At 42.9% G+C, this 129,264-nt stretch overlaps 1 protein-coding gene across 1 annotated transcript; it reads left to right on the top strand.

Annotated features, from left to right (window-relative positions):
- The first annotated feature begins 44,969 nt into the window (after positions 1 to 44,969).
- LOC132866532 (histone-lysine N-methyltransferase 2B-like) lies at positions 44,970 to 62,161 on the top strand. Its single transcript, XM_060899359.1, has 14 exons — positions 44,970 to 45,133; positions 46,451 to 46,705; positions 49,530 to 49,641; positions 51,819 to 52,239; positions 54,613 to 54,773; positions 55,005 to 55,145; positions 58,491 to 58,687; positions 58,916 to 59,015; positions 59,393 to 59,532; positions 59,705 to 59,809; positions 59,984 to 60,067; positions 60,564 to 60,766; positions 61,068 to 61,227; positions 61,751 to 62,161. Coding segments are annotated over exons 6-14 (1,131 nt in total). The 5' UTR covers positions 44,970 to 45,133; positions 46,451 to 46,705; positions 49,530 to 49,641; positions 51,819 to 52,239; positions 54,613 to 54,773; positions 55,005 to 55,143; the 3' UTR covers positions 61,891 to 62,161.
- The last annotated feature ends 67,103 nt before the right edge of the window (positions 62,162 to 129,264 follow it).

Here is a 129,264-nt window from a genome sequence, read left to right as displayed (position 1 = left end):
TCATAATTCCATTGCCCAAAAAAGCATGTCCTCAGGAGGACAACGACTACCGGCCGGTAGCGATTACCTCAAATGTGTTTAAGTCATTGGAGAGGCTAATGATTGAGCAACTTCGCATATAGTAGAACCACAGCCAGATAAATACCAATTTGCTTACATAAAAAATCGGAGTACAAATGATGCTATATTGACAATAATGCACCTTATTTTGAGACACTTGGAGAGTCCTGCTGCATATGCTACACTCCTTTTTATTGATTTTAGTTCTGCTTTTAATTTAATTCAGCCACATATCCTTCTCAGGAAGTTAATTAAGTTGAATGTAAATCCTTTTCTAATTAGGTGGTATCACTCCTTTTTGTCCAATAGACCACAGCAAGTAAAATTTAATGCAGCTCTCTCAGACATTACAGAGAGCTGTATTGGGGTATTTCACCCACGTGACCAAGTCACGTGACGCAGCCATTTTGGACGGCACGCTTATGTTAGGGTTTTGCTGGGATTCGAACCTGGTTCGTTGGTGTGATAATCCAGCAAACCCCCACTAGGCCACCAGGGGGATGACTCAAATGCAGAGGCGTGAGGCGGAAGTAGAAAAAGAATCAAAAGGTTTATTTAAACTATATACACTATATACAGGGCAAAACAAAAGACAAAAAAAAAACCAAAGAGTAAAATCCAAAAGAAAAGCAAAGTGCAAAAATTCAAAAGCTAAGAAGATAAAAAAAAACACAGTACAAAGGAAACTGGAGATAAACATAACAGCACAAAGACTCCGTGACAAGAGGACTGAACTCAGGGGTATAAATAGACAAACTAATTAAGGACACAGGTGAAGATAATTAGGCAATTAACACAAACACAAAACACAGGAACAGTGGCGGCCTCTAGAGGCCAAAATAAACACGACATGAAAAGGAAATAACAGCGGCCTCTAGAGGCCAAAACAGTCCTAGTCCTAACAGGACCCCCCCCTCTAGGAGCGTCTCCTGACGTTCCCAGGGCGATCCGGATGGGCCGAATGGAAGTCCCGACATAGTTCTTTATCAAGGACATCCCGAGCAGGAACCCAGCAGCGCTCCTCAGGACCATAGCCCTCCCAGTCCACCAGATATTGCAACCCGCCGCGGACCCGGCGGGAGTCAAGCAGGCGATTCACAGTGAACACAGTCTGCCCCTGGAAGATGCGGGGGGGTGGGGGGTTCCTAGGGGCAGGGGCATACGTAGACGTCAGTACGGGCCGTAACAGGGAAACATGGAAAGTGGGGTTGATCCTCAGAGTCCGGGGCAACTGGAGCCGGTAGGAGACAGGGTTCACCCTGCGCACCACCTTGAAGGGGCCAATGTAGCGAGGAGCAAGCTTGCGGTTCTCCACCCGCAGTGGAAGGTCCTTAGTGGACAGCCAAACACGCTGCCCAGGGCGGAAAGCGTGTGCAGGTCTTCTATGGCGGTTGGCCTGAGTCTGGTTGGTTCTGGAGGTCTGTATGAGGGTCTTCCTGACCTTGCTCCAGGTCTTGCGACACCGTCTCACATATTGGTTGACCGAGGGCACCCCCGCGTCCTCCTCCTGGTCCGGGAACAGAGGTGGCTGGAACCCGAATTGGCACTGGAATGGCGACAGCTTGGTGGCCGATGACTGCAGGGTGTTGTGGGCGTACTCCGCCCATGGCAGCCAGGTGCTCCACGATGTCGGGTTATCCATAGCCAGGCCTCGCAGGGTGGTTTCCAGGTCCTGGTTGAGCCTCTCCGTCTGACCATTGGACTGTGGGTGAAACCCAGAGGAGAGGCTGGCAGTGGCTCCGATGACCTTGCAGAACCCGTGCCACACTCGGGAGGAGAACTGGGGCCCTCGGTCTGAGACGATGTCCTGTGGAAGACCAAAGACTCGGAAGACATGATTAAACAAAAGTTTCGCAGTTTCAAGAGCAGAGGGGAGTTTGCACAGTGGTATGAAGCGGCAGGCCTTGGAGAATCTGTCAACTAAGACCAAAATGACCGTGTTACCTTGTGACTCAGGGAGACCCGTGATAAAGTCGACTGCCACGTGGGACCAGGGACGCCGGGGAATGGTCAGAGGATGCAGGAGACCCTGGGGACGCTGTCGTGGGTTCTTGGTTCTGGTGCAAACCTCACAGGACAGGACAAATGACCTTACTTCCTTCTCCATGTTAGGCCACCAGAAGCGTCTTTTCAGGAAGTCCAGGGTCCTCCGAGCTCCCGGGTGGGCGGTGAGAGGGGAAGAGTGACCCCACTGGAGAACCTTGGCCCGGGCTTGATGTGGGACGTACAAGAGGCCTGGTGGCCCCGTCCCAGGACCGGGGTCCTGGCATTGGGCTCGTCGGACAGCCTCCTCAATACCCCAGCGGACAGGGGCCACAATCCGGGACACAGGGATAATAGGCCCGACTTCATTCTCCCTGTTAGTGGCAGAGAACAGTCTGGACAGTGCGTCAGGTTTGGTGTTCTTGGAGCCGGGGCGGTATGAGAGGGTGAAGTCAAACCGACTGAAAAACAGGGCCCACCTAGCCTGTCGAGGGTTCAGTCTCTTGGCTTGCTGGAGGTACTCCAGGTTCTTGTGGTCAGTCCAAACCAGGAATGGATGTTGTGCTCCCTCCAGCCAGTGCCTCCACTCCTCAAGGGCCAGTTTGACCGCTAGCAGTTCTCGATCCCCCACATCGTACCGGGACTCAGCAGGACTCAGGCGGTGGGAGAAGTAAGCGCAGGGGTGCAGCTTTCCTTCCGAACGTTGAGAGAGCACCGCGCCGACACCACTGTCCGAGGCGTCCACCTCCACGATGAATGGTTGGGAGGTGTCCGGGAGAACCAGAATGGGTGCCGTGCAGAAGCGGTCCTTGAGGTCTTTGAACGCCTTTTCTGCCTGAGGAGACCAGCCATAAGATCCACCTGTCCCTTTGGTGAGGTCTGACATGGGTGCTGCCACAGAACTGAAGTCCCTGATGAACTTGCGGTAGAAGTTAGCGAATCCTAAGAACCGCTGAACCTCCTTAACGGACTTGGGAGTAGGCCAATCCCGGACGGCCAGGGTCTTGGCAGGGTCCATTTGGAGTTGGCCTGTCCGTACAATAAATCCCAGAAAGGAGACCTCGGGAACATGAAATTCGCATTTCTGGGCCTTGGCGAACAGATTGTTCTGTAGCAGCCTCTGGAGAACCTGGCGGACATGGTGGAGGTGCTCCTGCACGGTCTTGGAAAAGATAAGGATGTCGTCGAGGTAGACAAAAACGTATAGGTTAATCATGTCCCTTAAGACGTCGTTGATTAGGGCCTGAAAAACAGCTGGTGCGTTGGTGAGTCCGAAGGGCATCACCTGGTATTCGTAGTGCCCAGACGGGGTGTTAAAGGCAGTCTTCCACTCGTCTCCCTGTCGGATACGGATGAGGTGGTATGCGTTCCGTAGGTCCAACTTGGTGAAGACGGTGGCGCCTTGGAGCAGGTCGAAAGCTGTGGACATCAGCGGAAGGGGATATCGGTTGCGCACAGTGATCTTATTCAGGCCCCTGTAATCAATACATGGTCGGAGCCCCCCATCCTTCTTGCCGACAAAGAAGAAGCCGGCTCCAGCAGGTGAAGTGGAGGGTCGAATAAACCCAGAGACCAGGGCATCTTTGAGGTATTCCTCCATGGCCTTGCGTTCTGGCTGAGAGAGTGAAAACAGTCTGCCACGAGGAGGGGTAGTCCCAGGGAGCAAGTCGATGGCACAGTCGTAGGCCCGGTGCGGAGGAAGAACGGCGGCCCTGCTCTTGCTGAATACCTCCTTGAGATCCCAGTACTCTGTGGGAACTTGAGATAACTCGGTGAGATCAGGGGGCTCGGCAGGAGACACAGGATAGCTAGAGAGCAGACAAGAGGCATGGCATGCAGGGCCCCATTCCACAACCTGGCTTGTTACCCAGTCTATGCGAGGGTTGTGGCGAGTAAGCCAAGGAAGGCCTAGAATAACTGGGAACTCAGGTGAAGGAATCAGGTGCAGGGATATTTCTTCCTTGTGACCTTGAGACTGGAGGAAGACTGGAGAAGTAACTTGAGTGACTCTTCCATCACCTAACGCTTGGCCATCGAGGGCAGACACAGACAGTGGGACTTCAAGAGGTGCAGTCGGAATATTGATGCTTTGGGCGAAGTGAATATCCATAAAGTTCCCAGCCGCCCCTGAGTCTATCAAAGCTTGACAAGAGTGGACAGACTCACCCCAGGAGATGGAGATCGGGATGTAGATTCCTTGGCCAGGGAGTCCGGGAGAGAGGGTAGGCCCCGTCACAACCCTCCCTCGGCTGGACGGGGCGGTCCTTTTCCCAAGAGTTCGGGACATGATGCTCGGAAGTGACCAGGCTTGCCACAGTAGATGCAGCACTTGTCCCTCCTTCTGCGCTCCCTCTCAGATGCGGAGAGGCGAGTACGACCCACTTGCATGGGTTCTGGACAGTCACTGAAGGAGGTAGACGGTCTCCAGGTAGAGGTAGGGAGGCTGGGGGGGCTCAAGGCTTGGTGGCGTTCTCTCATCCTGTTGTCCAGACGAATAGCATGTGAGATGAGGGTTTCGAGGTCACTTGGGCATCCAATAGAGGCCAGACCGTCCTTGATGGGGTCAGACAGACCATGGTGGAAGGCTGACACCAGGGCAGTCTCGTTCCATCCACTTACTGCTGCGAGTGTTCGGAACGAGATGGCGTAATCTGCGACGCTTCCTCCTTGCCGGATGGACATGAGCTTTCGGGCTGCGTCGGTACTGATGTCTGCCTGATCGAAGACCCGAAGCATCTCTTCAGAAAACAGCTGGAAATCAAAGCACTCAGGTCCCTGTCTTTGCCAGATAGCAGTAGCCCAGGCTCGCGCCTTACCAGCTAATAAGGTGATCACAAAGGCAATCTTGCGGCGATCCGTAGTGTAGGTGGTAGGCTGAAGCTCAAAGGTGAGTTGACACTGCGTAAGGAACTCTCGGCACTCACTGTGCTTGCCGTCATACCTCTGTGGTGCAGGAAGGCTGGGTTCGTGAGGTGAAGAAGGCAGCATTGCAGGAGGCACTGGAGCAGGAGTGGGAGCTGGATCAGGAGCAGGAACTGGATCAGGAGCAGGAGATGCAGGCAGAGATGTCAGCTGTGCCAGGGTTTTCCCAATTTGCTGAAGCAGTTCCTCGTGGCGAGCGAGGGCCTCACGTTGGCTGGTGAGCGTACGTCCATGAGCGTCCATGGTCGCTCCGAAGCGTGTCAAAGCTGCCATAATTCCCTGAAGGTTGGCCGGGTAGACAGTTGAAGCAGCCTCTGCTGAGTCGGTCATGACGGAGTCTTTCTGTTAGGGTTTTGCTGGGATTCGAACCTGGTTCGTTGGTGTGATAATCCAGCAAACCCCCACTAGGCCACCAGGGGGATGACTCAAATGCAGAGGCGTGAGGCGGAAGTAGAAAAAGAATCAAAAGGTTTATTTAAACTATATACACTATATACAGGGCAAAACAAAAGACAAAAAAAAAACCAAAGAGTAAAATCCAAAAGAAAAGCAAAGTGCAAAAATTCAAAAGCTAAGAAGATCAAAAAAAACACAGTACAAAGGAAACTGGAGATAAACATAACAGCACAAAGACTCCGTGACAAGAGGACTGAACTCAGGGGTATAAATAGACAAACTAATTAAGGACACAGGTGAAGATAATTAGGCAATTAACACAAACACAAAACACAGGAACAGTGGCGGCCTCTAGAGGCCAAAATAAACACGACATGAAAAGGAAATAACAGCGGCCTCTAGAGGCCAAAACAGTCCTAGTCCTAACAGCTTAAGTCCTTCAGTGCAAGGCGGTATGAGATGGTGGAGACCTTTGCACATTTTAACAAGAAAGTAAGCTGTGATTCGTGTTAAATTGGATCTGTCTTTTATCATAAACACTGTACCCAGCCTTGGTATGGAGCCCTGTTTATTTATTTCTGTGTCCCGTTTCTTTCTAGCCTCTGTTATTGCGTTTTATGTCTGATGTCTGCTACATGCAACCCTAGACAAATTAACACTGCCTTGTTTCACTGCTCAGATGGGTTAACAAACACTGACCCATTTACTTTTTGCTATATATTTTATCAAAATTGCGTTAACTGATAAACTAACCTGAAATGAAATGATCACTGCAAAGTCTGGAGTATTCTGTTGGCTCCCAATCCTGTCTCTTCACAGCTGCAATCCATTTGGCCCTCTTGTCTGGGTCAGTAGGAAACCGGTAGTGATGTGTCGGTCGCGAACGATCCGGTTCAAAGAGCCGGCTCTTTGAAGTGAACGACGGGAGCCGGCTCTTCGGTGGGAGCCGAGTTGGGGAGCCGAATTAGTTTTTTGTCCTTAGGTGCCTCAGAGAGAGAGAGAGACTTTCACAAAAAAAGTTGCTGTCCGATTGCGTCTTTGTGTTGTCTATTACCATTCAAAGGAAAAACAGTAGCATGGTGTACGCCTACTTTTTTTGGTTGGGGGGGTTGATGTCACTCACAGCTGCGAAAATAGGAAAATTGTTGTAATGCTTAAAGCTGTGGAGCGCAGGGGAGAGGAGTCTGTGAGGCACCTGAGGAGGGGGAAATCAGCTGTGTATTTTATATTGGTAAAATAACACAGTTTTGCATTATGTTTGTGAGAAAATAATTTATTAATTGTAAGTTTTATTTCTATAGCTAGAACATTGTTACACTGCTATACTTTACGAAGCTTTACAATGGCTACAAAAACTACAAAATAAAATGGAAAACATCCTATTAATAAAATATAAATAATAATGTAATTAATTAACTAGTTAATTGCAGCAATTAAATCAAAAATAAAATCTCAGGAGCCGTTTGGGAGCCGAAAGAGCCGGCTCCTTATAGTAAGAAGAGCCAAAAGAGCCGAAATTCCCATCACTAGAAACGGGTAAAAGGAGCGTCCTGCACGCTGTCCCTGTCTGTTGTGGCAGCCCACAGCACAACAAGCAAACCCCATGGTTATTTATAGAGTGCTTACTGACAAATTAATCTATTCTAGGTGTCTGTAACACGTTTTTTTTTCCAAGCTGGTTCTCCCTCTCTGTCTGCAGCGTTAGTATGTAGCTTGACGTTCAAAATGGCGGACACCGGGGCGTCACGTGACCCTGTGACGTCAGGTGAAATACCTCAATAGGCGCCCCTCAGGGGTGTGTTAGCTCACCTTTTTTGTTTATACTTTATACAAATGATTGTGTCAGCTCTGATCCAAATCAGTTTATAGTGAAATACTCTGATGACACTGTTATCTTAAGCTTACTTACAAAAAACGGTAATTCTTGTATCCACCAAGCGGCAGTGGACAAGTTTGTGGTCTGGTGTGATTCACATGAACTTCACATTAATACAAGTAAGACTGTGGAAATGCTTATTGATCCTAGATCAGTGGGTGACAAAATGCCAGCGGTCATCCATGGTCAAGATATAAAACAGGTGACCACCTTCAAATACTTAGGTATTCATATTGACAGTAACCTGAGTTGGAGAACACAGGTGTCTGGCGTATGTGCCAGAGTTCACCAGCGCCTCCATTTCTTGCGTAGACTTTGTCTGTTTGGTGTCTGTAAAAATATCATGTTGATTTTCTTCAGAGCAACAATAGAATCAATTCTCCGTTACGGTATTTCCAGTTGGTTTGGAAATCTAACAGTAAAGTCGAAGGCTCAGATTTTTAGTTTGGTTAAGACAGCAGGTAAGATCATGGGAACTCCCGCCCCTCTGAATCCGCAGGAGCTTTTTGAGCAATCAGTAATTAGTCAGGCTAAAGGTATTTTATCTGACAGTTCCCATGTGCTTTATTCTGAATATATACTTTTATACTCAGGGAGGAGATATAGTGTCCCTTTATGTAAACACAACAGGTATAAACATTCAAACTACAGAATTATTAAACAAAAAGTCACTAAATCAAACTTCACTCAGTGTCCGTTATGTCCACCATGTTTTTATTTACAAATAACCACTATAAGGGGATGGACTTTTCCACGAGGACACTTGTTCTCCTCCAGGAAATGTATCATTAGTCTCCTCGCCAAGTGAGACGCATTTTATCTCTAACTCACTGCCTAGCTAGGGAGCCTCCTTCTGAGGGAAACTCAGGGGAAGTGGGCACATTTACAGCAACAACAACGATATTATTATTATTATTATTATTATACCTTTTAAATATCATGACATTGTTAAACTGATTATCAGCTCATGCAAACTCCGTAAAAGTAAAAAAAAAAACCTTGAATACAACCTCATTGATAGCCCCATCAATGTCAGTGTCTTCAAAGAAAATGTCCCAGTCCATACAGAGAAAGCATCCTTTTAGCTCCTCCGTTTTATCACTGGTCCAAACCTTTATGGTCTGTATTTCTGGTTTGCTGGCCTTAAAGACTGAGCGATAGGTGGGAAGTAGACGGATTATGTTGCGGTCAGAATTATTCAGAGGGGGTCTGGCTCTGGCTGAATAGGCATCCTTGATATTGCCATAGCACTTGTCAAGGATATTATTATTTCTAGTACTGCAGTTAACATATTGATAAAAACCTGGCAGTGTTTTATTTAGACAACAGTGATTAAAGTCATTTTAAGTTCGTTTCTTAAGACAAGGATTTTTAAGATGTTACCTTGTTGACAGTTTCGGCGAGAATCTTCCGCCTTCTTCAAAACAGTCACCAGAATTCACCACTTGACATCTGGTGACTGTTTTGAAGAAGGCGGAAGATTCTCGCCGAAACTGTCAACAAGGTAACATCTTAAAAATCCTTGTCTTAAGAAATGAACTTAAAATAGCTTTAATAGTTAGACATAATGAACTTCCACTACATAGTGATTAAAGTCGCCTAAAGTCAGCATAGGAGCGTCCGGTTTGGTCTGTAGATGTTGATGAACACAGTCTTTAATTAGATTGGCCGCTCTGTTGGCGTTCCCACTCGGCGGTATATAGACAACACACACAAAGATCTTTGTAAATTCCCTTGGCAGGAAATGTGGTCGTAGGGTAACACACAACAGTTCTAGGTCGGGAGTGCATATTTTTTCCCGCACCGCAAAATTACGACACCAGCTGTCCTTAATGTAAATGCAAACCCCCCGGGTTTTACCCGAGTTTGCATCCCTATCCAAACGCAAGTGGGAGAACCCCTCAATTTGAAATAAGTTGTCCGGAACATCATCGGCAAACCACGTTTCAGTAAAAGCCATTAAGCCAGACTCACGGTATTCGTGACAGGCTCCCACCTGTTGGCGCAGCTCATCCAGTTTGTTTCTCAGGGAGCGGGCGTTGCAGAGGAGCATAGGTGGTAGTGGAAGCTTAGTTGCTCCCCTGATGTGCTGCCTGATGCCGCCTCTCTTGCCCCGCTTCCTTACTTTCCTAACTCGGCACGAGCCTGTTTCCCAGCTTCAAAGTAGTTCGCCCGGTACATCTTTCAACAGGTCCGGCGTCGGTAGCACTCTGCTGTCTCGCAGGCTCAATAAATCGCTCCAGCTATACAATAGCAGGCCGGACCCTATGGATCCGCCTGTTTAGGGTTTATATTTGATCTTCTGTTGCCAAAGTGTTCATTATTAAACTTGTGCTTGTTGTGTGTGTGTGTGTGTGTGTGTTGAAATAAAAAGATATTCCTTTATTGATCTCCATGAGGGTAAATCCAGGGGAAAGATAGAAACTTGATGAAACAGTTTTGAAAGTAGCTGAACTCGTTGATCAGTGTGTGCTGTGTCACATTCACGTTCAGCCAGAAAATTCCATCATTCCAGATAACTGACGAGAGAGACACACAAAATACAGCTCATCCATCTTCTAACCAGTGGTTTAATTTGAGATGCTAATAGACTTCATGACCAGGTGAAACTCTCGCTGCCTGAGCAGGGAAATGCGTCTTCTCAGCTCGTTAAACCCTCTCTCTAACGAGGTAATATTTCAAAAACAACACAGCAGTAAGTGCAGGGGGATGTAAACACACAACCCTGTGCATGTGGAGTAAATCAGAAACATAACTGCAGCATGTGAACATCTGCTTCAGAACTGTGCTCTGTGTAAAGTCAGTAAGTCCTTGTAAAATGCCCACACCACCTCACCTGGTTCCTCTTGGTTTAGAGGAGCACTGGCTCCATGCTGAGGTTTTCTCTGGGTGTCAAGCTCCTCACCCCATCATGGAGAGTAAGGAACCTCACTTCCACCTCCTGTACTCATGAGCCTCTTTTAGTCCCCACCCAGAGCTGGTGACCATAGGTTCAGATCAGAACATAGACTGAGCTTCATCCACAACCTGAGCGCTTGCTTCACCACCACAGACTCTCACTGAGAGAGAATCATGGCCTCGTGCTTGGAGGTCCTAGATTTCATCCCAGCCCCTTCACAGTTTACAGTGAAATGTTTGTGTGTCAGAGGTCCGGTTCAGATGGTTCCAAGTAAACATCATCTGCAGATACCAGCGATGTTACCAGTCGCCCACTATATTGGACACCTCTCAGGTTTTGACTGTGTATTGATCTCCTGTCCATTAAAACCACAAAGAGGAGACCAGTCACACCCATGACAAAGTCTGAAAGAAGTTACAGTGGTGCTTGAAAGTTTGTGAACCCTTTAGAATTTTCTATATTTCTGCATAAATATGACCTAAAACATCATCAGATTTTCACACAAGTCCTAAAAGTAGATAAAGAGAACCCAGTTAAACAAATGAGACAAAAATATTATACTTGGTCATTTATTTATTGAGGAAAATGATCCAATATTACATATCTGTGAGTGGCAAAAGTATGTGAACCTCTAGGATTAGCAGTTAATTTGAAGGTGAAATTAGAGTCAGGCGTTTTCAATCAATCAGGTGTGCGTGAGCACCGTTTTATTTAAAGAACAGGGATCTATCAAAGTCTGATTTCCACAAACGTGTTGTGAAGGTGTATCATGGCACAGGAGCACTCTTTGTGAGCATTACTTTGAGGCCCACTTGACGGTTTTCTCCACCCTTGGTGTCCGTCAGTGCATTGTGGGGTTACCACTGAGACAGTTTCCTCGCCCTGGCTTCTAGCAGCTGCCTCTATGGTTGAGGACTTGAGCATGATCCATTCAGACCCAATGTCTCTGACGTCAGTCTGTACACAGGAGAAGTTCTTTTAAAGGGAGGAGTTAAATCAGTCCCTCAGCAAGCTGGAAGGGTCTCCTGGGTTTACTACATAAATCAAGCCAGCGCCCTATCATCAGTGAATCCATCTCACCAGAACTGCGTTTTCTCTGCAATTCTGGGCACATTTTTCACACTCACAACCTCTCTCTCTCTCTCTCTCACACACACACACACAACCTCTCTCTCTCTCACACACACACACGTACACACACACACACACAAAAAAAACCTCACAGTAAAACAACCAAAACCACATTCCAACATACACACCATGAAAGTCTGGAAACTTGTAGTGTGTTCAAGATCTCCACATCTGACTTCCTTTTCCGATTACACCGCATCCCAAAATAACAGGAAACTGTCATCATGTAAAGTAGAAATGCTTTAGGGATAGGGCTGTGTGTGTGTGTGTGTGTGTGTGTGTGTGTGTGTGTGTGTGTGTGTGTGTGAGAGAGAGAGAGATTGTGTGTGTGTGTGTGTGTGTGTGTGTGAGAGAGAGAGAGAGATTGTGTGTGTGTGTGTGTGTGTGTGTGTGTGTGTGTGTGTGTGTGTGTGAGAGAGAGAGAGAGAGATTGTGTGTGTGTGTGTGTGTGTGTGTGTGTGTGTGTGTGTGTGTGAGAGAGAGAGAGAGAGAGAGAGAGATTGTGTGTGTGTTTGTGTGTGTGTGTGTGTGTGTGTGTGTGAGAGAGAGAGGTGTGTGTGTGTGTGAGAGAGAGAGATTGTGTGTGTGTGTGTGTGTGTGTGTGTGTGAGAGAGAGAGATTGTGTGTGTGTGTGTGTGTGTGTGTGTGTGTGTGTGTGTGTGTGTGTGAGAGAGAGAGAGAGAGAGACAGAGAGGGTGTGTGTGTGTGTGTGTGAGAGAGACTTTGACTTTTGACTTATTAAAAAATAAAAGAGTAAAAATGCAGCCTAAAATAGATAGATAAATAGATAAATAAATAAATAAATAAATAAATAAATATGCACAACTCTGATAAAATTGACACAGTTAATCAGGCTGCAAGTCCTCTAACAGGCTGTTAAAATTAAGTGTATCATCCTCCAGATAACACACAGCATCTTTATAACACCATCTCCTCTCAAAAGCCCCAAGATCATTCATTTCACTGTAGAAACCAAAATCAATTAAAATTCTTGATTTCACCAACATCATAAACACCATTAAAATATTGTAACCTGAGTCAAACTCTATTTTATTTCGCCTACTCACATAAATAGCCATTTTGGATTGTCCAAGTAAAAAGTTTAATAACTGACATTTAAACCTGCGCTTCTGGCAATATTTAAACCCTAAAATAAAAGTTTCCATTCAATCAATCAATCAAGTTTATTTGTACAGCGCTTTTAACAATAAACATTGTCGCAAAGCAGCTTTACAGAATTTGAACGACTTAAAACATGAGCTAATTTTATCCCTAATCTATCCCCAATGATGAAGCCTGTGGCGACGGTGGCAAGGAAAAACTCCCTCAGACGACATGAGGAAGAAACCTCGAGAGGAACCAGACTCAAAAGGGAACCCATCCTCATTTGGGCAACAACAGACAGCCTGACTATAATATTAACAGTTTTAACAGGTATAACCCTCAACTGTCCTCATGGGGCCGTCCTTCACAGGAGCGGTGCGATAAAACTCCGACCAGACACAGGGCACCAGGATGGATCAAGCAGGTCCGAGGGGCAGAAGAGGTTCAGCATCTCAATCCCAGGATCAACATGTAACTCAGAGGGACAGATTGGGGGGGGGGGGAGAGAGAAAGAAAACATGTTGTTAGGTATGCCCTAAAAATGACAAGTATTAAATCTGTGTGGTAGGCTCGCAGAGACGAGAGTCTTTACATCAGGCATAACACACAACAATGGCATGTTAATATGGTAAAAAAATATATCATGACCTGCTCTGGCTGGATGCTAGATTGGGTGATGGGAGCACACTCCTCAGCAATGATGAGATGCAGATGGGACCCTTAGGGCTGGCCAAGACAATTCAGTTACATTTCACCGGGTCTGGGACATGCGACAGAATGTCTGACGGCCGATTCCCTGCAGGCTACGATAGCCAGTCGAGGTCCCCACCGTCTCCACCAAAAGATTTCCTGTTGACTCCATGTAACTCAGAGGGACAGATTTGGAGTGGGGGGGGGGGGAGAGAAAGAAAACACAGGTTGTTAGGTATGCCCAATGTCACCTGAATAAGTAGGAACAGTATACATATTGCACCGAGTACAAGCAGGGACTCCGGCAACTAACTATGACAGCATAACTAAAAGGGGAGAGCCAGAAGGTAACACAGGCATGAGGGGCCCCGGGACATAAAGCAGCCAGCCACTGCACCGTCAACAAACTCGAGTGAGCAAGCGAGTGGGGACTGACAGCATCCATACATCCCAGTTTACCAAAACACTCTGTCTGAGGATCCTCCAGACCTACTCCTTTACCTCATAAACACCATTAACACAAGGCTTGACTAAACAGATATGTTTTCAGCCTAGACTTAAATGCTGAGACTGTGTCTGATTCCTGAACATTACTTGGAAGGCTGTTCCATAACAGTGGGGCTTTGTAAGAAAAGGCTCCGCCCCCTGATGTAGCCTTCACTATACGAGGTACCAGCAGATAGCCTGCACCTTTTGATCTAAGTAGGCGTGGCGGGTCATAGAGGAGCAGAAGTTCACTCAGGTACTGTGGTGCGAGACCATTCAGTGCTTTAAAGGTCAATAGTAGTATTTTATAATCAATACGAAATTTGATTGGGAGCCAATGCAGTGTGGATAAGACAGGGGTGATGTGGTCATATTTTCTAGTTCTAGTAAGGACTCTTGCTGCGGCATTTTGAACTAACTGGAGCTTGTTTATGCACTTATTGGAACATCCAGACAGTAAGGCATTACAATAATCCAACCTGGAGGTAACGAAAGCATGGACTAGTTTTTCTGCATCATGCAATGACATTAAATTTCTTATCTTTGCAATATTTCTGAGATGAAAGAAAGCTATCCGGGTGATGTTATCAATGTGAGTTTCGAATGAAAGACTGGGGTCAATAATCACTCCGAGGTCTTTTACTGCTGCACGTGAAGAAACAGAAAGGCCATCCAGAGTTACTGTGTAATCAGAAAACTTACTTCTAGCTGTATGTGGTCCTAGCACAACTACTTCAGTCTTGTCAGAGTTAAGCAGAAGGAAGTTAATAAGCATCCAGTGTCTAATGTCCTTCACACATTCCTCAATTTTATTAAGCTGGTGTCTCTCATCAGGTTTTGCAGAGACATACAACTGTGTGTCATCAGCATAACAGTGGAAACTAATACAATGTTTACGAATAATATCGCCCAGAGGTAACATATATAGAGAAAAAAGCAGTGGACCCAAGACAGAACCTTGTGGAACACCAAACTTTACCTCGGTACGTCTAGAAATATCACCATTTATATCAACATACTGATAACGATCAGTTAGATAAGACCTGAGCCAGGAGAGGGCCGTTCCCTTAACTCCCACAACATTTTCTAGTCTATCCAGAAGAATGGAATGATCAATGGTATCAAATGCTGCACTAAGGTCAAGCAACACAAGTAGCGAGACACAGCCCTGATCAGACGCCAACAGTAGGTCGTTTACTACTTTAACCAGTGCTGTCTCTGTGCTATGATGAGGTCTAAATCCTGACTGATACATTTCATGGATGTTATTCCTATGTAAATATGAGCATAACTGCTGTGCCACAGCTTTTTCAAGGATCTTGGAGATAAAGGGGAGGTTTGATATTGGCCGATAATTGGACAGCTGACAGGGATCAAGGTCAGGTTTTTTAATCAGGGGTTTGATAACTGCTAGTTTAAAGGATTTGGGTACATAGCCAATCGTAAGAGAAGAATTTATTATTTTTAGAAGCGGTTCAATTACTTCAGGTATTATCTGTTTGAATAGACGTGTAGGTAAGGGATCTAGTACACAAGTTGAGGCTTTTGATGTAGAGATTAATGAAAGTAATTCAGTTTCTTTTAGGGGAGTAAAACATTCTAACTGATGATCTGATACAGTTATATTGTTAACTACAGGGTCACTTACATTGTCTAACCTTAAATTAGTAGTTTGAATTTTTTGTTGGATATTCTCAATTTTGTCATTAAAAAAATTCATGAAGTCGTTGCTACTCCATACTGCAGGTGTGCATGTGTCTATAGTGGACTTATTCCTGGTTAATTTTGCTACAGTATTAAATAGGAATCTAGGATTATTTTTGTTATCTTCTATTAGGGAGGAGAGATATGTTGATCTCGCAGCACTAAGAGCTTTTCTATACTTCAGGAAGCTCTCCTTCCACGCCAATTTGAACACTACCAATTTTGTTTGACGCCATTTACGTTCCAATTTTCGAGTGGTCTGTTTTAATGTGCGAGTGTCATCATTATACCAGGGTGCTAATTTTTTGTCTCTGACCATTTTCCTTTTTAGAGGAGCTACATTATCTAAAGTATGGCGGAATGTTGACTCTAAGCATTCAGTTGCCTGATCGAGTTCTGCAGGGGCTGACAGTGACCCAATCAAAGTTGATAACTCTGGGAGATCATTTATAAAGCTCTGTGCAGTAGTTGACGTGAAAGTACGTTTAATACAGTAGCGTGGTGAGGTGCATATATTATTACTCAGACATATTGTGAATGAGATGAGACAATGATCTGAGATAACTTCAGACTGTGGAAGTGTGACTATATTTTCTACGTTTAATCTGAATGTTAGTATTAGATCGAGGGTGTGACCACCATTATGGGTCGGTCCTATGACATTCTGATTAATCCCTACTGAATCTAAAATGGACACAAACGCTGTTTTTAAAGGGTCTTCTGGGTTATCGAAGTGAATATTAAAATCTCCGACAACTAAAGCTTTGTCTAAGGAAATAACCAGATCTGAGATAAAATCTGCAAATTCAGAAAGAAACTCAGAATATGGCCCCGGGGGCCTGTAAATAATAAGCAATGGAATTAACTGGGTAGACTTATTTTTCGAGGCTACATACATTATATGAGTATGAAGAACTTCAAATGTATTAAATTTATAACCAGGTTTGTGTGTTACACCTAGATAATCATTATAAATAACCGCGACGCCTCCTCCTCTGCCAGTTAGACGAGGCTGGTGTATATAACTGTATCCAGGAGGACTCGCTTCATTTAATGCTATATATTCATTTGGCTTAATCCATGTTTCAGTTAAACACAGTACATTAAACTCCTGATCAGTAATGAGTTCATTAACCATTAGCGCTTTAGATGTAAGAGATCTAATATAAGATCTAATATTCCATTAAAAAGTTTTCATTAAAACCACCAAATAACCTTTCTAAAAGGGTAAAAAGAGGTTTCAGTCTCACACATTGCATGAAAGCATGAAAAATGGTTTCCTTCATTGTGCAAAAGGGACACTGTTCACTTACACTGGGATTTAAAACTGAAATAAAAGCATTAACCGCCACTGCCCCATGTAAAATCCTCCATTGTAAGTCCCCGCATTTCTTAGGTAATGGTGACTTGTGAAAGACCCTCCATTGTGGTTTAACCTCCTCAGTGATTTGTAAAACAGCATGCCACGGAGAGTCAATTCTTTTATCAAGGTGTTTTTTGTTCATAGCAGAACACATAGTTTATACAATACCTTACCAGAGGCAAGGTTACAACCAAGAAAAAATATGGGCTCGGATTTAAGTAAAACACCTGAGGAGTCATCCCAATCTGCAGTTACAGTAAAGTTAGGAAATACATCAGAGTCATTTGGAGACAACAAGCCCACAGAAAAATCGTTCAACAACTTATTTTCATCTTCTGTAAAGAACCCCTTCCACTTTCCAAGAAGATGCTTTATCATTCGTAATGACCTTACTCCTAATTGGTTAGCCACTGGACTCGCATTTTGAAACAAAGGACCTGCTAAATTGATCAAGTCATTCAGGGTGAGCACTTTAGCCTCACAGAGAACTCCATTGAGGGCAGGAAAAGACTGATCATGTGAGAAATCCAATATGGAGCCATTGATCAAAGGCTCTTGCAGAAACCAAAAAAGAGATGTAGAGCTCATAGTCCTCCCAATCTTGAAAAGACTCCATACTTTAAAAAGGTTCTGATAAAAAATAAGAAATTTCTTCAAGTTCAGACGTTTAGGGTCCATCCAGAAAAGCGTCTTATCGAGCCCCAGCCCCTCAAAAGTGCGCAGAATGACACAAGTCACAGCTTCCCAGCTGCTCTTCGCAGTCCCACTAAGCAGTCTCTGTATGAACTGTAGACGAAAAGCAGCCGTCCTGCTCTGTAAATGAACCAACCCGTGTCCCCCTTCTTCTCTGGGTAAAAACAAAACACTTTGTGGCACCCAGTGTAGGTTGTCCCAGAAAAAATTAACCAGAACAGATTGAATTTTTGAAAGCACATTGACAGGAGGGTCTATACAGGCCAGCCGGTGCCAGAGGAATGATGCAACCAGGTTGTTTATTATAAGCGCTCTGCCTTTATAAGACAATTTATTAATTAAAAAGTCCCATCTACCAAGACGGCCTTTCACTTTCTCTAAAACACCTTCAAAGTTTTTCTGCATAAAATCATTATTCCCGATAAACACCCCCAGGTATTTAAAACCTTCTCTGCACCAATGTAGGTCCTCAGGTAAACTGGGTGGACCATTCTTCCAGTCCCCCATCAACAAAGCCACACTCTTTCCCCAATTTACTTTAGTAGAGGATAGCAATTTAAAATCATTAAGTAATCCCAACATGGCATTCACATCCCTCTGGCTCTTAACAAGAATAGCCACATCGTCAGCATAAGCTGATAATTTAAACTTAAAAGTGCAATTTGGAAGCATTACACCTTCAACCTCATTTCTCAGTTTAATCAAAAGTGGCTCTATCGCCAAGGAATATAACATCCCAGACAAGGGACAGCCTTGTCTAATACCTCTAAACACTTTAAAAGGAGCACACAAGTCACCATTAACCTTTAGTATGCTTTCAATGTCACGATATAAGACTTTTATATATTTAATAAAATCAGAATTAAAACCAAATGTGGCCAAGACATTCCATAAATAGTTATGCTCAATTCTGTCAAAAGCTTTCTGATAGTCTATTGAGATAAGTCCAAAATCTAAATTTAGACGCCGTCCAACATCCACAATATCTCTAATGAACCAAATGTTGTCATAAATCAACCTTCCAGGCACACAGTAAGTCTGGTCAGGATGGATGACCTCTCCTACCACTTTTCTAAGCCTATTGGCCAGAACCTTTGAGAGCACTTTATATTCCACACATAGGACAGAGACAGGCCTCCATGACCTTATGTCATTTAGATCCCCTTTTTTTGGCAACAGCGTCACCACAGCTCTTCAGCAACTTTGTGGCAGCCACCCATTGGTTAAACTGTCACTAAGCACCTCCAGCAAATCTGTGCCTACTTCAGGGCAGAAAGCTTTGTAGAATACAACCGGTAGACCATCGATCCCCGGAGCCTTTCCACTCTCCATACTTTGGAGGGCTGTAAACACTTCCTCCAGGGTTATCACCCCTCGGAGGATTGCATTTGCCGAGCTGGACATCTGGGGTAAATTGTTCAGAAAGACATTCTCTGGAGCCTGCTCATAGGAGATCTCACTCTTGTAAAGATTCTCAAAAAATGCCCGTGCTCTTTTACGAATGTCAGTGTGAGCATACAGAATAGTGCCATCTTCTGACGACAAAGATTGCATTAGCTTTTTTTGACCGTTTTTCTTTTCCAAATTAAAAAAGAATTTGGTAGGTGCATCCATGAGTTCAATAGACTGAAAACGTGACCTGACCAGAGCTCCTTGAGCCTTAACCCCTAATAACTCGGCCAGTAAGTTCTTTTTAATTTTCAATTTTTCCGTTACATTGCCAGTTGTGTCCCCTTGAAGATTCAAAATCTCAATCTCTAAGGCAGTCATACGATTGGAGATGTCCCTCGTGACATTGAAGCTATACTGTTGGGACAACATTTTTATCTGGACCTTAGCAAAATCCCACCACTGCTGTATTGACCTAAAAACAGGCTTTGTACTCTTACACTGATCCCAAAAAAAATTAAAAACATCCCTAAAATGCTTGTCTTGCAATAAACTGGGATTAAAATGCCAGTAAGCACTCTTTGGTTTAAAAGTACTAATAAATATGTTGCATGTTACCATGCAGTGATCGGAAAACCCAACTGGTACAATGTTACAACTCCTAAAGAAATTGAACTGGTGTTTGAACCCATAAAATCTATCTAGCCTCGCCAAGGACAGCATGTTATTATATGAGTGGACCCATGTATACTGCCTCTGATTTAAATGGAAACTTCTCCAAACAGCTACAAGATTGTGAACCTTTAAAATTTCAACTAACTTTTTACGAGATGGCATGTGAGGCTCTATATGATTGTGATCTATGCCCTTCTCCGTGCAATTAAAATCTCCCCCAACAAGCAAGATGTCCTCACAATCACAAGTTTTAAGAACATCATCCAGTGTTTGTAGAAAAAGTATGCGCTCTAACGCATCGGTAGGTGCATAAACACAAACAAACACAAAGGTTTTACCATCATATTTGGCTCTTACTTTTAAAAGCCTGCCTTTAATGATTTCATTAATTTCCTAGGAGCATGGAATAAAATTGTGGCTAAAAAGAATACCAACACCCCCACTATTTGAGGTGTTATGACTCAAAACTGATACACCAGTAAGTTCACTCGCCCAGTCATCACCATTCCTTATATCTGAGTTTCTTGAACAAACGCAACATCAATTCTCTTTTGTTTAAAAGTTTCAAACACAAATCAAATCAAATCAAGTTTATTTGTACAGCGCTTTTAACAATAAACATTGTCGCAAAGCAGCTTTACAGAATTTAAACGACTTAAAACATGAGCTAATTTTATCCCTAATCTATCCCCAATGAGCAAGCCTGTGGCGACGGTGGCAAGGAAAAACTCCCTCAGACGACATGAGGAAGAAACCTTGAGAGGAACCAGACTCAAAAGGGAACCCATCCTCATTTGGGCAACAACAGACAGCCTGACTATAATATTAACAGTTTTAACAGGTATAACCCTCAACTGTCCTCATGGGGCCGTCCTTCACAGGAGTGGGGCGATAAAACTCCGACCAGACACAGGGCACCAGGATGGATCAAGCAGGTCCGAGGGGCAGAAGAGGCCAGCATCTCAATCCCAGGATCAACATGTAACTCAGAGGGACAGATGGGGGGGGAGAGAAAGAAAACACGTTGTTAGGTATGCCCTAAAAATGACAAGTATTAAATCTGTGTGGTAGGCTCGCAGAGACGAGAGTCTTTACATCAGGCATGACGCACAATGGCATGTTAATATGGTAAAAAATATATCATGACCTGCTCTGGCTGGATGCTTGATTGGGTGATGGGAGCACACTCCTCAGCAATGATGAGATGCAGATGGGACCCTTAGGCCTGGCCAAGACAATTCAGTTACATTTCACCGGGTCTGGGACATGCGACAGAACGTCTGACGGCCGATTCCCTGCAGGCTACGATAGCCAGTCGAGGTCCCCACCGTCTCCACCAAAAGATTTCCTGTTGACTCCATGTAACTCAGAGGGACAGATTTGGGGTGGGTGGGGGGGGGGGAAGAGAAAGAAAACACAGGTGGTTAGGTATGCCCAATGTCACCTGAATAAGTAGGAACAGTATACATATTGCACCGAGTACAAGCAGGGACTCCGGCAACTAACTATGACAGCATAACTAAAAGGAGAGAGCCAGAAGGTAACACAGGCATGAGGGAGCCCCGGGACATAAAGCAGCCAGCCACTGCACCGTCAACAAACTCGAGTGAGCAAGCGAGTGGGGACTGACAGCATCCATACATCCCAGTTTACCAAAACACTCTATGTCTGAGGACCCTCCAGATCTACTCCTTTACCTCATAAACACCATTAACAAAAGGCTTGACTAAACAGATATGTTTTCAGCCGAGACTTAAACACTGAGACTGTGTCTGATTCCCGAACATTACTTGGAAGGCTGTTCCATAACAGTGGGGCTTTGTAAGAAAAGGCTCTGCCCCCTGATGTAGCCTTCACTATACGAGGTACCAGCAGATAGCCTGCACCTTTTGATCTAAGTAGGCGTGGCGGGTCATAGAGGAGCAGAAGTTCACTCAGGTACTGTGGTGCGAGACCATTTAGTGCTTTAAAGGTCAATAGTAGTATTTTATAATCAATACGAAATTTAATTGGGAGCCAATGCAGTGTGGATAAGACAGGCGTGATGTGGTCATATTTACCCTGAGTGATGACTCTGTGCAGCTAGCAGACAGTCGGTTTAGCCTGTTCGTCTGCTCCCTGGCCTTGGCTCTGGATTGTCAGAAATTAACTAGGCCTGTTCTGAGACTATGACCTATGCTGCAGGAAATGAGAGCAGCACCTTCCCGAGTGGGATGGATACCGTCCCGCCCTAACAGGCCAGCAGTGCCCTCAAAATTAGCCCAATTATCTATAAACACAATAGCTCTCTTATTTCGTTCCCTTGCTCCATTTAAATTCAACGACGCAATTAGAAGTTCACACATAAGGAAATATAAAATATAGAACTTAAGATACATAATGATCGTAGAGAAAAATTACAATTGATTTTTAACATCACTATCATTTAACTTGCCCAATATCTTTTTTAAACGGAAGCCCTCTTGATCGGTAAATCCCTCTTCTGACATAAACAGAATGTCTTTGGTCTTTGGTCTTTGCAATAAACTGATCAACATCTGCAAAGTGATCATCAATCCTTACATTCCTTGCATGTCTGGTTTTGGTTAAAAACGCTTTGATATCTTCGACACTGTAATTCTGTTGAGAAAAGCCGCTTGTGCGTAGACTGCAGGTAACACTACAGTCAGACGCATAATCGCTCTCACTATCAGGCACATCAACTGTCACACTCTTCTTCTTTGCTTTGCCTCTAGAGCCTGGATGACCCCTTTTCTTAGACGGCATTTTAAAAACATTTTCAGTTTCTATAGGAGGGTTATGTTCGTTAATAACTTCATTAAAGTCAAATCAAATCAAGTTTATTTGTATAGCGCTTTTAACAATAAACATTGTCGCAAAGCAGCTTTACAGAATTTGAACGACTTAAAACATGAGCTAATTTTATCCCTAATCTATCCCCAATGATGAAGCCTGTGGCGACGGTGGCAAGGAAAAACTCCCTCAGACGACATGAGGAAGAAACCTCGAGAGGAACCAGACTCAAAAGGGAACCCATCCTCATTTGGGCAACAACAGACAGCCTGACTATAATATTAACAGTTTTAACAGGTATAACCCTCAACTGTCCTCATGGGGCCGTCCTTCACAGGAGCGGGGCGATAAAACTCCGACCAGACACAGGGCACCAGGATGGATCAAGCAGGTCCGAGGGGCAGAAGAGGCCAGCATCTCAATCCCAGGATCAACATGTAACTCAGAGGGACAGATGGGGGGGGGAGAAGAGAGAGAGAGAAAGAAAACACGTTGTTAGGTATGCCCTAAAAATGACAAGTATTAAATCTGTGTGGTAGGCTCGCAGAGACGAGAGTCTTTACATCAGGCATAACACACAACAATGGCGATGTGTTGAGGCACCAATAGGCACTTCTAGGTTTGAAAGCCTTGATAGACACACTACAAAATACAGCACAATGATCAGAAAAGCCAGTAGGCACGATAGTACAAGACCTATCTATATTTAGTTGAAGCCTTGGAATATATATCCTATCCAAGCGTGCAAATGAAATGTAGTTACCCCTGCTATGAGACCAAGTGTATTGTCTGACCCCATGAAACATCGCCCTCCAAGCGTCGAGTAGGTCATGAGTCTGGACCAGCTGAACTACAGCCCTCTGAGATGGAATGTGGGGCTCTATGTGATTCCTGTCCACCTTATCGTCCTCAGTGCAATTGAAATCCCCCCCAATAAAGAGAAGAGGCTCTGAGCCAAGACTTTTCAGCGCCTCGTCAACCTTACCAAGGAAGGTCACCCTTTCAGCACCATTAGTTGGAGCATACACATTAAGGAAACCAATCACATTACTGTCAAAATGCGCTGTCACCATGAGAAGTCTCCCCCTCACTAACTCCTGTGCTTGACAGGAGTGTGGGAGAGCATCCCTGGAAAACATTATTGCCACACCCCCTATTGCAGATGAACTATGACTAAAAAAAATCTTTCTGTTCCATTCTTTTCTCCACTCTACTTCAATGGCATCGTCGCTATGCGTTTCCTGAACCATAGCAACGTTTATGTGCTTTAAGGTAATAAAATCAATTAACGTAAGTCTCTTCCTTTTGTCCCTTGCACCATTCAAGTTCAGAGTTGCAATACTGAGCGAATTTATCATAGTGGCTATAGTAAAGGGGGGAGTGATGTTTCTTCACGCACCTTTTTCCTGAGTTTAACCAATAATTTGCGGAGACGTGCTGTCTCCATAGAGGTAAACGCTTGTTCTTTTATCAAACAGGCGGCGTCATTGATAAACTGGCATCGATCTGGGAAATATTTTTCCACTTCGACACCACGCTGCCCCTTTGTTTCATTCAGGAAGCGGCTTATCTCTTCCGCTTTATAATGAACCACTATTTCTCCACTGGACCCAATAAGATCGGCCAGTGAAGTATCTGATGCTGTAGAACACACCGAGTCATCATCGCTATCACAATGGATGCTTGTGGTACCGACTCTCTTAGGTCTAGTGGAATTGCAATCAGGATCGGCCGTCTCAACCTTCCTTTTAGGCGCCTTAAACCCATCTGCATCCATATCAACACCACTGTCTGGCACCGCATTAAGACCTGACTCACCGCTAATGCTTAGGCCAAAACCAGTTGCAGCCTCGCTCAAAGCAGCGAGCTCCTTCGAGATCATATTATTGACGGCAGCATCATTCAGAACAGGCTCCGCAGAGGGCAACTTAATGCTACTGTCAGTGCCCATAGAGCCACTGCCCGCAGAGAGGCTAACCAGCTCAGCCTCGGAGCAGACAGCATCTACCGGTACCTTTTTCCTATCGTCAGGCATAGACGCACTGACACTTGATGGCTGTAGATCACTTGGGGCCACTGAGGCCACCTCGGCCAAGGACTCGGACGGGGGGGCCTGGGAAGACCCACCTAGCAGGGCTGATGAAGCACCGTCAGTAGAGGTGCCCGCGGTAGGTGGCTCACTTCCCTTCTACTCCACTACACTGGAGGACGGCCCTGCCCTGCCCTGCCCTGCCTTTTGCGCACACAGTCACGGACTACATGACCCGTCATATTACAGAAAAAGCACACTAGAGAAGTGTTAGATGTTACATAGATCGTATATTCGAACCCACTAACTTTCAGTTTTATGGCCAAGTCAAGAGAACTGTCATCCTTATCCAAAACCATGTACACCTCCCTTCTGAAAGACACAACATGTTGTAGCAAGGGCGATTTGCACCCTAGGGGAATCTTCCTCATTGGGGAGACAATCTTGCCATACCGCCTAAGGTGGCTCGCTATCAACTCATCACCGACAAAAGGGGGGACATTGGAAATGATAATTTTCGTCGCGGGGGTACTGAGAGGTAGAACAGGTGTAAGAGTACCATTAATGACAATGCCCGAGGCAATTACCTCCCGAGCCTTATCTACCGAACCAAGAAAGACCACGACAGCATTGTTCATGCGTGAGGCCGACTTAATGTGATCATGGCCGACAGCATCGCCAATGGCCAAGCTACACTCTCCAACACTAAGAGAACATTGAACTTTGACGCCGTGGCGTCTTGTAAGCTCCTCAAAATCCATTCTCCCTGCGGTGGCCACGCTGCCGACTCGTGGCTGCGGACTCCGAGGGACAAACAATCTAAACTGCTAACGCGAACTAGAAACTATCCGCAGCGTCTGCAGAGAATCTATAAACTAAACAAAGCAACAAAAACACTCAAAAGACACACAAAAAGGTAGAAAGTTTGAAAAAGCCAAAGAGGCTTCACTCACGCTCAGAGTCTGCACTCACTCCGCACTCAGTCCGCACATGCGCAACGAGAGAGAGAGAGGTTGTGTGTGTGTGAGAGAGAGAGAGAGAGAGAGAGAGGTTGTGTGTGTGTGAGAGAGAGAGAGGTTGTGTGTGTGTGTGTGTGTGTGTGTGTGAGAGAGAGAGAGGTTGTGTGTGTGTGTGTGTGTGTGTGTGTGTGTGTGTGTGTGTGTGTGTGTGTGAGAGAGAGAGAGAGAGAGAGAGAGGTTGTGTGTGTGTGTGTGAGAGAGAGAGGTTGTGTGTGTGTGAGAGAGAGAGAGAGAGGTTGTGTGTGTGTGTGAGAGAGAGGTTGTGTGTGTGTGTGTGTGTGTGTGTGTGTGTGTGTGTGTGTGTGTGTGAGAGAGAGAGAGAGGTTGTGTGTGTGTGTGTGAGAGAGAGAGAGGTTGTGTGTGTGTGTGTGTGTGTGTGTGTGTGTGTGTGTGTGTGTGAGAGAGAGAGAGAGGTTGTGTGTGTGTGTGTGTGTGTGTGTGTGTGTGTGTGTGTGTGTGTGTGAGAGAGAGAGGTTGAGTGTGTGTGTGTGTGTGTGTGTGTGTGTGTGTGTGTGTGTGTGTGTGTGTGTGTGTGTGTGAGAGAGAGGTTGAGTGTGTGTGTGTGTGTGTGTGTGTGTGTGTGTGAGTGAGAGAGAGAGAGGTTGTGTGTGTGTGTGTGAGAGAGAGAGAGAGAGAGAGAGAGAGAGGTTGTGTGTGTGTGTGTGTGTGTGTGAGAGAGAGGTTGTGTGTGTGTGTGTGTGTGTGTGTGAGAGAGAGAGAGAGAGAGAGAGAGAGAGAGAGAGAGGTTGTGTGTGTGTGTGTGTGTGTGTGTGTGTGTGTGTGTGAGAGAGAGGTTGAGTGTGTGTGTGTGTGTGTGTGTGTGTGTGTGTGTGAGTGAGAGAGAGAGAGGTTGTGTGTGCGCGCGTGTGTGTGTGTGTGTGTGTGTGTGTGTGTGTGTGTGTGTGTGTGTGTCACAACATGGCGGCAGGAACAAACGCCACTGCACCACACTAGACGTGTCCTCACCCGTCGTAACTGGCGGCGAAAACGCAGGGAAATTTAAACTGTAAGATTCGGTATGAAGATGATCAAACTTCTGATAGTCATGTGCGTCTGTGCGGTATTAAAATCTGCTTTGAAAGCAGCCCTACCTACCGGTAGAATCAGACAGCCGCAATGGCGCATCCATGACCCGACGCCCAAGAACCCTGGAGAAGAAGGCCTGTGGTTTGATTTCTCCAGATACACCCGGCCTCTGTCCCCAGAGGAATGGACAAAATTCCAGCGAGACGAGAGACTCTTCAGGAGAGGTTTGGATACCAAACGGCTTGAATCGGAACACAATTTTGTTTTTACTGGCGATACACCGGACAAACGGACCAAAATCATCTGCATTCTAAACAGATTATACTTTAAAAATGGAACATTCACAGCGTGTAACAGCAATGGCAAACCTTTTGGATTACCTCTTTTAAAATACACTCTGAGGATTTTAAAAAAGTTTCCACGCTTCAACCAAACACTTCCTGACACAACATCCGCGACCCGCCTCCTGGAGTGGATAGAAGCGCAACTGTGCTTCATACGAGGTGTCATTCAACCTCGCCTTGCCAACAGGAGAACAGAGCGTGAACAACAGGTGGGTCGCAACAAACTCTCTTTCCTGTGGCAGAACAGAAGATCAAGAGCAACTGAAATAGTCCTAAATAATGGGCAATATCCAAACCCGCCACCAGCCATTGACAATGTAGATATAGTCCAGAAATATTACGCTGATAAATATACTCAAAGTGACAGCGCGCCGCTAGAGGCTGTACCGTGGCAACAACCTTTCGTGGCACAGCCCCCTTCCAGTCCTTGCTCCTCCTACTCAAGCGAGAAGGACGCTTCTTTGCTTTGCTCCTGCTTTCTTAATCTTTATTTCTATACTTTACTTTCTCACTGAATTTCCACTTTTTTTTTCTTTTCTTCATCTTTATAAGCTTTTAATTTATTTAATTTTAATTTCCACTTTTTTTTTTTTTTAAATGCCAGGAAGCAAAAAATCCTGCAGAAAATGCATGGAATTAGAACAGAGGATTTCTATTCTGGAATCAAAGATTAATGCTCTGCCAAAGACGGACGAATTAAAAGCGATATCTCAGGAAAGGAGTACAGAAACAGTGGCTGAGAATGCAGAGATTGCGCTCCGACAGACTGAGGACATTGCAGACCAAGTGGAAGAATTCATAACTCAAGCTGTACAAAATGTGAGTACTGAAAACTGGCAAATGATGGGTGCTAAGCCCAAAAACAAAAACAGAAGAGTAATTACTTCAACACCAGCTCATTCTACAAATTACAATAGGATCTACAATCCTATGGAAAATCCACAGCCCATAAAGCTTCAGAACAAATTTGAATGCCTCAGGGATGTGGAAGAGGATTTGTCAAGTGGACAAACACATAGTAAAAAGAGATCGCACCAAGATCGAAGAGCTGTGGGAAGAGGCAAAAAGCAGCTCGTAACACCACCTGATCCCACAACCCTTGTTCTTGGTGATTCCACTGTAAGACAATTAAAAGGTTATGGGATGATTATTTGTTGTCTTCCAAATGCATCCATCTCTGACACCAAAGACAGCATTTTGAAACTCATGTCCGAGCATAAAACGATTAAGCGTATCGTTGTACATGTGGGAGCAAACGATGTTTTCAGAGAACAGCTGTTTGTCCAAGATGATTTCAGAAAACTTTTTTCTGAGCTCTATAAGACTGGAATTCAATCTTTTATCAGTGGCCCACTCCCAGCGAGAGGAAGTTTAGCTTTTTCTCGACTCTTCAGTCTTAACACCTGGCTTGGAAAAACTTGTTCTTCATTTGGTATGAATTTCATAGACAATTTTAACCTTTTTTGGAATCGCAAAGAATTCTACAAGCCAAATAGCACTGAACTCAGCTGGATTGGAGCCAAAGTCTTAGCAGACCACTACAAACTTGCAATCTTTTCTCAGCCAGCACCGAGGAAAACAGTTGATAAGATGTCGCAGACTGACATAGTTACAAAGCCTAAACAATCATCTTTGCAAGTCGTCATCAAGGACACACAAACATCTGACTTGCAGGCCTCCCAACATTCAAGGACAGACGACTCCACTTCCCCTCGGATGGATTTCCCAAATAGCATGAAAAAATTGCTCCCAATGGCTACACTCTCTTTTTCCAGCCCAAATTTGTCGCGACAAGCAGTGTATCCAGTACATCAAAATTGTGTTCGTCCAGGACTTTCAGCTGGCTACAAATCTTTTTCACCATCCAAAAGATACATGTCATCTCCAATCCTTTCACCCTCAAACCAAATGGAACATTTAGAAAGTCTTGTTTGATGTAGTCTGGGTCCCTGCAAATGGATGTAATGTTGAAAAAAAGCTGGGATCCGATGTTGACACTATTCCTGTGTTGATAAGAAACAGAAAACATAGAGCACATTTAACCCTGGGGGTGAACCAATCTAATCTCCTTCCTGTTTTAAAACAGCATGAGAGTGCACAACCAAATATAGCTTCTAGAATTTCTGCAAAGCTAGCTCTTCTGAACATTAGATCACTTTTAAACAAGTCATTTTTAATTAATGATCTTATTTGTAAACACAATCTTGATTTTTTGCTTCTAACTGAAACCTGGCTGGATCAAGCAAATAGTGCTACCACCCTTATCGAAGCAGCTCCCCCAAATTTTAATTTTTTGAATGTTACCCGACAAGGGAAAGGTGGAGGGATCGCAAATATATTCAAAGTCTCTTTTCAATGTAAACAATCCTCACTTGGTGATTTTACATCCTTTGAACACTTATGTGCACTTGTTACATGCTCTCCTAACATATTATTATTAACTATTTACAGGCCTCCGAGACATTCAGCCAAAGTCTTTCTTGAAGAGTTTGGTGAACTGTTATCAGTCATTTGCTTAGAGTTTGATTGTCTTATTATATCTGGGGATTTTAACTTGCATGTAGATACTGATAACATTTATGCCAAAGAACTATTTGCAATTATTGATAACTTTAACCTGGTACAACATGTACGGGGGCCGACCCACTCTCGTGGTCATACCCTTGACCTCGTCATCACAAAGGGTCTTACTGTTTCTTATACTGTTGTTGACCTGGCCTTATCTGATCATTTCTGTGTTTTCTTTGAAGTTTCTATGTCTCCTCACATTCAGAATAGCTCAACGACTATAGGCAGGAGAGTCATAAACGACAACACATGTGCTCTCTTTGAGCAAGCTCTCTCTCAGAACTCAACCAAAATGTCAGACTCTGTAGATGATTTACTGGAATTTTTTAATTTAAATATGACCCAAATTATGGATGATATTGCTCCATTCAAAATCAAAAGAGTCAATGATAAACAGAAAGCACCATGGAAGCAGTACCCGGCTGTTAAACTGCTAAAGAGAGAATGTAGGAAGACTGAAAGAAAATGGCGCAAATCTAAACTGCACATCCATTATCAAATCCATAAAGAGATGCTTTGTAATTATAATTATGAAATTCGTAAAGCAAGACAGTCTTTCTTCTCCAACATCATCAGCAGGAATATGAACAATGCCCGTGTGCTATTTTCAACAGTAGAGAAGCTAACTAATCCCCCACCACAATTAGCACCTGAACTTCTCTCAGTTAATAAATGCAATGAGTTTGCATCCTTTTTCAAAGGTAAAATTGATAAAATAAGGCAGAATATTTCTCATAATATATCTCAGTTGCAAAAAATTGAAAAACTGCAATCACCAATGACTCAGATAGATAACTTCAACACAATGTCAGAATTTTGTTTAATTGATTATGAGACTCTTGAAAAAACTGTACAAAATCTCAGTTCCTCAACATGTGTGTGTGTGTGTGTGTGTGTGTGTGTGAGAGAGAGAGAGAGAGAGAGAGAGAGAGAGGGGTTGTGTGTGAGAGAGAGTGAGATTTTTTTATTTTTAAATCCACTTTATTTACAGATCCTTGTTTATACCATTGAAAAGTACTTCAAATACATGAACAGCATTTTTAAACAAACAAACAAACAAACAAACAAACAAACATACCAAGTTCTAGGCTAGAAAACAAGAAAAGGTCCCATCCTCATCCCTCACTGCACAAAGTGCTTCTCCACAACACCACCTGTCAACAAATGCATCAATATCTTTCATAAGCTCATAAAAATGGAAATCAATAAGAATCCTGGATTTCACCAGACTTGAAAACACACGTACTGCACTGCAATCTCAGTCTCCAGACATCCTGTTCCTCCTGCTGATGTAAATGGCCATTTTTGCCTGACCCAAAATAAAGTTTATCAGCTGACACTTGGATCTGTGCTTCTGTGTGAACCTGAAACCCAAAATAAAAGTCTGCACAGAAAAAACTTCACCAAAGGCCAAAAACAAATTTGTCAAAGTGCCAAACAAAGGCAAAAGTCTTGAACAGTGCATAAAACAATGAAAAATAGTTTCTCTCTCAGAACAAAAAGGGCAGTCTTGACTCACTGCAGGGTTGATAATGCAAACAAATGCATTAATTGGCAATATGCCATGGAGGAGTCTCCATTGCAAGTCACCAATCTGTTTTTTTAGGGGCGGCTTGTACAGTGTCCTCCATTCAGGTTTCACATCATTTTGTAAATTAAAAACATCTCGCCAAGGGGTGTCGACTCTCATGTTAAGCTTCTGTTTGTTTAAAACAATCACACACAACTTATAAAAACCTTTCCCGCTCAAGGTGGCCAGAGAAACCCCAACATTCTCTCTGCCCTCCAATAGAACCCCTGTACAATCCCCAAGTTCAGGAAAGATGTTCAGCAAGGGGAAAGGGTCGTCTTTGATGGGGAAGTCAACCCCCCCTCTGAACCTTGCCAGCATTCTGAGTTCATCTGCTGAGAAACACTTTTTCCATCTGCCCAGCAATTTGTCAGCAATCCGTGCGGACCTAAAGCCCAGACGTGCTACCAACTCAGAGGAAGTTGGCACCTGTACAGTCCACCAAATGTTTAACCTGTAACACACCAGTCCTGGACAAAAGTCTTGACAGTGTAGGGTTGCCATCTGTAGAGACATCCAACCTAGAGCCATGGATTAGGGGTTCTTCAAGCAGCCAAAGCAGCGACGTATTCGGTCCAGGCCTTTGTGTGTGGAACAGGCCCAGAATCTGGAAAACACCCTTGTAGAACGACGGTAATCCAGAAATGTCCAGCCTTTTAACGTCCATTAGGAAGAGAGCCTTGTCCATCCTCAACCCCTCCACGGTCTGAAATAGAAGGCCCACAAGCGGTCTCCACACCAAGTCTTTGGGACCCATCAGGTATCTCTGTAAGAACATTAGACGGAAGGCTGCCACTCTGCTTGGTAAATGTATCAGACCTTGTCCCCCTTCGTCCTTTGGCAGATACAACACGCTTTGAGGCAGCCAGTGCAAATTGTCCCAAAAGAAACTCACTAGAAGCGCTTGAATGTTGGCCAGGAAATCTTTTGGGGGGTCGGCACATATTAATTTGTGCCACAATGAAGCAGCGACCAGATTGTTCGTGATGAGGATGCGCCCCCTGTAGGACATATGGGGTAGAATCCACCTCCATCTGTTCAGACGGCCTTTGATCTTCTCCAAGACTCCTTCCCAATTTTTTCCGTGAGGTGTTTTGGTCACCCAGGTAAACCCCTAGGTACTTAAGACCCTCCTTCTTCCACATCAGCCCGGCAGGAAGTTGTATGTTGTGTCCAGACCAACCCCCAACACAAAAAGCATCGCTCTTGCTCCAATTCACCTTAGCAGATGATATAGAACCAAATAAAACAGTTGTTTTGAGTAGCACCTCAATATCTTTTTGTCTGTTGACCAACGTGATAACATCGTCGGCACAGGCTGACAATTTAAAAACACTTTTACAAGAAGGAACATACAGACCAGAGAGCTCAGCCCTCAACTGCACTAACAGAGGCTCGATAGCTAGTGAATAAAGCATACCAGAGAGAGAACAACCCTGCCGAACACCCCTGTTAACACTGAATGGAGCACACAAAAAGCCGTTGATTTTGAGTACGCTTTCAACATTGCAGTACAGCATTTTGATCAACCTTAGAAAGGCATCACCAAAACCAAAATGCTTCAGTGTTTTCCACAAATATGTGTGTTCCACCCGGTCGAAAGCCTTTTCCTGATCCAGCGAAACCAAACCAGTTTTCAGACCAACGAGTTTGGAAACGTCGAGGACACCTTTAATTAGGTGGATGTTGTCAAATATGAAACGCTCGGGTATGCAGTAAGTCTGGTCCTGATGTATGACCTCTGACATTACTTTTCCCAACCGAATGGCTAGGGTCTTTGAAAGGATTTTATAGTCAGTTGTGAGTAAAGCTACAGGACGCCAGTTTTTGAGGTGGTTCAAATCACCTTTTTTAGGTAGCAGGGTAAGCACCACCCTCCTACATGACAACGGTAGTTGCCCTGTTTCCAGACATTCGTTTAGGACACTTAAAAAATCTTTCCCCAAGATGGGCCAAAAGGCTCGAAAGAACTCAACTGATAGCCCATCAATGCCCGGTGCTTTCCCACCTTGCATAGTGTGGAGGGCATCCTCTAGCTCATGCAAAGACAAAGGCCCATCAAGCACCTTGGCAGAGTCATCATTGATGGTGGGCAGATTTTGGAAAAAGATGTCTTCCACAAGTGGGTGCTCAACATATTCACACTGGTATAGTTTTGAGAAGAAAAATACAGCTTCTCTACAAATGTCAGAGGAATCTGATACCAGCGTCCCCGATGCGGAATAGACACCATGAATGAATCTTTTCTGACTATTCCTCTTTTCCAAACCAAAGAAAAACTTGGATGGGGCATCCATTTCAGCAACGTTCTGAAAACGTGACCTAATAAGAGCTCCCTGAGCCTTAACTCTTAAAAGATCAGATAAAAACACCTTTTTGGATTTAAAAGACTCATAATAAAATTGATTACCAGCTGAGGATGTGGGGTGTTGCATATCCATAACTTCAAGTTCTATAGCTTTTAGGGACTCAGTAATCACTTTAGAAACACATCGGCTGTAGTCTTGACAAAACATTTTAATTTTTGCTTTCGCCACATCCCACCACTGTGCAAGCGATGAGTAAAAGGTTTTCTCAGCCGTTAATGCACTCCAAAAAACTACAAAACTGTCCTTAAAATTAGAGTCCTCTAAAAGTGATGCATTAAAATGCCAATAGGCACTCCTGGGTTTAACATTGGTCATGGAAACATTGCAAACGACCATGCTGTGGTCAGAAAACCCAACAGGGCATATCCAGCATTTTCTAATGATATTCAAATGGTGTTTAAAAATATAAAATCTGTCAAGTCGCGCCATGGACAACACGTTACCCCTAGAATGCACCCATGTGTATTGTCTGTCAGTTTTGTGGAAGCACCTCCACACATCACACAGCCCATGTGTTTGTAGCAGTTCAACAAGGTGGCTGCGCGACAGGGCATGGGGTTCTGCGTGGTTCCTGTCCATGCTATCTGTCGTGCAATTAAAATCCCCGCCTAAAAACATAAAATCACCCGGACTGCAATCTCTAATCAGAGCGCTTAGTCTCTTAAAAAAAACCAACCTATCGTCACCAGTAGTCGGGGCATAAGCGCAAATAAAAACAAAAACCTCATTCTCAAACATGGCCCGTATTTTTAAAAGCCTCCCCTTTATAACTTCATCGACGCAGTGGGACTGAGGAGTAAAGTCACGTGAAAACAGCAGGGCAACACCAGCACTACTGGATGTATGATGGCTGAGGACAGACAAACCATTCCACTCTTTGCACCAGTCCGTGGCATTTAACGCATCACTGTGCGTTTCTTGCAGGAACATGACATCAATCGCCTTCTGCCTAATCAGTTCATAGATCAATGCCCTCTTCTCACAATCCCTGGCCCCATTGATATTTAGGGAGGCAATCCGAACACTATTCATGATTGTCAAGGATGTGAAGGGGGGGAGAGACAAGACAGAACCGAAAGGGAAACTAAACCATTTGTGCATCATCACGTTTTAAATATTTCTTAACTTTCGTAACGATCTTTCTCAGGCGGTGAATTTCGGGGTCGCTAAACGCGCCTTCGTTTCTATGATGGCACACGTCCTGCAAAAACTGTTTCCTGTCTACAAAATACTCCTCAATTTTTACATTCCTTTTCCCTTTTGTATCTGACAAAAACTACTGATATAATCAGCGGTGTACATAACCACAGCGCTGGATGGGGGGATGAAGAGAAACTGCTGGAGTCGGAAGAGTATCCATCACTCTCCGAGTCCGCAGAGGCCACTTTAACGTGCCTTTTGACAGTACAACTCGCATCATCGGTTACATTTTTCCTTTTTGATTTCGGTGCTTTGAACTCCATTGGGCTGGAAACTGGGACAGTGAGGGTAGGCAGTAGATCGGTGCTGGTAGCGGACCCACTCGCAACAATATCGGTAATAGAAACCGCAGTCCTACCTGAGGATGTCTGTACAGCAGGATTTCCAGTCGACTCGACCTCCACTGGCATTTGAACAGAAATATCCATATCAGTGCGAGCATTCCGCATATCCACAGTATCGATAAGCAAGGCCTCGGGTTCTACGGCCTCCGTTGTCCTCGCTGGACCAGCAAAAGGTTGCACAGGATTTGCCGCAGCAGCAGGTGCATCCTGGGGTGTTGCGAGGTTCTTGCGATGCGATCGGAAAGGGTTCCGAGCGTGTGCACTTTGCATCAGTGTCGACAATCTCGGCAGGGGCAGTGATAGTACCAGCCGGTTGGGAACCAGCTGGGGGCTCCTCGGCCAGAGGCGGCACACCCGCTGGTTCGCCACCAGCTGAACTACCGGTCACATCTCTCTCATACTGCCCATCATTTTTAGGCCCGTTAGGGCATGTACGCACTAAATGCCCCATTTCCCCACATATAAAACATTTCATAATTGTGTCAGACATAACAAACACAATGTAGTCGAAGTCATCAATTTTGAAATGAAGGGTTATGTTAAGTTCATCACTACCATTAAGTATCATGTAAGCCTGACGGCGAAACGAGACAACATGTTTAAGAAGAGGCGATTTGCAACCAAGCAACATTTTAAAAATCTTTGAGACCAGCTTGCCATGGCGAGAAAGCTCCCGTTCGAGCATGCTATCAGGGAGAAAAGGGGGAACATTAGAGATGACGATTTTCTTCAAAGGCAAACTTAAAGGCAAAACCGTGTGGAGTACGCCATTGAGCACCACACCCCTTTCGACCATTACATTCGCAAAAGTCAATGCGTTTAAAGAAAATTACAATGGCCCTATTCATCCTCGAGGCCGACGCAATGTTCTCATGACCAACAATATCACCCACTGCTAGACTGCACTCCTCAACACTGACATCCGCAACCACCTTAACGCCATGACGGCGTGATAGGGCTGTGAAATCCATGGACCCTCCAGAGGAGGCCATGGCTCCGACCAGCGAAAGCCGGATACGGGCTCGGGGGACAGACCCGTCCAAGAGAAAGTGTGCCTTATGCAACAGTGAAATGTACATAAAAAAATACCGAACAAAAAGAAAAAGATCAGCAAGAAAGAAAGTTAGAAAGCCACAGAGGGGCACGACACTCACACGCCCACTCACTCACGCATGCGCAGAGAGAGAGAGAGAGAGAGAGAGAGAGAGGTTGTGTGTGTGTGTGTGTGTGTGTGTGTGTGTGTGTGTGAGAGAGAGGGAGGTTGTGTGTGAGTGTGTGAGAGAGAGAGAGAGAGAGAGAGAGAGAGAGAGAGAGAGAGATTGTGTGAGAGAGAGGGGTTGTGTGTGAGTGTGTGTGAGAGAGAGAGAGAGAGAGAGATTGTGTGAGAGAGAGGGGTTGTATGTGTGTGTGTGTGAGAGAGAGAGAGAGAGAGAGAGAGAGAGAGAGAGAGAGAGAGAGATTGTGTGAGAGAGAGGGGTTGTGTGTGAGTGTGTGTGTGTGAGAGAGAGAGAGAGAGAGAGAGATTGTGTGAGAGAGAGGGGTTGTGTGTGAGTGTGTGAGAGAGAGAGAGAGAGAGAGAGAGAGAGAGAGAGAGAGAGATTGTGTGAGAGAGAGGGGTTGTATGTGTGTGTGAGAGAGAGAGAGAGAGAGAGAGAGATTGTGTGAGAGAGAGGGGTTGTATGTGTGTGTGAGAGAGAGAGAGAGAGAGAGATTGTGTGAGAGAGAGGGGTTGTGTGTGTGTGTGAGAGAGAGAGAGAGATTGTGTGAGAGAGAGGGGTTGTATGTGTGTGTGAGAGAGAGAGAGAGAGAGAGAGAGAGAGATTGTGTGAGAGAGAGGGGTTGTATGTGTGTGTGAGAGAGAGAGAATTGAATTTTCAAAAGCTCTTTATTACAATCTTAAAAATACATCAAAATCAATTTTCCACTGTATTCAACATGTAAAAATAGTTTTAAAAAAAAGGTCTATTTTTTAAAGAAATGTGCAAACTGCAGCTCATCATTTTCAACAGCACACAACGCATTGTTGCAACACCATCTTTCCTCAAATACATCAAGGCTTTTCATAGATTTATAAAAATGAAAATCAATCAAAATACGACATCTTACAAGAGTAGAAAACACCACTAAAATATCAACATTTAAATCCTGTTCAACTTTCCTTTTACGCGTTACATATATCGCCATCTTCGCTTCCCCAAGCAGGAAGTTTAAGAGTTGACATTTAAAGCGATATTTTTTTACGTATTTGAACCCAAAAATGAAAGTCTGCAAAGAGAAGCTTTCATTTAGCTCAAAAAAAAGTGTAAACAAAATAGCAAAAAGAGGGCTCAGCCGCTGACGGTGCATAAAAGCATGGAATACATTTTCCCTTGAGGAACAAAAAGGGCACCCTTGATCCACACCTGGATCTAAAACAGAGACAAAAGCATTCACAGCTATTGCACCATGTAGAATACGCCACTGTAAATCCCCAGCTTTTTTGGTTAATGGTGACTTGTACAGAGCTCGCCATTGTGGTTTGGCATTATTATCAACCTGCAAGACCTCACGCCAGGGTGTATCCACCCTCTTGTCTAGGAACCTTTTATTGAGAGATAAAACACACAGTTTATACAATTGTTTACCTGCTGCAGTAAGAAAAACCAAACGCTCCGTATCTAAATAACAACCTGTACACCCTGCTAAATCTGGGAGCAAAGTAAACCTGGGAAAAAGGTCCTGATAATCAGGACCCCTCTCCCCCCTAAAAAAATCCCGTAGCATTTGCATCTCCTCTCCAGTTAAGAGAGACCGCCATTTCCCTAGTAACTGATCTATTATCTGAATTGACCTCACACCCAAGTGATGGGCTAATGTACAGCGATCAGTCAGATCAGGACCAACAAACTCCACTAAGGCTACGTTTACATTAGACCGTATCTGTCTCGTTTTCTTCGCGGATGCACTGTCCGTTTACATTAAACCACCTGGAAAAGCCGGGGAAACGGGAATCCGCCAGCGTCCACGTATTCAATCCAGATCGTATCTGATCCGGTGCTGTGTAAACATTGAGATACGCGAATACGCTGTGCTGAGCTCTAGCTGGCGTCCTCATTGACAACGTCACTGTGACATCCACCTTCCTGATTCGCTGGCGTTGGTCATGTGACGCGACTGCTGAAAAACGGCGCGGACTTCCGCCTTGTATCACCTTTCATTAAAGAGTATAAAAGTATGAAAATACTGCAAATACTGATGCAAATACTGCCCATTGTGTAGTTATGATTGTCTTTAGGCTTGCCATCCTTCCACTTGCAAGTGGTAAGTGATCTGCGCTGGGATCACACACACAGCGGCTCAGTCCCGAATCGTGGCTTGTTCACTTCACTCGAGCGCTGTGTGAGCTGCGCAGGGCCGGAGTGCGCACCCTCCAGAGGGCACTCGCTGTTCAGGGCGGAGTGATTTGGAGCGCAGGATGCCTGTGGAGCCGAGCGTATCCGCGTATTGGCGTTGCTGTGTGCACGGCTAACGGTTTTAGTGTAAACGCGAATCGTTTTAAGAACGTTAATCTGATGATCCGCTGATTCGACGTAATGTAAACGTAGCCTAAATCCCCAAGGGTTGTAACTCCTGAGCTGATAAGTTTAGATGTAGGTACCAGGGAAATTTCTTGGCTTACATCAAGAACAGAGCCATAAATCAGAGGCTCATTAAGTAGCCAGAATAATGACCCTATTGGTCGTGTGCATTGTGTAGTAAAAAGGGACCAGACTTTAAACAGATTCTTATAAAAAACAGGAAACAAATTGAGATTCATTCTCTTTGGACTGAACCAGAACAAAGTTCTATCCATCCCCATCCCTTCACAACGTTGTAAAATACAACAAGCTGCAGCTTTCCAGCTTGAGTTCACTGATCCTGTGAGAAGACGCTGTATAAACTGCAGACGAAAAGCAGCGGTTCGGCTCTGTAGGTGAACGAGTCCATGTCCACCCTCCTCCTTGGGCAGGTATAAAACGCTCTGTGGTACCCAGTGAAGATTGTCCCAGAAAAAATCAACCAGTATTGACTGAATCTTCGCCAGCAGGTTTGATGGAGGGTCCACACAAGCCAGACGATGCCAGAGAGAGGATGCAACCAGGTTGTTAATAATTAGAACACGCCCCCTGTAGGAAGTGATGTTAAGTAAAAATTTCCATTTTTTTTAAATGACCTTTAACCTTTTCAACCACTCCTTCAAAATTCTTTTGGATGTACACATCATCACCTAAGAAAACTCCAAGGTATTTAAACCCACCCCTATTCCAGGATAAGCCATCAGGCAGACAAGGTTCACCATTCACCCATCTCCCAACAAGCAAGGCTAAGCTTTTTGACCAGTTCACTTTTGCTGAAGAAACAGCTTTAAACTCATCACAAATTTTCAAAAGGGTGTCAACATCTCTCTGGCCATTAACAAGGACTGCCACATCATCAGCGTAGGCTGACAATTTAAAAACCTCCTCACAGTTTGGGATTTTCACCCCAGCAATATCCCTCCTCAACCTTACTAGGAGTGGCTCAATAGCCAGACTGTACAGCATACCTGACAGGGGACATCCTTGACGGACACCTCTGTATACTTTAAAAGGAGCACACAAGTCACCATTAACCTTGAGTATACTTTCAATGTCACAATATAATGCTTTAATCATACAGATAAAATTTGGGCTGAAACCAAAGGCTGACAAAGTATTCCACAAATAACTGTGCTCCACCCTATCAAAAGCTTTTTCTTGGTCAATTGAGACCACACCAAAATCAAGGCTACAAATGTTACTAATGTGAAAAACATCCCTAATGAAGGAAATATTGTTATGAATCAGTCTGCCTGGCACGCAGTAGGTCTGGTCAGGGTGGACTACCTGGTCGAGAAACTCCCCCAGTCTATTTGCTAAAACTTTTGAGAGCAGTTTGTACTCAGAGCAAAGGACTGACACTGGCCTCCATGATCTTATGTCTGTCAGGTCTCCCTTTTTTGGCAACAAAGTAAGCACTGCTCTATGGCAGCTCAGTGGCAGCTTCCCCCTGGTAATACTGTCTTTCAGAACAGCAAGCACATCTGTGCCTAATTCTGGCCAAAAGGACTTATAAAAGTCTACTGGCAGGCCATCCACACCAGGTGCTTTGCCACTCTCCATGCTCTGGAGGGCTCTCTCCAGCTCCTCTAGGGTCAGCACCCCTCCAAGGGCTACATTTGCCTCTTCGGATACCTTAGGTAGATCGCAAAGGAACGCCTTGTCAGTCGCCTGATCTTGCGGAATCTCACATTTGTAAAGCTCCTTATAAAAATTGACTGCCCTCTCACGTATTGCCGCAGAATCAGATAAAATATTCCCATCCTCAGACCTCAAAACATGAATGAACTTCCTCTGGCCATTCCTTATTTCCAAGTTAAAAAATAATTTTGATGGTACATCCATCAACTCCACACTCTGAAAGCGGGACCTGACCAGAGCTCCCTGTGCCTTCAACCCTAGAAAATCAGCCAATGTTTTCTTCTTTGCTTTGAGAATTTCAGTAGACCTCTGATCACCGGTTTGCTCTGCCTGATTTTGAAGTTCAATAATTTCCTCCTCCAGCTTTCTCATTGAAAGTGTTATGCTCCTTGTGACATTGGCTGTATACTCCTGACACAATTGTTTAATTTGTACCTTGCCACAATCCCACCATTGCTGCAAAGACTTAAAACAGGATTTTGTGGTTCTGAATTCCTTCCAAAAAAAGAGGAAGACTTCTCTAAAATGACCATCAGTCAATAAATTGGTGTTAAAGTGCCAGTAGGCACTTTTTGGTTTGACAGATTCTAAAAACAAAGAACAGAAGACTAGGCTATGGTCTGAAAAGCCAATTGGAATTATGGAACATTTCTTGAATAAACTAAGCTGGTGTCTGAAACCATAAAATCTATCAAGTCTTGCCAAAGACAACAAGTTATGTGAGTGTACCCAGGTATATTGCTTCTGCCCCCCATGAAAGTTTCTCCAGATATCACTGAGGTCGTTGGAGTTCACAATCTCTACAAGTCGTCTACGAGAGGGCATGTGTGGCTCCACATGATTTCTATCAATACTTTGTGCAGTGCAATTAAAATCTCCACCAAGAATAACAATATCATCAGGACAACAATTTCCTATAACATTTCCTATGGTATTCAAAAACAGCATTCTATCTGTTGCTGTTGTAGGAGCATAAATGCAGATAAACACAAAAAAGTGATTCTCAAACTGGGCTCTGACTTTTAAAAGTCTACCCTTTACAATTTCATCAATCTGATAGGTAACAGGGATAAAGGACTTTGAAAACAACACTGCAACACCACCACTATTAGATGTACCATGACTGAGAATAGATAGCCCATCAAACTCCTGAGCCCAATCAGCTACATTAGACATATCACTGTGCGTTTCTTGCGCAAAGAAGACATCAAATTTATTCTGTCTCATTTCAAAAACAGCGGCTCGTTTACTTCTTTCTCTAGCACCATTTACATTTAGAGAAGCCACACGAACCTCACCCATCATTAGAAAGAAAAAATAAGAAAATAAAAATAGACCTATACAATCAGCCATCCCAAGACACATGTTGAAAGGGTGTTTAACACTAAACATCTTTAGCAAGTAGAACATTGAGTTTTGTGAGAATTTTTTTGAGACGATAGCACTCTTGATCAGAGAAGCTTCCCTCTCGCATAAATGTTCGTGTTTTCGTCATAAATTGTTCAATATCAGGAAAATAATCATCAACCCGGACCTTCTTAGCATGCTTTGTATCCCTAAGGAATTTCTTTATATCCTCCACTCTGTAATTGCGAGTGCGGTAGCCACTTAGTCGCAGACTGCAGGATATACTACAATCAGATAGATCGCTCTCACTCATTATCGCTCAAATCAATAAGAGACCGTTCGACTTTTTCACTCTCGAGTTGCTTTCTTTTTCCTTTTCTTTGATGGTATTTTAAAAAAAAAACTTATCACCCTCTTCCAAAACAGAAGTTTCCATATCTTCCTCTAGAGCCTCCTCAGCAATAGTGGCATCATTGCTTCCCTGACACTGAGAATCAGTGATTATCTCCCCCAAAGGTGTGGAAAGACCCTCCCCATCAGCAGTTTTATCATTGAGGTTTTCTACTTGTGCTTCAGACCCATGCGCAACATTTTGTTCCTGGGCTTCGCTCACAGGCCCAGTAGCACCAGCGGTACCCTCCCCCTCAGTAGTTCGCCACTAACGTTAGTGTTAACATTAATCACGCTCGACGCTCCCTCTGCCACATCACCCCTAGTTTCATTAACATTACAATTTTCTTTGTTTCCGGAATTATTAGCGTCTTCCTTTTTATCAGGACACGCACGTACGAGATGACCCGTTTGTCCACAACCAAAGCATTTCATCACGCTAGTTGTTGCATAAAACACATAATTAAAGTTATCCACAGTCACATTCATTGTCAAATCCAAATCATCTTTGTTATCCTTAAGAACCATGTACACAAAACACCTGAAGGACACTATGTTTCAACAAAGGGGATTTGCTCGCACTCGGAATTTTCTTAATTGTCAAGACCAATTTACCAAGTGCAACAGTGTTTGTCCTAGAACTTCATCAGAAATGAAGGGGGGGAACATTTGACAGAATTACTTTCTTGGATGGCTTATGTAACCCCCAGGGGGAGTACCAACCAGTACAGTTTACTATTAAATCTGAACGTTAACCAAACCCACAAGCAGGGGATCCCAGTGAAGGGAACAATGAAGGAGAGAGAGAGACTGGAGTATTAAAATAAACAATTTATTTTTTCCAATAAAAATATAAATAAAACACACACATTCATTCAGTCCTTGGGCTACACACCTTGAGGGCAACAACAATCAGAATGGACAGATCTTAATGTTTCAAACAGTTCAGCAGACAAGAAAACAATACAAAAATGCACAAATCACTGACTGATTACACTGCATGCCAATGGCCACACAAAGAAAAAGGAAAATAAATTTAAACAAACCAGTGAAGCAACGAAAACACAAAGTGGCCAAAACCAAAAATTGTTACCCTTCAACACTAACCCAAATGACCCACAACTTACACACATGCACGCACCATACACACAAGCATACAAACACCCAGCCCACCGGTAGCGACTGCCAAATACGCACCGTGAGCCGACCTCTCACACCGACACACGCACACACTTTAAACTAAAAATGGGGCACAGGAAAAACAGTGGCTGGGGTGGCGTAGAGTGCTCCACCTGTATGAATGTCAGCCACAACGTAGAATCAGGGGTTAGTCGGTCGCCTTCACAGCAAAATTGATGCACTAGGTTTTGCGGTCCTCAGCCAATCACCAATATTCACGGTTCTCTGAACGCAAACAGAGCACAACACGCCACAGGATTACGGCAGCACGAAGGATTACAGCAAATCACTAACGTGGATTTCTCTCCAAAGAGATGCAAAACACGAGGCCAGTGAGCAAGAGGCCCGCTCATAAGGAGGCAAACCGACCAAACGGAGATGGAGCAACAAAGCCCCCAAAAAAATGACACGAGTGGGAAACGCTGCTACTCTTAAGATATCATGCCAATTACCAGGGCACCTGATCTTAATTACAACCACGCCCACTACACTACACCGCACCCCTTAAAGGCACCTACTGCCACTCGAGCAACCCCTTACCCATGTTACATTTAGAAAGAGGGACAACAGATGTAAAAACACCATCCATCACCACACCCGGCTCCGTCAGGTGATTGGCAAGCTCAGTTGATTTTAGGAACAAAACAATCGCATTATTCATGCGGGAAGCTGATACGATATTCTCATAACCAACAACTTCACCAGCAGCCAAACTACAATCCTCCACACTGGCTGTCGATGCGGTTTGAACAGCATGACGCCGAGAAAGTTTATCAAAATCCTCTGCCATGATTCCAGCACAAAGGCTGACGGCAGTCACTTTAGGGGAAAACCCTGTTTATTACCAGAAAGGGACGAACCCAAGTACGAAGTGGAAGTTCAGCAGAAAGTTACAAGGAGAAAAAAGAAAATAAGAAAAAAGTAAGAAATAGAGATTTAAACAGACCAATCATTCACGGCCACACTCACTCACAGCGCTCCGGCTCCGCCCACTCACTCCGCATGCGCACAGAGAGAGAGAGGGATTGTGTGTGTGTGTGTGAGAGAGAGAGGTTGTGTGTGAGAGAGAGAGAGAGAGAGAGAGAGAGAGGTTGTGTGTGTGTGAGAGAGAGAGAGAGGTTGTGAGAGAGAGAGAGAGGGGTTGTGTGTGTGTGAGAGAGAGAGGGAGGGGTTGTGAGAGAGAGAGAGGTTGTGTGTGTGTGTGTGTGAGAGAGAGAGAGAGAGAGAGGGAGGGGTTGTGTGTGTGTGTGTGTGAGAGAGAGAGAGAGGTTGTGAGAGAGAGAGGTTGTGAGAGAGAGAGAGGTTGTGAGAGAGAGAGAGGTTGTGAGAGAGAGAGAGAGAGAGAGGTTGTGAGAGAGAGAGAGAGAGAGGGAGGGGTTGTGTGTGTGTGTGAGAGAGAGAGAGAGGGAGGGGTTGTGTGTGTGTGTGTGTGAGAGAGAGAGAGAGAGGTTGTGAGAGAGAGAGAGAGAGAGAGAGGTTGTGTGTGTGTGTGTGTGAGAGAGAGAGAGAGGGAGGGGTTGTGTGTGTGTGTGAGAGAGAGAGGGAGAGAGAGAGAGAGAGGTTGTGAGAGAGAGAGAGAGGTTGTGAGAGAGAGAGAGAGAGGTTGTGTGAGAGAGAGAGAGAGAGAGAGAGAGAGGTTGTGAGAGAGAGAGGGAGGGGTTGTGTGTGTGTGTGAGAGAGAGAGAGGGGAGGGGTGTGTGTGTGTGTGTGAGAGAGAGAGAGAGAGAGAGAGGTTGTGTGTGTGTGTGAGAGAGAGAGAGAGAGGGAGGGGTTGTGTGTGTGAGAGAGAGAGAGAGAGGTTGTGAGAGAGAGAGAGAGAGAGAGAGAGAGGTTGTGAGAGAGAGAGAGAGAGAGAGAGAGAGGTTGTGAGAGAGAGAGAGAGAGAGAGAGAGAGAGAGGTTGTGTGAGAGAGAGAGAGAGAGAGAGAGAGAGGTTGTGAGAGAGAGAGAGAGAGAGAGAGGTTGTGTGAGAGAGAGAGAGAGGTTGTGAGAGAGAGAGAGAGAGGTTGTGAGAGAGAGAGAGAGAGAGAGAGGTTGTGAGAGAGAGGTTGTGTGAGAGAGAGAGAGAGGTTGTGAGAGAGAGAGAGAGAGAGAGAGAGAGAGTTGTGTGAGAGAGAGAGTGAGAGAGAGAGAGGAGGTTGTGTGAGAGAGAGAGAGAGAGAGAGGTTGTGAGAGAGAGAGAGAGAGAGGTTGTGAGAGAGTTAGGCGTAGTCATTGAGAGCTGTAAGGAAGTTGATCTGGTCGGTTCCCACACTGGAGGTTTCCCTCATGCTCAGAGATGGACGCGTGTGTTTTTTCACTCCTCACTATACTGTGTGTGGGATTGTTTGGGGAATCAGCGCATGCAGGTGAGCGGGACTGTGTGTGTGGGAGTTTATTTCATTAACAGTAAGTGTCGTCTGTACAGTAATTTGTCAGTCACATTCACTCGTTCTGAGAATTTTCACTTGCTGTTCTGTGTAAAGTAAAAAGCTGCATGTGGAAAATATCTGCAGAATTTAATGAACAACAAATCAGACAAACTGATCAGAAGAAGCGCGCCCAGCAAACAAGCCCGTACGGGGCCCGTGTGGGCTTTCCTCGGGCAGTGTGGGCTAGGGCCAGCCCTAACCTAGCCCACACAGGGCCAGCGAGGGCTTGCCCACGTCAGAACCCCAGCCACGGGCTAGCTGTGGGCTGCCCGCAATTACCCGATTGCCCCAGGAATACCACTACTGGCCCAATGCGGGCTAGCCCAATGCGGGCTAGCCCATTTGGGCCCATATGTCGTTTCTTAATTGGGCCGATGCGGGCTTTCTGTGGGCAGCCCACAGGCGAATCGTTTGTAAAGCCATTGTTTACATTTTGACACATTCCATCACAGACAAGAAGCAGAATACAGACTGACTTATGATTTTACATAGCATAGCAGCTACATCGATTGTTTTGCAAGTTTAACTATGTCGACTGTTCCCTGCAAACACGTACAGTTGGGGCCCACATGGGTCTCATCTGGGCTAGTTGGGCTTCGGGTGGGCATGGGCTTCGAGTGGGCTTTGTTGCTGGGCCCCACATAGGCAATGGGTGGGCATTGAATGGGCTAAATTAACATGGGCAATAGGTGGGCTTTGTTGTTGGGCCCCACATGGGCAGTTGGTGGGCATTAAATGGGCTATTTATCATGGGCAATAAGTGGGCTTTGTTGTTGGAGCCCATATGGGCAATGGGTGGGCATTGAATGGGCTAAATTAACATGGGCAATAGGTGGGCTTTGTTGTTGGGCCCCACATGGGCAGTTGGTGGGCATTAAATGGGCTATTTAGCATGGGCAATAAGTGGGCTTTGTTGTTGGAGCCCATATGGGCAATGGGTGGGCATTGAATGGGCTAAATTAACATGGGCAATAGGTGGGCTTTGTTGTTGGGCCCCACATGGGCAGTTGGTGGGCATTAAATGGGCTATTTAGCATGGGCAATAAGTGGGCTTTGTTGTTGGAGCCCATATGGGCAATGGGTGGGCATTGAATGGGCTAAATTAAGCATGGGCAGTAAGTGGGCTCCAGCAAGGCTCCATTTCAATTCAATTCAAAAACACAAGAATTTTACTCCCACACCTCTAAGATGCCATAACATAATATAAACAATACAACGTTAATTACAATTGAAAATAAAATTTCTCAATTTTAGAGCATAAAAGATAAAGTTTGCTAAAGCACACATATTCCGAGCACAACAAAGTTTGCAATAACTGAAAAGAAAGCAGGCATATTCCAGTGCAACTCCTGCAGGATAACCAAAGCAAGAAGCAATGCAAACTGGGAAATCTCCACCCCCTGTGAAATGGATACATTTCGCGCAGTTTCTGCTGTTTGCTGACTGGCTTTTGTCTCTGCTGCCTGTGAAGAGAAGAGTGCACGCACGAGTTGGATCACTTAACAAAAGGTTGGTAAAATCTTTCTGCATGATACGAGTGTATTTTGGCAATAACTATGCTATTTCTGCAACTATGTTTTCACTGCATCATGTTAACCAAAAGGACAGGAACTAACTGGCTTTAAGTTAATGTAAATGAATGAGGTGCTGTTGTTAGCTAACTTTGGTAATCAAGCCTGGTGAAACTTTGGATATTGATTCCGATCTTTAAGTCAGTATCAAGCTATTTTCGTGGTTACTATCTTCAGTAAGGAAGATAAGCTGTGAAATTCGTGAAGGTCAGCGATATTTTCAAGGCTAGATGATCGGGGCTCCCATTAGCAATGCTTGTACTGATTCTCCACTTTTACAATATGGCCGACCTCAAAGACCCTTTTCACGTGACGTCACGACAAACGCGGCCGCCATTTTGGACGTGTACTACCAGTAGTTTACCACAGCCAGCATTGAGGAACGGCAGCAAAGAAAGTGTTTATTTTCAGCAAGACTTCCATCATGCCACTATATTGTTGTGCACCTGGATGTAGTAACCATCAACAAACAAGGCAAGGGTTATCATTTTATCGGATCCCGGTAGTTGCTGACTGACGGAGAAGATGGATAGCGGCGTACTGGCGCTTGTGTAGTGACCACTTTGTTGGAGGTAAGACGAATAAAATTAGCCAGAAAAGGCATTACATTGCTGTTAACATTCTGTGGCGGCGAGTGTGTAACCAAATAGGCTAAAATAACCCATTGTAACCTCTTTGTTCTTCTGTAGTAATATTAGCTAACGGCATTAGCTAGCGTTGTGTTCCTTTGCTGTTGGTAGACTGTAGGACAGATCAGAGGCAGTGTCCTACAAACAGCGCTTAATTTGAGGGGGAGCAAGCCGGAGCGCGCTCCGGAACCTCGGGCGTTGGCTCCGGCAGCTATTTACACTGGATCCGGTGATCCGACACCTCTTTTGACTATGTAACAAAAAAAAAATTTAAATAAAAAAATGCAAGTTTATTTAGTGTTAATGTCTGATTTTGATATCTGTCTTGTTGGTGATTTCCCTCATGAAACGACATCCACAAAATATCTGCAGATGAACTTAATTTGCAGTGTTATTACAAAACATGCCCAGAAGCGCCGCGCCGCCCCCCTTCCGCACCGGAGCCGCTCATCCTCTGCGCTCCGCGACCTCCCACTTTACAAATTAAGCACTGCCTACAAATAAGTGTTCAAAACAAGAGGAGCATGTATTTGTCTCTTAAATCCAGGCCGTTCCCTGTAATCTGTAACAACGGTTGGAGAAAGTAATGGCAAATAGTGAGTGCACAAACCGTAGAAGGTAAACTGTACACAGCGCCAGGGCAGTGTGATGGTATGTCTACTTTTAGATTGTGTTAACTTATCAATGAACACACTCGTCACTCGACGAGTTTCATGTCTTTACGACGGATATTTAAATGTGTGTTAGGTATTATTGTTGCAGTCTAAGCAGTCATTGTAGCAGCTAGATGAGCAAGAACCGAAAGGGTCTGTGCCATAAACCGTTATTTCTGTACGGCGTTGCTAATGTGTCGTTACTGTTGTTATTTCTCCCTCTGCTCGCCCTGTAAATGCCCTACGTCGCTGGATAGCGAAGGTGTTTTCTGCATCTCGCTCCTTTTTCTTGTATGTTCTCCGTTTGTCGCCTAGTCTTCACCAACGACCTTGACTGACTGACTGACTGACTGAGTGCGGGAACATGAATAGCATACTCGACGCACATTGGACACATGAACATAATTCGCCTTTGGCTAAGTCCCGCCCCCTTGGGTTACAGTTGCAAGAATTTGCGCTGTCAAAAACTGTAGACCTCTGTCGGACCTTTTTTTGCGCTGTGATTGGTCAATCAACATTCTAGTGTTGGCCTTAGCCAAAGGTGAATTAACAGGCAGTCTTTCCAACACTGAGCATATATTTTAAGGGGAAAAAAAATTAACAGAATTGTCAACAGTTACTTAAACCTTCATTGCTTAGTCTCTGAAGCAGGTAGTTAGATGTATTTTATTAAAAGATATGATAGAAATCTTGTCATCACTGTAGAATAGATGCATAAATTAAATACATTGTTGGGGCCTTTAAATGGAGACATTACAATGGCATAATAAAGATGATTGTCATGTCCTAGATAGTTGTCATATTTTGGGCAGTGGGGTTTTCATTAAAGCCCAAAACTTTATGAACTCAAAAAAATATTCTTAACAATGTATAACCACATCCAGTGGTATAGTTATTAAGATACTAATCCTACACTATCAATGACTTCTTAGTTTTATTAGATTCTGAATTACTGCTGGTTTGACCAATCTATAAACTGATCAAGGGGAGTTGCTCTACAGTTTGATACAAAAAAATTCAATAGTGTTAAAAAGCATGCAAGAACTCATTTTCCATCTTAAAGGTGCTGTGTGTAATATCTTTAGTAGTTTGTTTCCAGAATTCATGCTGCCCATTCACAAATGTTACCTTTTTCACAAATACTTACCATCACCATCAAATTCTATGTAGTCATTATGACTGGGAAAATTGCACTTTTCGTACATGAAAAATGGGATCTTCTCCATGTGTGCCATTTTGGATTTCCAGAAATGGGAATTTTTAGCAGGAAAACTTACTGTATTTTGGTCATACTAGCAAATATTAAGTATATAAGTAAGTATAATAATTATATAAGTAAATATTCATGGCATCACATTTTCAATGAACAGAGTAGTTGCAATACCTACTTTGGCCACAATGTTACACACTGCACCTTTTAAAATGTTATCTGAAAGTAATTGCCTGATTTATGATTTACTGATTTATCTGTCTCCCACAGCAACATATGAAAGTGCACATGCAAAATTATTGCAAGAGGAACGTAGACATACTGACGTAAGCACAGAGCCTGAGTGTTCGGACGGTATGGGCCGGGGGAAGCGAAAAAAGCGGTGAGTCTATTTGAATTTTATATATATAATATGGTATATACACAGTGTTTACTGTATATTAACTAAGTCGGCGTGTCGTCACTGTCGCGTTGCCAAAGTACTGCTACAGTGCCTATACAAAGTCTACACACCCCTGTTCAAATGTCAAGTTTTTGTGATGTGAAAAAATAACAAAGACAAATAATTTCACAACCTTTTTCACATTTAATAAAAATGATAACATGTACAATGCAATTGAGAAACAAACTCCAAACTTTAAATGGAAAATATAGAAAATAAAAAACTTGAATTAATATGGTTGCATAAATATGCACAGCCTTATACTAATGCATTGTCTTAACATCGTTGGCTTTTATTACAGCACTCAGACTTTTTGACATGGTGTCTATCAGCATAGCACATCTTGATGTGGCAATATTAGCCCACTGTTCTTTGCAAAGGTACTCCAAATCTCGCACATCGCAAGTGCATGCCCTGTGCACAGTCCTCTTCACATTACCTGACAGATGTTCAATGGGATTCAGGTCTGAACTCTGTCTGGGCCATTCCAAAACCTCAATCTTATTGTGGTGAGGCCATTCTTTTGTTGATTTTAGGTGTGTGTTCGTGTGTAATTGTTGTTCTGAAAGGTTAAGAAGTTCTTCATCTTCAACATTATAACAGGGAGATGAAGGTTTTGTGCCACTACCACTGCCAATGTGGAGCTGTCCATAATTCCCTCCTCCCTGACTAAGGCCCCAGTTCCAGCTAAAGAAAAACAGTCACAAAGCATGATGTTTCCACCACCATGCTTCACTCTAGGCATGGGGTTATTTGGGTGATGTACAGTGTTGTTTTTGCACCAAACATACCTTTTGAAATTATGTCCAAAATGTTCAACCTTGGTTTCATCAGACCATAGCACATTTTCCCATATGCTTTTGGGACATTAAAGATGTCTTTTTGCAAAATGTGCTCCACCAAGGGTGAACATTTTGGATATAATTCCAAAAGAATATTTGGCCAAAACACCACCCAAATAACACCATACCTACAGTGAAGTATGGTAGTGGCAGCATCATGCTTTTGTACTGTTTTATTCAGCTGGAACTGGGGCCTTAGTCAGGGAGGAGAGAATTATGAACAGGTCCAAATTACAGTCAGTATTGCCGCAAAACCTTCAGCCCTGTTAGAAAGTTGAATATGAAGAAAAACTTAATCCTTCAGACGACAAGTACCCTACACACATTCCTAAATCAACAAAAGAATAGGTTTCACCAGAATGAAATTGAAGTTTTGGAATGGCCCAGCCAGAGTTCAGACCTAGATCCCATCAGATTTGGAGTACTTTTGCCAAAAGAAATTGACAAATTTTGCCAAATCAACATGTGCCATGCCGATAGACTCCTACCCAAAAAGTCTGAGTGCTGTAATAAAAGCCAAAGGTGCTAAAACAATGTATTAGTTTGACAGTGTGCATGTTTATGCAACCATGTTTATTTAAGTTTTTTATTTTCTACATTTTTCCTTTAAAGCTTTGCGTTTGTTTTTCAATTGCATTGTACAGGTAATAATTTATAGTAAAGATGGAACAAGTTGTGAAATTATTTGTCATTCTGTCATTTTTTTTTTTTACATAACAAAAACCTGGCATTTCAACAGGAGTGTGTAGACTTTCAATATCCACTGTATATTGAAATTGGGGAGATATTTACATTAAGGCCCTATGGGAGGAACATGATGATTAATTTAGCTTAATGTCATCAAACAGTTCGCAAATTGTAATATTGCTGCCTCCCAAAACATGAGTAGTATGTAGTATTGCTGCCTCCCGCCAATGGGGACATAAACGGCACATGCAGTGATTTTTCAATGCCAATCAAGTCCTAATTTTTGTAGATGTCACTTCTTACCATGTCCCAACAACTTACCTTCATGTTCATTCATTACCACTTCACATAATTTAACATAACACTATTCAAATTGCTTTCAAATAAGACACCTAACCTACGATTCTCCTGTGGTTCCCCCAAATGAGTATGGTGGGCGCCTGATTTTGGTGCAAACATGAGAAATGCCCGGATGCCTGACTTGGTGAATTCCTTTATAAATATAAGCTAATGCTTTAGTTGAAGTAGTTACAGTTTAACTGAAATGCTCTAACTTATTGATTGTGCTTGATTATAATATATGTTTAGGCCAGTTGTCATGTCCAGCGAAGATGAGGAGAATGATGACATCCATCCTCTTCCTCCTCCACCCGGGGCTCTGCGAACGCCTCCACCTCTTCCTCCTCCACCCGGGGCTCTGCGAACGCCTCCACCTCTTCCTCCTCCACCCGGGGCTCTGCGAACGCCTGCAGAGACGCCTGCAGCTGCCGAGTCTTTCATCCCAAGACAAAATATTCGGGATGGCATGTTTCAGCATATTTTGAGACTACTGGAGGACCTGAAAGACGCTCAAGTGGAACATGGGAGAATTCTCCAGGCCCTCGTGCAAAATCGTCAAAACATGCCTGACCTAATTCGCACCACTCCTGAAGGTTTCCCCCTAAAGACAATTACTGATCTAATGTCCATGGAGGAGAAACTGCAAGACCCCACCTTCATGGCAGAACTGGTATGTATTTTAAATGTACTGTATGTGAACTGAATCTATCTGTTGCTTCCTGTAGCCTATGAATGGCTGTTATTTAACATGCAAAAGCCCAATTGTTTTAAAAATGGCTACACCAATAGCATACTGCAGCTTACATTCGTATGACATGAACTTTATCCACACGGCTTTCCCTGTCCATAATAACCACGTAGCGACTGCAGAAAACTTTTAAGGAAGTAGCAGGACATACGTAAAGTGGCTGTGGCTACTGCCAGTGGTGGTGGAGCAACTGGGTTTGTGAGACTCACACAAGCGCGAGGGGAGGGGTTCAGGGGGGGACGAATCGGGCACTATATGCGCAGCGCAAACCTGGAAAACTGAGGTTAAATACTTTTTTATATTTTTTATTTTTTCTTCGAGGAAAGTTTACTTATGGTGATGTAAAAAAAAGTGTTAACATATTACACTTTGGCCTAGATCAGGCCTATTCAATTGGCGGCCCGCTTCAAAAATTTAACAGCATTCGCGAGTCTCCAGAACAAACATACATTTTAAACTCTCGCTTACACTAGTTAGTTTGCCTCCCTTTCTAATTTCCAATCCGTTTTACATTCTTAATATGCTTATTTGCATTCTTAAACAAATCTTTTCAATCAATGTCGTTGGAAGAGTGTCGGGCGTTGCGATGTGCAGTAACAAGCGTCTCGCGTCATGCCAAAGCAGCACTGTAGTACAAGGTGCGTGCGTTTGTGATGTGTCTGAAATCAGTCCATAAACAAATGTTGACTAGGCAAACAATCTCCCATCTTCAATAATGAGACTGAGCTAGCACCATGTCCATGGTTGCTGTGGAAGAGTCCACTGGAAAATTATTTATGGGGCGTCGGACAACGGAGATACACAGATTTGACAACCGACTTCAAAGATTAAACACGGAGGTGGCATCTAGCAGTTTCGTAGGACTACTTTATGGGTAAAGAAATTAAACCTCCAAAGTCGATCAAAACGACATGCCAATGATGACCATTGCACAATAAGCGTGAGCATTTGAGATGTGTTTGTGGAATGTCCGTATCGTACACGTGAACGAAAAAAGTGTGAGCGTCAAGTTGGGAGGGAAATACAGTTACGAGACCAGCCTGGCTTTGTGATCGCGTTGACGAGACAATGGGCACATCCACGCTTGTAGTAAGCTAGAGTCCGGTAAAAAAAAATATTTGTGAACGCAGCTTCGCAGACTTGACAACTCACTTCAAAGGTCCTTCAAAAAGGATGGGGTGTGTCTGCAGTAGTGTTCATATGGCTAAAGGTTACAGTTGGTCACTCAGAATGCACGTAACGTTAACGTTCCATTTCAAGTTCCGATGTGCCCGGTCACTAATCAATTAATTATTTCAAGATCGCTTGCAGTTATGTAGGCCTATGCTACTGCAAAAATCCTCTGTAGCCTGCTGTACACATCTTCCTCCCGCGATTTTTCCCCTGGTGGTGTTTTATCACAACCACATATTCACTTAAGAGGACAGATAATTTCTGTTTGGTAAATTTGTGGGGTCAGATAACAGTAAAGTTATTGAACTTGCAATACTGGGATGTACTCTGTCCAAAATATTGCAATAAAGAACAATGCACGAATTGCATTGCACAATGTATGATAGTTTTTTTTCCCCTTCAGTTTACTGCAGTAATGTAGCAACAGCTTTGATATTGCAGGACAACAAATGATCTTGTGTTGTGATTCTCTGGCTTGTCTTTTAAGGCTACATTGAACATTCAATGTTAAGATAATATTTAGATAGTTTTTACTGGTTGAAAATTGCTATTGCCAGTTGTTAGTGACCGCTGAACATGTGCGGCCCAGCTTAAGTTCTTGGTTTCAAAATGTGGCCCGAATGAAATTCTAATTGAATAGCCCTGGCCTTGATGAAATGAAATAAATTAGATGAAGATACGAAATTGTATGGACTGGTTTCAATACAACTTTTGAACAATACAATGTTTGAACATGTTTGTGGAGCTTTCCATTCATCAAGATCATGTTAGTCAAGAGTTAAAATTCATGACTGAATGTTGTAACTTGAACAACGATTCGGTTACTCGTGGTGGCTTTGCTGGCTGGCGGCATGATTATAACTTGCATCAAAAAATCGCTTTGTGGGGGCTCTTCGCATTGTAAACATTACGTTTTCTGAGTATCAATACAGACTGCTTTGAATTGGTGGCCCCAGGTCTAGCTTAATGAAACGCAACTCACTAACAGTGAATTTTATATGAAACTTCTAAAGTGTGCTCATATCCATGTATCTGGCAGTGCTTCCATATTGAGAAGTTTACTCCAGTGAGCAATATAGATTAACCTGCCTAGTGCCTTGTATTGTGTTTGTTACCCCTCAGATTGCAGCTGTGGCTGACATTGGAGGGGCCACTGTTGACGGGGCCACCCGCCGTATGATGGCCTTCCTCCTTGAACACAAGTTTTCAAGAGGGTTCAACTTCTTGGGAAGAAATAGCAAGAGGGGCTTCAAGCCCCTCAAGCTGTTTGAAGTCGTTTTATGGTAGGTGGACAATACAGTATTACAAATATAGAGAATACCAATCATGCAACTACAGGTGTGTAAGGGTGGGCATAGGTCATGTCTGGGGTAGTTAAGAAGTCGACGGTTCTTGTTTTATTTTTATTTAACTGAATGACACACCCCCTACCATTTAATATGCAGACATGAAACGCGATATTTGGCTGAGAGTTGTCACATGATGTAAGTCACTGCTATATTTGTGTCTTGCAGGAGCCTTGAAGAAGAACACGATGACTCGTACCATCACAAGGAAGGATGCGGAGAAGGCAGTCCCCAAATGGCTCATTAGGGCTAGGGACGGGGGGGGAATAGACAGGCCCGTCAGGCCAGAGTAGCAGCTCCTCCAGAAATGTAATTTTTTTTTCTTTTTTTTTTTCTTTCACGCATACATGCGTGCACGCACGCACGCGCGCACACACACCACACACACATAAATGCAGACACACATGCAGACATGCAGATACACGCGCACACACACACACACACACACACCTTTTATCGGCCCACCTTTTTGGCAGGGAGCCAGGAGTGGGAGTCTGCATTAACAGCTCCTCCGACTGTACTTTTTCTTTCTTTTTTAAAATTAAAGCTTGTGTTAACCACATTCTCAAGAGTCAGTGTTATGTTTCAGTTTTTAAGATATTGGCACGCAAAACATGTATTTAGAGTTGTTAGCAGTTGAAGTAAATGTATTTGTTATTGCTGTTTGTGTAAAGAACTGTACTATGGGCTGACTGTAATAGGCCCACACAATACCTGAAAGGGTAAAATAAGGGACCCATAATGAGCCCGCATGGGACAACTCCGTGTGGGACCCAGATGGGAGAAACCTGGGTTGCCCAAGTAGGTTTTAGCTAGGGCCCATATGAAACCCACTTTTAGCCCAACTGGGCTTGCCCACATGGGGCCACCGCATAACCCTTGGCCAAAACCGACTGGAGCCCAGCTGGGCAGCCCACATTCAACCCATGTGGGACCCACATGGGTGTGTTGGCAGGGTAGGCTCGTGTCTGACTGTCGCCAACATAATCCTGCCCAAGAATGAGATGCACGACGCACTAAGCACTGACTGTACACTTCAACCTCGCGCCAGATGATGATGCGTCATACCTGATCTAACCAATCGCACATTTCCCTGATCCCCAGTAGCAAGAAGTGGAACTTGCGCACTCAAGCAAGCAGTGCAAAAAGTGCCACCAACAGTGAAAAAACATTTTCGGTCACCAGCATTCTCCATACAAAACAGATATGCATGTTGACCGAATATTTAACCCCTTACATTCCAGGGATTATTCAACAATGGTTTTAAATTGCTAAGGCCGAACCACAAAGGAGATATTCATGAAAAAACCTCAGCTGTCCCACTTTACCAGTGGTCCCACTTTACCAATGTTCACCCCAGTGTATAACCTATATATAAGTATATTGTATACTAGTAGGCCAAGCTAGCACACAGACAGAAATAGGCTGTTTTAAACACGATGTGAATCTCAATTGAAATTATGAAAAGTGCATTAAACATAAATGTTGTCATATTACAGTGTATGTCTGAAGGAATGGGATTGGAATGGTGCTGCCTATGATGATAGTCCTATAGCCCAAATTTGATCTGCTTACAGGAACATGGCATCCAGGAGTTATTGGACTAAACGCAGACGCACATTAAGAATCCTTCAGTCTTTTGAGTCACATTCTGACAATGGAGGAGATATTTTGGATGCTGTTGACCGTGACATCAGTCAGGCCCCGAATGACAGTGCTGAGGAGGAAGACGATGTTTTCATGGACTGCACAAGTTCATTTGATGACTGTAACGATAAGAGAGTTGATGGCATGACCTCAGATGGTGACTATGAAGACAGTGACTCAGAGGATGTTTGTGAAACTGATGAAGATAGTGAAGATGAATGTTCAAAATTGACAAATGTTCTTTGTGACTGGGCTCTGAGGAACAATGTGCCACAGAACACCTTTTCTGATCTTCTTAGTGTGCTACAGGAGTTCCATCCAAGCCTGCCAAAGCAAGCTCGAACCCTGCTAAAAACAGCTAAAATAGCAGCCAATGTAAAGAACATAAAAGGAGGGGAGTATTTACACATTGGCATTCTCAAATACCTCCAGACAATCGCAACAGATGCTCTCCACAATGTTAGTGAGATGATTAATTTACAAGTTAATGTGGATGGTTTGCCATTATATAAGAGCTCAGCTTTGCAGTTGTGGCCAATCTTGGGCAAAGTGCCATTTGATAAGGATCCCTTTGTCATTGGAATGTTTTGTGGCAAGACAAAGCCTCTAGATTTAGAGGAATATTTGCATGATTTTGTGGAGGAGGTAGCACAGCTTGAGAAGGGGTTTCACATGGCTGGAAAGACCTTCTTTTTAAGAATTGACTGTTTCGTCTGTGACGCTCCCGCGAGGTCATTTCTAAAAAACATCAAAGGGCACAATGGGTATTTTGGATGTGAGCGTTGCACTCAAGAGGGAGTCTATGTCCACAACCATATGACTTTCCCTGAGAAGACAGCTGTGCCTCGCACAGATGACCAGTTTTTGAGAAAAGTGGATGAGGACCACCACAAGGGCGACTCCCCCCTTACTCGAATTAATCTAGGCATGATAACAATGTTCATCCTGGATTACATGCATCTTGTTTGTCTAGGCGTCACTCGAAAACTGATGCGTTTTTGGATGAAAGGAGATTTGTCGTGTAGGCTGGGTTCTCAGGCAGTGATGGCGATCTCTGCAAGACTGGTACAGCTAAGACAACACATCCCAATTGAATTTCAAAGAAAGCCAAGAAGTTTGTCAGAAATTGACAGATGGAAAGCAACTGAATACCGCCAGTTCCTTCTTTATACAGGCCCAATTGTTTTGCAAGGCATCCTTCCATCTTCCCAATACACCAATTTCCTAAATCTCTCCATTGCCATGTACCTCATGCTCTCCCCTGCTCTCTGCAAATACTATTGTGACTTTGCTGACGCTCTAATGTCTCATTTTTTGAATGAATTTGAACAATTATATGGAGCAAATGAATTGGTGTACAATGTGCATAATTTATGCCATCTAGCTGATGATGTGAGGAGATATGGAGCATTGGATGGAGTATCAGCCTTTCCATTTGAAAACTACATGAGGAAATTAAAAAAAGTTTGCAGGAAACCCCAATTTGTCTTACAACAACTACACCGGCACATCACATTGGAAAGAGCCTTTATGAAACCCAGAAAACTCAAAAACTCAAAGACAATACTGAAAATCAAACATACATGTGGACCAACAATTGCCACCTTGCCTCACTGCACCCAATACAGAAAGGCGGTTTTTGAACTTTTCAGTGTTGCCACAACTGTTGGTGACAACTGTGTCATGGCTCAAGGCAATCTGGGACTTGTACAGAACATACTCTGCGATGAGAGAACACAAAAAACGTACATCATTTTTAGGAGGTTTTTGAAACTAGAGTCACTGTTCTTCAGCCCCATGGACTCAAAGGACATTGGCTTTTATAAAGCCAGTAATCTAGAAAATACAGATCAAATGTATCGCTTGTCAGATGTCACCCAAAAGTATGTTTTGATACCAATGACATCAGAGTGGGCAGCCATTCCTCTCCTCCACAGTAATTAGCCACCCCCCCACCCGACAGTTTTTTTTATCTTTTTTTTATTATTATTATTTTTTTACTTTCAGGCCAATCATGTATTTTGTTGTGGAGTTCCTTGACAACTCTGTTGGGATTGTAAGCAACAGCTGGACTAATGGTGACAATTCGATGACCTTCTGGCCACCTTATGCAGATCCAAATAAATTTAAAGTGGCTCTATTAACACATGCAGTCCCTGGACCAGCGTGGACCACCCACACCATCACAGTTTTGGGCACTGCAGGTAGGACTCTCCTTTTTTCAAGAATTGAAAATAATGCTGAATGCAAACATTAATCTGAACAGTTTGTAATTTCTTTTTCCCCTTAATGGTTGGTGAAAAGTTTATTCTCACTTAAAAAACAGTTTATCCATTTTTCCACAGGGTTACAACAGGAATGTCAGAAGCAGTGATGCCTGATGAATTGATATGGTATATAAATTTGGGTCTGACAAACTTTTGCCTTTACAGATGACTATGAAAAGGCGAGAAAAAAGGCCAAAATGGCAGAAACACATTTAGCTGTCGCCAGTGAGCCTGAGGAGTTGGAGAGATGCCAGCGTTCAAGACAGTAAGTTTGAGTTGTGCCACTGTAGAAGACATTGGGTTAAATTGTGCCAATTATTGAAGTAGATGATAATAATTCTGTCAGGACCATTAAAGTCTGAACACACTTTCTTTATTGAAAAGTTATGAATTAGATTTGGTTAGGCTTTGTTCAGAGGAGCACCGTGAAAAAGCAACCAACCAATTTAAGATTTGGAGAGCAAACATTCCCCTCATTAATTTAAGCAATAAGCCACGAGAGGCCGTGGGTTTACGCTTGATTTACAACGGCTGGGGAGTTGGAGCACGACGCCTATGCCATGTTATTCACAACAAGGAGCTGGGTAGGTAAATTATGAATGAGAAAACAAACAACTAAAGTTATCCTGTTTCTTTGTGCAGACCAACGAAACGTTACATCACCCTGCCTGAGCCTGGACCAAGTAGACCATTGCCACCAGTTCCACCAGCAGCGATGAACCTGACTCTTATGAGCCCACCCCCACCACCTTCACCAGTGAGGCAGCCATCATTGTCCTCATGTAGGTTATGCACATTTACACATTTTCCCCATAAACTCTAGGCCTATAAATCTCCCTCATGCACACACAAAGAAATGTCTTCTTTAATATCTGTGTGAATGACTGTAGTCGCATCAAAAGACAATTCTCTGAGGCACAGTGTAACAGAAACTTTTTTTTCTCATCTTTGCAGCAAGTTCACACTCAGGCCAAGCCCATCACATGGACACCCAGCTGTTGAGCCCACCTCAACCCCTCCCAATTCACCCCCCTTTGAGGCAGCCATCATCATCCTCAAGTAGGCATTATTTACAACTTTTTCCCATACCCCACGCCCCAGTACACACACACACACACACACACACACACACTCAAAAGATATGTATCATCTTGTTTAGTGTGACTGACTGCAACCACGTCAAAAACAATTTTGTTTGACACACGTGTAACAGTTTTTTTCTCATCTTTGCAGGAAATCCATCTGAACAAGTGGACGACCAACTTAGTCCACCCCTCCCTATTTACCCACCTGCAAGGCAGCCATCATTATCCTCAGGTAGGTTATGCAGATATACCTTAAGTGTTCAACTGGTATTGAGTCCAAAACTTTTACTGCTATTGCATCCATCAAGCCACTTAAATGTCCCTATAGCTGTCTATATCAGACTTAACTTGGATTGAGAATTGAGCTTTGATGGACAGTGAAGCAGTGACTGAAGTTATTTTGGATGTAGACAGTTCTAAAAATAGAAATGGTTTGATGGATTCAAGATCAGTTAGGAGTTTGGAGAAAACTGGAGGGTCTTTTTTATTGCATATTCATCCGTTTGTACACATTTTATATTTTTCCCCTTACATTCTGTATTATTTATCATAGCTCATTGAAAATTGGTGTTCATTCGTCTATTCGCATTTGGATACAAAGCAAAAGACATAAATCATGATACCTTTTGAAAAATCTTTAGAAAACATGTTAGCATGATAGCACTATCCTGACTGTAAGCTTCTCTCAAGCACAAAAGCCACTCAGTTCAGTGTCTTTTTCCTTTCAGGCCTTGAGAGATATTTGGTCTCTACGCTGGAGGAGATTAAGGATAGGCTGTCTGCATTGGAGCGGACGGTGACAATGTTGGCCAGATCAGGCAGCAACAAACACGCAAAGCTGCCAGACAACTTGGAGCTACCTCTCCAGAACTTCCAGGACCTCAATGGACTGGAGGAAAAACTGGAGGACAGCCCCTACCAAAAAGAATTGGTATGTATATTGGTTTCTAAGTTGCAGCCCCTTTAAGTTCTTTGAAAAGGTATTATAGTAAAGGTCTGAGGCGAATTCCTCTCTATGATCAAGAAGTTATAAGTGATGATATATGGAGTTACCTTAACTGATGGCGTGTGTTATGATGCTTTTGAAAAATGTGCACAAGTGGGACTTTTGATTCAGTAGTTTGTGTTGTATCAGCTTGTTTTTTTATGTCCACATTAAATCTATGAAAATGGCTTATAATGTCCATTATTGTGGGAGCAGATGAGCTAATCTTTACTTTTCTTTCCTTTAGACTGCTTATCTGGGGACAATTGGTGGTGCCACTGTCCAGGCCACAACCAGGAGGGTCCTGGCCACCGTTTTCGGCCATTCATTGGCCATGACCATCAATTGGAATGGGTGCAATGACAAAAGGGCATTCCGGGACCTAAAATTAAAGAGGGTAGTTGTAGGTAAGTTTTTTTTAATCTCCTACGATAAAATTGGCTGATCATCACTCTTTGACTGGCACTTAAGACACTGGATTCTCTTCATCTACAAATTGGATTCCAAAGTGAAATTTTATTTTGTGAATAACAACAAAATAATTTGCCGTCACATTTTTAAAAATCTGTTGCATGTATCAAATAAATGAATACATATTTCCCACGAAACAATATTTTTTCCTCCATCTTATGTGTAGATTGAATGTTTAAAAAGTGTTTTGTTTTATTCACAAAAATTCCAATTGTCCCAACTTTTTAGAATCTGTCCTGTACAATGTGCATTTTAAGTAATTCCTACTGTGCTTGTTCTCTGTTTATCTAGCACCCTGGTCCATATTGCACTCACTCTTCCAGTTTTAAACTAAACAAACTGCTAAAATTACACGCTGGACCTTTGAAATGAACTTCAAATCAAATATATCAAAAGTGCTGATTTTGCAAATAACCAAACATTCCTCTTATCTTGAAAACATTTTGCCCATCTATACAGATGCTGTTAGGAGAGGCTCAATGGACTCCCCACCAGCAGCACAGATTGAGGACGAGGTGAAGGTGTGGTTCCGGAATGCCCGAGATAGGGCGGGTGGCCGTAGGCAGCGGTACATTCGAGTTGCAGCACAGGACGTTTAATGTGTGTGTGTCTGTGTGTGTGTGTGTGTGTGTGTGTGTGTGTGTGTGCGCGCGCGCGCGCGTGTGTGTGTGTGTTGTTAGTGGTGGAAGATATTCTTTACTTTTGAATGACAACCTCACTGGGATGTTAACCTATATACGCACCTGTCAATTTACAGAGGTGTGCAAAAGCGTTTGATGAACTGTATGTATTTGTTCAAATTTATTTATTTATTTATTTATTCATTTATTTATTTATGTGAAATTATTTATTAAAACTTGGACTCTGAAATTTTGACTATTTCACATTTTTTAAACATTATTATGTATTGTCAGAAACACAATAAATAATAAACACTATAGAAATTACTATTCAAACACACACACATTTTGATATTGATATTGTATGGGTCTAGGAAGGACAAAGTATTTATCAAGTCAATTATAGAATTCTTTAAATAATCTATACATTTTTTAAGTTTTTGTGTGCACACATTGTAGAATGAAATATCATAAATATTAATATATATAAAAATATCAATGTGTGTTTTCTGCGGGCCAGGAGAGGGCTATGCTTAGGGCAGAGTGAGGGCAGCCCATTCAGGACCTGTGTGGGCTTATTTAGGGCTAGGTGTGGGCTGCCCGTATGGGGCCCATACTGAGGGGCCAGTACTTTGCCAATGAGCAAAGCCTCACGGGCCCTGTGCGGGCAGCCCGCAGGGGGCCCCTAATATGGCCCATGGTGGGCCCAAAGGGGGCCTGCACGGGCTTGCTTGCTGGGCGAGTTCACACTCTCACACAGCAAGGGTCGTTTCATTCCCACAGGAGAGAAAACAGATATATATTTATTTTATATTGTTTAAGTTGTGATGAGAGTCAGGAGTAGAGCGACATATCGCTTCTAAAGTTAACTCGTTAAACACAAACTAAATAACTCACTAATCAATGTGGAAATCATTTCACGCTACATGCTGGGCTTCATTTACAGGTGAGATTAGCCTGGCGAGCTAACTGTACTAGCATCATATGAAATTGCATATCAGACAAGAATGGGACAACATTTCTCTTTCAAACTACAGCAATCGGTCTCCTCAGTTCCCAAACGTTTAGAGTGTTGTTAAAAGTAGAGCTGATGCAACACAGTGGTAAACACGCCCCTGTCCCAACTTTTTTGGAACGTGTTGTTGACATCAGTTTCAAAATGAGCAGATATTTAATAAAATATAATTTCTCATTTTCAACAAATACGTTGTCTTTGTACTATTTTCAATGAAATATAGGGTTTCCATGATTTGCAAATTATCGCATTCTGTTTTTATTTATAGTTTACACAGAGCCCAACGTTTTTGGAAAAGGGGCTGTAACTTCAGGTCAGAAATAAAGTTGTGAGCGGGGAACTGAAGAAACTTCAGCCCATGAGCTGTAGGATTGATTGCTTTACAGTGTTGTAACTCATTTGCAGAGCTGAGAAAAAACATTCCCGAGTCTGAGCTTAGGGTCACAAGTTTACTCACAGACAGAGGAATCGCCCGAGTGTTTGTGTAACCAGAAAATTCATTATAGTTTTACCATGAAGTCTGTTTTGTTGAAGTTACAAACTGTTCATTGATGGAGACTTGAGTGGCACGGTGGTGTAGTGGTTAGCACTGTCGCCTCACAGCAAGAAGGTCCGGGTTCGAGCCCCGTGGACGGCGAGGGCCTTTCTGTGCGGAGTTTGCATGTTCTCCCCGTGTCTGCGTGGGTTTCCTCCGGGTGCTCCGGTTTCCCCCACAGTCCAAAGACATGCAGGTTAGGTTAACTGGTGACTCTAAATTGAGCGTAGGTGTGAATGTGAGTGTGAATGGTTGTCTGTGTCTATGTGTCAGCCCTGTGATGACCTGGCGACTTGTCCAGGGTGAACCCCGCCTTTCGCCCGTAGTCAGCTGGGATAGGCTCCAGCTCGCCTGCGACCCTGTAGAACAGGATAAAGATAATGAGATGAGACGCGATGATGGAGACTTGAGTGCAAAACTGTTCATGACAACTGCAATCCTAAAGTTAGCAAGTTAACTGTAGTCCTCAGACATAAATGTCTCGTCTCATCTTCATCCACTTATCTGGGGCCGGGTAGCGGAGGCAGCAGTCTGAGCATGGAAGCCCAAACTTCCCTCTCCCCAGACACCTCGGCCAGCTCCTCGGGAAGAACACCAAGGCGTTCCCAGGCCAGCCGAGAGACGTAGTCCCTCCAGCATGTCCTGGGTCTTCCCCGGTGTAGATGAGCCGGCTGTTGGCAGGGAGCTGCTGCGCTGTGGTGCCTTGCTAATCAGGAACGGGAAGAGGCATGCCATGTGCTGCTCAAGTGGCCGCCTCACATTTGGGCCACTTGCTTGAAGAGAGCGATGAAGGCTTAGGGCTTGTCATGCGGGCCCATCTTTGTGAGGGTGACGTGAGGGGAGTCCAAGGTGGTGATGGTGAATGCCCCTGCTGATGCCAGAAGATGCCATAACCCCTGACGATCTTCCTGCTGGGCCAGCATCAAGGCTTCAAAGTGTTGTTCTTGCTCCTTCCAGAGGAACATACAACTGTGTGTCACCAGCATAACAATGGAAACTAATACAATGTTTACAAATAATATCACCCAGAGGTAACATATACATTCTATTAGTATGAAGAACTTCAAATGTATTAAATTTATAACCAGGTTTTTGTGTTACGCCTAGATAATCGTTATAAATAACCGCGACGCCTCCTCCTCTGCCAGTTAGACGAGGCTGGTGTATATAACTGTATCCAGGAGGACTCGCTTCATTTAATGCTATATATTCATTTGGCTTAATCCATGTTTCAGTTAAACACAGTACATTAAACTCCTGATCAGTAATGAGTTCATTAACCATTAGCGCTTTAGATGTAAGAGATCTAATATTTACAACCCCGATTCCAAAAAAGTTGGGACAAAGTACAAATTGTAAATAAAAATGGAATGCAATAATTTACAAATCTCAAAAACTGATATTGTATTCACAACAGAACATAGACAACATATCAAATGCCGAAAGTGAGACATTTTGAAATTTCATGCCAAATATTGGCTCATTTGAAATTTCATGACAGCAACACATCTCAAAAAAGTTGGGACAGGGGCAATAAGAGGCTGGAAAAGTTAAAGGTACAAAAAAGGAACAGCTGGAGGACCAAATTGCAACTCATTAGGTCAATTGGCAATAGGTCATTAACATGACTGGGTATAAAAAGAGCATCTTGGAGTGGCAGCGGCTCTCAGAAGTAAAGATGGGAAGAGGATCACCAATCCCCCTAATTCTGCGCCGACAAATAGTGGAGCAATATCAGAAAGGAGTTCGACAGCGTAAAATTGCAAAGAGTTTGAACATATCATCATCTACAGTGCATAATATCATCAAAAGATTCAGAGAATCTGGAAGAATCTCTGTGCGTAAGGGTCAAGGCCGGAAAACCATACCGGGTGCCCGTGATCTTCAGACCCTTAGACGGCACTGCATCACATACAGGCATGCTTCTGTATTGGAAATCACAAAATGGGCTCAGGGATATTTCCAGAGAACATTATCTGTGAACACAATTCACCGTGCCATCCGCCGTTGCCAGCTAAAACTCTATAGTTCAAAGAAGAAGCCGTATCTAAACATGATCCAGAAGTGCAGACATCTTCTCTGGGCCAAGGCTCATTTAAAATGGACTGTGGCAAAGTGGAAAACTGTTCTGTGGTCAGACGAATCAAAATTTGAAGTTCTTTATGGAAATCAGGGACGCCGTGTCATTCGGACTAAAGAGGAGAAGGACGACCCGAGTTATCAGCGCTCAGTTCAGAAGCCTGCATCTCTGATGGTATGGGGTTGCATTAGTGCGTGTGGCATGGGCAGCTTACACATCTGGAAAGACACCATCAATGCTGAAAGGTATATCCAGGTTCTAGAGCAACATATGCTCCCATCCAGACGACGTCTCTTTCAGGGAAGACCTTGCATTTTCCAACATGACAATGCCAAACCACATACTGCATCAATTACAGCATCATGGCTGCGTAGAAGAAGGGTCCGGGTACTGAACTGGCCAGCCTGCAGTCCAGATCTTTCACCCATAGAAAACATTTGGCGCATCATAAAACGGAAGATACGACAAAAAAGACCTAAGACAGTTGAGCAACTAGAATCCTACATTAGACAAGAATGGGTTAACATTCCTATCCCTAAACTTGAGCAACTTGTCTCCTCAGTCCCCAGACGTTTACAGACTGTTGTAAAGAGAAAAGGGGATGTCTCACAGTGGGAAACATGGCCTTGTCCCAACTTTTTTGAGATGTGTTGTTGTCATGAAATTTAAAATCACCTAATTTTTCTCTTTAAATGATACATTTTCTCAGTTTAAACATTTGATATGTCATCTATGTTCTATTCTGAATAAAATATGGAATTTTGAAACTTCCACATCATTGCATTCCGTTTTTATTTACAATTTGTACTTTGTCCCAACTTTTTTGGAATCGGGGTTGTAATAGCCCCATCTTTAGATCAAAGCTGCTGGCTTGTGTCTGACCCTACTGAGCCGTTTGTTTACATTGTTACTCTGGTTACTGACTCCCATTGGATTTTGGATTTTGCGTTTGTCTCTGCCTTCACTCATCTGTTTGTGTCTCACATGGCCATTGGCTGTCTTCTGATTCTCCTTGATGTTTTTGGATTTGTTCACCAGCCTGTTTTCATTAAAAGCTCTCTCTGCAATTTCATCTGACTGTTGCCTGCATTTCTGATGGGTTTCTTCCTCATGTGATCTCGGGGAATTTCTTCTTTGCCACCGTCACCTCAGGCTTGCTCATTATTTATTTTATTTTGTTTTATTAAATTTATTTCTTCCAGGGACCATATACAAAATGCATTAATCACATAAAGGGAAAAGATGCTTTGATTTACCACATTTAGCTTCTCGCTAATTTCCATTTGCAGTCCCTGGGCAGATTAAGGATAAATAAATGTATTCGTTCATACGTTTAAAATCTTTATTTTTCTGTAAAGCTGCTTTGCGACAATGTCTATTGTTAAAAGCACAATACAAATCCATTGACTTGCTTGGCATTCAGCATTCACTGCACAGCATGCATGGTAGAAATGGAGAGTAATTATTTTGGGTAATTCATCATTTTATTTATTTATTTATTCATTCTGTTTTAGTCCTGAAAGTCTGTTTGTTGGTTGGCTGACCCATGCCTGTTTTTTTTCCACCTGCTTTTGATCATCACTTTAGCTTTGTTACCTTGTTGAATTGAAGTCTGCCTCCACTTACAACTGTTTCTGTTGCCTGAAAGAAGACTTCGCTGCAGCATGGTTGCAACAGGCATGCATGACTGGAAACAGGTGCTCGTGGCTCAGAGACACTTTGTAGTGGAGCAACAACAGCTAACAATCATTAATGCTCAGCTCAAGCAGCTGACTAGCATGCAACCAACACAGCTAAATTAACTGGTATCACCTGCCTTCTATGTTCACTCTTTTAATTGCCCACCCAGACATTTAAAATGGGGACTTTCTGTTTCCAGGAAAGCAGTTCCAAGCAAAACAAAATGACTGTTTATCTCATTCTGCCAGACAAAGCACTCACCTGGGCAATGGCCTTCTGGCCAAAAGGAGTGGACCAGATTTTCTCTTATGATAATTTCATCAACCTCTTCCCAAAGATTTTTGATCATTCCTGAGAGGGCAAGAAAATTAAGTGGCATGGACGAGATCCACATTTGCTCATGACAATATATCATTTGTGTTACCGACCACAACTATGAATACCCCATTGTTCTTGGACTCCCATGGATACAAAGACAACTCTCATATCTCTTGGTCAGATGAGGAGATTCTGTGATGGTCTCAGTGTTATGCCACCTGCCTCAAAGTGTGCAGTGTCACCATTGCAACCACCTCAGTTGAAAGTCCTGAAACAGATTTCAAATTTGAATTTCTCTCTGTTTATCAGGACTTCAAGGAGGTGTTCAACAAGGTTTTTTTTTAGAATATTTTATTTTCAATTTTCCAAATTCACAAGACATACACAAACGTACAAAAACATGAATCCAAACCCCTTCCCTAACCCACCTATCAACTGAAGAGGTAACTAAAGAGAGGCAAAACAAACAATACTTATATACTTGTGATCAAAAGATTGTTAATTCTAATAACCTTTCTATATATCTTGTCCACTATAGAAGTTGGCAGTGTGTCCATATATGCCAAATAAGGCTTCCAAATCTCTACAAAAGTGTTGTAATCATTTCTGTGTGTATGTAATCTTATCAAATGGAATACAACTGTTCATTTCCGAAACCCATCTTGCTATAGGAAGTTGGGAGTCAGACTTCCACATTATGGCTATACACTTCCTGGCAACGCACAGGGCCAATGCAAGAAACTTCTTTTGGGCTTTTCTTAACTGTGCATCAATATTTGTTGTATCTCCTAATAAACAGATGTGAGGATCTGGTGAAAGATGTATCCCTAAAAGTGTTGTCATGATGTCAGAAAATGTATTAAGTTTTGTGCAAGACCAAGTGCAGTGCAGAAATGAACCCTCTTCTGTACCACATGTAAAACACAAGTTGGATATCTCAAGTTTATATTTATGTAATTTCTGTAGCATAATATAGGTTTGTTGGAGAAAATTATAATGAGCCAATCTGTATCTGGAGTTAATGGTGGCAGTTTGACTTTTTTGACACAATTCAGACCAAAGCTCTGCACCGATTGTCACACCCAAGTTGGACTCCCATTTATCGCTTAATTTATGTAACCCTGGTTTTAGATCATCATCCATCAGAAGAAAATACACTTTAGAAATGAGATGAGGCACTTTTCCCTCATGAAGCAGTCCCTCCAGATCACTGAACACAGGTAAAGTCATCTCAGATCCCAGAGCAGTTCTAAGAAATGCTCTTAACTCTCTAAATAACAAAAAAAAATTCTACTGGAGAGATCATACTTCCTCCTCAGGTCCTCAAAAGACATCAGTGAGCCATCCTCATCCTTTTTTCTGCTCCTCCTACTCAAGCGAGTAGGACGCTTCTTTGCTTTGCTCCTGCTTGATCTTTATTTTACTTTACTTTCTCATTTAATTTCCACTACTTTTTAATTTAATTTTTCATCTTTATAAGCATTTAATTTCCACTATTTCTTCATTTTATTTTTCATCTTTATAAGATAAGTTAGCTTTTAAAACAAAATGCCAGGGGGCAAAAAATCCAGGAGATCCTGCAGAAAATGCACAGAACTAGAACAGAGGATTTCTATCCTGGAATCAAAGATTGATGCTCTGCCAAAGGCTGACGAATTAAGAGCAATATCTCAGGAAAGGAGTACAGAAACAGTGGCTGAGAATGCAGAGAATGTACCCCGACAAGCCGATGACATTGCAGATCGAGTGGATGAATTCATCGATCTAACAGGGCAAAATGTGAGTACAGATGAAAATAAAAACAGAAGACTTATTACCTCAACACCAGCTTGTTCTGATACTGTGCGACCCATGCTCCACAGCCATGCTATCAGAAATAGAGCTAGGTCTACAAATTACCATAGGATTTACAATCCTATGGAAAATCCACAGCCCATAAGGCTTCAGAACAAATTTGAATGCCTCAGGGATGTGGAAGCGGAATTTTCAGGCGGACAAACACATCGAACACATCACAACCGAAGAGCTGTGGGAAGAGGCAAAAAGCAGCTCAAAACACCACCTGATCCCACAACCCTTGTTCTTGGTGATTCCACTGTAAGACATTTAAAAGGACATGGAATGATTATTTGCTGCCTTCCAAATGCATCCATCTCTGACACCAAAGACGGCATTTTGAAACTCATGTCCGAGCATAAAACTATCAAACGTATTGTTGTGCATGTGGGAGCAAATGATGTTTTCAGAGAACAGCTGTTTGTCCAAGAGGACTTCAAAAAACTCTTTTCTCATCTCTATAAGACCGGAATACAATCTTTTATCAGTGGCCCACTTCCTGCAAGGGGAAGTTTTGCATTTAGTCGACTTTTCAGTCTTAACACCTGGCTTGGAAAAACTTGTTTTTCATCTGGTATGAACTTTATAGACAATTTTAACCTTTTCTGGAATCGCAGAGAATTTTTCAAGCCAAACAGCACTGAACTTAGCTGGATTCGGACCAAAGTTTTAGCAGATCATTATAGACTTGCAATTTTCTCTCAGTCAACACTGAAGAGAACAGTTGATAAGATGTCGCAGACTGACCTAGTTATAAACAAACAATTCCTCTGCAATGCCAAAACAATCATCTATGCAAGTCTTCACCAAAGACACACAGCCATCTGGAGCAGACTGCCAAGGACAACAACAATCACACGGAGAATGTGAGCATGCGATTTTATCATGCGATTCCATCCAGATTAAGGACCTGACTAAAGATAACCATGTCAAGGTTGCTTCGTCCACTTCTCGACCCCATGCAACTATCACAGAGACAATCAGTGAGACAGTCACCACAGAGACAGTCATTGGAGACACTTACAAAGGCCTCACCAAAGTCTCGCTCTTCTGATTTTATCGTACCATCTCCATCTCCCCCTTGCATGGATTTCCCTAATAGTATGCAAAGACTGATGCAAATGGCTACACACTCTTTTTCCAGCCCAAATCTGTCGTGACAAGCTGTGTACCCAGTTCATCAAAAATCAACCAACAGACTGAACTGTGTTCGCCCAGGACTTTCAGCTGGCTACCAATCTTTTTCACCATCTAAAAGATACATGACATCTCCAATCCTCTCAATCTCAAACAAAATGGAACATAAAGAAAGTCTAGTATGATGTGCTGTGGGTCCCTGCATTGGGTGTAGTTTTGAAAACAAGCTGGGACCCAGTATGCCTATGCCATTCTCTATTCCTGTGTTGATAAGAAATAGAAAACATAGAGCATATTTAACCCAGGGGGTAAACCAGTCTAATCTCCTTCCTGTTTCAAAACAACATCAGAGTGCCCAAGCGGTTATTACTTCTAGACTTTCTGTAAAGCTAGCTCTTCTGAACGTTAGATCACTTTCAAACAAGTCATTTTTAATTAATGATCTTATCTGCAAACATAATCTTGATTTTTTTGCTTTTAACTGAAACTTGGCTGGATCAAGCAAATAGTGCTACCACCCTTATTGAAGCAGCTCCCCCAAATTTTAATTTTATGAATGTTACCCGACAGGGGAAAGGTGGAGGGATCGCAAATATATTCAAATTCTCTTTTCAATGTAAACAATCCTCACTTGGTGATTTTACATCCTTTGAACACTTATGTGCAATTGTTACATGCTCTCCTAACATTATTATTATTAACTATTTATAGGCCTCCGAGACATTCAGCCAAAGTTTTTCTGGAAGAGTTTGGTGAACTGTTATCAGTCATTTGCTTAGAGTTTGACTGTCTTATTATATCTGGGGATTTTAACTTGCATGTAGATAATCATGAAAACACTTATGCCAATGAACTACTTGCACTTATTGACAACTTCAACCTTGTACAACATGTACGGGGGCCGACCCACTCTCGTGGTCATACCCTTGGCCTTGTCATCACAAAGGGTCTTACTGTTTCTACTACTGTTGTTGACCTGGCCTTATCTGATCATTTCTGTGTTTTCTCTGATGTTTCTATGTCTCCTCACATTCAGAACAGCTCAACGACTATGGGTAGGAGAGTCATAAATGACAACACATGTTCTCTTTGAGCAAGCTCTCTCTCGGATCTCAACCAAAATGTCAGACTCTGTAGATGATTTACTGGAAATTTTTTATTTAAATATGACCCAAATTATGGATGATATTGCTCCATTCAAAATCAAAAGAGTCAATGATAAGCAGAAAGCAAAGCAAAGTGGAGTCCCATATACGATTCGTACATTGGGGGAGTGCCTGTTAGAGAGCGCACTTGTCCTGGGCCATCGGCATAGTGAGGTAGGGTGGCCAGTTCCTTTCCTCGCCGCCTTTAACTTCCCCATTGTTTCCACCAGGTCCCCCTTCACTGCTGGGTGGACAGGGAGCGAGCCCCAGATCCCCGTCGAGCCGAGGCTCGAACCAGGGACCGTTCGCTTAGCGGTCAAGCGCTCTAACCACTTGGCCACCTGCGCTCCTAAGCAGAAAGCACCATGGAAGCAGTACCCAGCTGTTAAACTGTTAAAGAGAGAATGTAGAAAGACTGAAAGAAAATGGCGCAAAACTAAACTTCACATCCATTATCAAAGCCATAAAGAGATGCTTTGTAAATATAATTATGAAATTCGTAAAGCAAGACAGTCTTTCTTCTCCAACATCATCAACAGGAATATGAACAATGCCCGTGTGCTATTTTCAACAGTAGAGAAGCTAACTAATCCCCCACCACAATTAGCACCTGAACTTCTCTCAGTTAATAAATGCAATGAGTTTGCATCCTTCTTTAAAGGTAAAATTGATCAAATACGACATAGTATTGCTCATAATATATCTCAGTTGCAAATAATTGAAAAACTGCAATCACCAGTGACACAGATAGATAACTTCAACACAATGTCAGAATTTTGTTTAATTGATTATGAGACTCTTGAAAAAACTGTACAAAATCTCAGTTCCTCAACATCTGAATTGGACATTCTGCCCACCAACTTTAAGTCTGTTCTACATCTTTTAATTACAGATGTGCTTCAGATCATAAATACATCCCTAGAGACTGGCATTGTTCCTGTGTCCTTGAAAAAAGCCGTTGTAAAGCCCCTACTTAAAAAGAATAATCTGGATGCTTCAGTATTAAATAACTACAGGCCAATATCAAATCTACCATTCATCGGGAAAATCCTTGAAAAAATTGTCTTCAATCAATTAACTGCCTTCTTGATATCAAACAGCTGTTTTGATAACTTTCAATCAGGATTTCGTGCCAATCATAGCACTGAAACAGCGCTGATTAAAGTTATAAATGACATACGTCTTAATACTGATGCAGGCAAAACATCGGTCCTGGTATTACTGGACCTCAGTGCAGCTTTTGATACTGTTGATCACAACATACTGCTATATCGACTTGAACACTGGGTTGGATTGACTGGTAAAGTTATCAATTGCTTAAAATCATACTTAGAAGCTTCTTTGTTACCATGGGAAATTGTACCTCAGCGTCAATGCCCTTGACCTGTGGTGTCCCCCAGGGGTCGATTCTTGGACCATTACTATTCAACCTTTATATGCTCCCACTTGGGCAAATTATCAAGAACAATTCAATTTTATATCACTGCTATGCAGATGATACCCAAATATATCTTGCTCTGTCACCTAATGATTATGCCCCCCTTGAATGTCTCTACCAGTGTATCGATCAAATCAACAACTGGATGTCACAAAATTTTCTTCAGCTGAACACAGATAAAACAGAAGTAATTCTATTTGGAAGAAAAGATGAAAGACTCAGGATTACCACTATTCTTGACACAAAGGGGATTAAAACTAAAGAAATGGTTAAAAATATTGGTGTTTTCATTGACAGCGAGCTAAACTTTGACAGTCACATGAAAGCAATCACTAAAACGGCATTTTATCACCTAAAAAACATTTCCAAACTAAGAGGACTTATGTCAAAAAATGATCTGGAAAAACTTATACATGCCTTCATCTCTGGTAGGGTTGATTACTGCAATGGCCTTTTCACAGGCCTGCCAAAAAAACCCCCGTCAAACGACTTCAGCTGGTTCAAAATGCAGCGGCGAGGGTTCTCACACGAACAAAAAGAACAGAACACATTACTCCAATTCTAAGGTCCCTTCACTGACTTCCAGTAAGCTACAGAATTGACTTTAAAGCATTGCTGTTGGTGTACAAATCTCTAAATGGTACAGGGCCCAATTACCTCTCTGATATGTTGCAGCGGCCTAACCCAATCAGATCTACCAGATCGCAGCAGCAAAATTTACTGTTAAAACCTGTTGTTAAAACAAAGTGTGGTGAAGCAGCTTTTAGCTACTATGCAGTACAGCTATGGAACCAACTGCCAGAGGACATTAAAAATGCTCCTGCTGTTGGCAGCTTCAAATCTAGACTAAAGACCAAGCTGTTCTCAGATGCTTTCTGCTAAATTATTAATATTGCCATCTCTACATGTTTTAAACTCTTTACTTTTACAGTCTCTCCATGTTTTAAATTTTACTTAACTTTTATTCTATTTTATTCTGCTGTTTTTTTAATTGAACTTTTATCTCATTTTATTATTTTATTTCTACTATTGTTTAATTCTTATTCATTTTCTTCCCCATTTATTTTATGTAATTTTATTTTCTATTGTTTACTGTTTTGCTTTTACTTCTGTAAAGCACATTGAACTGCCACTGTGTATGAAATGTGCTATATAAATAAACTTGCCTTGCCTTGCCTCATAGCAGTCTTCCAAGTAACGGATCCCTTTCTGGTGCCATATTTCCAGGGTCTTATTATCCACTGACATAGGTATGAGTCCATTCTCTTTCAAAGGTGATTTAGGTGAAAAAATATTTTTTAGTCCAATACTTTCCCGGACTTCATACCATGTTTTGATTATATGTATCAAAACAGGGTTGCTAGTTCTGTTGAAGATAGTTGTAGGTGTCCATTTGTAGACAAAGTCTTCAGGAACATTTTCTTTAAGACCATACATTCCAATTAAAACCCAAGATGGAATATTTTCCTTTTCAAAAAGAAAAGAAACAAGTCGCATTTGAGCAGCCAAGTAATGCTTTTGAGGATGGGTTCCCTTTTGAGTCTGGTTCCTCTCGAGGTTTCTTCCTCATGTCGTCTGAGGGAGTTTTTCCTTGCCACCGTCGCCACAGGCTTGCTCATTGGGGATAGATTAGGGATAAAATTAGCTCGTGTTTTAAGTCGTTCAAATTCTGTAAAGCTGCTTTGCGACAATGCTTAATGTTAAAAGCGCGATACAAATAAACTTGACTTAATGCTTTTCAAGATTAGGTAATCGAAGGCCCCCAAGTTTTAGTCCCATGTAAGTTTTTCTATTGAGACCCTTGGGGTCTTACCATTCCATATGAATTGTCTAATATGTTTATTAAGGTTTTAAAAAAAAAAACTGCTTGGCACTGTGTGGCAGCGGGGGCGTGGTCAAGCGTCGGTCTGTGAATGGAGGGCAGAGTCAAGGAAGGTAAGTGGTAGAATCACTGCACCTGATGTGATTTAACCTGCATTTGTGTGTCTTCCCCAGTGACCGCACCCTATAAAAAGAGAGAGCAGAGAAAGGGAGCTCTTTCCAACCAGAACTCGTGTGTGTGTGTGCGCGCGCGCGCGTGCATGGGAGAGTAAATGTAAAAGCTGAAAAGCTAAAATAAAAGGGTTTTTTGAGAACTCAGTTCTGGCCTGCTGTGCTTCTGTGCTCCACCCACCTGGTCTGATTCTACCGTAGTGCCGAAACCTGGGAAGGAGTGCAGAAGAGAATAGCCCCATGGAGTCCTCCCCTTTCAAGGACCTGATCCATGCCCTCGCCACGGCCCAACAGAGCCAGCACCAGGCGCTGATCACCCTCCGGAAGGAGCAGGAACAATGGTTCGAAGCCCTGGTGCTGATGCAGCAGGAAGATCGCCAGGCATCCCGGCACCTGCTCGCATCGGCGGGGTCCACGATCACCACTGCCTCGGACCCTCCCCGCCTCACCCTAATGAAGATTGGTCCGCATGATGACCCCAAAGCCTTCCTCGCTCTTTTTGAGCAGGCAGCAGAGGCGTGGGGTTGACCGGTGGAACAGCGCGTGGCGCACCTCCTCCCCCTGCTAACAGGCGAGGCGCAGCTGGCTGCGCTACAGCTCCCTGCCAACAGCCGGCTGGTCTACGCAGCCGGTGGTGGCTGAGGGCTGACAACCGTGACGCTGAGGGAATCATCAACCTGGTGGCGCTGGAACAATTCATCGCCCCACTTCCAGAAGGAACAGTGGAGTGTGTCCAGTGCCATCACCTGGCGTCGCTGGATCAGGCCATCGAGCTGGTGGAGGACCATATGGTGGCCATTCCGATGGCAGGACAGTGTGTCTCCTCTTCTCCCCTCTCTTCTCTCTCTCACTCTCTCTCCCCCTCTGCTCCTCATCCTCGCCCCATTCCCCCACCGCAGAGGCGGGAGCCGGCTCCACCCCAGCTGGCCCGCCGCACCTGCGGTGCCCTACTGTTTCCTACTTCCTAGTCTGTGTCTTCCCTCCCTCAGGTGAATGATGTCCGGAACACCAGTGCAGAGGGAGAGCCTGGGCCGGTATACTGGGGCCACGGGGAACCGCGGCACCTCCAGCATCAGTGCTCAGCGATGGAGGTGGGCGCGGTGGTCCGGATCCCCGACGCACCAGGGACCGCCCTTGATCGGGCCAGAACATATCGCATACCGGTGAATATCCAAGGGGATACGTATCAGGCTTTGGTGGACTCCGGCTGTAATCAGACCTCAATCCACCAAAGCCTGGTGCAAGACGAGACATTGGGGAGAGCACAATTGGTGAAGGTGTTGTGTGTGCACGGGGATGTTCACAACTACCCTTTAGTGTCTGTTCACATTCTATTTCGAGGGGAAAAATTTAGAGTAAAGGCGGCGGTTAATCCTCGCCTTACCCACTTGATAATTCCGGGGAAGACATACAAACACAGGTTAATTCACATCAGGTGCAGTGATTCTACCACTTACCTTCCCTGACTCCACCCTCCATTCACAGACCGACGCTTGACCACGCTCCCGCTGCCACATACCCCCTCTGCCCGACTTGGGAGTCATCCGGCCTGCAGCCAACTCCCCCCCCCCCCCCCCCCCCCGACGGGAGAGGAAATCCACCATGACCATCTGTGCCCCCGGCCTGTGGACCACCTCGAATTTAAATGGCTGGAGTGCCAGATACCAACGGGTGATCCGCGCGTTGGCAGCCTTCATGCAGTGGAGCCACTGCAGGGGTGCGTGGTCCGAACAGAGGGTGAAAGGGCGCCCCAGCAGGTAGTAGCGGAGGGTGAGGACTGCCCACTTGATGGCGAGGCATTCCTTTTCTATTGTGCTGTACCTGCCCTCGCGCACTGATAGTTTCTGGCTGATGTACAGCACGGGACGTTTCTCACCAACCACCTCCTGGGACAGAACAGCCCCCAGCCCTCAGTCCAGACCATGCACCCCTGCAGGGTTTTTTGAGAACTCAGTTCTGGCCTGCCATGCTTCTGTGCTCCACCCACCTGGCCTGATTCTACACACTGGAATCGGTAAGGACTGAAAGAGGTACTGTAACCTTGGTAAGATATTCATTTTAATGCAATTTATTTGACCAATCAAAGTAATAGGCAAACTTATCCATTTCTGTAAGTCCTCTATTATTTGACTAACTAGTAGCAAATAATTAAGTTTGTACATATTTTAAGGTTATTATCCACCATTATCCCAAGGTATCTTATCCCATTTGGCGACCATTTAAACGAGCCCCTCTGCTGATATTCAACATAATCAAAGTTGGAGAGGGGGAGAATTTCACTTTTTTCATAGTTTACTTTATATCCCGAGATAGATCCAAACGTATGTATAGATCATTCACTATGTTGTGATTGGTTTGGTTTGAGCAATTACAGCCACCATACTTGTCAATAAGCTGCGCATGCGTATACTGGAGAGGGTAGTGGGTGTGCATATGTATGTTTTGAACTACTGCCATGTGTACCTCATCGCATCCTCAGTGTTACAGTTAATAAACCTGAGTTATGGTCAAACTTCAAGCTTGTCATCATTCCAGTAAGCTTCCAACATGGTGTCAGAAGTATTTTCTCCGGAGTTATCACGGACTTTACTAGTTTGATCGGGCTTTTTTTATTTTTTTTTCGAAGCGAGGACAACAGAGCCAGCTCGGCAGGCCAAGTAAACAGCACACATGGCGGATGGATTCCGGAGACCTGACCCACTCATCTTTGACGGTAACATCGGCGAAAACTGGCGGATTTTTGAACAAGAGTATGACATTTTCATCGCGGCGGCACACTCTGACAAGCCAGCCCGCACTCGAGCATACATCCTCCTCAATCTGGCGGGATCGGAGGCCATTGAACATGAAAGGTCTTTCGTGTATGTGGCTGTAGTAAGGGAGCCCGGCGAGAATGGATGGATCCTAGTTCCGGCCGAGTCTAAAGAGGATCCTGAATGCCTGAAGAGGAAATTTCAGGAGATATGTAACCCTCAGACTAATGGTACCATGGAAAGACACAAGTTCAACACATGAAATCAGAAAGCTGGTGAGACAGTGGAATCATATGTCAGTGATTTAAGGATTAAAGCAAAAAGTTGTAACTTTGGAGAGCTTTGTGAGGAACTTATCAGAGACAGACTAGTCTGTGGCATTAACAATGATTATCTGAGAAAGGTGTTATTGAGAGACAGTGATTTAACATTAGCCAAGGTTATATCTATCTGTCAGATCCATGAGGTGACTGAAGTGCATAATAAAACACTAGCTTCACCACAGCATTCAGCTACAAATGTGGATGCAATCCAGCCGAGGTCCATGAGGAAACCAAAGCAAGACATGAAAATGAAAAGCCAGTCAAAAAACAAAACAAAGGATATTGCTAACTGTTACAACTGTGGAGGTGGCCATGCAGCCAAGAAAGACAATTGGCCAGCTTTCGGCCAACAGTATCATGCCTGTAAAAAACGGAATCACTTCAAAAAATGTTGCAAGTCCAAACTACAAACCTACAGCAGGCGAAGACCACGAAGGGCCGTTCATCAGCTAGAACCTGACCATGCTGATAGTGCAGATAACACTTTTTATGTTGATGGTGTAACGCTAATGGCCGTTGATTCAACTGATGGACAAATAGAAAAAAATGACGAAGCTTTTGTCTCTGTGCAAGTTAATGGCACTACAGTTGAAATGAAGGTAGACACAGGTGCTAAGTGTAACGTTTTGCCAGAGCAGACACTAGAGCAACTGAAGCTCGCAGAACAATTAAGAGCATGCATCACATCCACAAACCTTGTTGCATACGGTGGGAGCAAAATCGAAACTGTGGGTATGGTCAAGTTGCAGTGCCACTTGGAAGGGCAACCATACACATTACCATTCTACATTGTTAAAGAGGACGTTCTGCCATTGTTAGGGCTACGTGCATGCAGACAGACGGGGACTTGTTTCATTCAGCAAAGATGTACACCAACTATGCCCTACTGATGATGATTTCTCTCATCAGATTCAGACAGAATGCAGTGATCTCTTCACAGATGAGCTTGGAAAGCTACCTGTAACCTATTCCATGACACTTGACCCAGGTGTGAAACCTGTTGTTCGTCCTGCACATCGTATTCCTGTAGCTATGCAGGACAGAGTGAAGGCTGAGCTGGACAGGATGCAGGAACTGGGTGTCATCACTCCTGTCTCAGAGCCAACTGATTGGGTGTCATCTATGGTTGCCACCAACAAAAAAGACAAACAGGAAATCAGGATATGCATCAATCCCAGAGATCTGAACACTGCTTTAAAGAGGCCACATCACCCTATGCATACTGTGGAAGAGGTGGCCACACGCATGTCGAATGCAACTGTATTTTCAGTTTTGGATGCAAAGAACTCTTTCTGGCAGATTTCTCTCGACCACAAATCTTCAATGCTGACCACTTTTAGCACTTCTTTTGGTCGTTACAGGTTCCTGAGAATGCCAATTGGACTTAACTCAGCAAGTGAGGTGTTCCAACGCTCCATGGAACAAGTCTTTGATGGTTATCCCTGTGCCATCATAGTCGACGACATAATCGTTGGAGGTAAAAATGTGAAAGAACATGACACCAACTTGAGAAGAGTGCTGAACCATGCCAGAGAGGTAAACCTGAGGCTTAATCCTCTCAAATGCAGATTCAGGCTTCACCAGGTTAGCTACGTAGGCCATGTTTTCACAAGTGAAGGCCTCAAAGCAGACCCAACCAAAACAAAAGCAATCAGTGAAATGCCAGTGTCGGCAGATGTCCCAGCTTTGCAAAGGTTTCTGGGGATGGCTAACTACCTTGGAAAGTTCATTCCGAACTTCAGTCAGCTGACAGCTCCACCACGTCAACTCACACACAAAGACACTGCATGGACTTGGCATGAACAGCAGCAAAATGCTTTTGAAGCACTAAAGAAGTATATGTCCTGCCCACCAGTTTTGTCTTACTATGATGTCAGCAAGCCTGTGACACTTACCTGTGATGCTTCTCAGTTTGGACTTGGTGCAGCATGTTTGCAGGGAGACAAGCCTGTAGCCTATGCTTCACGCAAACTAACTGACACAGAAACCAGGTATGCCCAAATTGAAAAAGAACTGTTGGCGGTGGTTTTTGCATGTTCAAAATTCAATGATTATATCTATGGAAAGCAGGTGACCATTGAAACAGACCACCAGCCTCTCGTCACTATACTGAAAAAGCCTATCCATGCAGCACCAGCAAGACTGCAATGGATGATGTTAAGACTTCAAAAGTACAGCATCACTCTTGTATACAAGTGCGGAAAAGAAATGCACCTGGCTGACACTCTGTCTTGAGCTCCTAGAAGTTCCACAGTTCCACAACCCAATGAGGAGGACAGCTTTGATGTGATGACAGTCAGCTACATATCCTCTTCTTGCCTTGAGGAGTTAAAGAGACACACAACAGATGACACAACTCTTCAGACACTCAGCACGTTCATCAGACATGAATGGCCGAGGAAACAACGCAATCTTCCGCATGTCATTCATCCCTATTTCCCTTTCAGAGATGAGCTCACTATCAAAGATGGAGTCATCATGAAAGGTCACAAGGCAGTCATTCCTGTGTCACTACAAAAGGAGTGCATCAGCATCATGCACAGAGGGTATCCGGGTGCTGAAGCTACTAGACGGAGAACGAGAGGCATAGTTTTCTGGCCGACTATGACAGACAACATAAAGAGACTGAGTCATGTTCTGTGTGTAACAGTACAAAATCACACCAACAGAAAGAACTGCTCCAGCTACATCCAGTTCCAGACCTGCCTTGGTCAATTGTGGCAATGGACATCTTTGAATGGCGCAGTCAGCAGTACTTGGTGCTAGTGGACTCATATTCAGGCTGGTATGAGATTGACCTGCTTCGTGATGCAACCTCTGCAACAGTTATCACAAAACTTAAGAGACATTTTTCAGTTCATGGAGCACCACACACTCTCCTATCAGATAATGGTAGACAGTTCACTAGCCAGCGCTTTAAAGATTTTGCCACACAATGGGACTTCACTCATGTTACCAGCAGCCCAGAGTATCCCCAGTCTAATGGGTTAGCTAAGAGAGCTGTGCGCAGTGCTAAACATCTCATGGAGAAATCTCACAGAGACGGAACTGATGTTTTTCTCAATCTCCTGAATCTCAGAAATGTACCACGTGATGCCAAGCTAGGTTCTCCTGCACAAAGACTAATGTCCAGGCAGACACGTGGCGCTTTTCCAGTCTCAAGCAGGCTGCTTGAACCACGTGTTTAAGCCACGGGAAGTAAAAACGCGGCTTACTAACAAGAGACTGTCGCAAAAGTTATGGTATGACAGATCAAGCCGTCCACTTCAACCTTTGATGGTAGGACAGACCATCAGGCTGCAAACCCCACAAGGCTATGTAGGTGCAATTGGTCTTAAGTGATCAATCTCATTAAATCAGTCTCATTGAATCAGTCTCATTAAATCAGTCTCATTAAATAATACCTTTAATTTTGGTGCTCAATAATAAATTATCAAAGAGCTAAATTATGGTATATTCCAAATTATTATGGTCCCTACCAATGCAACAATGATGGATCACTTACCGTATTACATAACTCATATGCACCTTGGAATTCTTTGAGATTGGATGACTTCAAAGAATATAGAAGCAACACAGACACAGTTTAACAATTAATTGAATTTATTATAACGATAAAAATGAATAATAGCAGTTGAAATCTTCAAATGGTCAGCAGCAAACAGTAAGGTGTGTGTGTGTGAGAGAGAGCGTGTGTGGCCTCGTGGCCTGAAACAAAAGATTAGCCTGGGTTGCTAGCTAAGGCAAAAGAATTCTACCTTGTGATGTTAAGGAGAACAAAAGGGGTGTGTCCTGTGTGCGACTGCGCGGTATGGGAAGGAGGAGACAAAGAGGGTTTGAAAGTGAGCGCGGGAAAATGAGCTGTAAAGTTTGGAATAAAACAGGCCTTGGAATGTTATCTAAAGTGTGTTTGTGGGGGAGGTGACCACGTGTTTCTAAGTAGAACAAATGATTAGCCGTGGTAGCTAACCCACTAGCTTATAACATTACTAAATCCACTGAAATCCTGATGAGGTCAAAATGTGTGTAATAATGAAATTAAAGGTGTTAGGAAGGAATAGAGAGCATGCAACAGCCTATCTATTAAACAAAACAACTGAGAGAACATAGAACACAAGATCAGTGTGCACAATTAAACAATTCCTGAGTTTAAATTCACGCTACTTCATAAAGCTAATTCCTAAGACTAGTTTTTGCCCAAAAATGGCAGTCTTACTTCCAGTATCTTGCTTATGCAAGATTATGGAGACGTTCCGAAACTTCTGGAGTTCACAGAGGTCGTGGGTCGTTTCCGTGAAAGCGCAGAGAATTTCTTGGTCCGACGCTTTGTCGTTCGTGAAGAAAAGTCTCTGATCAAACAATGTGCACAGCGATTTAGTCAGAAGGAATCCGGTCGCTTCTAACTTTTAATTAAACTGCTTTGGGCGGCAGTCGTAGCGTTACTTATAATACAAATAAAGGAAACCGGTTGTAACTCAATCTGAGTTAGATCGCGCGATTCAAGTAGTTCTACCGTGGCCATTGGTAAATGAAAATGCGCTGGATTTCTTTTCTTGCAAGAAAGGCGTCTTTATCTTGGGTTTCTGAGGAGCAGATCTCTTTGTGTCCATGTGATGAGTTCATGCGGCGCCAAAAGAGGAAGAATGGCGGATTTCCGGGTCACTTATAGAGTCATGGAGGAAGTGACGTAGGTAAACCCGCCTAGGCGTGACGTAGGTCATCGCGGAAGTTAGTTGATGGGAGTCGTAGTTCTAAACAGTAAATGGTGACAGTACCTACAGCTACAACCGAACAGGTGTGGTGAAGGAGATTTGCAAGGAGCCCAGGTCCTACCTCATTCACACAGAAGGAAAGCAGTACAGAAGGAATCGTTGACACACATTGCCTGTATCCGAGCCTGTTCCAGCACAGTTTAATCTTAGTGACACTGACCACCTGGATAGTGGACTTGGATCAAAAGACAACAATACTGGACAAAGACTTGAAACAGTGGACACTGAACAGCCCCAGGATGAAATACCTGTAGCTAAGCTGCCTTCAAACACAACTGAAAATCTGTACAAGACACGCTCAGGTCGTGTTAGCAAACCAAATCCTAAGTACAGAGACTGAGTTCATTTGTCAGTTAAACATGCATAGCACATTGTTCAGATTAGTTCAGAATGTGTGATGAACCAACATTCAGGTGCTGTGCTTGAATTTATGTTTAAAGTACATTTACTTGTTGTGGTCGCCATTTCATGCTGGTTAGTTGTGGTTGAGATTTATGTTGTTTACATCTCAGCAGGGTGTTTGAGTCTCATAATGGCATGATTTTTGCACCTTCATATGGCTGTCATTGGATCACATCTGCTAAATGCTGATAATTACATAACCCCTGTTATGTCTGTTGTTTAGCTAGATAGTTTATTAAGGTTATGCAGCATGAGCTAAGGAAAGGGGATGTAGATCATTCAGTATGTTGTGATTGGTTCAGTTTGAGCAATTAAAGCCACCATACTTGTGGTCAATAAGCTGCGCATGCGTATACTGGAGAGGGTAGTGGGTGTGCGCATGTATGTTTTGAACTACTGCCATGTGTACCTCATCGCATCCTCAGTGTTACAGTTAATAAACCTGAGTTATGGTCAAACTTCAAGCTTGTCATCATTCTAGTAAGCTTCCAACAGTATGTAAAACTGTTTGTAAGTTAGCAAGGGAATCAAATGGATTTGTTAAGTATAAAATTATGTCATCTGCCATAAGATCGATTTTGTGTTGTCTGACCCACTTTAACACCCTTTATCTCTGAATCTTGTCTGATTATCTCAGCCAGAGGCTCGATGGCTATAACAAAGAGCCCAGGGGACAAGGGACACCCTTGCCTGCTAGACCTGCTCAGGGGGAAGACAGTGGACATTTGTCCATTGGCAATTATTTTGGCTTGCGGTTTCTTATAAAGTGCTCTGACCCAATAAATAAAATAGCCAAATCTACATTTAGACAGGACCTTGAATAAATATGGCCACTCAAGCCTATCGAAGGCCTTTTCAGCATCTAAGGCAATAGCTATACTAGGTTCAGTACTGGAGGTTGCCACATGAATAATGTTAAGTAACCTACACAAGTTATTGGCAGAGGATCTCTTCTGGATAAAGCCAGTCTGGTCTGGGTTTATCAATTTTGGTAAGTATTTACTCAGTCTATTTGCTAAGGCCTTAGAAATCAATTTATAATCTGTATTCAAAAGTGAGATTGGCCGAAAGGAGGAACATTTTTAAGGGGTCTTTGTTTTTCTTATGGATCACTGTAATTATAACCACTGAAAATGAATCGGGGAGGCTGTGTGTTTTAGATGCTAGGTTAATTACATCCATGAGAAGAGATATAAGCAAATCCTTAAACTCTTTATAAAATTTGGGGGGGGGGGGGGGGGACCCATCCTCCCCTGGTGATTATTAGATTGTAGCATAGATAAAGCTTTTTCGATTTCTTTTGATGTGAATGGTGAATCCAAATCCCTTTGGTCATCCTGATTCAGTTTAGCTAACTCAATATTAGATAAGAAAGTATCTATCATGGATAAATTTTCTGGTGATTCTGACTTGTACAGATTAGCATAAAAGCTTTTAAAAGTTTCATTTATTTCTTCTGGGTTCTGTGTAATGCAGCCGGCTTCACTTTCAATTTGATTAATTGTTTTTGAACTCTCCTCTTTCCTTAATTGCCAGGATAGGACTCTATGAGCCTTCTCCCCCAGTTCATAATACCTTTGTTTTGTTCTTAAAATATTTTTCTCAGCCCTATATGTGCATAATGTATTTAAGTTTTTTTTTATTAACCAGTAAGCTGTATATATTCTTATCGCTATGTTGTTGAAAGTCTTTTTCCAGCCCAAGAATTTATCTTTCTAATTGTTCCATTTCTGCTGTATGTGATTTTTTAAAGCCCTTTTGTATATGAGATTATTTGTCCTCTTAAATAAGTTTTTAATGTGTCCCATAATATGAAACTATTGGGAGAGGAAGGACAGTTTGTTTCACAAAATAGTTTTATATGCTCCCTAATAAATTTACAAAAATCACTTTTTTTAAGGAGGGTCGGATTCAATCGCCACCTGTACATACTGGGCATTTTCTCAGCTATAGATAAAATAAGTGGAGAATGATCAGAAAGTGGGCGGCACGGTGGTGTAGTGGTTAGCGCTGTCGCCTCACAGCAAGAAGGTCCTGGGTTCGAGCCCCATGGCCGGTGAGGGCCTTTCTGTGTGGAGTTTGCATGTTCTCCCCGTGTCCACGTGGGTTTCCTCCTGGTGCTCCGGTTTCCCCCACAGTCCAAAGACATGCAGGTTAGGTTAACTGGTGACTCTAAATTGAGCGTAGGTGTGAATGTGAGTGTGAATGGTTGTCTGTGTCTGTGTGTCAGCCCTGTGATGACCTGGCGACTTGTCCAGGGTGAACCCCGCCTTTCACCCATAGTCAGCTGGGATAGGATCCAGCTCGCCTGCGACCCTGTAGAAGGATAAGCGATTTTGGATAATGTGTATATATATATGTGTGTGTGTGTGTGTGTGTGTTATTTCTTCACAGAGTGTGTAAAGAGTAAAATGAACTTGGTCTTCCTTTTTGACGGCTCTAGCAGCATGACAACCGAAGACTTCCAAAAGAGTAAACAATTCATATGGGACATTGTGACAACACTCAGAAACTCATCTATCGAGGTAAACACACAACACAACTCAACACAGCTCAACACCCCCCCGCAACACAACACCACACTATTATACACCAGAACACACTGCACACACTGGGTCTGTTTTCCCTCAGTCTTTATCTTTTGATTGTGATCCTGATATTTTCTTTTTCCATCAGATCTCCTCTCGGTGCCTCTGATTTTCAGTTGTTTACATGTCTAACAGGAGAGACAATAAACATGTCCTGAGGTGAACATTAAAACCGTGTTTCTAAAGAATAAGCGTATACAGTCTCTCATTTACAGTGTCAATTCAACATACACAGACATGAACTTCATGGCAATGTTGAACTTTCAGTTATTATTATAACTATAGTAAAATATCAGACCCGACTTTTAAACACAGTCCACATATTTTCAACAGGGTTGAGTTCAGGACTTGTTTTAAGCTTCAGATTCTCCTGCTTTATCCTCCACACTCAGCTCTGATATGTGTTTGAGCTCATTGTCCTGTTGGAACACACAAGTGTCCAAGTTCCTGATTGTTTGCAGTTATGCTGAAGAATTCTGAGGTCGTCCTCCTCCTTCATTATTCCATCCACTTTGTGTAGTGCATCAGTTCCACTGGCAGTAAAACAGCCCCAGAGCCTGATGCTACCACCACCATGCTTTAACAGTTGGTACAGTGTTCTTCTGTACCTCTCATCATTGTGGCCAAACAACTCAATCTTTGTCTCATCAAAAGACAAAAATCTTTGTCTAAACAAAAGTCTTATTTTTTTAATTGAAGATGTATGTTGTGCAATCATTCTGCCACAGAAAAAGAAGAGTTCAAAGAAATTACTGAAAGCTCAAAGGTGCCATTACATTCAGTTTACATTGCCACTGTATGTAAACTTCTGACCGTATCTGTAAGGATAATCACCACGGGTATCTTTCCTGTAACATGTCATCAGTGACCCACTAATAATCCACAAAATTATCTATTTTTGACATGTTGATAGGAAGTGAACTCTTCACATTGAGGTTAATTTTTTCAGACCCCTCACCACCTGTTGTGTGATGAGTAAAGCCTCATCAACTCTCCTACTGTAGCAGCATAGAAGTCTCTGAGTGTTAATGCTCTTCCTGTATGACAGATATTACTGGTATAGTTGGAGCTGAGGGTATATTTATGAATGTGGTATAGTAATGAAAAAGAACAAGGTAAGGAGATGCGATACCTGGTTATAGTTATTAAAGTAGCAGCAACCCTCACCTAAAGATCAGAGAAGCAGCCTTGGACCCAAAGGATTGCTTGTTCGATTCCGTGGACCAAAGGAACAGCACTTTCCCCTCCCTCTGTATTCATGACTGAAGTGCCCTTGAAGTGCAAGGGCACTAACCCCCAACAGCTCCCTGGATGCTGCCCACTGCTCTGAGTGAGTGAGTGAGTGAGTGAGTGAGTGAGTGAGTGAGTGAGTGAGTGAGCGAGCGAGCGAGCGAGCGTCCTTACAGTTTGTGAGAATAAACTGTTCTGGAATCTGGTGGTGAGGACACTTTGGGAGGGTTGAAGAGTTTGTGTGAAGGAGGAGAGGGGGCAGCTGGGGCAGCTTTTATGATAAATGTCCTGTACTGGAGGTAGAGAGGTTCTCTGCTTGATGTTCTCTGCTGTCTTCACTATCCACTGCAGGATTTTGCAGTCAGATGCACTGCAGGTCCCATACCAGACAGCGATGTGGTGTGGATCTGGGGGAAGACTGTAGCACTCCTCACTTAACTTATAGGAAATGGAGGCACTGCTGAACATTTCTAACCTCCATCACAGTGTTGAGAGACCAGGTTAGGTCATCAGAAAGATGCTGTCTGGGAAACTTACAGGACAACACTGTTTCTAGAGGAGAGCCATGGATGAGCAAATTCATCAAGTATACTACTATCCCCTTTGTCTTGTAGACATTAAAAGACAGATAGTTGAGCTGACCTCAGTCCACTAGCAGCTCCATCTTGACCCTTTATGCTGCCTCGTTGTTGTTGTTGCTGATGAGTCCCTCCACTGTGGTATCATTTGCGAGTTTGATGATGTGGTTTGGTGCTGTGCCTTACAGTAGTTATGCATCATCATTGTGAAGAGCAAGAAGCTGAGCATCCACAGGGCGCACTACTGCGTGAAGGAAATTTAGTGAATGAACATTCCTATTCTCTGTGTTTGTGTGTGTTGAGCTCAAGTGTCCTAGTGTACTGAGAAAAGTTGTTTTTCCCACAAGCTGTAATCGCCTTTCTGTGTCCTTGGCTGGTGATGAGCAAGCTGCCTGATCTCTGTCTCATGTTATGTTATGTTATGCCTGACCACGTGTCCACAGCGCTTAATTTGAGCACACTGGTTTGTCTGCTTTAACAAAGAGCCGATGTCCAACTTCAAAGCCAAGCCTCGAGCCAATCACATGCAGACGCGAACAGTAAGCAAATGCCTTTAGAGTATAATAGATAACAGCCACTAGGACACAACTCAGAGTGCGCACTCTCGGCATCACCTGAGGTGGTGTTTTCTTCTTCTTCTTTACTTTTCCTGTTTTATATCTCTGTTTTATAAGATCTACTATAATAAATAACTGAAAAGACAACTGCTAAGCGTTCTGAAGTGTTTATTAGAAGTTTCCATTACAACTGCGCAGTGTGATGGTGCAGGAAGTACTGCATCCAGTCTGATTCATCTGGATCCAGTTACAGAGGGAGGGAGTGAAGCCAAGCAGGTTCTGCTTCATGACCAGTATTCATGTCTTTCAACAAATCAAACACATTTTGGCAGCAAAACATGAACAAGTACATGGAAATAAAAATAAGATAAAATAAAGGACAGGAACAGTTAGTGTCTGAATGCTGTAGAAATATGTGTAGGTGTCTGAGCTTTTCATAGCCAGTATAGAGCACAACTGTTTAGAACACTGTATGTTAAATATTATTGATATATTTCTGTGTGTGTGTGTGTGTGTGTGTGTGTGTGTAGTTTGCGGCTGTTCAGTTTTCTGGTACATTCAGGACAGTTTTCACCTTTGAAGATTATGCTAACGGCACAGCAAAGGACAAACTTGATAAAGAAGAGCACATGAAGAAACTTACACACACACACAAAGCCATCCAATTCATCCTGTGAGTATATGCATACACACACACACAGCATACAAACACACACACACACAGCACACACACATGGCATGCATACACACACACGGCATACACACAGTACATATCTACATACAGTATTCTGTCCTATTTATTGTATATTACTATGGTATATAACATACATATTTACTGGTCAGAAGGTGTGAATGAGTTTTATATAACAGCATGGCTCAGACAGAATTTCCAGCTCTAACCTAAACATCAGGTTTATATCAATGTTACTGTTTCCATAGTAACAACTTATACACAGGGACTTATATTGTGAACATTCCACATACTGTCATATATGGTTAATAAAAAATAAAATAAAACAACGTTGTTTAAAAAAGAAAAACATAATTAATGATGGGCTGAAGCTTTTTGTAAGATGTTTATTTAACATTTATGGAAGGAGTCTCCAGTGTCCGCACATTGTAACAATTCAATTTAAATTTGCTACACAAACAAAATTAACAAGAGACTGTCAGTAAGGGCACTGAGAGCGACAGCTCTAGCCGAGCTATAAACATGGCTTCTCAGAACTACAACGCCCAAGAACCACAGCGCCCCCTGTCACCGGCTTATTGATTACAGCTGACTCTCATTCACACACAATCAGCCACGCTACTTAAGCCTCTCTCACTCCCACTGTCATTGTGAAGCATCATTCTGAGTTTACCCAGTCATACCAAGCCTTTCTATCTGTGGCTGCCTCTAGTTTTCCCTGACCTTCAATATCTCTTTACTTTAACACCTATTGTCTCCTCTTTATTGCCCCGTTTGTTGATCGACCCACCCTTGCTTGCTTTTTGACTACAATTCTAGTTTTGTGATTTGGCTACATTTCCTGTTTGCTACCCCGCTCTCCCCTGCACATACATCTGTAAGTGCCTGCACCCTGACAGAGACATTGTCACAAAGCAGCTTTACAAAAAATATATTACAGATATAAATCTTAAACATATAAGTTTATAAATGTATCTCTAATCAATCCTGAGGTGATGGTGTTGAGGAAAAACTCCCTCAGACGACATGAGGAAGAAACCTCGAGGGGAACCAGACTCTAAAGGGCATCAGGGTGGATCAGGCAGGTCCGAAGAGCAGAAGGGGTCCCTGGTATCTCAGGAGCAGCATGTGTAGCTCAACAGAGAGAGAGAGAGAAAATGCATTATTAGGAATGCTCTTGTCCTGTAATGGTCTCAGAAGATTGTGTGCTGAATGCTGAGATTTTGGTCCATGGCCTGTGCAAAGGGAAGAACTGATTATTTTAGAAGAGTTTGGATTGCTTCTGAAGTTAAAGTTAGTTCAGTCTCTCTAAGGGGAGTAAAACATTCTAATTGCTGATCTGATACAGTTTTATTGTTAACTACTGGGTTACTTAAATTGTCTGGCCTAAAATAGTTTGAACTTTTTGCCTGATGTTTTCAATTTTGTCATTGAAAAAATTAATGAAGTCGTCACTACATATTGCAGGTGTGCATGTGTCTATAGTGGTCTTATTCCTTGTTAATTTTGCTTCAGTATTAAAGAAGAATCTAGGATTATTTTTGTTACCCTTGGTTAGGGCGGAGAGATACGTTGATCGAGCAGCATTTTTTTTTTTGGAAACAGAGTCGTAAGCAAAGTAAATATTTGGTTTGACATCCCTTTGTTATTGTTTCTTCTGAATTTCTGTTTGTAGAGTTTCAGTGAGAATGTGAGGTGATGTGGAGTTTTGGTGTGTGTTTATTTTCCAGTGATAATCTGTTTGATAATGTGGCGTCCGGTGCTGATCCTGAGGCTACTAAAGCCCTGGTTATCATCACAGATGGAGCTCCTAGTGATTCAGATCCTAATGTGATAAAGCGCTGTGAGGACCTCGACATCACTCGCTTTATTATTGGGGTGAGATCACTAATGCACACACACACACACACACACACACACCACTCTTCCATCCTATATCCACACATCATCTCTCCATCCATCTTCTCATTATTCATCACTCCATCTTTCCATCATTTATCAGTTCTTTCATCAGCTCTTCTCCTCCTCCTCACTGATCCAGTGCTGTAATGGCGTTGTTTTTGATCATCAGGTGGGGAATATAGATGATTTTACGCCGCTGAATAAGCTCGCCTCAGAGCCGAAAAAGAGCACCATCTTCAGGATTGAAAACTACAATGGACTAAATGGACTTTTGAAGCGACTGCAAATTAACATCTGTGACATCGAGGGTAATAAAAACACCTGTGTGTGTGTGTGTGTGTGTGTGTGTGTGTACTCAGCATGTTTTGTCAAAGGACGAATCCAATAATCATCATCAATATTCGAGAGAGCAGTCAGGTTCCATCAAACAGATAATCCATGATCTAAACTCAACCACAAGCAAGAGCCAAAAACAAACCAACCAACCGACAAACAGAAAAACCAAACAAGAAACAGGAAAACATCTCAGAAGCGATCTGTACAGAGCCACAATCAGACCTTGAAACTTTTATTTACATTTAGAGTGACAGACATGGCATTTGGTAGACGCCCTTCTCTGCAACAATTTACAGAAGTGTTTTAATCTCCATCCAAAAATATATTGTATTATAAGTCCAGAATAATTTCATGCAGAAAAAAAAACACGGATTTTTTTAAATGACGAATTGTGAATTTAAGTACTTGGTGTCGGGGTGCAGGCACTTACGGATACAAGCACGGGGAGAGCGGGAGTGTCGCAAACTGTCAACAAATCCAAATCAGTAAGCTGAAGACAGTCACAGACGGGCACGGGTCGGTCGATCAACTAATAGGATATCAAAGGGCGGGCGAGGAATCGGAGTCAGAAACCCCTGAAACAGCACCACAGTGTTTATGATCACACAAGCTTGACGGCATTCAGGTCATATTATCTGCAGTACAAGTTCTATTAATACAAATTCTGCAGTACAAGTACTTAATGGGCAATTCCAGCATTATGGACGTGACACTTGAACTCAAAATGGCAACAAATGACCCAGTGCATGTTTTATTGTCTCCCAGTATTTAAACAGGTGTTGCATATTTTAAGGCTGTACCATACTGGAGAAGTGATAGAACAAGAACAATTCCCATAGTACATCTAGGGCATGCCAGAAAATGCCAATAAAAGATGCGTTATGGATGTGACAGAAAAAGTATCACTTTTCTTGGGTGACTGTACATTTTTATCAAACTCTGTGAAATCGGGTTAGAAAATCAGCAATTTAACCACCATAACCCTTTGAAAAACTCTCTAAATATCAGCTAAAACTATCAAAGTTCTTAAATAATATTTAGGATGGCTATTGTTTTGCTGTTTTGTGGATTTTAGCATACATTTCTGTGGCTTGTGGCAATAATATAGAATTGTACATGATCAAAGTTGATTTTAGCTTGGGTTTTACATTATAAGAAAGAAAGACTGACAGTGACATATTAGGTTGGTTACAAATTGGTTCAACTTATTCACATCTGTAAAATACAGGCCTAGGTGATATCTCTGGGAGTGGTTTTGATGTATTACATGTTGCTTTATTTTTGCATGGTGAGGTTGACATTTACATGGAATTGCCCTAATACAAATTCTATTAAGCTGGTGTCTCTCATCAGGTTTTGCAGAAACATACAACTGTGTGTCATCAGCATAACAGTGGAAACTAATACAATGTTTACGAATAATATCACCCAGAGGGAACATATATAAAGAAAAAAGCAGTGGACCCAAGACAGAACCTTGTGGAACACCAAACTTTACCTCGGTACGTCTAGAAATATCACCATTTACATCAACATACTGATAGCAATCAGTTAAATAAAACCTGAGCCAGGAGAGGGCCGTTCCCTTAACTCCCACAACATTTTCTAGTCTATCCAGAAGAATGGAATGATCAATGGTATCAAATGCTGCACTAAGGTCAAGCAACACAAGCAGCGAGACACAGCCCTGATCAGACGCCAACAGTAGGTCGTTTACTACTTTAACCAGAGCTGTCTCTGTGCTATGATGAGGTCTAAATCCTGACTGATACATTTCATGGATGTTATTCCTATGTAAATATGAGCATAACTGCTGTGCCACAGCTTTTTCAAGGATCTTGGAGATAAAGGGGAGGTTTGATATCGGCCGATAATTGGACAGCTGACAGGGATCAAGGTCAGGTTTTTTAATCAGGGGTTTGATAACTGCTAGTTTAAAGGATTTGGGTACATAGCCGATCGTAAGAGAAGAATTTATTATTTTTAGAAGCGGTTCAATTACTCCAGGCATTATCTGTTTGAATAGACGTGTAGGTAAGGGATCTAGTACGCAAGTTGAGGCTTTTGATGTAGAGATTAATGAAAGTAATTCAGTTTCTCTAAGGGGAGTAAAACATTCTAACTGATGATCTGATACAGTTATATTGTTAACTACAGGGTCACTTACATTGTCTGACCTTAAATTAGTAGTTTGAATTTTTTGTCGGATATTCTCAATTTTGTCATTAAAAAAAATTCATGAAGTCGTTGCTACTCCATACTGCAGGTGTGCATGTGTCTATAGTGGACTTATTCCTGGTTAATTTTGCTACAGTATTATAGAATAGAATGCCTTTTTTGTCACTGCACAAATGTACAACGAAATTTAGTTCATCACAGGAGAGCAAAGCCGCTGCATACGTATGCGCCGCCACTCTTGGGCGCTTCAGCCCAAGGCCATCCAATGTTAACCTAACATTGTCTAACCTAACCTAACACAGTCTTTGGACTGTGGGGGAAACCGGAGCACCCGGAGGAAACCCACGCGGACACGGGGAGAACATGTAAACTCCACACAGAAAGGCCCTCGCCGGCCACGGGGCTCGAACCCGGACCTTCTTGCCGTGAGGCAACAGTGCTAACCACTACACCACCGTGTGGAATCTAGGATTATTTTTGTTATCTTCTATTAGGGAGGAGAGATATGTTGATCTCGCAGCACTAAGAGCTTTTCTATACTTCAGGAAGCTCTCCTTCCACGCTAATTTGAACACTACCAACTTTGTTTGGTGCCATTTATGTTCCAATGTTTGAGTGGTCTGTTTTAAAGTGCGAGTGTCATCGTTATACCAGGGTGCTAATTTTTTCTCTCTAATAATTTTCCTTTTTAGAGGAGCTACATTATCTAAGGTATGGCGGAATATTGACTCTAAGCATTCAGTTGCCTGATCAAGTTCTGCAGGGGCTGACAGTGACCCAATCAGAGTTGACAGCTCTGGGAGATCATTTATAAAGCTCTCTGCAGTAGTTGACGTGAATGTACGTTTAATACAGTAGCGTGGTGAGGTGCATATATTATTACTCAGACATAGTTTGAATGAGATGAGATAATGATCTGAGAACTTCAGACTGTGGAAGTGTGACTATATTTTCTACGTTTAACCCGAATGTTAGTATTAGATCGAGGGTGTGACCACCATTATGGGTCGGTCCTATGACATTCTGATTAATCCCTACTGAATCTAAAATGGACACAAACGCTGTTTTTAAAGGGTCTTCTGGGTTATCGAAGTGAATATTAAAATCTCCGACAACTAAAGCTTTGTCTAAGGAAATAACCAGATCTGAGATAAAATCTGCAAATTCAGAAAGAAACTCAGAATATGGCCCCGGGGGCCTGTAAATAATAAGCAATGGAATTAACTGGGTAGACTTATTTTTCGAGGCTACATACTTTATATGAGTATGAAGAACTTCAAATGTATTAAATTTATAACCAGGTTTGTGTGTTACACCTAGATAATCATTATAAATAACGGCGACGCCTCCTCCTCTGCCAGTTAGACGAGGCTGGTGTATATAACTGTATCCAGGAGGACTCGCTTCATTTAATGCTATATATTCATTTGGCTTAATCCATGTTTCTGTTAAACACAGTACATTAAACTCCTGATCAGTAATGAGTTCATTAACCATTAGCGCTTTAGATGTAAGAGATCTAATGTTTAATAGCCCCATCTTTAGATCAAAGCTGCTGGCTTGTGTCTGACCCTACTGAGCCGTTTGTTTACATTGTTACTCTGGTTACTGACTCCCATTGGATTTTGGATTTTGCGTTTGTCTCTGCCTTCACTCATCTGTTTGTGTCTCACATGGCCATTGGCTGTCTTCTGATTCTGATTCTCCTTGATGTTTTTGGATTTGTTCACCAGCCTGTTTTCATTAAAAGCTCTCTCTGCAATTTCATCTGACTGTTGCCTGCATTTCTGATGGGTTTCTTCCTCATGTGATCTCAGGGAATTTCTTCTTTGCCACCGTCACCTCAGGCTTGCTCATTATTTATTTTATTTTGTTTTATTAAATTTATTTCTTCCAGGGACCATATACAAAATGCATTAATCACATAAAGGGAAAAGATGCTTTGATTTACCACATTTAGCTTCTCGCTAATTTCCATTTGCAGTCCCTGGGCAGATTAAGGATAAATAAATGTATTCGTTCATACGTTTAAAATCTTTATTTTTCTGTAAAGCTGCTTTGTGACAATGTCTATTGTTAAAAGCACAATACAAATCCATTGACTTGCTTGGCATTCAGCATTCACTGCACAGCATGCATGGTAGAAATGGAGAGTAATTATTTTGGGTAATTCATCCTTTATTTATTTATTTATTTATTTATTTATTTATTCATTCATTCATTCATTCTGTTTTAGTCCTGAAAGTCTGTTTGTTGGTTGGCTGACCCATGCCTGTTTTTTTCAATAATCAGTGGCTTGGGAAAGTGCTGTCGTCCCAGCACAGAGGGGATCCAATCTGTAAAAAAGCGCACTGGATCCGTTCCCTCGCCACCCTCTTGTAGGTTAACACTGCAGACATTATTGTGTCAGCTTTGATTCTCCAGTTGGTCTACTTTGTCCATGAGAAAATCCTTCTCCTTTATCAGGCTGAGGACACAGGAATCCAGTTCAGTTAGCTTGTCTTCGGCTGTGCTAATTTGTTCCTCTGCCTCCGTAATGGGTGAGCACATCCCATCTATCACCGTTTTCAACCCCGAAATAGAATGGTTAATTTCGGCCGTTTTGGCGTCAAGCTTCTGGGAGAGTGTTTCATTTCCACATTTTATCTCTTGTAATATAGCGAAGCTTCCTTCCACTTCACGTTGCTCTTTCGCAGCCATGTTGCACTTGGTGCTCAGTTCATGTGCTGCTTCCCAAGAGGAAAAGTGATCAATAATCGAGCTTTGAGTCTTGTTTCGAGGTCTCAAGTCCATATTACATCAACCAGGTGAAGTTAGAGGTAGAGCGGGTGTAATTTAAAAGTTAAAACCGAGTTTTCTGTGGGAGCTCCGGAACAGACATCTTCCTAGCTCAGCTGCATCATGTGACACCCCCCCCAGCAAGGTTAAGATGAGTGGTCTACTACCTCATAAGTTGTGTGTTGCACAACTTGTATAAGTATGGCGGCACGGTGGTGTAGTGGTTAGCACTGTCACCTCACAGCAAGAAGGTCCGGGTTCGAGCCCCGTGGCCGGCGAGGGCCTTTCTGTGCGGAGTTTGCATGTTCTCCCCGTGTCCGCGTGGGTTTCCTCCGGGTGCTCCGGTTTCCCCCACAGTCCAAAGACATGCAGGTTAGGTTAACTGGTGACTCTAAATTGAGCGTAGGTGTGAATGTGAGTGTGAATGGTTGTCTGTGTCTATGTGTCAGCCCTGTGATGACCTGGCGACTTGTCCAGGGTGAACCCCGCCTTTCGCCCGTAGTCAGCTGGGATAGGATCCAGCTCGCCTGCGACCCTGTAGAAGGATAAGCGATTTTGGATAATGTGTATATATATATGTGTGTGTGTGTGTGTGTGTGTGTTATTTCTTCACAGAGTGTGTAAAGAGTAAAATGAACTTGGTCTTCCTTTTTGACGGCTCTAGCAGCATGACAACCAAAGACTTCCAAAAGAGTAAACAATTCATATGGGACATTGTGACAACACTCAGAAACTCATCTATCGAGGTAAACACACAACACAACTCAACACAGCTCAACACCCCCCCGCAACACAACACCACACTATTATACACCAGAACACACTGCACACACTGGGTCTGTTTTCCCTCAGTCTTTATCTTTTGATTGTGATCCTGATATTTTCTTTTTCCATCAGATCTCCTCTCGGTGCCTCTGATTTTCAGTTGTTTACATGTCTAACAGGAGAGACAATAAACATGTCCTGAGGTGAACATTAAAACCGTGTTTCTAAAGAATAAGCGTATACAGTCTCTCATTTACAGTGTCAAGTCAACATACACAGACATGAACTTCATGGCAATGTTGAACTTTCAGTTATTATTATAACTATAGTAAAATATCAGACCCGACTTTTAAACACAGTCCACATATTTTCAACAGGGTTGAGTTCAGGACTTGTTTTAAGCTTCAGATTCTCCTGCTTTATCCTCCACACTCAGCTCTGATATGTGTTTGAGCTCATTGTCCTGTTGGAACACACAAGTGTCCAAGTTCCTGATTGTTTGCAGTTATGCTGAAGAATTCTGAGGTCGTCCTCCTCCTTCATTATTCCATCCACTTTGTGTAGTGCATCAGTTCCACTGGCAGTAAAACAGCCCCAGAGCCTGATGCTACCACCACCATGCTTTAACAGTTGGTACAGTGTTCTTCTGTACCTCTCATCATTGTGGCCAAACAACTCAATCTTTGTCTCATCAAAAGACAAAAATCTTTGTCTAAACAAGTGTCTTATTTTTTTAATTGAAGATGTATGTTGTGCAATCATTCTGCCACAGAAAAAGAAGAGTTCAAAGAAATTACTGAAAGCTCAAAGGTGCCATTACATTCAGTTTACATTGCCACTGTATGTAAACTTCTGACCGTATCTGTAAGGATAATCACCACGGGTATCTTTCCTGTAACATGTCATCAGTGACCCACTAATAATCCACAAAATTATCTATTTTTGACATGTTGATAGGAAGTGAACTCTTCACATTGAGGTTAATTTTTTCAGACCCCTCACCACCTGTTGTGTGATGAGTAAAGCCTCATCAACTCTCCTACTGTAGCAGCATAGAAGTCTCAGTGTTAATGCTCTTCCTGTATGACAGATATTACTGGTATAGTTGGAGCTGAGGGTATATTTATGAATGTGGTATAGTAATGAAAAAGAACAAGGTAAGGAGATGCGATACCTGGTTATAGTTATTAAAGTAGCAGCAACCCTCACCTAAAGATCAGAGAAGCAGCCTTGGACCCAAAGGATTGCTTGTTCGATTCCCTGGACCAAAGGAACAGCACTTTCCCCTCCCTCTGTATTCATGACTGAAGTGCCCTTGAAGTGCAAGGGCACTAACCCCCAACAGCTCCCTGGATGCTACCCACTGCTCTGAGTGAGTGAGTGAGTGAGTGAGTGAGTGAGTGAGTGAGTGAGTGAGTGAGTGAGTGAGTGAGTGAGTGAGTGAGTGAGTGAGTGAGCGAGCGAGCGAGCGAGCGAGCGAGCGTCCTTACAGTTTGTGAGAATAAACTGTTCTGGAATCTGGTGGTGAGGACACTTTGGGAGGGTTGAAGAGTTTGTGTGAAGGAGGAGAGGGGGCAGCTGGGGCAGCTTTTATGATAAATGTCCTGTACTGGAGGTAGAGAGGTTCTCTGCTTGATGTTCTCTGCTGTCTTCACTATCCACTGCAGGATTTTGCAGTCAGATGCACTGCAGGTCCCATACCAGACAGCGATGTGGTGTGGATCTGGGGGGAAGACTGGCGCTCCTCACTTAACTTATAGGAAATGGAGGCACTGCTGAACATTTCTAACCTCCATCACAGTGTTGAGAGACCAGGTTAGGTCATCAGAAAGATGCTGTCTGGGAAACTTACAGGACAACACTGTTTCTAGAGGAGAGCCATGGATGAGCAAATTCATCAAGTATACTACTATCCCCTTTGTCTTGTAGACATTAAAAGACAGATAGTTGAGCTGACCTCAGTCCACTAGCAGCTCCATCTTGACCCTTTATGCTGCCTCGTTGTTGTTGTTGCTGATGAGTCCCTCCACTGTGGTATCATTTGCGAGTTTGATGATGTGGTTTGGTGCTGTGCCTTACAGTAGTTATGCATCATCATTGTGAAGAGCAAGAAGCTGAGCATCCACAGGGCGCACTACTGCGTGAAGGAAATTTAGTGAATGAACATTCCTATTCTCTGTGTTTCTGTGTGTTGAGCTCAAGTGTCCTAGTGTACTGAGAAAAGTTGTTTTCCCCACAAGCTGCAATCACCTTTCTGTGTCCTTGGCTGGTGATGAGCAAGCTGCCTGATCTCTGTCTCATGTTATGTTATGTTATGCCTGACCACGTGTCCACAGCGCTTAATTTGAGCACACTGGTTTGTCTGCTTTAACAAATAGCCGATGTCCAACTTCAAAGCCAAGCCTCGAGCCAATCACATGCAGACGCGAACAGTAAGCAAATGCCTTTAGAGTATAATAGATAACAGCCACTAGGACACAACTCAGAGTGCGCACTCTCGGCATCACCTGAGGTGGTGTTTTCTTCTTCTTCTTCTTTCCTTTTCCTGTTTTATATCTCTGTTTTATAAGATCTACTATAATAAATAACTGAAAAGACAACTGCTAAGCGTTCTGAAGTGTTTATTAGAAGTTTCCATTACAACTGCACAGTGTGATGGTGCAGGAAGTACTGCATCCAGTCTGATTCATCTGGATCCAGTTACAGAGGGAGGGAGTGAAGCCAAGCAGGTTCTGCTTCATGACCAGTATTCATGTCTTTCAACAAATCAAACACATTTTGGCAGCAAAACATGAACAAGTACATGGAAATAAAAATAAGATAAAATAAAGGACAGGAACAGTTAGTGTCTGAATGCTGTAGAAATATGTGTAGGTGTCTGTGCTTTTCATAGCCGGTATAGAGCACAACTGTTTAGAACACTGTATGTTAAATATTATTGATATATTTCTGTGTGTGTGTGTGTGTGTGTGTGTGTGTGTGTGTGTGTGTGTGTGTGTGTGTGTGTGTAGTTTGCGGCTGTTCAGTTTTCTAGTACATTCAGGACAGTTTTCACCTTTGAAGATTATGTTAACGGCACAGCAAAGGACAAACTTGATAAAGAAGAGCACATGAAGAAACTTACACACACACACAAAGCCATCCAATTCATCCTGTGAGTATATGCATACACACACACAGCATACACACACAGCATACACACACACAGCATACACACACACAGCATACACACAGTATATATCTACATACAGTATTCTGTCCTATTTATTGTATATTACTATGGTATATAACATACATATTTACTGGTCAGAAGGTGTGAATGAGTTTTATATAACAGCATGGCTCAGACAGAATTTCCAGCTCTAACCTAAACATCAGGTTTATATCAATGTTACTGTTTCCATAGTAACAACTTATACACAGGGACTTATATTGTGAACATTCCACATACTGTCATATATGGTTAATAAATAAAATAAAACAACGTTGTTTAAAAAAGAAAAACATAATTAATGATGGGCTGAAGCTTTTTGTAAGATGTTTATTTAACATTTATGGAAGGAGTCTCCAGTGTCCGCACATTGTAACAATTCAATTTAAATTTGCTACACAAACAAAATTAACAAGAGACTGTCAGTAAGGGCACTGAGAGCGACAGCTCTAGCCGAGCTATAAACATGGCTTCTCAGAACTACAACGCCCAAGAACCACAGCGCCCCCTGTCACCGGCTTATTGATTACAGCTGACTCTCATTCACACACAATCAGCCACGCTACTTAAGCCTCTCTCACTCCCACTGTCATTGTGAAGCATCATTCTGAGTTTACCCAGTCATACCAAGCCTTTCTATCTGTGGCTGCCTCTAGTTTTCCCTGACCTTCAATATCTCTCTACTTTAACACCTATTGTCTCCTCTTTATTGCCCCGTTTGCTGATCGACCCACCCTTGCTTGCTTTTTGACTACAATTCTAGTTTTGTGATTTGGCTACATTTCCTGTTTGCTACCCCGCTCTCCCCTGCACATACATCTGTAAGTGCCTGCACCCTGACAGAGACATTGTCACAAAGCAGCTTTACAAAAAATATATTACAGATATAAATCTTAAACATATAAGTTTATAAATGTATCTCTAATGATCAATCCTGAGGTGATGGTGTTGAGGAAAAACTCCCTCAGATGACATGAGGAAGAAACCTCGAGGGGAACCAGACTCTAAAGGGAACCCATCCCCATCTGGGTGATAACAGATAGCGTGATTATAAATAACTCACTTCTATAACTGTGTCCTATAGAGTCACAAAGTACAACTGTCACACCAGGAAATTCATTATAGTTTAACAGGAAGCCTGTTTTGTTGAAATGATCAGTTGTTCATTGATGGAGACTTGAGTGGAAAACTGTTCATGACAACCGCAGTCCTAAAGTCATCATGGGGATTGTAGTCATGTGTTGAGACTCCAGCCAGACGTAGTCAAGTCAAGTAAAGTTTATTTGTATAGCACTTTTAACAATAGACATTGTTGCAAAGCAGCTTTAAAGAATTTGAACGACTTAAGACATGAGCTAATTTTCTCCCTAATCTATCCCCAATGATGAAGCCTGTGGCAAGGAAAAACTCCCTCAGACGACATGAGGAAGAAACCTCGAGGGGAACCAGACTCTAAAGGGCATCAGGGTGGATCAGGCAGGTCCGAAGAGCAGAAGGGGTCCCTGGTATCTCAGGAGCAGCATGTGTAGCTCAACAGAGAGAGAGAGAGAAAATGCATTATTAGGAATGCTCTTGTCCTGTAATGGTCTCAGAAGATTGTGTGCTGAATGCTGAGATTTTGGTCCATGGCCTGTGCAAAGGGAAGAACTGATTATTTGAGAAGAGTTTGGATTGCTTCTGAAGTTAAAGTTAGTTCAGTCTCTCTAAGGGGAGTAAAACATTCTAATTGCTGATCTGATACAGTTTTATTGTTAACTACTGGGTTACTTAAATTGTCTGGCCTAAAATAGTTTGAACTTTTTGCCTGATGTTTTCAATTTTGTCATTGAAAAAATTAATGAAGTCGTCACTACATATTGCAGGTGTGCATGTGTCTATAGTGGTCTTATTCCTTGTTAATTTTGCTTCAGTATTAAAGAAGAATCTAGGATTATTTTTGTTACCCTTGGTTAGGGCGGAGAGATACGTTGATCGAGCAGCATTTTTTTTTTTGGAAACAGAGTCGTAAGCAAAGTAAATATTTGGTTTGACATCCCTTTGTTATTGTTTCTTCTGAATTTCTGTTTGTAGAGTTTCAGTGAGAATGTGAGGTGATGTGGAGTTTTGGTGTGTGTTTATTTTCCAGTGATAATCTGTTTGATAATGTGGCGTCCGGTGCTGATCCTGAGGCTACTAAAGCCCTGGTTATCATCACAGATGGATCTCCTAGTGATTCAGATCCTAATGTGATAAAGCGCTGTGAGGACCTCGACATCACTCGCTTTATTATTGGGGTGAGATCACTAATGCACACACACACACACACACACACACACCACTCTTCCATCCTATATCCACACATCATCTCTCCATCCATCTTCTCATTATTCATCACTCCATCTTTCCATCATTTATCAGTTCTTTCATCAGCTCTTCTCCTCCTCCTCACTGATCCAGTGCTGTAATGGCGTTGTTTTTGATCATCAGGTGGGGACTATAGATGATTTTACGCCGCTGAATAAGCTCGCCTCAGAGCCGAAAAAGAGCACCATCTTCAGGATTGAAAACTACAATGGACTAAATGGACTTTTGAAGCGACTGCAAATTAACATCTGTGACATCGAGGGTAATAAAAACACCTGTGTGTGTGTGTGTGTGTGTGTGTGTGTGTGTGTGTACTCAGCATGTTTTGTCAAAGGACGAATCCAATAATCATCATCAATATTCGAGAGAGCAGTCAGGTTCCATCAAACAGATAATCCATGATCTAAACTCAACCACAAGCAAGAGCCAAAAACAAACCAACCAACCGACAAACAGAAAAACCGAACAAGAAACAGGAAAACATCTCAGAAGCGATCTGTACAGAGCCACAATCGGACCTTGAAACTTTTATTTACATTTAGAGTGACAGACATGGCATTTGGTAGACGCCCTTCTCTTCAACAATTTACAGAAGTGTTTTAATCTCCATCCAAAAATATATTGTATTATAAGTCCAGAATAATTTCATGCAGATTTTTTTAAATGACGAATTGTGAATTTAAGTACTTGGTGTCAGGGTGCAGGCACTTACGGATACAAGCACGGGGAGAGCGGGAGTGTCGCAAACTGTCAACAAATCCAAATCAGTAAGCTGAAGACAGTCACAGACGGGCACGGGTCGGTCGATCAACTAATAGGATATCAAAGGGCGGGCGAGGAATCGGAGTCAGAAACCCCTGAAACAGCACCACAGTGTTTATGATCACACAAGCTTGACGGCATTCAGGTCATATTATCTGCAGTACAAGTTCTATTAATACAAATTCTGCAGTACAAGTACTTAATACAAATTCTATTAAGCTGGTGTCTCTCATCAGGTTTTGCAGAAACATACAACTGTGTGTCATCAGCATAACAGTGGAAACTAATACAATGTTTACGAATAATATCACCCAGAGGGAATATATATAAAGAAAAAAGCAGTGGACCCAAGACAGAACCTTGTGGAACACCAAACTTTACCTCAGTACGTCTAGAAATATCACCATTTATATCAACATACTGATAGCGATCAGTTAAATAAGAGCTGAGCCAGGAGAGGGCAATTCCCTTAACTCCCACAACATTTTCTAGTCTATCCAGAAGAATGGAATGATCAATGGTATCAAATGCTGCACTAAGGTCAAGCAACACAAGCAGCGAGACACAGCCCTGATCAGACGCCAACAGTAGGTCGTTTACTACTTTAACCAGTGCTGTCTCTGTGCTATGATGAGGTCTAAATCCTGACTGATACATTTCATGGATGTTATTCCTATGTAAATATGAGCATAACTGCTGTGCCACAGCTTTTTCAAGGATCTTGGAGATAAAGGGGAGGTTTGATATTGGCCGATAATTGGACAGCTGACAGGGATCAAGGTCAGGTTTTTTAATCAGGGGTTTGATAACTGCTAGTTTAAAGGATTTGGGTACATAGCCAATCGTAAGAGAAGAATTTATTATTTTTAGAAGCGGTTCAATTACTCCAGGCATTATCTGTTTGAATAGACGTGTAGGTAAGGGATCTAGTACACAAGTTGAGGCTTTTGATGCCGAGATTAATGAAAGTAATTCAGTTTCTCTAAGGGGAGTAAAACATTCTAACTGATGATCTGATACAGTTATATTGTTAACTACAGGGTCACTTACATTGTCTGACCTTAAATTAGTAGTTTGAATTTTTTGTCGGATATTTTAAATTTTGTCATTAAAAAAAATTCATGAAGTCGTTGCTACTCCATACTGCAGGTGTGCATGTGTCTATAGTGGACTTATTCCTGGTTAATTTTGCTACAGTATTATAGAATAGAATGCCTTTTTTGTCACTGCACAAATGTACAACGAAATTTAGTTCATCACAGGAGAGCAAAGCCGCTGCATACGTATGCGCCGCCACTCTTGGGCGCTTCAGCCCAAGGCCATCCAATGTTAACCTAACATTGTCTAACGTAACCTAACACAGTCTTTGGACTGTGGGGGAAACCGGAGCACCCGGAGGAAACCCACGCGGACACGGGGAGAACATGTAAACTCCACACAGAAAGGCCCTCGCCGGCCCCGGGGCTCGAACCCGGACCTTCTTGCCGTGAGGCAACAGTGCTAACCACTACACCACCGTGTGGAATCTAGGATTATTTTTGTTATCTTCTATTAGGGAGGAGAGATATGTTGATCTCGCAGCATTAAGAGCTTTTCTATACTTCAGGAAGCTCTCCTTCCACGCTAATTTGAACACTACCAACTTTGTTTGGTGCCATTTACGTTCCAATGTTTGATTGGTCTGTTTTAAAGTGCGAGTGTCATCGTTATACCAGGGTGCTAATTTTTTGTCTCTGACCATTTTCCTTTTTAGAGGAGCTACATTATCTAAAGTATGGCGGACTGTTGACTCTAAGCATTCAGTTGCCTGATCAAGTTCTGCAGGGGCTGACAGTGACCCAATCAAAGTTGATAACTCTGGGAGATCATTTATAAAGCTCTGTGCAGTAGTTGACGTGAAAGTACGTGTAATACAGTAGCATGGTGAGGTGCATATATTATTACTCAGACATAGTTTGAATGAGATGAGATAATGATCTGAGATAACTTCAGACTGTGGAAGTGTGACTGTATTTTCTACGTTTAATCTGAATGTTAGTATTAGATCAAGGGTGTGACCACCATTATGGGTCGGTCCTATGACATTCTGATTAATCCCGACTGAATCTAAAATGGACACAAACGCTGTTTTTAAAGGCTCTTCTGGGTTATCGAAGTGAATATTAAAATCTCCGACAACTAAAGCTTTGTCTAAGGAAATAACCAGATCTGAGATAAAATCTGCAAATTCAGAAAGAAACTCAGAATATGGCCCCGGGGGCCTGTAAATAATAAGCAATGGAATTAACTGGGTAGACTTATTTTTCGAGGCTACATACTTTATATGAGTATGGAGAACTTCAAATGTATTAAATTTATAACCAGGTTTGTGTGTTACACCTAGATAATCGTTATAAATAACCGCAACGCCTCCTCCTCTGCCAGTTAGACGAGGCTGGTGTATATAACTGTATCCAGGAGGACTCGCTTCATTTAATGCTATATATTCATTTGGCTTAATCCATGTTTCTGTTAAACACAGTACATTAAACTCCTGATCAGTAATGAGTTCATTAACCATTAGCGCTTTAGATGTAAGAGATCTAATGTTTAATAGCCCCACCTTTAGATCAAAGCTGCTGGCTTGTGTCTGACCCTACTGAGCCGTTTGTTTACATTGTTACTCTGGTTACTGACTCCCATTGGATTTTGGATTTTGCGTTTGTCTCTGCCTTCACTCATCTGTTTGTGTCTCACATGGCCATTGGCTGTCTTCTGATTCTGATTCTCCTTGATGTTTTTGGATTTGTTCACCAGCCTGTTTTCATTAAAAGCTCTCTCTGCAATTTCATCTGACTGTTGCCTGCATTTCTGATGGGTTTCTTCCTCATGTGATCTCAGGGAATTTCTTCTTTGCCACCGTCACCTCAGGCTTGCTCATTATTTATTTTATTTTGTTTTATTAAATTTATTTCTTCCAGGTACCATATACAAAATGCATTAATCACATAAAGGGAAAAGATGCTTTGATTTACCACATTTAGCTTCTCGCTAATTTCCATTTGCAGTCCCTGGGCAGATTAAGGATAAATAAATGTATTCGTTCATACGTTTAAAATCTTTATTTTTCTGTAAAGCTGCTTTGCGACAATGTCTATTGTTAAAAGCACAATACAAATCCATTGACTTGCTTGGCATTCAGCATTCACTGCACAGCATGCATGGTAGAAATGGAGAGTAATTGATTTGGGTAATTCATCCTTTATTTATTCATTCATTCATTCTGTTTTAGTCCTGAAAGTCTGTTTGTTGGTTGGCTGACCCATGCCTGTTTTTTTTCCACCTGCTTTTGATCATCACTTTAGCTTTGTTACCTTGTTGAATTGAAGTCTGCCTCCACTTACAACTGTTTCTGTTGCCTGAAAGAAGACTTCGCTGCAGCATGGTTGCAACAGGCATGCATGACTGGAAACAGGTGCTCGTGGCTCAGAGACACTTTGTAGTGGAGCAACAACAGCTAACAATCATTAATGCTCAGCTCAAGCAGCTGACTAGCATGCAACCAACACAGCTAAATTAACTGGTATCACCTGCCTTCTATGTTCACTCTTTTAATTGCCCACCCAGACATTTAAAATGGGGACTTTCTGTTTCCAGGAAAGCAGTTCCAAGCAAAACAAAATGACTCAGTTTATCTCATTCTGCCAGACAAAGCACTCACCTGGGCAATGGCCTTCTGGCCAAAAGGAGTGGACCAGATTTTCTCTTATGATAATTTCATCAACCTCTTCCCAAAGATTTTTGATCATTCCTGAGAGGGCAAGAAAATTAAGTGGCATGGACGAGATCCACATCTGCTCATGACAATATATCATTGGTGTTACCGACCACAACTATGAATACCCCATTGTTCTTGGACTCCCATGGATACAAAGACAACTCTCATATCTCTTGGTCAGATGAGGAGATTCTGTGATGATCTCAGTGTTATGCCACCTGCCTCAAAGTGTGCAGTGTCACCATTGCAACCACCTCAGTTGAAAGTCCTGAAACAGATTTCAAATTTGAATTTCTCTGTTTATCAGGACTTCAAGGAGGTGTTCAGCAAGGTTAAGATAAGTGGTCTACTACCTCATAGATCATATGATGGTGCTAGAAACCATTTATATCTGGTTCTCTGGCAACAAGTCAAGTCTATTTGTATAGCGCTTTTAACAATACACATTGTCGCAAAGCAGCTTTACAGAATTTGAACAACTTAAAATGAGCTAATTTTATCCCTAATCTATCCCCAATGATGAAGCCTGTGGCGATGGTGGCAAGGAAAAACTCCCTCAGACGACATGAGGAAGAAACCTCAAGAGGAACCAGACTCAAAAGGGAACCCATCCTCATTTGGGCAACAACAGACAGCATGACTATAACATTAACAGTTTTAACATGAAGTCAGTTTCATTGATGTTATAAACTCTTCATTGATGGAAACTTGAGTGCAAAACTGTTCATGACAACTGCAGTCCTAAAGTTAGCAAGTCAACTGCAGTCCTCAGCCATAAAAGCATTACTGTAAGAGTCCAGAGTGTCTTCCAAGTGTGACTTCCAACTGTCCACATGGGGCCGTCCTCAACAGGAGCGATGTGATGAGACGCCAACCAGACACAGGGCACCAGGAAGGATCAGGCAGGTCTGAGGAGCAGAAGAGGTTCAGCATCTCGATCTCAGGATTGACATGTAACTCAGAGGGACAGATTTGTGGGGGGGAGAGAAAACACAGGTTGTTAGGTATGCTCAATGTCACCTGAATAAGTAGGAACAGTATACATATTGCACTGAGTACAAGCAGGGACTCCGGCAACTAACTATGACAGCATAACTAAAAGGGGAGAGCCAGAAGGTAACACAGGCATGAGGGGCCCCGGGACATAAAGCAGCAGCCACTACACCATCAACAAACTCAAGTGAGCAAGTGAGTGGGGACTGACAGCATCCATACATCCCAGTTTACCAAAACACTCTGTCTGAGGACCCAACAGTACAACAATTTAAGAATAACAAAGCATTCTCAATGAAAAACTGCAAAGAATTTGTGGATCACATCATCTATGGTCCATAATATCATTAAAAGATGCAGAGAATCTGGAGAAATTTCTGTATGCAAGAGACTGTGGGTGGTAAAAGAGAGCAACTGGACTTGCTTGAAGATTCTTGAAGACGTTTCACCTCTCATCCAAAAGGCTTCTTCAGTTCTGTCTGACTAATAGGGAGCATCAGGTACTTTATCCTCTCATGGATGAAAAGCTCATCTAAGGTGTCGTTAAGTCATCCTGTTGGTGTGGGTCACTCAGTGCGTTTACATGCACATTGAGAAAATCGAATTTCTGCCGTAGCTCGACTGAAATCGAAGTTCTAAATGCCATGGAAACACCTTAGCTCGGCTGAAATTGAACTGAATTGGATTTCTCAGAATCGAGCTACACGACCTAGATTATGCGATTGTAGCTGAGCTACTTAGTGCATATAAACCCTATCGAGCTACATAGTCGAGCTATTTACTTCAGCACTGCCCCTTCCGGAAGTGACGAGTGACGAGACCACAAGCGGGAAACACAACAGCCTCGGTCGGCATGACAACAGTAGTAGTAGCGAGCAGCAGAAGAGGTCAGGAGGAGAGGAGACAGAGTTCATGCTCATTCAGCTTAAGGAGTTGAATATATTAAAATGCATAGCCGGGAGAAAAACGCGCAATGGAGACCTCATTGGAGAGGAGACTTTGTTTACACTCTTGAATAGCTCTTCTTCATGACGACAACTGGAAGTGTACCAACACGATGGGGTGTGTAGCGCCACCTGTGGCTCGGGTGCACAATGTACCTCACACAATAGCTCGATTTCCTTGTGTGCATGTAGGATTGGATTTCTCTGGCACCCCTGCTGGGACCCTTAGCTCGATTACCGACAGCAGCTCGATTTGGATGTGCATGTAAACGCACTGACTGGGGGCTGGATATGAACAGCTTCGAGAGTTGTTAGGGTGATCAATGGATTGCCCGTTAAGGTGGGGTTTACATTAGACCGTATCAGCGGATCATCAGATTAACGTTTTTAAAAACGATTAGCGTGCACACAGCAACGCCAATACACGATTCGCGTGCACACAGCAACGCCAATACACAGATACGCTAATCACATGACTAATTCATGTAAGTTGAAATGTGTCAGTGCGGCTCATCGCTTCCTCCTCAGCGGCTGCGCTCCAAATCACTCCGCCCTGAACAGCGAGTGCCCTCTGGAGGGTGCGCACTCCGGCCCTGCGCAGCTCACAGAGCGCGCGAGTGAAGCACACGAGCAGTGATTCGGGACTGAGCCGCTGTGTGTGTGATCCCAGTGCATATCGGGTATGCGCGTCACTTACCACTTGCAAGTGGAAGGATGGCAAGCCTAAAGACAATCATAACTACACAATGGGCAGTATTTGCATCAGTATTTGCAGTATTTTCATACTTTTATACTCTTTAATGAAAGGTGATACAAGGCGGAAGTCCGCGCCGTTTTTCAGCAGTCGTGTCACATGACCAACGCCAGCGAATCAGGAAGGTAGATGTCACAGTGACGTTGTCCAATGACGACGTCAGCTAGAGCTCAGCACAGCGTATCCGCATATCTCAATGTTTACACAGCACCGGATCAAATACGAACTGGGTTGAATACGTGGGCTCTGGCGGATTCCCGTTTCCCGTCGTTTCCTGGCATTTTAATGTGAACGGACAGTGCATCCGCGAAGAAAACGAGACAGATACAGTCTAATGTAAACTTGGCCTAAGGTGATCAATGGAATGCTGATTCACTCTGTCCTCCTGTGAGTCACTGAAAACAGCTGGGTTTTGGTGTGCATTCAGTTGTCTGGGAAGTGTGCCAAGGACTGCATTGTAGGTGGCTGATAAATGATGTCTAAGACCCCCACCTCTGTTCAGTGATGGCCATTCCGGGTTGACAAAAATGGCTTCTTTAACTCCTCGCTCATACCAACGATCCTCCCTGGCTAAAATGCATACATTGCAATCCTGAAATGAGTGTCCTTTGTTGTTAAGATGAAGGTAGACAGCAGAGTCCTGGCCTGAGGAACTGGCTCTCCTGTGTTGAGCCATGCACCTGTGAAGCGGTTGTTTTGTTTCCACAACATTTGAGTCCGCATTCCTCACTGCACTGAATTGCATACACTACGTTGTCCTGTTAGTGTCTGGCTATTCTGTCCTTAGGGTGGACCAGTTTCTGCTTCAGGGTGTTACTGGGTCTGAAATGTACCGGAATGTTGTGTTTGTAGAAGATCCTCCTTATTGATTAGCTTATTGAGCTGTGGCTTGTTCAAATTCTTTGTTAGGAAAGGTCAGATGATGCAGATTTCAAAGCTGTATAAATTCTCTGACTCCTCAAACTTGTCCCTAAAATCAAGAGCCATGGGCTCCTCTAAGCAACTCCCTCGCATTCTGAATAATAAAATAATTGATGCTCACAAAGCAGGAGAAGGCTACAAGAATGTAGCAAAGTGTTTTCAGGTAGCTGTTTCCTCAGATCGTAATGTTATTAAGAAATGGCAGTTAACAGAAACACTGGAGATCAAGGTGAGGTCTGGAAGATGAAGAAAACTTTCTGAAAGAACTGCTTGTTGGATTGCTAGAAAGGCAAATAAAAACCCCTGTTTGACTGCAAAAGACTTTCAGAAAGATTTAGCAGACCCTGGAGTGGTGGTGCACTGTTCTACTATGCAGCGATGCCTGAACAAATATGACCTTCATGGGAGAGTCATCAGAAGAAAACCTTTCCTGCATCCTAGCCACAAAATTCAGCATCTGAAGTTTGCAAATGAACATCTAAATAAGCCTGATGCATTTTGGAAACAAGTCCTGTGGACTGATGAAATCAAAATAGAACTTTTTGGCCACAATGTGCAAAGGTATGTTTGGAGAAAAAAGGGTGCAAAATCCCAGGAAAAGAACACCTCTCCAACTCTGAAGCATGGGTGTGGATCGATCATGCTTTGGGGTTGTGTTGCAGCCAGTGGCACAGGGCACATTTCATTGGTCAAGGGAAGCATGGATTCAAATAAATACCAGCAAATTCTGGAAGCAAACATCACACCATCTGTAAAAAGTTGAAGTTAAAAAGAGGACGGGTCCTACAATAAGACGATGATCCAAAACACACCTCAAAATCTACAATGGAATACCTCAAGAGGCACAAGCTAAAGGTTTTGCCTGGGCCCTCACAGTCCCCTGACCTAAACATCACTGAAAATCTGTGGATAGATCTCAAAAGAGCAGTGCATGCAAGACAGCCCAAGAAACTTGTAGAACTGGAAGCCTTTTGCAAGGACGAATGTGTGAAAATCCCCCAGGAAAGAACTGAAAGATTATTAGCTGGCTACAAAAGGTGTTTACAAGCTGTGATACTTGCCAAAGGGGGTGTTACTAAGTACTGACCATGCGGGGTGCCAAAACCTTTGCTTCAGGCCCTTTTTCCTTTTTTTTGTCATTTTGAAAATGTAAAAGATGAAGAAAAATTGTTTTTGCTTAAAATATAAAGGGAATGAGTCATCTTTAACTTTATGCCTTTTGGAGATCATTTCATCTTCAACTTGCTTAACTGTTAACAGTAACAGCAATTTTGACCAGGGGTGCCCTAACTTTTGCATCCCACTGTGTGTATATATATGTATGTATGTGTATATATATATATATATATATATATATATATATATATATATATATATATATATACACACACACACACACACACACACAAAAACAACATGAGATGCGGGAGTAAACCATGTGAAGAGGAAACTCTCAGGAGTAAACCTGCTAGTGGACACCAGCGATGAAGGAAGCCATCAAGCTGAAGAAAGAGGCCTTTCGGGCTTGGTTAGTCCTGGGGGCCCTCAAGGCAGCAGGCAGGTACCAGGAGGCCAGAAGGGCTGCAGCTTTGGCAGTTGCAGAAGCAAAAACCCAGGTCTGGGAGGTGTTTGGGGAGGCCATGGAGAAGGACTTTCAGTTGGCCTCAAGTTCTGGCAAACCGTTTGGTGACTCAGGAAGGGGAAGCAGGGCTTGCCTTTGGCTGTGCGCAGCCAGGGAGGAGAAATGCTGACCCAAACTGGGGATCTTGTCGTGTAGTGGAAGGAGTACTTTGAGGAACTCCTGAACCCGTCCTATACATCCTTCATGGAGGAGGTGGAGTCTGAGGACTCGGGGGAAGCTTCACCCATATCTCTGGCAGACATCACTGAGGCAGTCAAGAAGCTTCTTGGTGGCAAGATGCCAGGGGTGGATGAGCTTCACCCTGAGATGGTGAGGGCTCTGGACATTGTTGGGCTGTCTTGGCTGATACACCTCTTCACTGTCATGTGGAGGTCGGGTACAGTGCCTGTGGAGTGGTAGACTGGGGTGGTGGTTCCTCTTTTTAAAAAGGGGGACTGGAGAGTGTGCTCCAATTATAGGGGTATCACACTGCTTAGGCTCACCAAAAAAGTTTATTCCAGGGTGCTGGAAAGGAAGCTCCGACTGATCGTCAAACCTCAGATGTGGGAGGAGCAATGTGGATTCCGTCCTGGCCGTGGAACAGTGGACCAGTTCTTTACCCTGGCAGTGGTGTGTTGGGCCAGGGGTTTCATGGGAGTATGACAGCCAGTCTACATTTGTTTTTAGATTTGGAAAAGACATACAACCGTGTCCTCCAGGGGCTCTTGTAGGGGGCACTGTGGGAGTATGGGTTATTGGGGTCATTGCTACGAGCCATCCAGTCCTTCTACAAAGTGTGAGTTGTTTCAGTATTCTCGGCACAAAGTCAAACATTTCTCTGGTGGGTGTTGGACTCCGCCAAGGCTGCCCTCCTTGTCGCCGATCCTGTTTGTGATATTCATGGATGGGATTTCAAGTCGCAGTTGGGCTAAGGAGGATGTCTGGTTTGGGAACCTCAGAATTGCATGTCTGCTCTTTGCAGATGATGTGGTTCTGTTGGCTTCTTCAGAGCATGACCTTCAGCAAGCACTGGGACGACGTGCAGCCAAGAGTGAAGTGGTTGGGATAAGTGTCAGCACCTCCAAGTCTGAGGCCATGGTTTTCTGCAAGAAAACAGTGGACTGCTTCCTCTGATTTGGGGGCAAGTTGCTGCCCCAAGTGAAGGAGTTCAAGTATCTTGGGGTTTTGTTCACAAATGATGGTAAAATGGTGCGGGAGATGGACAGGCAAATTGGGGTGGCATCAGCAGGAATGCAGTGCTGTGGTGAACAGGGAGCTGAGCCAGAAGGCAAAGCTTTCGATTTACCAGCCAATCTACGTTCCAATCCTCACTTGTGGTCATGAGCTTTGGGTAGTGGATGAGATCACAGATACAAGTGGCTGAAATGAGCTTTCTCCGTAGGGTGGCTGGGCTCACCCTTAGGGTGAGGAGCTCAGACATCTGGAGGGATCTCGGAGTCGAGCCGCTGCTCCTTCATGTCAAAAAGAGACAGCTAAGGTGGTTCAGGCATCTGATTAGGATGCCTCCTGGGCCCCTTCCTTTGGAGGTTTTCCGGGCACATCCAACTGGGAGGAGACCTCGGGGTAGACCCAGAACATGCTGGAGAGCTTATATATCTCATCTGGCCTGGAAATGCCTTGGGATCCCCCAGGAAGAACTGGAAAGCGTTGCTGGGAAGAGTGATGCCTGGAATACCCTGCTTAGGCTGCTGCCACTGTGACCCAACTTCGGACAAGTGGAAGAAAATGGATGGATTCATTTAAAGTCAAATTTATTTGTATCATGCTTTTAAAAACAGACATTGTCGCAAAGCAGCTTTACAGAAAATTAAGGACTTTAAACATGAGAATTTTATCCCTAATCTATCAGTGATGAGCAAACCTGTGGCGATGGTGACAAGGAAAAACTCCCTCAGACAACACGAGGAAGAAACCTTGAGAGGAACCAGACTCTAAAGGGAACCCAACCTCATCTGGGTGATAACAGATAGTGTGATTATAAATAACTCACTTCAATAACTGTGTCCTATAGAGTCACAAAGTACAATTATGTAACCAGGAAATTCATTATAGTTTTACCATGAAGTCTGTTTTGTTGAAGTTATAAACTGTTCATTGATGGAGACTTGAGTGCAAAACTGTTCATGACAACAGCAGTCCTAATGTTAGCAAGTTAACTGTAGTCCTCAGCCATAAAAGCATTACTGTAAATGTCCAGAGCATCTTCCAAGTGTGACTTTTGACTGTCCATATGGGGCCGTCCTCCACAGGAGCGATGTGATGAGACTCTAGCCAGACGTAGGGTATCAGGATGGATCAGGCAGGTCTGAGGAGCAGAAGAGTGCAGCATCACTAGTGTCTCAGGATTGACATGTAATTCAGAGAGGGACAGACAGAGGGAAGAGACGGGGAGGCTGTTGGGTATGTCTGGTGTTACCTAATGGTTAAAAAGTGTACATTTTGTGCTGAGTGCAAGCAAGGACTCCAGTAAGACTAACTATGACAGCATAATTAAAAGAGGAGAGCCAGAAGGTAACACAGACATGAGAGAGCCCTGGGACCAGCAGCCACAACACAATCAACAAACCTGAGGGAGGGAGGGAGGGAGGGAGGGAGGGAGGGGGATAAAAGCATCCATACATCCCAGTTTACCAAAACACTCTGTCTGAGGACCCTGTAGATCTACTCCTTTACCTCATAAACACCATTAACACAAGGCTTGACTAAACAGATATGCTTTCAGATGAGACTTAAACAATGAGACTGTGTCTGATTCCCGATCACTACTTGGAAGACTGTTCCATAAGTGTGGGGCTTTGTAAGAAAAGGCTCCGCCCCTTGATGTAGCCTTCACTATACGAGGTACCAGCAGATAGCCTGCACCTTTTGATCTAAGTAGGCATGGCGGGTCATAAAGGACCAGAAGTCCACTCAGGTACTGTGGTGCGAGACCATTCAGTGCTTTAAAGGCCAATAGTAGTCTCATCTCCTCTCATTATCTGTAGCCGCTTTATCCTGTTCTACAGGGTCGCAGGCAAGCTGGAGCCTATCCCAGCTGACTACGGGCGAAAGGCGGGGTTCACCCTGGACAAGTCGCCAGGTCATCACAGGGCTGACACATAGACACAGACAACCATTCACACTCACATTCACACCTATGCTCAATTTAGAGTCACCAGTTAACCTAACCTGCATGTCTTTGGACTGTGGGGGAAATCGGAGCACCCGGAGGAAACCCACGCGGACACGGGGAGAACATGCAAACTCCGCACAGAAAGGCCCTCGCCGGCCACGGGGCTCGAACCCGGACCTTCTTGCTGTGAGGCGACAGCGCTAACCACTACACCACCATGCCGCCCACCAATAGTAGTATTTTATAAATCAATACAGGGGGCGTTTTGGCTCGGGTGGCTGGGGCGCCGTGCCGTGGATCCGGGGACCCGGGTTCGGTTCCGACCCGGGGTCGTTTCCCGGTCCCTCCCCATCTCTCTCTCCCGCTCATTTCCTGTCCTGTCTCTGCGCTGTCCTGTCCAATAAAGGTGAAAAAAGCCCCCCAAAAAAAATCTTTAAAAAAAATAAATCAATACAAAATGTGATTGGGAGCCAATGCAGTGTGGATAAGACAGGGGTGATGGGGTCATATTTTCTAGTTCTAGTAAGGACTCTTGCTGCTGCATTTTGAACTAACTGGAGCTTGTTTATGCACTTATTGGAACATCCAGACAGTAAGGCATTACAATAATCCAACCTGGAGGGAACGAAAGCATGAACTAGTTTTTCTGCGTCATGTAGTGACATTAAATTTCTTATCTTAGCAATATTTCTGAGATGAAAGAAAGCTATCCGGGTGATGTTATCAATGTGAGTTTCGAATGAAAGACTGGGGTCAATAATCACTCTGAGGTCTTTTACTGCTGCACGTGAAGAAACAGAAAGGCCATCCAGAGTTACTGTGGAATCAGAAAACTTACTTCTAGCTGCATGTGGTCCGAGTACAAGTACTTCAGTCTTGTCAGAGTTAAGCAGAAGGAAGTCAATAAGCATCCAGTGTCTAATGTCCTTCACACATTCCTCAATTCTATTAAGCTGGTGTCTCTCATCAGGTTTTGCAGAAACATACAACTGTGTGTCATCAGCATAACAGTGGAAACTAATACAACCCCGATTCCAAAAAAGTTGGGACAAAGTACAAATTGTAAATAAAAATGGAATGCAATGATGTGGAAGTTTCAAAATTCCATATTTTATTCAGAATAGAACATAGATAACATGTCAAATGTTTAAACTGAGAAAATGTATCATTTAAAGAGAAAAAATAGGTGATTTTAAATTTCATGACAAAAACACATATCTCAAAAAAGTTGGGACAAGGCCATGTTTCCCACTGTGAGACATCCCCTTTTCTCTTTACAACAGTCTGTAAACGTCTGGGGACTGAGGAGACAAGTTGCTCAAGTTTAGGGATAGGAATGTTAACCCATTCTTGTCTAATGTAGGATTCTAGTTGCTCAACTGTCTTAGGTCTTTTTTGTCGTATCTTCCGTTTTATGATGTGCCAAATGTTTTCTATGGGTGAAAGATCTGGACTGCAGGCTGGCCAGTTCAGTACCCGGACCCTTCTTCTACGCAGCCATGATGCTGTAATTGATGCAGTATGTGGTTTGGCATTGTCATGTTGGAAAATGCAAGGTCTTCCCTGAAAGAGACGTCGTCTGGATGGGAGCATATGTTGCTCTAGAACCTGGATATACCTTTCAGCATTGATGGTGTCTTTCCAGATGTGTAAGCTGCTCATGCCACACGCACTAATGCAACCCCATACCATCAGAGATGCAGGCTTCTGAACTGAGCACTGATAACAACTTGGGTCGTCCTTCTCCTCTTTAGTCCGAATGACACGGCGTCCCTGATTTCCATAAAGAACTTCAAATTTTGATTCATCTGACCACAGAACAGTTTTCCACTTTGCCACAGTCCATTTTAAATGAGCCTTGGCCCAGAGAAGACGTCTGCGCTTCTGGATCATGTTTAGATACGGCTTCTTCTTTGAACTATAGAGTTTTAGCTGGCAACGGCGGATGGCACGGTGAATTGTGTTCACAGATAATGTTCTCTGGAAATATTCCTGAGCCCATTTTGTGATTTCCAATACAGAAGCATGCCTGGATGTGATGCAGTGCCGTCTAAGGGCCCGAAGATCACGGGCACCCAGTATGGTTTTCCGGCCTTGACCCTTACGCACAGAGATTCTTCCAGATTCTCTGAATCTTTTGATGATATTATGCACTGTAGATGATGATATGTTCAAACTCTTTGCAATTTTACACTGTCGAACTCCTTTCTGATATTGCTCCACTATTTGTCGGCGCAGAATTAGGGGGATTGGTGATCCTCTTCCCATCTTTACTTCTGAGAGCCGCTGCCACTCCAAGATGCTCTTTTTATACCCAGTCATGTTAATGACCTATTGCCAATTGACCTAATGAGTTGCAATTTGGTCCTCCAGCTGTTCCTTTTTTGTACCTTTAACTTTTCCAGCCTCTTATTGCCCCTGTCCCAACTTTTTTGAGATGTGTTGCTGTCATGAAATTTCAAATGAGCCAATATCTCATCTCATCTCATTATCTCTAGCCGCTTTATCCTTCCACAGGGTCGCAGGCAAGCTGGAGCCTATCCCAGCTGACTACGGGTGAAAGGCGGGGTACACCCTGGACAAGTTGCCAGGTCATCACAGGGCTGACACATAGACACAGACAACCATTCACACTCACATTCACACCTACGCTCAATTTAGAGTCACCAGTTAACCTAACCTGCATGTCTTTGGACTGTGGGGGAAACCGGAGCACCCGGAGGAAACCCACGCGGACACGGGGAGAACATGCAAACTCCACACAGAAAGGCCCTCGCTGGCCACGGGGCTCGAACCTGGACCTTCTTGCTGTGAGGCGACTGCGCTAACCACTACACCACCGTGCCGCCCCAAATGAGCCAATATTTGGCATGAAATTTCAAATTTCTCACTTTCGACATTTGATATGTTGTCTATGTTCTATTGTGAATACAATATCAGTTTTTCAGATTTGTAAATTATTGCATTCCGTTTTTATTTACAATTTGTACTTTGTCCCAACGTTTTTGGAATCGGGGTTGTACCATGCTTACGAATAATATCACCCAGAAGGAACATATATAAAGAAAAAAGCAGTGGGCCCAAGGCAGAACCTTGTGGAACACCAAACTTTACCTCAGTATGTCTAGAAAAATCACCATTAGAAAAATAATAAAATAAACCCTTGCTAGTGCAGAAAGGACAATAAGGAAAAGTAACATGTGTGTGTGTGTGTGTGTGTGTGTGTGTGTGAGATTTAGTGCTGAATATATGGTTGCTGGTGGACTTTATTCAATTTATCCCCCCCTTCCCCTGGAGAATATTTTTTCAGTCTGAGAATCGTATGCAAAAAGTACATAAAAAGTACTAACTGTGTGTCTAACGATCACACAAACATCACAGGAGAAACACACACACACACACACACACACACACACACACAAAGTTACAGATTCACTAAATTGACTCGTGATTTTAATGAATAAAATTATTTTCATGTCATTGTTAAGGTTGTATTCATATATGATCATTTTAAACAGGAAATTAACTCCACATTTTGTCTTGTTATTGTGCTGAACAGAAGAATGTACAGATCCGACTGTCACTCCATCATCTCTGGCAGTGGCGTTGGGAGATCCTGTTCACGTGACCTGCTCCATACCAAGCAAACCTGCAGGAAGCTACACACTGGGCTTCGAGTCTTCACTAGCACAGCCCACTACAAATAACGAGACGAGTGTGACATTGCAGCTTGACCATCTGAAGAGATGGGTGCCAGATGCAGTCCACCAGTGTTACCTCTCACTGGATAAACCATCTCTTCAATGTTTGAGTTATTTTAATCTCAGCATTTATAGTAAGTTCCATCACCATAAAGTCTGATTTCCTTCTTATTGTGCACACAGTGATCATCATCAGCTGGCTTTACTGTGCTGTGACTCGCTCTGGTCCTTTCATCTCATCGTCTCATGAAGATTCATGCTCCGAGTGGTTATTAAACAAAACAATTAAGTTTACTGTGTGTGTTTTTTTTTTTTTTTACAGAGAAGCCAGACAGAGTTACACTGAGCTCTGTGCCTGATGTGTGGGTTGAAGGAGATCAGACAGAGCTGCTGTGTGAGATTATAGACATCGGTCCTGGCCGTGCACTCAGTGTGAGCTGGAGCAGAACAGATCCGGAGCTAAACAGCACTTTCACACAATTCAATGAAACGTTCTTCCCAGAGTTAAAAAATGAGGCAAACATTGTGAACAAGACAGCGAGACTGAAGGTTACGCCCAGGCGTGAGGACGATGGAGCACAGTATCGGTGTGAGGCCGTGCTGAATCTGAGCCAACACGGATCACGAGTGTTCACATCACAACCAGTCACCATTGATTGATTGCTTTATTCCGAACAGTAAAGAAGAAAGATATAAAAAAAATTGAAATAAAAAATGCAATAATCAAAACATCGTCATAAACAAACAGAATAGCGTAGCCACAAGGCAGTAACATAACAATGTTCAGAAAGGATTAGGAAGAAGTAATAACTTATCCAATCCTAACCCTCTATACCACCGCTAATCAAACGTCACTTTCCGCCATAATAAACTATATATACAAAAGAAAACAAAAGCAACAAACAAAAAAGGAAACGTACCAATATACCAAGACATACCAACATGGTATAATATCGACCAAATCAAATCATATATACAGATACTTATGCATATATACACACATACAATACATATATACAGTACATACATATACACATACCTATAACTATACACTAAATACAAGAAGACCAGTCACAGACTTACTCTCAATTTCATCATCACCTATATAGTCTGCCTGTCCTCATTCTCATATATTTTTATTAACATGTTTTTATATAATTTTTTAAACAGTTTTATGTTGGTGCTATTTTTGAGCTCATTTTCCAGACCATTCCACAATTTCACCCCACAGACTGTTATGCACATACTTTTCAGAGTTGTTCTAACATTTACTCTCTTAAAATTCATTTCCCCTCTCAGGTTATACCCACCCTGCCTTTCCATAAACATATTTTGTACCTCACCCGGAAGAAGGTTATGTCTTGCTTTATACATAATTTGTGCAGTCTTGTGTTTAACCAGATCAGTGAATTTCAGAGTGTGTGCTTTTACGAATAATGCGTTTGTATGCTCAAGATATCCCGTATTATTGACGATTCTTATTGCTCTTTTTTGTAATGTGCATAACGGCTGCAGGTTAGATTTGTAGGTATTACCCCATATCTCCACACAGTAGCTCAGATATGGAAGTATGAGTGCATTATACAAAGTATGTAGTGATTTATAGTCCAGAATGTGTCTTGATTTCCCCAAAATTGCAGTAATCTTTGCTATTTTTGCTTTAACATGATTAATATGTGGTTTCCAGCAGATTTTATGATCAACAATCACACCCAGAAATTTTATTTCATAAACTCTATGGTTATGTTGTCAATTTTCAATTCAACGTGAGGGTTCGACTTATATTTTCCAAATAACATAATCTTTGTTTGACTCAAATTCAATGACAATTTGTTTACATTAAACCACCTTTTTAATTTATTCATTTCGGTTGTGATTGTCTCCATAAGCTGCTGTGCATTGTCCCCGGTGCAAAAGATGTTTGTATCATCGGCAAATAATATGCATTTCATTATACATGATACATTACATAAGTCATTACTATACAATATAAACAGTTTAGGACCTAAGACAGACCCTTGCGGTACTCCACATGTTATGGGCAAATAATCAGATGTGTGATCTCCAATTTTTACAAATTGCTGCCTGTTGCTTAAGTAGCTCCTCACCCAGTCCAAACCAACCCCTCTGATACCATACCTCTCTAATTTGTTGAATAGAATGTCGTGATTTATTGTGTCAAATGCTTTCTTTAGATCTATAAAAATTCCCATAACATGTTTTTTATTGTTTATACCATTTGTGATTTTCTCGATAAGTTCCATTAATGCCAGGGTTGTTGATCTGTCTTTCCGGAATCCGTATTGACTGTCAGCTAAAAGTTTGTGTTTTTCAATGAAGTTGTCTAGTTTTGCTGTGAACAGTTTTTCGAGGATCTTGGAGAACTGAGAGAGTAAAGAAACTGGCCTGTAATTTGTGTAATGGTGTCTATCCCCACATTTATATAAAGGTATAACTTTAGCTATTTTCATGTTGTTTGGAAATTTACCAGATTGAAAAGACATATTACATATGTGAGTAAATGGTTCTGCAATTTCTTCAATAACTTTTTTATTAAACTCATATCAATATCATTCCAGTCAGTGGAGGTTTTACTTTCACTTCTCCTTACAATGTCTATGACCTCTTTTATGCCAACTGCACCAATGAATATAGAGTTAGGATTTCTCTCCCATCGAGCAGCCTCCGCCCCTCCAGGTGTGTCTGTATCCTGAATCTTTTCTGCCAGATCTGGTCCCACATTTACAAAGAATCTATTAAAACCATTTACCACTTCTTCCATATTATTTATTGATCTGTCATTCTCAATATAATGATCAGGGTAGCTTGTGTTTTTGTTTTTAGCTCCATTCCTAATAATACTATTCAGTACATGCCATAGCCCCTTCATGTTATTTTTATTACTATCTAATAATTTATTATAAATATTCCTTCTTACATGTCCTCATAATGCTGGTTAATTTATTCTTGTATTTTTTATATTTAATTTCTGCCTCTAAGGTTCTTTTTTTTATGAATTGTCTATACAGCGTGTTCTTTTTTTTTTACAGGCATTTTTTAATCCTTTGGTGATCCATGGACCATTTGCTTGTTTTTGTCCATCATTGTATTTCCTTACAGGACAGGTTTTATCATATAGTGTTTTAAAGATATTTAGGAATATAGGATATTTATAATCCCCACAGATAAACACAGTCTTCTGCACTGAGTTAGAAAACATGTTTTCCATCCAGTTTTCAAATATATCGATACTTGATGCTGGAGTTCTGTACAAACAGCTCACAATTATATTTTTTACTTTTTCCATACAAATTTCCACTGTGATACATTCCACCAGATTATCAACAGCTGCTGTCATACTCTCCACCACCTTATACTTCAATCCTTTGTCCACGTATATTGCCACACCTCCTCCTCTCTTTTTCACTCTGCTTATATGATTTAGATCATAACCCTCCATCTCAAAGTCCACATCTCTGTCAGTGCTGATCCGTCTCTGAAATTGCTATGATGTTGAATGGGTTCTTAAACTGTTTCAAATATTCTTTAATACTGTGGAAGTTGGCATATAGGCTTCTGCTATTGAAGTGGATGATTGATATGTTATGCTTTGATTGGAAAGTTGCGTTGTAGTGCTCATCTGTGTAATAACTGCAGCTGTTTCCTATATCATTGAGTAAATTGTTATCCAGATCAATATCATGTTCTATGTCCTGTATTTTATGTTCTGTATATACAAAGTTTTCTAGTCCTAATGTGTGTTTATTATCAGGAGTTGTCATGGGTGTAGTTTAAGTTTACCTTGTTGTTGTACGTTTCGTTAATATTTGCTCAGCTCCTCCAGCTCCCTGATGACTAGTACTTTGGCTTGTTCTGGTGTTCCATTTAACTTGATGTATATTTTGCAGTTTGAAGTCCATGTTGATTGTATTTTCTTCTGTTTTCTGAGTAAACGGGCCATTCTGGCAACGTCCGCATTTTTCTTTGTCAGGTGCTCATTGATGTAAACGTCTGATCCCTTCAGCCGTCTTCCCTGTTTCAGCAGTTCGTTTTTGTGTTTTCTATTTGCAAACCGAACTATTATTGCCCGTTTTGTCTTCTCGTTTCTCCTTGGGAGCGGGTGACAGGCCTCGATGTTCTCCCTGTCTAACTCAACTCCCTTTGAGCAGAGAAACTCCGCCACCTGTTGCTCCACCGATGCCGCGTCCTCCTCGCTCGGCTCCTCTCCGTTCCGCATCGTCACTGCCCGTGCATATGAACGAGGTTTCATTTCCAAGCCGGTGATTATGATGTCATTCATTCTGGTATATTGCTCCAGATCGGCCACCCGGTTCTCCAGCAAGTTAATCCGCTTGTCCTTCTCGGTGATTTGTAGCCTCAAGGCTTTAACTTCCTCCACCAGGCTCATGATGGTTTTCTGCTGTTGTCTAACAGCAGAAACCTCCTCCGTCAACATGTCGAGCGATCTTTTAATATTGTCGACCTCCTCAACCTGTGCTGTATTCTTTTTTGGTGGCATGGCGTCCTGTTGTCATAACAACACACCCACTGGTAGCTTCTTAGCCCCCTAGCTGTCAGCTTGGCTTGGCTTTTAGTTTACCAGTCTGCGACACCTCTATTCTCCCCTTCCGTCCTTTCCCGATGGATTAATAAAGCTCCGGTGTTCATGTCAACAACTCAATCGACTGTTTGTTATTTGCCCAGTCGATTACGGCATCGAACGTTTAACACAGTCAGCTGTTACCGGTGGCTGGTGCAGCACAAGCACCGAGCACCGATGTCTTGTTAGTTTAAGAAAAAGTCGTAAGAATTCTCCTTTTTTTTGCTGATATTTACAGAGCTGTAAAAACCAGCATCGTTAACCTCTGGCTTAACCATCACTGTATACTGTAAGTAACTTAATTAGCATTAGCACTAGTGACACCAGAATCAAGGTTAGCTCAAACTCAACATTCGAACGAGTTATACTGAGGTCTTGGCTTGCCTGTTTGCTGTGGAGAATGATTAGTTGGGCCTGACGACAGAGTGATGTAGGCTGTGGACTGGAATATAGTGCTGTGAAAAGCTGTGGACAGATGGAGAGGTAACTACAGCATTAGAGGCTGAGAAATATCTCTCTCTCTCTCTCTCTCTCTCTCTCTCAGATAGACCAGTCATAACACCTCAGTTCCTCTCTGAGGTTCTATCAGTACTTGGGGAAAACCTGACGTTAAGTTGCCAAGCAGATGGAAACCCCAGCCCTGTTTATTCCTGGACTTTATCTAATGGCACAAAAATCTCAAACTCCTCCTCCATCAACATCAGGAGTGTTCATGAAGAAGACCAGGGCTGGTACACCTGCACCACCTCCAATTACCTGGGCCATGATACACGGATCGTGATTCTAACAGTTATCCGTGAGTGTGAAAACTATATTCAAACACACCAACACACACACATACAAGAAGGAGATGATATTTGTACAGAAGCAGGATGTTTGGGACAGAAGTGTTCCTCCTGCCGTGTACTACAGTAGGTGAGAATTTGGGTTCTGTACTTTGTGAAAGAGAGAAACTGCAAGTCATCCTCAGGTTTAACACTGAAACTGCGACGAGTTCCACGTTTACACACTTAAAAATCAAGACCATTCAGACACGACTCGCCTTCAGTGTTCCAGTGTTCAGTTCCATCTCCTGTGCTCAGCATGAATCAGATGATTAGTTAGGAGGCTGCAAAAGCACACAAACCTGTTTGCTCTATTACAGTGGTTGTTAGATTGATCCACCAGCAGAAAGGAAAGGAATCAATGTGGCATCACACTGAGGAGGTCAGTCCAGCCTTCTCCATCCACAGTCACACATTCCTGCTTGAACTCCAGATGTTCCCAAGCCAGTTGTGAGATATAGTTATTTTAATAACCTGGCAGTGGAAGGATTGGAAGAGTGCGAGTTCACATCCCAGCATCTCCAAACTGCCACCATGGAGCAAAACCCTCAACTGCTCCATTGTACTCTGTATTTTGTGTCAGCCAAATGAGTCAGATGAAGTGAACATACAGTAGATCGTTTCTTTTTTAGGTCTGCCCCAAGTCTCAGTCCAGAGGGACATGTCTGATAGGAGCCCATCAGAGGAGCAGCTCAGGACCATAGCTGAGGACAGGGATGTATATAGCTCAGTAAACAGAAAGGTTTGTCCTCCATCAGCTGAGCTCCTGCTTCACCACATCCATCTCCCCTTTCCAATGCCTGAACGTTTTAGCTCCTTTCTGGTCTGTTTGTGTGGTTTCTGAGGCCCACTTTACACGGGGACGGTCTGAAACAAAAACGCAAAAGTCCGTTTTCGTTCTCACTTTTTTCCGCGTCTACACGACCGTTTTCAAGGAGGAAATCTGCGTCTATACGGTGACGCATAAATGTGTGGAATTCAATCGGATGTGCATGCCAGGCGGCTAGGTGGTGCTGTGAAAGACCTCCGCTATGTCTGCACGCATGCGCAACGTCTTCCGTCTTGTCTGATCTGCACATCTGCGCCGTGAAAACTTTGACTACTCTGGCTATGGTAAGTAAGAAAGTAAGTAAAAAAGTAAGAGCATACTATACCCGCCTCTGTTCATTAACGGTATATGTGCAGATTCGGTATAGAGGTTCGAAGGACTCCTGGATGTTTATTAAAGCTGCCAGAGCAGCTTGAAGGTCCGTTGGATCGATGTAATCAGACATGCTCTTACTTTTTTTTACTTACTTTCTTACTTTCCGGGCTGGCATGTACAGTATATGACATATGTATGACGTAAACGCGTACCCGACGTGAGCAGATCCGAGCAGAGTTTCGCGTATTGGGTAGTTTAGACGGATATGCAACGGGGGCTGTTTTTAACTTATCCACTCTGGAAGGCGTTTTCAATTTTTTCTGTTTTTCAGCCTCGGAAACGCTGTCCTCGTGTAGACGAAAGGCACTTCCGATAAAATATTTAGTCGTTTTTACCCGACAGCGTCCTCGTGTAAACGGGCCCTGAGGCGTGTTTTCTCGGTGAGAAATAATCAGTGTGCAAGTATTGTAAATCTCACCATTTACAGTGAGTACCATCATCTCACCATCACCATAAACTTGAGTGAGCGAGTGAGAGTAGGGGACTGACAGCATCCATACATCCCAGTTTACCAAAACACTCTGTCTGAGGATCCTCCAGATCTACACCTTTACCTCATAAACACCATTAACACAAGGCTTGACTAAACAGATCTGTTTTCAGCCGAGACTTAAACACTGAGACTGTGTCTGATTCCCGAACATTACTTGGAAGGCTGTTCCATTACTGTGGGGCTTTGTAAGAAAAGGCTCCGCCCCCTGATGTAGCCTTCACTATACGAGGTACCAGCAGATAGCCTGCACCTTTTGATCTAAGTAGGCGTGGCGGGTCATAGAGGAGCAGAAGTTCACTCAGGTACTGTGGTGCGAGACCATTTAGTGCTTTAAAGGTCAATAGTAGTATTTTATAATCAATATAAAATTTGATTGGGAGCCAATGCAGTGTGGATAAGACAGGCGTGATGGGGTCATATTTTCTAGTTCTAGTAAGGCAAGGCAAGGCAAGTTTATTTATATAGCACATTTCATACACAATGGCAGTTCAATGTGCTTTACAGAAGTAAAAACAAAACAGTAAACAATAGAGAAATAAAATTACATAAAATAATTTTATCTTTATTCTAAAATAATTAATTAAAAGAATTAAAAGAAAATAATAAGAATTAAACAACAGTAGAAATAAAATATTAAAATGCCAAAAAGAAAAAGGAGAAAAAGAAAGAGAAAGGGAAAAAAAACTAGCAGAATAAAATAGAATAAAGTTAAAGTAAATTTAAAACATGCAGAGAAAGTAAAGATTATAAAAAATGTAAAAATATTAATTATTTAACAGAAAGCATCTGAGAACAACTTGGTCTTTAACCTAGATTTGAAGCTGCCAACAGCAGGAGCATTTTTAATGTCCTCTGGCAGTTGGTTCCATAGCTGCACTGCATAGTAGCTAAAAGCTGCTTCACCACACTTTGTTTTAACAACTGGTTTTAATAATAAATTTTTCTGTTTTGATCTGGTAGATCTGATTGGGTTAGGCCGCTGCAACATATCAGAGAGGTAATTGGGCCCTGTACCATTTAGAGATTTGTACACCAGCAGCAATGCTTTAAAGTCAATTCTGTAGCTTACTGGAAGCCAGTGAAGGGACCTTAGAATTGGAGTAATGTGCTCTGTTCTTTTTGTTCGTGTGAGAACCCTCGCCGCTGCATTTTGAACCAGCTGAAGTCGTTTGATGGTCTTTTTTGGCAGGCCTGTGAAAAGGCCATTGCAGTAATCAACCCTACTAGAGATGAAGGCATGTATTAGTTTTTCCAGATCATGTTTTGACATAAGTCCTCTTAGTTTGGAAATGTTTTTTAGGTGATAAAATGCCGTTTTAGTGATTGCTTTCATGTGACTGTCAAAGTTTAGCTCGCTGTCAATGAAAACACCAAGATTTTTAACCATTTATTTAGTTTTAATCCCTTTTGTGTCAAGAATAGTGGTAATCCTGAGTCTTTCATCTTTTTTTCCAAATAGAATTACTTCTGTTTTATCTGTGTTCAGCTGAAGAAAATTTTGTGACATCCAGCTATTGATTTGATCGATACACTGGTAGAGACATTCAAGGGGGGCATAATCATTTGGTGATAGAGCAAAATAAATTTGGGTATCATCTGCATAGCAGTGATACAAAATTGAATTTTTATTGATAATTTGCCCAAGTGGGAGCATATAAAGGTTGAAAAGTAATGGTCCAAGAATCGACCCCTGGGGGACACCACAGGTCAAGGGCATTGACGTTGAGGAACAATTTCCCAGGGTAACAAAGAAGCTTCTATCTTTTAAGTATGATTTTAACCAATTGATAACTTTACCAGTCAATCCAACCCAGTGTTCAAGTCGATATAGCAGTATGTTGTGATCAACAGTATCAAAAGCTGCACTGAGGTCCAGTAATACCAGGACCGATGTTTTGCCTGCATCAGTATTAAGACGTATGTCATTTATAACTTTAATCAGCGCTGTTTCAGTGCTATGATTGGCACGAAATCCTGACTGAAAATTATCAAAACGGCTGTTTGATATCAAGAAGGCAGTTAATTGATTGAAGACAATTTTTTCCAGGATTTTCCCGATGAATGGTAGATTTGATATTGGCCTGTAATTATTTAACACTGAAGGATCCAGATTAATTTTTTTAAGAAGGGGCTTTATAACAGCTTTTTTTAGGGACACAGGAACAACGCCAGTCTCCAAGGATGTATTTATAATTTGAAGCACATCTGTAATTATAAGATGAAGAACAGACTTAAAAAAGTTGGTGGGCAGAATGTCCAGTTCAGATGTTGAGGAACTGAGATTTTGTACAGTTTTTTCAAGAGTCTCATAATCAATTAAACAAAATTCTGACATTGTGTTAAAGTTATCTATCTGTGTCATTGGTGATTGAAGTTTTTCAATTTTTTGCAACTGAGATATATTATGAGAAATATTCTGCCGTATTTTATCAATTTTACCTTTGAAGAAGGATGCAAACTCATTGCATTTATTAACTGAGAGAAGTTCAGGTGCTAATTGTGGTGGGGGAATAGTTAGCTTCTCTACTGTTGAAAATAGCACACGGGCATTGTTCATATTCCTGCTGATGATGTTGGAGAAGAAAGACTGTCTTGCTTTACGAATTTCATAATTATAATTACAAAGCATCTCTTTATGGATTTGATAATGGATGTGAAGTTTAGATTTGCGCCATTTTCTTTCAGTCTTTCTACATTCTCTCTTTAGCAGTTTAACAGCCGGGTACTGCTTCCATGGTGCTTTCTGCTTATCATTGACTCTTTTGATTTTGAATGGAGCAATATCATCCATAATTTGGGTCATATTTAAATGAAAAAATTCCAGTAAATCATCTACAGAGTCTGACATTTTGGTTGAGTTCTGAGAGAGAGCTTGCTTAAAAAGAGCACGTGTTGTCGTTTATGACTCTCCTACCTATAGTCGTTGAGCTATTCTGAATGTGAGGAGACATAGAAACTTCAAAGAAAACACAGAAATGATCAGATAAGGCCAGGTCAACAACAGTATAAGAAACAGTAAGACCCTTTGTGATGACGAGGTCAAGAGTATGACCACGAGAGTGG

This window comes from Neoarius graeffei, chromosome 18 (genome assembly GCF_027579695.1).
Source record: "Neoarius graeffei isolate fNeoGra1 chromosome 18, fNeoGra1.pri, whole genome shotgun sequence".
NCBI lineage: Eukaryota > Metazoa > Chordata > Actinopteri > Siluriformes > Ariidae > Neoarius > Neoarius graeffei.
This window is presented reverse-complemented; position numbering and strand designations above follow the sequence as displayed.

Excerpts from the sequence above, each read along its gene's own strand:
- LOC132866532 (XM_060899359.1), top strand. Across the intron at positions 59,810-59,983 it reads GCAGCCATCATCATCCTCAA|GAAATCCATCTGAACAAGTG; the intron begins GTAGGCATTATT and ends TCATCTTTGCAG. Across the intron at positions 60,068-60,563 it reads GCAGCCATCATTATCCTCAG|GCCTTGAGAGATATTTGGTC; the intron begins GTAGGTTATGCA and ends TTTTCCTTTCAG.